At 43.1% G+C, this 144179-nt stretch overlaps 1 protein-coding gene across 1 annotated transcript; it reads left to right on the forward strand.

Moving 5' to 3' along the window:
* Positions 1-11928: 11928 nt before the first annotated feature.
* On the forward strand, positions 11929-115067 carry CYRIA (CYFIP related Rac1 interactor A). The gene is made up of 12 exons (XM_080917297.1): positions 11929-11983; positions 52029-52169; positions 84369-84448; positions 101510-101631; positions 102724-102829; positions 104865-105001; positions 105450-105527; positions 105695-105811; positions 105904-105983; positions 107951-108077; positions 112452-112522; positions 114733-115067. Exons 3-12 carry the CDS (start codon positions 84379-84381, stop codon positions 114794-114796), a joined length of 972 nt encoding a protein of 323 aa, XP_080773423.1. The 5' UTR covers positions 11929-11983; positions 52029-52169; positions 84369-84378; the 3' UTR covers positions 114797-115067.
* The last annotated feature ends 29112 nt before the right edge of the window (positions 115068-144179 follow it).

Here is a 144179-nt window from a genome sequence, read left to right on the forward strand (position 1 = left end):
ACTACTATGAACTCAGGAAAAGGAATTCTAGAAATGCTAGAAGAAAAAACCCATACCTCTTCAAATATGGAGAGTGTCCAGTACTTTCTTTATCTTACATAAGAGCAATTTATTTTTACAAAGCACTAGTATTAGACTATTAGTTAGAATTTTCTCTTTAACTAATAAAATCAATTTTTAACATTATAAATAGTATGCTATTTCAGTTTCTAATGTAAAGTCTGGTAATTCTTCAGTAGCACCTATCCTGTCGACAACAACAACACAGAAATGCTGAACAAATTGGAAAGCAACAACACTCCATGGATTGACCAGAGAACAGGACTCATATTTCATCAATCCTGGAGATTCAGGTGGCTTTACAGAAAGCAGAAATAATGGACTATAGTAATATAAAGTTAGTCCCTTTATGGGCAAAACCAATGAATGGCATTGTGACAAAGAGCTTTTCCTGTAGAAATATAATTAGGATCCTCTTTCAGATTTTCATTTGAAATTTCACTCATATGCATCAAAATGGAGCATAAACTATAACAGTAATAAATGAAATGACTAGAAAATATTTTTGTTAAAATAATACTAGGAAATACTTTCCTAATGGTGACATTTAGAGAGAAAAAGATATGTAGAAGAAAATAGCTTGACATCAATAAAAGGGAAGAGGCTTACCCTCTTGCTCTTACCCTCTCTCCATTCCCTTTCCCCCTTTTTCTCTGAATACTTATTTCTTCTACTCCCCTTCTCTCTGTCTCTCTCTCTCCCCTCTTCTGTCTCTACTCCCTCAACTTGACACCCACTGCCCTGAATAAACTCTATTCTATACAAAAAAGAAAGGAAGAAGGAAAGAAAGAAAGAATGAATGAATGAATGAATGAATAAAAGATTATATAAGATAACAGTTGCCACAAACAAGTTAAAAGGCAAATTGCTAGGTGCATAGAGCAATGTGTGTTATTATTCTGAATTTAACTTCCTACATCTTACAAATAATGGACGAACTCTTTAATTTTAAATTATAGATTACAAGAACCATAATGAATATAATTGTAAAGGATAGGTGATTTCATGAAAAGGAAACCCCATTGGAAAGGGGCAGAATGGGAGGATGGATGAGAGGTGAAAGAGGGAGGAGAAGAGAGAGGAGGGCTGTGGTTGGGATGTAAAGTGAATGAATGAATGAAGAAAAAGAAAGAAAGCCTGAAAGATCAATACAGCTACAAAAAAGATAGTCAATAATCGCTAAGCCTTAAATAAGCCTACTCCTATAGCTCATTTGTTGAGAACCCAACCCACAGGCACCAGTGGTAAGAGGGGTACTCATAAAAGGCCAGCAGGTAATGCGGGTTTTCATTTGTGCATGAATTGATGTGGGGTGCCCCTGTAAGAGAAGTATCTAAGTATCGGCCTTCCTTCTCTTGACCTTTGGCTTTCCACCATAAGGAGCTGCAGCAGGAATGCCTATGCTGGGTACCAAATTCATCATACCCTTGGACCTTCCAGGCTCCAGAATTATGAGCCACACACAGTTCTCTTCTTTATAAGTTGCTCAGTCTTCAATATTTTGCTGAAAGCAGACCAAGATGGTATCACTCAAGTTCAGGGAAATGCCCGTGAGGACACATTCATACAAGTACATCAATATACTTGACAGTAAAAATTTAGAAAATATGTGGATGTTTTAACTTAGTGGCATGTTAAGAGTGTATAGGACCATTTGGAGGATAAAAATGTGTGAATATGTGATGGAATATAGCATGTATACACCCATACACCCAGAAAAATACATAGCAAAATGGATAGCTCTAAAAGTGTGTGCTGTTATATGGGGCTGTTAAGAGCATTGGCTGCTCTTCTAGATGATCTTAGTTCAATTTCTAGCATCCACATGGTAAGTCAAAATGATCTGTAACTCTTGTCCCAAGGAATCTGATCCCCCTTCTGAACTCCTTGGGCACTGTCCATTTGTGGTGCACAAGCACATATTCAGACAAAACATTCATAGATAAATAGATAGGTAGATAGATAGATAGATAGATAGATAGATAGATAGATAGATAGATAGACAGATAATGATATACATATATATTATTATCAAAATTTTACAGAACTGTTGGTATATACAGAGGAACGGAGGAGAGGAATCTGTTAAGGAATACCAACAGCATTCAGATTCTATTTTAATGAAAGCATGATAATTTTTAAAAAATTAAAATAAATAAAATGAAAATCCCTGCTAGTAAGCAAAGAAACATTAAGAATAAGAATATAACACATTTTTGTAAACTTTTCATCTGTGCACTCGGATACTATATAGTATGCATCCATGTTTATTTGGAAATATTTAGAAGATGCAAATGGAAAGACTGCCAGCAGCTTCCTGATACCAACTATCTCTTTGTGGTGAGAAATAGGAAAACGCTGGGGTGGGGAAGGGGGGCTCAATTGCTTAGTGAGGTTGGATGTGATGACACCTCTAAAGAGCAACAGGGGTGGGGGATACACTGTTAGAAATTAAGTGTTCTAACCTAGAGGTGAGTTACTACTGCCCACAGATGCTGGATCAGAACTTGTCACGTGATCCCACAAAAGAGGCAGAGAAATAAAGTCCTCCATGGTCACATGTAAAGAACTGAAGATTAAGCATCAGACATTTGGGAACATCATGGTTGCCAGCTGATCATTAATATTCCTTCCTTTAATGAGAAACTGAAGCACAGGCTACACAATGCTAATATTCGGGGTGACAGGAGCAGGGGTGTCTTCGATTCATCTTTGTCTAAACGTGCTTCAGAAAGTGTAAAGCACCTCTCATATATTACTCTTTGGCATGAGTTAGACGATCAGTCTATCAGACTAGGCCACAGAGAGAAAATGGGATGTATGCTAAAACCAAATCAGGGTAACTCAAAAACGTCCTATGTTTTTCAAAAGATATTAAGATCAGCTTATTAAATATGCCACAAGAACATGTATTCTCTGTGGTGGCCACTATCTAAATCCACTATCCTCATTTACATCACTTTAGATTAAAAAAAAATTCCTAAAATCCTTTGTAAACCCACATCCTGACGTACTTGATGCCTTTCTTAACTTCTCTGCTCTTGTTCATTCTATCAGTCTTGCTTAACTTACTCATCTTAAAAACAAAACAAACAAAAAAACATAATGCTGGCTCCAAACAGTGGTGGTTTTTCGTCTGTTTGTTTTGCTTTGTTGACAAGATATAAGGGTCAAAGAAAAGTCTAACCACCTGTGGGAAATTAACACCAAATGATTATGCGTATTACTCTAACAGTAAACAAAGAAAATCTTCTGTGTTTCTGAAGCCACCAGAAATGATTTTTGATGTAGCCTTTCACAGTTTTATTTTCTGTCACTTTGTTTGATTCTCTGAGTGCTCCTGTAAGAAAAGCAGGGCAGTGTCTATCACCCATGGTGAATGAGTGAGAATTTTCAAATGGGGGAGGGTCCCTGACATACCCCAAATCATACGCCGTCAAAGCTGGGCTGTTCCAGGTCTAAAGTTTAAGACCTGGCCTCGTCCTGCTATTGCACCCTGCCTGTTTGGAACTGGCGGAGATTCATCTTGCATATTTATCCCATTCTGGAGACATGACTTCATTCAGGCCCATGTCACAGTTTGGGAGTTGTTAGGGAATTATGGAGAAAATTTGATAGTTCGCCAGTAGACTACTGGCATGCTAGATAAGCTGTAAAGCCCCACACCAGAAGGAGAGAAGATATTTCTTCAGCATTGAGACAGTATGAACAGCATGGTTTCTGTTCTGGTTCCATAGTTCCCTTGTCCTGAGGCCTTGAAACTACTTTCTTTCTCCAGGCCTCGGAATCACCAGTGCCAAGTGAAGATTTTAAGTGGAGCCGCCTCGAATTCTGTGTCTACTCTCAAAGACAGCGAAATATCTAAGTACATATGATAAAAGCCAATGTCCCCCCTCCATCTAGGACCTCCCTTCCCTCCCCCTACACACGAATTAAATAAATGCACTGGAACCTGGGTATGAAAGAAATGCAAATGAGAAATCTGCATTGATGGATAAAAATATGAAAATGACCAGATTTTCGAAAACCTTCCCATCTCTTCTCGTATTAACAGATGGGACACAGTTTGATGGAGCCGATCAGAGGAAGCAGCTGCCATCTTCGCAGCCACACCACATGAGTGACACTAATGAGACAGGTGAAACTTGCAAGAGCCCAAGACGTGCCTCAAGAAACGGCTGCTGCTCTGCCAGGGTCATAGTGGGCCTGTTTGTGGGTTTGTCATCAGCTCCAAAAATAGACCATGTGGGTAATATTTTCTCTAATGATGATGATTATTATTTATAGTCTACCCCAGCCTAGCAGGCAAATGTCCCAGAAGAACAAAAGGATGTATATATAATTAAAACAAAGAAAATGTAGAGGTGTTGGCATATGAGAAAAGGGAGCCACTCAATATCAATAGAGTAGTCCTTGTTAGATTTGATGAATTATCACTAATGGGGAATTTATTTTAGGACCACACAGCATTTGTGGGTGTATTGTTTGATGCATACACAAAAATGCATTCTAACATTTCTCTTCTGGTAAAAACGATAATGTTCTGCATTGCTCTTCATATGTTCACATTGTTCTGCATATGTTTCATATCCACATAAATAATTTGAAAGGGAAACCCTCCTAATCTATGGGTCTTGAGCACAGAGGAATGCAGATCAATTGTATGGATGCTTATTAAGTCTACATTATCTTTCTAACTTGGGAATTCGGATGTTGGGTGTGTGAGTGTATGTGTGTGTGTGTGTGTGTGTGTGTGTGTGTGTGTGTTTGTGTGTGTATAGTTTCTAAATTAAAACTCTGTGGTGTGTGTTCTGAATTGGAATTCAGGAAAGACTTACATTTCATATGAAAGGGAGATGTTATACCATTTACAAAGGCAGATAGGTGTGGTGTAATATTTTGCTTTTAAGATTATGAAGACACTGGAGGGAAGAACAGTCCCATAATGAGTTTCCAGACAGTAAATGAGTTCTGTCCTAATGTGGTGGAAAGGTTTTAGTGAGAGAGCTTCCACAACCATGCTTCCTTAACAGGATCGCTGGAGCTGCAGGTGGACAGTGAATTGAATGAAGAGAGAATATCGAGAGACCATTCAGAATCCACTAAAAGTTTGAGAAATGGTTTGTTATACGTAATGGGAAGATAAAAGAGAAGATAGCAACCATGGAGATGGCTCATTTGCATAAACCTTACAGCACAATAGTGAGGACTGGGAGTTGGAATCCACAGAATAAGGTGACTAGCCCAATTTTTGAGGTCTGGTTTCATGTGAGAGACCCTGCCTCAAAATTAGGTAGAGATTGACAGAGAAAGACAACACATATTGACCTTTGGCCTACACACACACACACACACACACACACACACCACCACCACCACCACCACCACCACCACAACCACCACCACAAAAGACAAATGTAAATTGTAACTATATTGAGTTCCCTGCAAAATTCAGTAATCTAAGGCATTCCTCACATGTTTATAGAGTTAAGAGAGACAAACACAAGAAGTTGAAAAATGTTCAAACAACTACTTACATAGTGATTGTCACATATAGTCATGTATATGTACATATACATGTAGCATGACACTTTGCATATTAGCTATATGGCCTGCCGTTAAGCCCAATGGACTCAGCTTTATTGATTTTGTTAAAAAACCTGATGTTATTTTTGAATACAGATTATGTTTTCCAGATGCCTAAATTTTACACGATCTCTAGTAGGAAGAAAAAACATCTTGATCTATGTCTGAACCAAAGTTTATCCACTTGTTCATTAATATGTTTCTTGGGAAATAAAATAACTCTTTGCAAGAAGGAGGAGGAGAAGAAGAAATACAAGAAAAGGAAGAAGAAAGAGGAAGAAAAGGAAGAGGAGGAAAAAGACAAGGAGGAGAAGGAAGAGGATGATGAGGAGGAAGATGAGGAGGAAGAGTTGGATGTCCAATAGATTCAAGGCTTAGTCCACAAACATGAGTCATGAAACTTTTGTTGGGCCTTCATGTCTATGATTCAGTTTGATGAGTTGAATAAGTTATACCAAGCCTTAATTTTCTGAACTATAAAATGGGTACAGTCATAAGTGACCCCTACTTATCTGTTTGTGATGCCACACAGATGACAGGGGTATGCCTTTAAAATGATCTAACCCTTTGCTCAAGGTTTGCTTAATGTGTCATTACTTTGTTGGTAGTGATTTTGGAGATTTTGTAAGCATCAAGGGTGGTAAGGTTGGTTCTCCTTAAAAGGCTGATTCATTTGTCAAAGGCACCAAAATTGATACAATCAGCAATTTTGGATCCACTTAGCCAGCCAAGTATTGAGGTCAACTAACCTATTGAAAGTACTAGAGAATTTGTACTGAGAGGAAAGAAGCCATATACTTAATGGTAGATTTAAAAAAAAAATAGAAAAGGATGTAGAATCAAAAATACAATAACCTTTCAAATTGGTAGCTTGAGTGGCATCAGGCACTGTGCTGGTATTCATTTGTTTCATGTATTTCTTCTTTTGCTCCAATTCTGTCCATCACAAAACAGGCACTCATTAAAGTTCAGTTGCATACACAACTCTTTCTGGCCAGTGATATGATTAACACTCTTAGGTTTGGTGCAAGGCTATGAAAAGAGAGAAGTATGCTCATGCCTCATTGCTGTAGGAGAAGAAAGACTGCCTAGATCTGCCCATGAACTGACTCTGTCAAGCTGCTACAATTTTCCTGACTTCATGATTTGTAAGTGTTCACTTTTCTTTTCTATTAATACTCGCTCATCTTTGTTCCTTTCAATTTTGGGCTATATAATTTTCTCTGCTCCTGACCATCCTTTTACTCTGTTTATACAAAATGTATTTATTGACCCCACTTTTCTTTTATAGGTGGAAGGGTGGATGGATGAATGGATTGATGGATGGATGGATGGATGGATGGATGGATGGATGGATTAATGGATAGTGTCTATATCTATATGCCTGGGGACTGTGTGCCAGATGAGGGGTTTACTCCAGCCTGCTCCTTGTACTTAGAGTTCAGAGATCTAGTAAGAACCAAATTAAGTCTTTGACAGCCCTCTGAAGCAATCAGACATATTTTTACAGCTTTATTAATAAATGTGTAGATTTTTGGCAAATAAAAAAAGTGAGACTGCAACGAATTGTCCACTTATTTAACAGTTATTCAATGAATGTTAATTTTTTATGTATTGGATATTTTTGGGGTGCTTGGGAGTTATAAATAATGATAAAGCATAAACGTTGGCCTCTCAAAAGTCATGGTCTAGTTGAGATGCATGTGTAGGTCGCTCACTATTTAAGAACACCATAATTTTGAATAAGTTTCTTTGTCGAAACTTGTTTTTACATATGTAGAGGGCGCCTCAGATGGCCCATGTATGCTCTTTGGTTAGTGGCTTAGTCTCTGGGAGCTCCTAAGGGTCTACGTTAGTTGATGCAGTTGGTCTGCTTTGTCTGGCCTCAGTAGGAAAGGATGCACCTAATCCTGTAGAGACTTGATGCCCCAGAGAGGAGAGATGCCTAGGAGTAAGGCACCCTCTCAGAGGCAGACATGAATGGGAGGGGGATGAAGAAACTCTGGGAGAGGGTCCAATATTTGGCATGCAAATAAACAAAATAATTAATTTTAAAAAACAACTTATTTTTAAAGCCAGCAGCGGTGAAGCACTTGGAAGGCAAGTGGATCTCTGAGTTCGAGGCCAGACGGGTCTACAGAGTAAGCTCTGGGACAGACAGGGCTACACAGAGAAACTCTGACTTAAAAAACAAAAACAAACAAAACAAGCAAACAGACTTATTCTTAGTGGCTGGAGAAATATCTCAGCAATTATGAGCACTTCAGACTCTACCAGAGGACCTGGGTTTGATTCCAGCACCCATATCAGGCAGCTTACAATGGGCTATAACACCATGTGATATTCATTGCCCTCTTCTGGATCCTGTGGGTATTGTACACATATAATATACTCTCTGTCTCTCTCTGTCTCTCTCTGTCTCTCTGTCTCTCTCTCTCTCTGTCTGTCTCTCTCTCTGTCTCTCTGTCTCTCTCTCTGTCTCTCTCTCTCTCACACACACACAGAATGAATAAATATATATTAAAATCTGATAAATATTCCCCAAACTAATACTTACAATGTTTTTGAGGTTTTGATCTTCGTTTGTTTGTACAACCGAATACTTAAGTCACCATAACGCACATGTTCCCAGTGAGGCTGACTGAGATGATGACCATTGTCTTCTCAGCTCTTGTGGACCACCCTGTACTGTGTTGTTCTCATTTCTCTGCTTGTTGACAATTTCACTCTCTAAAGTGGCCATGAAGCACAGATACAAACGTTCTCCAATAGAAGAGGGCTATGATGCTTGATAAGGAGAAAATATGCATGAGATCTGACCGGGAACAGTGATGTTGGCCATGCATTCACTGCCACTGAACCAACAATATATATTAAGCGCAATGTCCTTAAGTAGAAAACATGCCGATGTGTTAATAAAACTGCACCTAGAGGCTTATGGCCACCGAATTTTGTGTCTCCCCTAGAAGCTGAGGTCCCATGTTTATGTGCAACAGCCTCAAGTGTGCTAACTTGATAGAGCACAGCTACTGTGAATAAGGAAAATTTACCATTTAATCGACTGATTCCCCAAGCACAGTTACGTGGGGTTGGGGGGGGGGACTGTGAGGGTATGCATAGGATGCTTTGGAAAAAGTCATTACAAGTGGGTTGCTTCTGAGTCCAGTCTTTAAAAATATAAACTGATGTCCGATGGATGATCTGGATGGTCTCAGGTCACTCAAGTATTGGGAAACTGTGTGTGAAGAAATTTGACTATGAAGACCTGACAAAGGAGCATCTAGAAAAGCAATGCAGTCAGAGAGCTTTAGTCATAAACTGAGCCACAGGCAGGAGCTTTCAATCACTACAAAGTTTCTCTGCATAGTTTAAGCTATAGTTTTGATCAAGGAAATATGCAGTATGTCAGCTGTGAAAATTGGCTCAATATTCATAATCAAATCTATTATGCTCCTGCTGAAGCCTGATCTATGTTTCCGTAGAAACCCCTAGTTCCACAAAGGGACCCCGGGCTGGCCTTTGGCAAGAAAACTCAGCACCCCTGGAGGCCGCTCTAGTAATACTGGTGGGGAGTTGGCTGCAAAGTACAACAGAGCTCCTGGTGAGACTAGTGAGCTGAGACAGCAAAGTATTGTTGGCTTGTAGCACGTAGGACAGAGAGTCCTACATTGGATCAAGATACAGAATCACTCATTCTCCCCACCACGCCCATATCTATGAAAGATACTGCCTGCAAGTACATCTGAATCTCGAACTCTCTTGACATACAACACAGTTCAGGGCACACAACAGGGTGACATTCTAAACCAGCCCTTCTTTCACAGTTCCAAAGCAACTGACACGTGTATTCACATCTACCTCCTAATGCAGGCTTCCTAAGTCCCATTTTGTAGACAACAGCCCCAAATGACAGAGTAATCTTTCCCAAGCTCACACAGCTTGTCCCAGGGATCCCTAAGGAATCATCGGTTTCTCTACTTGAGGCTTAGAGGGGTGACTGTGCACAGCTCTCCCCACCATGAGTCTCCACTCCCTGCTTCAATGTACACAGTCTGTGGAACTGTAGCTTCTCCTTCATCCCTATGTGAACTGTCTTTGTCCTGTTTGCTGCCTGTTGAAGGCTGGGTCATCTCTCAGCGTTTAACAAGACCCCCTGAAACTTCTGCCCCAGTGGAAATTTTATTCCAGGTCTATAGGGACAACATCTCCATCTGAGGACCCTCTTTCCTGTTCATATCAAAGGCCTGGGCCAAGTTCTCATTCACCATTTAGTAAAGTTCCTGGTATTCCATTGATGTGGTCCATCAGAACAACAACACAAACACCTGCCACCCAAAAAAGGATATTCTTGAATTGAACTGAATTTAGATAGTTCCCTTAGCTCATGTGAACCAGCATATGTACCATCCAAAACAAAGTCTGAACTCACCTGCCCCTAATTGACAGTTTAATTCCACTGTAATCTTTACTAAGACAGTTTCTGAACTTGTCATTAGCATTACTGATAAAGTTGAAAGACCATTTCATCTGATTTTTGTGTCTTAAACACTTAATTATTAAATTCCACACTGATAATTAGAAAACCCTATTATTTCGTAATGGGCTCAGCAATACTACCCAGGGATCCCTCAATTACTGAAACAGAAGCCGCCTCCGAGTGTGCTGAAGTGAAATCTCACACACCGAGGAGTCTCTGCTCACCAACATGAGCTGTGTTACTAGAGCTGGAGAGTATAAAATAAAAGGTCTGCTCAGCTCCCAAAATGATAGTGCTCCAAGTATTCATTAGGTATCTAGGGCTGATTCATTCATGACCTTCCCAATACCTGGCCAAAGTTGAAGGTACACAGGATAATTAAAGAAAAAAGGTGGGACAGAGGTGTGTGTGTGTGTGTGTGTGTGTGTGTGTCTGTGTGTCTGTGTATGTGTATGTGTCTACATGTATATATCTGTGTTTATGCCTGTGTATGTTTCAGACAAACAAATCTAAGTTAAGTCCATGGCAAGAAAATTTCTAATAGAACCATAACATAAACTGTCTTCAGAGGGACCAAAACTATAGGCTGGTGCACGTCACTGTGGGGAGGGGCTTGAGAAACTTTTGCAGCCCAAGGACTATTTCCATGTGGGAGATTTTATTATTCTAACTAGACTGTGCCTGTCTAGACCCTGTCTGAATTCTTGCCAAAACTGAACCAAACACTTCACCACTAAGCAATTCCCAGGAGTCTGTCAGAAACACAGACTGTCAGAGCCCCAGGAGACTTAGAGCAAATTCCTCATGAGGACTCATACTGGCCTCAAGCAAGGGGACAGTGCAATGCTCTCCCTGAAGCCACTTCCATTGTGGGAGCCAGTGTGGGAGCCCCAGGCTTTTCCTCCTGTTCCCAACCCTTAAAATCACTATCTGAAGAAGACGTAGCTGTTAGCACACAGCCTGACACACGTGAAGATTTAGTATTGTATACACTTCACAGTGTTCTTCTTTGGTTGGCTGACTGGGGAAAAGAGCAGCCAAACTAGGTGCCTGCAAGGCAGACACACATACAGGGGCTCTGACTCACAACCTGTTTGGCACAGCTCCGTCCTCTGGGCTTCCGGAATCTCCCTCTCTTTAATGTACAAAACCTCCTCTGCAGATGTTTTAAAACAATGATCCGTGACAATGAGAGTTTAAGATACTTTCTCCTTTCATCGCAGAATTTTAGACTCAGTGTTTAGAAGACCGTTGCATTTCTTAGGCTAGGCATTTGGGAAGACTTTTGGGGAATTCCATCCAATAACTATAGCCTTTAAGGGTGGGTGTGTGTTACTAGGCTAGGCAAGGAATGTGTTAAGAACGGTCAGGGTTCACCATCTAAAGTAACATTGGGGCCAGGGAGGGGGAGCTAAGTGTTTTGGAGTGATCTGGCGTGAGCACTAGTGTCCCTGTGAGTATATATGCCAACAGCCTATGGGGACTGTGTCTTTTGAGGGGTTTTGTTTCTATTTTGTTTGTTTCAAGGGGAAAGATACATATGGAGGAATTTAGGCCTCCTAGTGAATAGCAAGGCAAGTGGCCCAGGCAGAGAGTTTACCATTAACCGGGAGGTACAGTGCTAACTTCTGGGTGCAGCTCCTAGTGCCTAGCCTGGCTAGAAGGGAACCGGGCCCTCTGTGACAGCCGGGTGGGATTCCCGGACCAGGGCGGGGCGGGCGGGCCGTGGGGCGGGGCGGGGGCGGGGCGGGGCGGGGCTGGAAACCGACTGTCGGTCTGCGGCTGCCTCCGGAGAGGCATCCACAGCGGCGGAGCGGGCGGCGGAGCAAGAGCGAGGCGGCGACAGCGGCTGCGACTTCGGTGAGCTTGGTGCGGACGCGGCTGGGGCGCGGCAGGGATCGCGGGCTGGGACTCGCAGGGAGAGGCGCTGCGGAGGCGCGGGGGACCTCCTGGGCGCCGGACTTGGTGGAACGGAGCGACTGTGGCTCTCTTCGCCCGGCTCGCGACGCCCTGCAGCCCCGGGCGAGGGAGGGAAGCAGCGAGCTCACGACTCGGTCTTGAACAGTTCTTCTTCGTTCCCGAGCCAGAGGTCTGTGCGTCCATTGCTCCCTCTCTCCGGGTCTCTCTCCCGATCTTATTTCTTTTCCAGAAGAGTCCCTTCACCCTTCAACCACTCCCACCCCTATCCCTCCCCCGCCCTTCCCCCGAACCTTAATCTCCAAAGCTATTCTTCAGGAGACCCGCGATCTTCCTCCTCCGGGTTCCCAGGCGAGGGCTATGCCTCTGCTCCCCATATTTCTGTCGCCCCAAGTCGTGGATGAAGCCCGTCCAGGCTCCTGCACACCTGGACCCTTCGGTTGCCACCTGCCACAGAGGTGCTTAGCCAGCAGGCAAACCGCTGTGCCTAGGACCTCCTCGCCTCTGCGGTATTCACTCCCCCTCATGCCAGAACTAACCAGAGTCCAGCAGGAGGAGACTTTTCCAAGCTGGAGCTTCGGGAACAATTTGACCCACTTCCCGAGGCATTGGTCTCAGGCCAGCCATGCTTTTTGGTAGACACACCTGTCTCCTTTGCCAGCTGAGAGACTGACAAGAACGCCTCTTGAAAAAATGTGCCAGCCTGTCCCCTATTCCTTTTCCAAGCTGTTAAACTTCTTGGCCTATGTCCCCAGAGAGGAGGTCTAGGGCCTTTGCCATTTAAATCTGTTAAAGCTCTCACCCTACTCCCAACCCCCATCTCTGTGAAGATCCCCAAAATTCTGTCAGCCATCATAGGAAGAGGAAGGGTCAAGTACTGATAGGGTTCTGAGTTCTGGAGATTTCTTCTCCTATGTGGGTGATCCCCTGCCTGCTTCAGAGAACCCCAGGCTCATAGAGCTCCCCTGGAGCTTTGCGATTCCCTTATTAGAAACTTTCACTACTCTGGCCAATCACCACCTCTTCTAGATTGGCCCAGGCTATCTGCACAGTGCTGAGTCTCCAGGGCTGGGGGAAAGCTGGGTTAGGACCATGCAGAGCTAGCACCTGTGCAGGGCAGAAAGAGGAGAATGGTTCCTGGCCAGGCCTCAGCCTTGGTAATACCAGCGTGTTAGAGTTGTTCCCAGTCGGACTAAAGAAAAAAAATTCCACACACTGGTTCTGAAGGCTTCATGTGAAGAGAGGAGGCAGACAAGGGGCTGTTTTCCCTGCCTGTTTCTGATGGTCTTGTGTTGCTATGGTGACAGTTTTGCCTCTTCCTCCCCCTGACTCTTCTGGGAGCTGGTTTTTATTGGTCTGTTGTCCTGTCTTTTATGGCTCTAATTTCTTCTCTTTACTTGCTCTGAAATAAACAGTCATAAACATGGGCACTGGGCCCAGGCTGGGGGCTGGCAGAACTCACCTCCCGTGGGCCCCTCGCTCCTGTGAAGGGAGAATACTGGATAGGATGGGGTGGGATAAACCTACCATGCTCCTTCTTGCTCTCAGCTTTGAGGAGGGGACAGGAACATCCCAAGTGGAGTGCATAGTTGGTAGGATACTTCTGGGTGTGTCAAATACTTGTGACAGCTCACTGGGGTGCTAGTGTTCTAGGGGAAGGGCAACCCCATCTCTCACTTATCATCTGAGACAACTAAGCTCAGAGCAAGTGAGTCGTTCCCGTGGGCTCCTGTTGATGGGCACACAGTCAGCTCTCAAGTTTGATCAATGAAGGGAAGTCAGAGAGATGATGACACAAATCTCCCTGCCTCCCATCCTGCTGTTCTTCCAGATCTGTCTCCTAAAGGACGTCCCTGCACCCGAAAGTTAACTAGAAAGGGTTGCAGCCTAACCCTGTGGCACATGTTACCTTCCATGCCCTTTGGACATCCTAAACCCCAAGTGCTGGGGACCCAAGCTGAGAACAGAGTGAAGCCACTTGTGACTTCCTGTTTTTACTCAGCACTGAGAGGAATTCGGTTTGCTTTTGCTTATGCTCCCAGGGCTTAGATAGGACCGGATGACTCAAGGACACAGAGCCAGCCCTGAGTAAGGAGTTCCCAGAGAGCTAACCCAGTCCGTAGTATTTGTCACCCACTGTCCCCTGTCTGTGACACTCTGCAGTGAAGCTGCTCCCCTCCCCCTCCCTGGTTATTTTTCTCTTCCTTGCTTCTCCCTCTCTACCCTTTGTATGGCAGTGGTGTTCCGGCTCGTTGAGTTAGAGCGACCCGTGCACACAGCATGTGCGGGCATCATCAGCCTCTCTGGCGGTCAGCAGTTGACCCAGAGGAAGTCAGCTCGCTCCCATGGACCTTACTCTATCTTTCACATCGACTCGGAGCATCTTCATCTTTCCTGTTGGGTGTTGCTTTTTCTTTTAGGATAGAATGGATTAGCCTACCGGTTATGTTTTGAATGGTTGGGAGACTGAAAGACTGTTAGTGTCCTAGGTTTTGTTGGAAGAGCTTCAGTTAAAGAGACGCCCGAGCCACTCTTGGCAGGTGGAAAATTTTAGTATTTGAAGTCAAAGTCCTTCAAGGCCTAGTTGGCGTTTTCCTGAAGTGATTTCTGTGGAGTGTTCGTGGGATGCCCTCCTTCATTTCTACACTTCATATTTATGTATCAAATGCAGGGCAGTGACGACAGAGGCATGACTCCCCCTTCTAAAAACTAGTCTGGTGGAAAAGGAAGATGTGGAAATCGATTTAAGTCATGCAGTCGGAGCAGTGTTTTGACAAAGGGCAAGGTGGCGTCCAGTCCAAAGATGGCTCTTCCAGTTGATCAGGTAGCCTGATCGTTGTGGCTGGAATACAGTTAACCAACTATTGCCATCCTAGAAGGCCATTATTTAGCCTTCACAGAACCAAGTGGTTATCAAAGAGAGCCCCTCCTGCAGTTCTGGTGAGCGAGGATGTCCTGCCTGCCTCTGGGAGTTTTGACTCATCAATAGTAGTCTCTGTTTCCTACTTCACCTTGCTTAAAAGTCCTCTCTGTGGTGCAGCAAGAATTCCAAGACCAGGTCTTATGGGAAGGAAGGAGAGAGGATGATGGAATCAGACATGGATTTAGGCTCCATTGCGGTGTGTTCTGCCTGTGCAGTCCTGAAAGTTTACCTGACCTAGCTGAGTCTCCATCTGTGTGGCAGTAAAACTCCTACACTTAAACTTGCCTTCTTCTAGATTGAATGGTCTTAATGTATTTATAGGACCTGGCAGGGTGCCAAGTCTCTCTCAATAGACTTGCTCTTATTTACTTGTATAGATTAGAGAAGAGTTTTCCTGTTAAGGGGCTTCTGGGCCTTCTCAGAATCCCCAGGGAGGATTCTCTGGATAAATTCTGTCCCTTGGAGATCCATTAATTATCTAGGAAGGTTAAAACTGCCCACAGTCAGACTCCTAGGTTTGCTAGTTAATCTTCTAGTTATCTCTCACCAGATAAGCCATGTTCTCCACCACCAGAACAAGTGCCAGTCTCGAGCACTATTTGAAATGGAAACTCACTTCCAGAGTTGCAGGAATGCATTATTATTTTCTATGAGACTCTTTTAAAATAAATGTTTTATTAAAAAAAAAGTTTTGGACCTTTTTAGTTGTCCCCCCCCCCCATTTGGTTTTAAATATATGCTTATACATTTGCATTTGCTTGTCTCTATTCTGGATTTAAAGAAATGGGGACAGGGAGATAAAATTTCATCAGCTAGTAAGTGGCAGGGCCAGAATTTTAAATGAGGTCTTGCTTACTCTTTGTGCCATGGCATACAATCTTGTCATTTTCTTGGCTGGTATGTCAGAGAACCAAAATAAGTGTGTTTGGAGAACACAAGTGGATTTTAGTAAGGATGGAACTGGTCAGTGCTGTAGTAACTCAGACTCATAGTAAATATTTAGAGAGCTTATTAGGGTTTTGCTCTGAGTGCAGCATTAACAAGGCTTTCTGCAGCTGGCTGCGCAATTTCTTTTTACAAGTGAAGAATAGAATTGGACTCTGACATGTCTCAGTCAAGACAGATCAGTTGATGAAATCCTAAGTGGTTTTGTTAGCACAAAGAATGAATGGATTGTTGGTTTGTCATTAATATAACCCAAATCACTGGGCTTATCATTGAACACGTGACTGGAAAATATCACAAGTGTTTCCCTGGGACGTAGACATCATGACAAGAGATACCACAGAGTTCAAATGGTGACAGGCAACGGTGGTGTGGATTAGTCTGCTGGTATGGCTCATGTCTAGAAACGTGAGGGTGTGAAGTGATTTGAGCGTTATTCCCTAGCCCTTCCTAGGTAAGGTAGAAGCCAGCATTTCCTTAAAACCCTGCTGCTCCAAGTGCTGAGGACAGGGACCACACTTCCCAGCAGTGTGCTTATCAGGTCCAGCTGAGCACTGTGGACAGATGTGGTGCTATTTGCAATTATCTCAGGGCCTGAGTCTGGTGTCTGCTTATTTAATGACTTCACTTTCTAATAAGAATTCTGGATGGCATAGATAATTAGATTTTTAAAATGAAACTGGGAAAGAGAGTGCCCCAAAGAGTTTAATTGCAGTTTTATGATGGATCAAGCATTAAAATGGGATCATTCATTTATAGAACCAAATGCTTACCACGTGGGCTCCTGTCCTTGGCCTATGCTGGGTTGAAAACCTACAGATCAGTGTGGTATCACCTCTGCCCTCAGGTAGCCCCCCCCCCCACTCCAAATGCAAAGCGAAGGAGGAAGCACGCACCCAGGTATGGCCAGTCATAGAACAGCAAGCTAAGGAGGAGGTGACACAGCAGAGTTCGTTCTCCGCTGCCACCAAGGTGTCATCACAAGGCATCCCAGTTCCCTCGTGAATGCTAAACAAAAAAGTGCAAGCCCAGGAACAACAGCTGAGTTCAACTCTCGACGCCCAGCCAAATGTCCAGGCTAAGAGAGGAGATCGTGCTTCCCTGTCTATAAGACAAGAAGGCTTTGATGGCTTAAAAGGACCATTCCATATGTAGGCTGGTAGTCTTCCAAAGCCTTTGGTTTGTTTTACCCAGTGATCACTGAAGAAGGGTGTTCTGGAAGCTTTGGTGAGCCTGCTTTTTGAGAGATCTGAGCAGAGTTAAGTACTTCCAAGGAAGCACTTCCTCTTAGAGCCCTGCTCCCTCCCAGGAAGGGAGCCATTTTCTGATTGAACAACCCCCCACTACCCACAAATGGTTGAATGCCAAAGGTGATGAGAGCAGAGGCTCAAGGAAGGTCACAGGAGTGGGACGGAGCTGATGCCATATTCATAAGTGTCATTAAGGTGAATGGAGAAGGGGCTGGTCTCACATGCTTACTACCTACCATTGTCTTCTGCTTAGAGCGGAGGTCCTTTTGGGAGGAATGCGGGGAGAGCTTGTGCTACTTTTTAAAACTAGATTAAAATGCACATGAGGAGCAATGAACAATGTACTTATTCCAAGGCCTTCAGGTTCTTTCAAGGCCATCGGCAATGAGCTCTTGGTCCATGCAGGAGCAGTGTTGCAGCTAAATCCAAGGCAGCCCAAGTGCAGAGGCAGACTCCTGTGGGCGGGGCATGGATACAGAGTCAGAAAACACCGTGGGTCTTATGTCCACACTGGCTACACACTCACGAGCAGCCTGGGCTTTGGCGGGTTGTCTCCTTTTTGATTTAATGTAATTTTTTATTCTTCTGCCACTTTTGGTGCTATGTGGACAGCAGCATTTACGGAACAATCTTGTCAGCAAGATAATGCCAAGCATTTGATAACCATCTGGGGCAAAGTTCTGAAGGACACGTGCAGCAGATATTAACTTTGCCTCGGGTCTGGGGAAGCTGACATCCAGAGGTATTTTTAGGAGCGTCCATAATACTGCCTCACTAGGAAGATGGCCAAGATGGTGTTTGCTCCTATGTAGAATGCCTTTGGAAGCCATGCTCTCTCCATCACCCACACTGTAAATAAGAGTCCACACGTATGGGAGGAATGTGGTACTCGTCAGCAAGTTTCTTCATAAATACTCGTCTCCAAAAGGTAGCAATTTTGTGCGAGTCAGAGGCACCTCCTCTCTTTAAGACTGAGACAAACCAAGTCAAATCAAGCGTGTGCTTTAAGTTCCTCCCCACAACTGGCTGGTGTCTTTCAGGGTGCCCTTTGCTCAGCCTGATCTGTCAAAGGATGTTATCCGATAGTCATGAGCTGAGCCTGAACTCAGTCTTGCTGAGTGGTGAGTCCCTCACAATTGAGGCAGGTGCTGTGCAATGTATTTTTCATACTCTTCCTGGGACAGCTGGAAACCCAGGAAATACAATAGAACTACGTTCTCAGCTTACAGAATGACAGAGGCAGTTGGACATGAATAATACCTTTTGTGTCTTTATCCTAGTTTGAGGGGAGTATGGATGGATGGGTGGGTGGGTGGGTGGATGGATGGACAGATGGATGGATGGATGGATGGATGGATGGATGGATGAAAGATATTAGAATAGGAAAGATGCAAAAGAGAAATAAGGAGTGAAAGTGAAAGGGGAAGAGATGGATGAGTGTGGGAAGAAGGGGGAGAGGGGAGGAAAGCGGAAGGGAGAGTGTGATGTATGTATGTATATGTAACTATATACATGTGTATGTAAATAGACAGACATACAGACAGTCTTATTCTACAATTCTGAAATCCAGAGTACCTGGAAGTCTGAGCTTCTTTGTGGCAAACAGCTGAATTGGAAACTTGGCATTTCCCTTGGTCAAATTCATTATGTTTGTGAAGTTTTCCAGTTTGTTTATGGTAGGTGATGATGTTTGTGATGGACAGTATGAGGGAGATGTGGATTAAATATTTATCAGGTATTCTTTTCGCTTGAGCTTTGAATAGACTCTGTTTGAAAGGTTTGGGCCACTCCTGTAGGTTCCTCTTTGGTGTTCTGATGTGAGCTGCCACAGAAGTTTCCCTCTTTCCGTTGACAACCCATCTCTGAATCTCCCCTGAAAAGTCCCATTCTATAGGTTCCCATCTCTAGCCTGTGAGCTATGGCCCTATAGCACACACAAAATAACATTTGTGTAGTATTGCTAGATCCTAACAAGGAAAGCCAAGCATCAGTCTGTGCATGTTTGTTATCAATCTCCTTGCTCATTTCCTTCTTTTTCAAACATTTTTTCCCTGGTGTGTTGAGATTTCAAGGCTGGGCCCTTAAATGCCTTCTCAAGAAATAAATACAGTCAAAAGCAATCTTCTGACATATCTACACCTTCTTATTGTTGAGTCTGAAAATCAGAAAAGCTCTGAAGGTAGAATTATGTTCCTATCACTGCTTTGGAAGTCAAAGCTAGCCCAATTTTATGCGAGACTATTTATAACTCTTACTGGTCTCATTTGAGATAAATGAGTTTTTCAGCAGAAAGATAAGTACTTTAGACCCTCCTGGGGGAGCACATAAGAGGTAGGTATGTCTGTACTTTGTTTCTTTCTGAAGTATAGAGAACACTGGATTTAGAGGCCCATCTGGTCTGAGAAAACTGTTCCAGTGAGAACTGATGGGCTTTTGTTGCAAATGTCTACAGGATCTCACAGGATCTCTGGGGTTAGAAGAAAAACAGCAACATGTTTCACCTCTGGAGACAGGGTCGTACGCTGGCTAGGCCATTGATATCAGACAGAAGCTAGTGTCATATGGGAAGAGGATCCTCTAGGAATAGGAAACCTCAATTGACAAAGTGCCTCATTTAGATTTGCAGCTAGGCAAATCTGTAGGACATTTTCCTGGTTAATGACTGGTATGGAAAGGCCTACTCCCTGTGGGCAGTGACACCCCAAAGCAGGTGATCCTGATTGGTGTAAGAGAGCAGGCTGAATAACCAAGTATGTAGTGTTCCTCTATAGCTTCTGCTTCAGTTCCTGACTCCATTGTCTTGCCTTGAGTCCCTGCCCCTGACTTCCCTAAATGATTGGTTATGATTGGAATATGTGATCTGAGTAAACCCTTTCCTCCGAATAGCAGGGAGTGCCCATAGTTGCTTTAGGTCATGGTGTTTCTCGAAGCAGTAGAAAGCAAACTAGAACAGATAAAACGGTCCATTCTAATCATAACTGTCAGTGGCCACCTTCTTACTTTTTCACTTTAGAATGCATTATGTGAAGGTGTTGTTAAGAGTAAAGCAATACCAGCAATTTGTTCAAACATGGCTTCCAAAAGTTTCAATACGACAAGGCAATTTTCCGAGCAGAACTTTCTTAGAAGTAGAAAGGAGTGGGAATTTTGTTGTTGTTTTTTAAACCACGTGTGGCATTAGGGGAAGACAGAAGGGACTTTTTCTGTCTGAGTCATCATCATTTTAGCCTTGCGAGGAGGAACCAAGCTTGAAGGGAGCATGGGGAAGTGAGAAGCCCCAAGCAGAGCGTGAGAAGGTCTTGGATCTCAGTTTGCGCTTGCTCTTGGCTTACTGAGTGACCTTGGACTTGCTACTTCCTTTCCCCCTTCCTAGGAACCAAGTTTAAGTAAATGTCCTTTATCTTTCTTTGAGCTTGGGTCTGGATGCCAAGGCCCCAAGGGACAGGAGTGCGAAGAGAGACACACTAACTGCCTCCTAGTGGCCTCTTCCTATGGCTTCTGTTTAGCCCATGCCAACTCTGGGGACACAAGGTTTCTCTGAACTTTCCTTTGCCTCTCTCTTAGTAAGGATCTTTCCTCTAGTTGCTGTGTTCTGATTCAGTTTGTCCCCAGAACCTTCACTGTCATTCCTAGGGACAGTACTTGCTGGCTGATGGACCAGTCAAGAGGACAGTGACCACAGCCCCAATATCAGTGGTTACATAGCTCTCTATAAGACGAGTTGAGAACATACTGGGCATTGTAGTGACAAAGGGAACTGGAACAATTCCCTCTTAAGGAGTAGAGGACCAGGGTTCAGTCTGCTTAGGAAAATGAATGGATGCAGAGTCCAATGTTAAAGTTCGAATCTGTGTGGATCAGTTACTGAAATAGGGACATTTAGCCAAAGGCGTTATATAACCAATGCCCAAGTAACCAACCTCCTTTCCTTGTCTTTTGAGTCTATGCTTAGTGTGAGTCATCGTTCTGACTTTACCCTGCTGGAAGTTGAGTCTTATTCCAGGATTCATTAGGTATGACGAGTTGTAGTTCTACATTCTTTTGGGATCATCTGGAGGGAATTCTCCGTCAGCAGGAACTGTGACAGGATCAGTGCCTTCAGCATAACAAGTAGTTATGAAGGAATGACAGTGCAGTCTGGGACCTTCAAGGCCTTTGACTGGTGCAGACTATTCAAGTTCATGGAACTATAAATATAAATAAGGTCCACCCCAGCGCATTCCTCTAAAGTATTGGACATTTTTTGTCCCGGAAGCCTTTCTGTGTATGTGTGTGTTCTCATATACAAGTTTATTTATTGTCTGCTTATTTAGTGTGTGTTTCTCATAGACAAGTTTATTATTTAGTTATCTAGTATATAAGTGAAAGTGTGTTACTCATGTGCAATTCTATTTACTTATTTAGTTTGTGTGTGTGTGTGCGCGAGTGCGTGCACATGCGTATTTGCATATACATGCAGGCTCACCTGCCGTGATACTTGGGTGTTGGAGTTTAGGGGAACCCTGTGGGACTTCATTCTTTCCCTTAACTACATAGGTTCCCAGGATCAACCTTAGGCCATTGGGCTGAGCAGTGAGCCTTAACCCACTGAGCACCCTCAGGTGCCCGTTGTGTTCATTTAGTGAAGCATATGTGGGAGGTGTGTAAGTGTGTAGCAAGTGTGAGCTTGAGACTAGGCCTAATGTTTAAGAGGAGTGTGTACTGTACTGTAGTGTGCGTGTATATAGTCTGTGAGTGTTTGTATGAAATCTGTATGGTTTGTGTGAGACAGTATGTTGGTTTGCTGCATGCTTTGAGTATGTGTAAACTATGAGTGTGCATTCCATGTTATAGGCGTGTGGATGTAAGAGAGGGGAGAGATGGCTCTACTGCGCGCATGTGCTTTGTGTGTGCTGGGTGTGAACAGGAGTGCATATTGGGTTGTGTGTGGAGTACACACATCGGGAGCATTTGTATGTTCTTTCAGATCTAGGGCAATGTTTCATGCAGAGCTCTCTCAGGTTTTATAGACATGGCTTTGGCTTAAGCCAACATTTTCCTTTGCGTGGCTCATGAAAGGAACTGGCTTCTCAAGAGCCCCTTTAGCTGAAGCTGAGGGACCTTCTGGGACATTTTAGGCACCAGTGACCACAGGAAAATGCAAAGCTGAAACTATGTGGTAGAATGCAACTGAATCATGCCTCCTGGGGACAGTGTCTAATCCTCCTGCTTCAGGGACAGAGCCTGGTAAAAATTCATTGTAAACATATATTTAATTCTAAGTATTTGAGTATGGCTTTTTAAAAAAAGAAAGAAAGACATTTGAATACGGGTTTTAGAAGAATAGAGGGCTAAACATATGTTCCAGTTTGCTTAACATGGTCCGTTGCTAGAAGTGGGAAAGATGGGGAAAGAGGGGAAGCTGTTGGGTTGCTTCTGCTCTCTGGAGCTATGACTTGCTTTGTCTCTGCCTCCTGCATCTTTCTCACAGGTCAACTCAACTGGGGAGGGAGGAGGTGGCAGAGCCTGGCAGTTGCTGTGAAAGAGAGGGACAGAAGCAAGGATAAGCCACAGCTACATGGTTCTGCTTACTATAATGGTGGCGTTTAGGGAGAAGCTGTGGGCACAGGAAGTCTTGTGTGGACCTTGACCCTGGATACTGGGTCTGTTTCTGCAGCTGATCTGGCCCAGCCTGTGAGGTCTACTTTCCTTTCCAAGCCTCAGCTCTTCCACCTCTAATGAGAAAGCTTAATAAGGTGTCCCTTGAAGCTGGACTGGGAGACACACCTGGCCCTGTGCACTAGTCCCAGTGACTGTTTGAGATGGGTGGGGGGCAGACCGGTCTTTAGCCTGAGGTTATTCTTGTGGAGAGCCTCATTGGGCAAGATGGAAATTGGGGTTCCTTCGAAATATGAATGTGGGGGTGAATATGAATAGACCAGTAAGGGCACTACATTTATACACAGCTCTTGCTTGCTCCCCACTTTAACCCTCTGTGTGCTGGAGCCCTTTCTTTAATTTCCCTTACCTTCTCTCTCCTCCTCTCCCCTACACTCCCCTCTTCTTTCTTCGCCTTCTCTTTATTTTCTACCTTGTTCTTACTGGAACTTACTAATAAAGCAGAGAGTCTTGAAATTCTACCTGTTAAGCCTCAAATTCAGCAACTAGTTTGAATAGCTCGTATAAACTATGATACATACAGTATTATGTAATACGTTGTAAATGCATGTGAGGGTCTTCATTTTTCTAACCAATAATGTTTAGATTACCTAGACACAAGTTGACCCCTAAGTTTTCAAAGAATTCTTAAATCCTCTATTGTATTAATTAAGATTAGTTGTGTTCTTCAGCAATTGTTAAGCCATTAATGAGTATGAATTATCTTGCTGGCAGTCTTTTCTATATACCTTTCAGGCAACAGACACTGGAAAGGCACATCTTTACTCCTCCTTTAAGAATAAGAATGCATTTTCCCCTGAAGTTGAATGAAGATATAAGACTCAAAGTGGGCAGCATAAATGGGGTACAGTCTGTCTGTTCCTGATCAAAGTGGGCAGCATAAATGGGGTACAGTTTGTGAACATTGGCCTCTGCATTCCCACACCACACAACTCATGATGGTTCTAAGTCACAGGGTTCTGTTTGTTTTTGTTTTTGTTTTTTCAGAAGAAGACAGCCCCATGTTCGGTCCATAGCTAACCTCTTAAGCATCAGAAAAATGCTACCCCAGATTGATTTCTTTGCCTTTTTCCAAAAAGGAGTTTCACGGTTACCCCCCACACACACTACCTTAATATATGTAAATGTCATGCAAACAGAATCTTCTGTTTGCCATGCACTTCCAAAGTGCCAGACGCTGCTCTGAAACTTTCACATGTGTCAAGTAATGGGAGAGGATGCTGGGAGCTCGTTATATAGAGTGCAAAGCTTGATGCAGTCTTGCCCTCATCTACCCGAAGGCAGATTGCACAGGAAATGCTTGGCCTGCTCTCTGCAGGTGCCATTCACAGAGCGCAGTCTGGAGAATATTTGGTAATTTGCCCTGGCCTGGAGTTCGGACCTACTTCCTGCAGACTGGAATCAGGTCCTGATGGTTCTTTAGCTCCCACTGGACTGCGTATCCCCCATGTCTTTCTATGGTTAAGACTCAGGCCCCTGGCTGTGGAGAAAGACATGCTTCCTTTTGGCCTCGCTCATGTTACATCAGCCCTCACTGTGGTTGGCATGATTTTTACTGTTGGAAAAAAAAATTTTTTTAGTTTTATGGCTCATCATAGATTTGTATATATTTTATATAGCTTCATATTACAGGAGAAAAAGATGGAATATGATTTGCCCCAAATCACACACGAATTGCATCCTCTTTCCAAGATGCTGTCTGTACTTCAACAGATCCTTGGGGACTCACTTTTAACACACCCTTTCTCCGGTGCCCACCAAATTCATCCGTAGATTCATCCATCCAGTTGATTAATGGATAGTCATTGAGTATCCATAATCAGGTACTTTTCTGTGCATGAGGGGGGAGGGGTGAGTTCAGCAGTGACCCAGACAGATAAAACTCCCTGGCTTCACAGAGTTGATTATATTCTGATGGGCCATGACACATGAGCAAATAAAATCAGGGTAGAAAATTACATGTAGCAAAACGAATCTGAGATGATTAGAGAACAGTGGCTCCCGTTCTTTCTGATTCTTCGACCCTTTAATACAGCACCTTATGCTGTGGTGACATTAAAGTGACTTTTGTTGCTCACATCATAGTCACAGTTTTGCTATGGTTGTGAATCATAATGTAAATATCTAATATGCAACCCCTGTGCAAAAGGGTCCTCTGTTCCTGGAGGGGTCATGACACACAGGTTGAGAACCAGTGGTGTAGAGAGTAAGGCTTGTCTGAGAGGAAGTATAGTCACTATTTTGAGCAAGATGGTCAGGGAAGGCCCCACCAGAAGGTGGAGAATGTGTGAAAACCTGGAGGAAGTGAGAAAGTGAGCGTCATTGGATAGTCATGGGAAACCATTGTCCATGTTGAGCCTCAGCAAATACCAAGCAGGGATGAAGTGTTCCTGGCCGGAAGGCAGGCATAGCTGAGGGAACATGGTGGGCTTCTAGCCAGCCTGGGATTTCAGAACCTCCTGCCTCCCTCTGATTGAGACATAGACTTCATATTTACTGTTAACTGGTTTGTCTGACTCTAAACTGTGCACCCAGAGAGCAAGCCTGGGCTGGTTTGTAATCACATCTTTAGCTCACCCCTGGAGGCCTGGGGTAGGAGGAGAGTTTTGTGATCTTTTCTTTCCCCCAAACCAAAAAGTCCTAGTCGAAGATGATTGGAAACATGGGAGTTTTTGTGCATTGCTGACTCCACACCCACTTGTCTAGATTATTGCTAAAAGCCATGAGGCAAGATGGCTGTAAAATGAATGAAGTGCCAGGAAACTCTGGAAGTAAAAGTCAGGGAGGGAAGAGTCCTACCTGGAGTCCGAGCTTGAAGAGCCCCAGGGATTAACAGCACAGGAGGCCCCTGCTTGGGACTGCAGTTCATAAAGTGTGGCTACAGGGCTGGATCTACAAAGCTCCACAGAAACTTTTAAGTGTATTATGATTTCACCCAGGATTCCCATTCACCAGTGGGTTGACTCAGAGGTAACAGGGAAGACCTTTCAAGAAAGAAAGGTGGAGGGGACCCTTCTTCTCTCAGACCAGAACCAGAGTGCCTGAGAGGCTTGAGTTCTTTCTCAGTGGGAAGCAACACTGAGGAATGCAGGTGAGCTGAAGAGGAGAGAAGAGCTCCCTGAAGAGCACCCTCAGGGTAGGGGACCTCTGTGCGGCCTGTTTCAGCTTCCTGTCCCTCCCAATCTGACTCTTACATCCTTAGTATGGAAAGATGCCCCTAGCAGTTTTTACTCAACCAAACTCTGTGAGTGTGAACACATGTGTATGAGCATATATATAGACAATTTCTGTGTTTCTTTCGGCTCATGTTTAAGATGGTTTCAGTATGTCATAGGGAAAGGTATGGTGCAGCAGCTCGGTTCATGCCTATGACAGTATGTGGATGAGCCTCTTCACACAACCGAGGACTCATCCCCAGTGACCGATCTTCTCCAAATAGTCCTTAACATCCATAGTTCCCCTGACTCCCACAAGAGGTACAATCTGCCAGAGACCAAGCTTTAAAACCTGAGCACATGTGGGGTACACTTCAGTTTAAATTACAGATATGCATGCCGTGAATGTAAACTAGCGGAGTATTCACACACGTGTGTACGAAGAAGGAATTTCTTTAACTGGTAGGTTACAGGTGGAAGGTTTGCTTAGTTACAATACAGGGAAAACAGCATTTGGTCTTTATTTTATTTATTTTTAGTTAAATAGCTGTTTTGATGAATAAACTGAGTGCACGTGAACCTTCAGGAGCTGGGGTGGGAGGCTGGATAGGCTGCTCAGTGGTTAAAAGCCTGCACTGTTCTTGTTTGACCCAGAGTTTGGTTCCCAGCAAACACGTTGGGTACCTCTCTGCCTGTTGCTCCAGATCCTCAGGGAGACTGAAATCTGTGCCCTAACAGTTGTGATAAGTTGTTTGATTTCCTGATTCACACACTGTACGTTTTCAAAGTGAAGATGTTAGGAAGACAAAACAAAGCAAAGCAGAAACCGACACCACCACCAAGAAAACCTTTTGGTTACTTGATACTCAAGGATGCAAACTTCATTCCGCGTCTGCCGATGGTATCTCGTGGGCTTTCCTCTCGTGCTCCAATGGGGTTGATCTCTGTCCTGCTTTCTTCCCTCTGGAGTGTTTTTACAGTAACAAACACGCTTTGACACAGATTAAAGTTCTGCTCAAATCACATGCCTATCAGGGGCCTCTGTTCGCCATGTGATGCCTGAGTTGAGAAGAAGTCTTAACATTTGTTCAGAACTCAATTTGTGTCAACTTTGCCCCTCTTGGTATGCCTCCAGCTGACTGTTTGGGCTTTCTTCCAGCCTTCAGAACTACTTTTTCCTGATTTATATTAGTATTTGGCCTCTGTAGTTGAATGTAATGCTTTAATAACATACACATGGGCACACTTAGCTGACTACCAGGAGGTGATTATTATTATTATTTTTAGTTGCTATTGTGGTAACAAGGTGACTGGGGTGGGACGGAGGGGGTAGGGGATGGTGATGCTCATAGGAGAAAGGCCTGGTACTACATGGAAACATCTTCTGTGTGCAAAAGGGGAAGGTGGGGTCAACAGTCAGCCTAGCCTGGGTTAACACTGGAAACCAGTGATACAAAGTGTGGTGGGAAACCACATGCATGGTGCCAATGCCCCCAGAAACAGCTCTTAAGAACTTAAGCTTGCTAGCAGAGGGCTAAGCATTACAGAATGTCTTCCCTGTCTGCCTACAGCATTGGGAAGCACGGGGCCAGGGTGAAGTGTGTCTAAATTGATGATCAAGCTGACTCATCCACTCCTGTTGAATAGACTTTTTTTTTTTTAATCGAAAGTAAAAGGGAGAGGAGAGTGAAACGGGGGGGGGGGGGGGATACAGCAGTAAGTTTTGAAGCAACAGTAGGAATAAGAACATTGCATTAGTCACTGGAGTCAGAACTGAGCCTGTGAACTTCTGTCCTGAGTCAGTACCTCCCTGAGGAGCTATGGAGGTCAGTGTTTCTGTCCCGGTGAAATCACACACCCTCTGTTAACATTTGCCATTCAGATTCCAGGCATGTGGCGAGCATTCTGAGAATTCCTGTCAAGGAGTCTTAAGACCACTCCCCATCCTGAGCTCAAGGGAGGTTTCCCAGGCCTCAGAGGAACAATACCCCTCCCTGACATACTTCCCTCTTCTCAGTGTGACCGCGTGGCACACTGGGAGGGAGAGAGCTGAGGAGTCCGCCCATAATGTTTGGTGGGATTGGGAACACTGCACTTCGATTCCGGTGTCGTTAGTTACACGCTTCTAGTTCACTTGCAGATCATCTCTGATACTGGGAAATGGCCCAAAGGCAACTGAAACCTTTATGGTTTGCTAGAGTTTTAATTATCTGCAGTTTGTATGGGCTTTACTCTCATGCAGGTAGGAAAGCCTTTAATTGCACTTGGTAATTAAAATGTGCACAGGTTTATTTATCCTGCTTTTAGTTCCTTCCTGTTTGATTTACCTTCTTATTGACTCAGTTTGTAGGGATTTTCCTCATAGAGTGCACTTAGTTCTCTTATCTGGTCCATTATAATGCTTAGAAGCACAAAATTAGTTGAAAAAATTTTTGTGTATCAATCAGTTTTGTGGAGGTAAGAAATAAGATCCTCATCCTAGTAGTTGAAAGCAATAAGTATTTTTAATAATTAATTAGTAATAATTATTAATAAAAAGAATCCCCCTTTATACCACATTTCAGAGGCTGCAATCGGGTTTCTGTGGTTCTTCCCATATTTCTTATTATATCTGGGACCACATTTTTTTGCAATGTATCAGGCTAATGTTAGGAAGACAAGGGTGAGGAAGGCAGTATAACCTGAGAAGCCTGTGAGGCTTCTGTTGGGATGCAATGTTCTCGTGCCATTCACATCCCCCTTGTTAAGAGAGACAAGTGACCAAGTGTTCTATAAGCTGACACCCTCCCATGGAAGAGGAGGTGGCCCATGTAAGGTACATGGCAGCCAAGAAGGCCGTGTGATCTTTTCGAATTAGGAAAATAGTATAAACTAGCTTCCACATGGTAAGCTTATCACATAAGATATGAATAGTATCTTCTTAGTAAGACAGTATTTGGTGGCATCCAAACCATGCAATGTATATTTGATGTCAGTATTTTTGAGGGAAATATCTAGACTAGAAAAACTCTGTGACACAGGAAACTGTGCTGTGTACTATTAAGTCTTAGGAGCCAGCCTTGTATTCTGCCTGGTAAATAGAAGGTGGTCAATACATACATGTTGTTCTGAATAAATCTATGAACTCACAGCTGCTCCAATATTCTTGAAACCCAAGAAAATCAAACACAGTTGTCCCTCTATATCTGATGCTTCACAGTCTGTAGATGCCACTTGCCATAAGTGGAAAGCATTTGAAAATAGCTTGCATTCCAGCTGATGTACCCCACATCAGGGAGACCGTTAGTCCTAGAGAGTTACAGTGCTGAATGCATACTTGTGCTTGTCTCTCAATATTTCCTAAGCAATGCGTATCACAGTGATTTATATAGCATTTAGATTCTGTTATGTATCATAAGAGGTGATTTCAAGTAAGTCAGCTGTGTGATAGAAATGTACACGTTTATCAACTTATTCCTTAAATCCAATTCTTTATGTATTTAGCCCTGTGCTAGAATTCATCACCATATCAAAGAATGTCAATGCTATAAACTTAACTGAGGGTTGAGCATCTTGATGATCAATATATTTGACAGGGAAAGCAATCACATAGTACTTTTGGCCATGGTGACATCTTTCTTTGGGACTGTCCTAAATGCTTATGATTCTTGCTGCCTCTTTACTTTAGTAGTTTGGGGAAAGCATTGCCTATTGCTACCTTGTATTATAGAAGGACTCTCGCTATAATGGATTAGTTTGGAGTCCTCACATTTGGGGTGGAGACATGTATTTTGTGGGTATCCCAGTTGGATAGGATTTCTACTTAATTCCAGCTTGGGGTCTTGGATTCTTAGAATGGTTGTTGGAATTTCCTATAGTGATGCTTATTTGAGGCACAAAAGACGGTCACAGATACCCTATCTCCCTTTTTCACAGACCTCTGGATTGTGTCTTTGACTGATCTGGTTCAGGCAATGCTAATCTACAGGGATTGTAACACCAAGTGTAATTCGAGAACCATGGTATGCTAAGAGCCATCCCAGGAGATGAAACATGCTTACAGAGAGAGTTAACCTGGGTAGACAAATACTCAGCCTTCTAAGGCTATCCACACACTGGAAGAGTCTCACATATCCTCTGAGGTGGTACCACTCTGATAATCTATTTCTCTCTAAGATCTTGACCAACTACTGCTGGAGAGGCCACTGTGACATATGACATGACCTTGAGGACAATGAAATGTCATTCTTCTGCCTATACTGACATGGACATTCTAGCACCTTTACTTGAGATGATTTTATCCCGAGCATCTAGAGATTTCCCGATCTACCACATCGTCTCATCCTTTGCTTCCCAGGGTTATTAGATGTCAGCAAGACAAAGAAATAAACAAAACCCAAACATACAAAATGTTGGGCTCCCCTCCAGAGGGAGAAAAAAAATTGGTGTGAGTATGTTTTAGCATTAAGAAAGAAACTGAAAAGCCTTGTTGGCACATCATCTGCTGACTTTAGTGAGGAAACATTCAATACCCAGCTCTGAAGTTACATGAGGAACTGAGACATTGTCACCCCTGGTCTTCATAATAATCTTGGGAATTGGATCTCATTACCACTTGCCCCAGTTTATGGAGGACAGATAAGGAACTCATGTATATACATGTCAGCATATGTGGCAGGCCAGATAGCTGATAGTTGGAGGGGAAAGGATTGAAACCCTTGGTGCTGAGTGTGTCCAGTCCATAGTACATGTTCTTGCTTTGTAGAACAATGGTCAGTGGCCTGATGCCCTCTACTTGGTACTGAGAAAATTCATCTCCCCACATACTGGGGCCAATGTGGCAAAGAAATTATGTTGACAAAACCCTCAGTTAGATAGCTTGAGGAAATTGTTAGGAAGTTCTTGGTGACCAGGAGAGGCCCAGGAGAGAGTCCCCTCCCCTTTGCCAGCTTGTGTTTGTGTACGGAAAAAGTGCTGCTTAAGCCTAGTTTCCCAGTGAGGGGCTTCTACCTATGGAAACCTTGCTAGCATCTCCCCACAACCGAAAATCTATCTGCTGTGCTTTGAGCATGTGCCGTTGTATCAGGACTGTGAAACTGGGCCTAGTTCAATCGTTCATTTATTTTCTTATTCAACAAACAAATATTTATTAAATGCATTCAATGTTACTAGAATCTCAGGTAAAGTAAAACCCTTATCTGTCATCTATTTGTCTGTCTGCCTGTCTCCCTATCTGTGTGTCTGTCTTTCTGTGCCAATATCTACATTGTGTTAAGCAATGATAGATATCCTTGGAAGATAAGAACAAAGGATATAGGGGTGAAAAGCATTTCCAAGTAATCCAGGGAAGACAATTTTATGACTGGATAGATAAAAGAAGCTGGTCAGGTTGAACCATGTGAATATCTCAAGGGAAAATATAGAATATAGAAAATAGAAGGAAAAGGAAATTAGAGAGACCCTCCTCCACCAAGAAGAACAGAATTTGTGAATTCAAAATCTGCAGAAGAAGGCAGAGTGTCAGGGATAGAATAAAGACAACCATCAGAGGTCATGGGTGAGGTATAAGCTGGACCCCATTTGAAGGACATCTAGGATGTATGTTAAACAAGAAGGAAGAAAACCAACACAGAGAATACTATGTATGTTCAGCTCTGTCCTGGATCAAATCCCTTTTAATAATTTTGCAAGAGATTCTGCTGTAGGCAGTATATCTGAGAAAGCATGATAAATGCTTGTCTACCATTAGATAATTCACCAATGACAAAGACATGGTGTAGACAGTCTCAGGCATCAGAGCTAAACCTACACCAAATTTACAAAACATATTTTTGGAAGGAAGATGATAGGCAATGACGTTTCATTACTTAAGATATAGATAGTTGGGAGGGAGGGGACAGGTAGGGACAAACTCATGCATCTGTAGAAGCTCAGAATTCACAAGATCTCCAGTTAGTATACTGGGGGTCCAGAGAAGCTGATGGTCTAGATCCAGCCTGTATCTGTAAGACTGAGCACCAGGAGAGCTCACGGTGTGATTTCCAGTTCTAGTCCGAGTCTATGCATTAGCCCCATGTGCTAGTTTAAAGGCAAAGGGAGAATATTCTCTACTTTCACTGAGGTCTTCAATAGATTAGAGGAGGCCCACCCACTTGTGGGAGGCCATACTGATTTACTTCATCTGTGGATTCAAAGCGCTCTCTCTCTCTCTCTCTCTCTCTCTCTTTCTCTCTCTCTCTCTCTCTCTCTCCCTCCCTCCCTCCCTCCCTCCCTCCCTCCCTCTCTCTCTCTCTCTCTCTCTCTCTCTCTCTCACACACACACACACACACACACCTCCTTATCAATGTATAATATATATGCATCCCTGGGGCCCAGCTAAGTTGATATGTACAGTTAGCCATAACGGAAAGCATTTTCTAAATTATAACAGGACTAAAGAAAGCAGGAATTTATCACGAGAAAGTTTCATTTTTCTGGGGCTGCCATGGCCATATGGGGAGGCTTGAGCTTGCTTGCCACACAGCCCCATGAGCTCCTAATCCTGGACTGGCTTCTCTAGATTCTTAGGGTTCTTCATTTGGCCTATGGTATGAGCATGCACCGTCTTCTGGGCCAATCTCAAGTTAGAACATAGACTTGTACTTCCAAGTACTGCATCTCTGCATTCCATTCATACATTTATTTGCTTACCTTAATGAGGGTTTGTGGGATGTATATTCAAACGAAGAAGGGGTGAGTTTGTCCACTGAGAGGCACCCAAATGCCAATCCTAAGTCATTTGTAATTTTTGTCCGTGATTATGAAATTGCTGGCAACAGAAAGTGAAAGAATTCTGGTTCTCGTGGATCAGTTCTGCTCTCCTGCCAGCTCCCCTGGAACGTCTACAAGTTTGATTGAAATACAACTTTCAGATGAAAAAAAAAAAAAGTGACCACACGCCAAGTATTCTTTTCCCCTTGACTTCTACTACAGTGAAAAGTAAGAACGTATGCTTTCTCATTTTAATGTTAATTGTGTTGCTGGATAAATCTGTATGAGCTATTTCTAATCATAGGAATATTAATGTGTGAGAGGCACATTCTGCTTTGTTTTTCTGCTCTACTTTCTTCTTATTTCCCATAGCAACACTTGACCCCCTTCCATATTAAAGGCCCCCCCAAAGGTAGAAGAAGGCACACACAGTGATGCCAGAATCATCTTCCATGTGATTATCTATGTGTGGCCTCCAAGGAAGTTCCTTCTGGAGCTCAGTTAATTCCTGACTTTAATCAGAGCCCGAAAGCCCCTAATCATGCTTCTGAACTTGTAATGGCAAGCCTTTTTACAAACATCTGGGAAGAAAGCTTTGTCAGGGAAGCTCTTGATGGACAGCAGTAGTTAAGCGCAGCAGCTCTTGGACAGCTGCCTCTGGAACATGGTGTGCTTCAGCTCTCGAGAAGACATAACGGGGACATTTCACAGGAGAAATGGTCATCTGAGGCCAGGACATGGGCTCGGTTTCAGAAGGTCTTAAAATCCTCTGTCAGTGGAGACAGATTCTTACATGACCCAGCTCATCCACTGCAGGGACAGACCTTAGATTAGGGACATTATGACTTGCTTTTACTTGAGCGCTGAGGGTGTGACGGTGAGCAAGACCAACTTAGCTGAGCCCAGAAAGCATGCTTGCTGGGGCTCCATTTGTGGGAGAATGAGAGGGGAGTGAAGAAAGTGGGAGTGGTAATAATGCTAGCATAAAGGTAAGAAAGTAATATTTGAGAAAGGAGGGGTGTAAGCATATTCTTCGGTGCAGAAAATATTCTGGAAGGGAAGAAGGTTAGTGTAACTGATATACTTGAGGAATAATAAAGAAAGGATAATAGAGCCCCCAAAACAAAGGCAAAGCAGGGTATAATGTCAGAGGGATTGGGAGGAGGGTATGGCCCTTTTAGTATGAACAAAGCGGGACCTACTAGAAAGCCTGGACCATAGGAGAGTCATGAGGGCATCTTGGCATTAATGCGGCTCTGGATGCTGTATGAAAAGCACAACATTGGGGAATAAAAGTAGAATTGCAGAGGTCTGCTGAGTAGATATTCTAGCTAGACTGAGAGCCAGGGTATGGAATTTCCACAGTGGTTGGATGTGGATTATGAAGTAAGCAGGCTAGATGATTCTGTGTTTGCCCTGGGATCCAGAATGCCTGGAATCGCTATTAGCTGAGATGAGCACATCCCTGGATGAAGAACCAGGAGGAAGGATGAGGAGTTCCAGCCATTAAAGCTAGAGTTACACATCTGAGTGTAGATCCCACATAGACTGTTGGTTATAACAAACAAAGAGCAGATCAAAGCTGGGAGTATACATTTGGAATTAATCACAATTAGGGATGGTATTTAAAGCCCTAAGACTAAAGGAAGACCACCAAAAGAGTGCAACCTGGTGGAGCACATAAAGGCTGAAGGTTTTAGGGAATGCTAGCATTCAGAATTTGTAAAAAGAGAAGTCAGCTGACCCCAGTAGACTGAAGAGGAGCAGCCATTAGGTACAGGACAACAAGAGATTTGGTTCTGTAGAGACCAAGGGGATGTAAACCTTGTAGAAAGCATGGTGACTTACATGTGTCTCATCTTGCTGGTACAGTGGGCTCAGTAAAGATGAAGAGCAAGAGCAGATTAGTATGTGCTGGAGCTCACCACCTTCTCCACTGTAACTCCACCTTGTCTCCTCTGCCTGTTCATGTGACTGCAGTTCATGTAGCTAGCTGTACCATCCCCAGGCTCTCAATCCCTCACTAACTCAATCACATACCCACAGCTAATGTGCAGGCTAAGTACCTCCTGGGTATCAGGAAGCCCACTTGCTACAGTGAGCACACAAAGATAAAGGAGTCATCCCTCTACCCTTGTGTATCTTACAGTTTAGCACAATGGTTCTCAGCCTTCCTAATGCTGCAACCCTTTGTACAGTACCTCATGTTGTGGTGACCCCCCCCACAAACTATAAAATTATTACTTAATAACTGTAATCTTGCTGCTGTTATTAATCATATTGTAAGTATCAGATATGCAGACTATATGATGTGCAGGGTATCTGATATGCAACCCCATAGGGCTCAACACCCACAGGCTGAGGACCACTGGCCCTGAGAGAACAGTCAGGTGGATAGAAATCTATCCACATCTGGATGAAAGGGATTGAGACACAGTAAAATTATGAGAGTTCAAAGGGAAAGTGCTTTTCTCTAGAGGCCAAGGTCCAGCCCATGGCTAGTGTGATCTGAATTTGTTCTTGAAGAATGAGTAGCACCCAGGACTACAGAGGTAGAGTGGAACCACAAATATTTGGCACAGAGAGAAGATGTGACCAAAGGTGTGCAGATAAGAGTTGCCAGAGGGTTCGTTTGCTCTGAGATCAGATTCTGAGCAGAAGAACCAAGAGGAGGATGAGGCTAGAGTTTTAACCGGAGACTTGGTGAGGAGATCCTTGGAAATGGGAGGCTGTGCTCCATTTGCGATCAGCCAGGCTTTGATCATGGACAGTTGCACAGAAGATAAAAGAATAGTATTTGTTCTTTCTTAAGCCATCAGAAGAACAATGGGAAACTTTTAATTTCTCATCCAACAGATGATACTTTAGACGGTGGTGTTGGAATTTCTTATCTGGGGGAAATACTATGCTCCAGGAAGAGAGAGGGGGTCCAAGTGACTGGTTGATTTGAGGAATCCAGAGAACAAAAGGGGAGCAGTAGTGACATCCGAGAGCTATTGGGGGAGAAGACTATCACTGCTGAGTTTGGACCAGAGGAGGGTCACAGTGGCATCTAAATATTAGTATTGTTTCTTTAGCTGCCTTAGGAGAAGTAAATCACTAGGCAGCCAGGATGGAATGATGTCCTGAATCAGGGCTGGAAACAGATGGGGACATACTGTAGAAGGAGGTGGAGCCAGGGCTCTGAGATCCCCACGCCCTGCAAGAAAGCACACAAACCTTATGAATGCAATATCCAGGACTCGGCCACCACATGCACTTGCCTCCTTAGTGTTCCCCCATCCTCCACCCACCCTACGCCTCAAGCTCAGTCTCATTAATGACATAGAAGCTTATTTATTTGGAGGAACTCTGTGATTAACACCATTTCACTATTAAAGAAACAAAAGAACCCTGCACCTCTCAGACTCCCCACCTGAACCCCGCCCACTTTAACAAGGCGATCCTGGAGCCTGAGAGACTGACCAGTATATCTAAACTCTCTTGGCTTCTCTCACGTCTGCCCCGATCAAGTACAGGAATGGTTGAGCAGTGCACCCCTGGAAACCCAGGGAGGGCAACACACAACACCACCCGACCATCGAACAGTACCGTCACAACAGCCAACCAAGCAGATGGGGCTCTGTACTCTGCCTCTGTAAAACTCAGCCCAGGCGGACTGTCTGTTCATTCTTCCTAGAAGACCAGGCCCAGGAGAAAGGCCATTGTGCCAGATAATGGAAAATGACTCCATTCCGTGCCATGCATTCTCTCTGCGGCTCACCAGCAGGAAACAGTGAGACATGGTGGGCAGGTGCCCGTAGAGCCATTCACAAGGATTTCTAGAGGTTAGAACCCAATCACCGGGGGACAGGGGCAGGTGGGGTCTGGCCTGCAGCCAACCCCAGCATCCCCATTCCAGTGGCAGCTCAGGGAAAAGAGCCTTTCTGGCAGGCAGGCAGGCAGACAGGCAGGCAGGCTGGCTTCCTCCTGAATGTGCCCATAAAAGGATAAAAGTGCTGTTATCTGGTCGGCATTGGGTACGATGGCTGATAATACATTTTCTAAAAGTGTGGATCTTTCCCCCTTTTTGCAAAGATGTGTGCTCATGTGTGTGCGGGTGTGCCTGCTCCTGCACAGTTTGCTTTCTGTATGTGCTAACAGATGGGTCCAGCCTCGTCTTTCATCCGGTGTTACAGAAGATAAAACTGAAACCGAGTGTCTGGCTGCCTCTCCAATTCAAAGGAGGAGGGGAAAAAAATAAAATAAAATAAAAATGCTCTTCAAGGGAAGCCCTTATGCTACAAAAGAGGGATCCAAAATCTCATCTGGCGTTGCCTGAACAGTAGAAACGCAGCAGAGCCATTTCAAAGTGCCTTTTTCCCTCCCCCCGTCTCGACTTCTCCAAAATATATGATCTCTTGTCAGAAGTAGGCCAAGCTTGAAGGGGATCATGAATTATATATCAAGGGACATCATTACCCAGGAGCCTTAAACAAATGCCCCATAGTTTAAATTTTACAGATCTCTTTCCCTACCTAGTAGCAGCAATTTTTGCCTGAGATGGACTCAGAGTGTTTTTTACAAAATGCACAATGAGACATTATGCTAATGAAGGAGATCGAGAAATGGCTGGGAACTAGTTCATTCTGGAAGGGGGCTTTGATCCCCAACAGGCCAGGTACTCGGACCAGTGATCTCCACGTGCCCTGCCTTTATCTCTTCAGGAGTTAAATACGTCTAGAATGTGTGCTGATTGAGAGAGAGGCTGGAGTCAGCTAGGTATTCGCCCCCCCCCCTTGGTGGCAGAGAGTCTGCCATTTCATTTGAATACCAAATATGTTTCAGCTACCTATTTATTCACTAAGATTCAAAAAGGCTTTGTGAGAATCCTCTTTACACCCCAAACTAGAAACACTCATTTGGGTAAATAAGAAAGGAGGATTTGGGGATGTTGGCATTTTGCTTCTTTATTGCTATGTATTCACTGGAGAATTAGCCCCAAGGCAGGTGCAAGCAGCAGAGGCAGGGCGCAGTACTTCTGGACCAAAGCTTCTTAAACTGCAGGTCACCTATGGGATTGCATAATTAAGGGTCCTGAACAATTTAGAGACAGGAAAGAATGTATAAATATGCAACAACCGAAAGTTAAATCATAATCACATGTACCATGAGTATAAGGTGTTCCCATTGGCACTGGCCCATGTCAGATATATATATATCTCCTCCTTACTAGTGTATGTACATTTGCTTTTGTCTTTAATGATAAGATTATTTTATGTGACTTGTTTTAACATTATTTTTATGATTTATTATTGGTAAATGAGATTTGATTTGTTCAATTATTGGATATACCTCTATACCTGGGGTCACATGGTGAAAGGTGCTGTAAGAGGAGAAAAGTTAAGAGGCCCTGATCTAGGCAGAGAGTGCCATAGCTATGTAAGTTGCCTTCTGTACTCTAAAAACAAGAGTCACTTTCTAGCACATTCTCTTAGGTAGAAAATGGAAGTTTGGGAGTTGGCTCCTCTAACAGCCTAGATAAGATTTAAGAATTCCTCTTTCCTTCCGAGTATGTGTGGATGTAAGCATGTGTGTGTGTATTCATGTGTCCTGTACATAGGGATATGTGCAGTTGTTCGTATATGAATACATATATGCATGCCAAAGAACACCACCAGGAGTCTCTCACTCTCTATATTTATTTATTTGAGCCAGAGTCTCCACTGATCCTAAAACTCACTACTATTCGGCTAGACCGTCTGACTAACAAGTTCCCAGGATCCATCTGTCTCATCCTTCCCTAACGCTGGGCTTACAGAGACAAAAAGCCATGCCTGGCTTTAAAAAAATAAAGCAGGCTGCTGGGAGGCTTCCTTTTGCTTTCTTTCTTACCCACTCTCCATCCCTCAAGCTCTTGACTTCTCACTTTGTGTACTCTTCTGACACTGGGGATGGAGAGGGCGCGTGATGTTTTCCCACTTTAGAGATGCGGCTATTGCTGGAGCAGGGATATAGATGTTGACTATATAAATACGTATATGAAGCAAACTACAAGCCAGGAAGCTTTGTCTCATCTAGTCTGAAGGAAGGTAAAACCCTATCTCAGAGTGTGAATGACTTAGGATTTTCTGGGCGCCTGTGGTCTCAATGCCTGTGCCATGTTGCAGCCAAGACTCTTCTCAGATATACCCCCACCATTTTCTCTTACTCCTGTGAGTTCTGTCACTTGTATTTGTTTCTCAAATTTTTAATTATGTGTAGTAGGAAGAATGGGCATATGAGTGTAGCTGCCCTTGCAGGAACCTGCTTGATATAGAATTACCATGGCATGGCTCCTAACCACGGAGCCACCTCTGTTCATTTCTATTGTTGCCTTTTTACCTGGACATGATCCTTACATTCCTCATTAGCTTGGCTAAAGGCTATGTGGCTCAGCTTAGGCCCTGGTCCCTCCAAGAATCCCTTTTCAGCCAGAGACTCACTCACCACTGTGCAGGTAGCACCATATGCATACCACTGTGCCCACTTACTCTGCTTCCCACCATGACATCTGCCACTTTGGATTTAGCTGTCATATCAAGCCACGTGTTCTTTTCTGATAGCCTATTAGCTATTAGCAAAAGAAGATGAGGTTACCAGACCTTGTTCTCAGAGCCTTCTACCAGGAGTGGAAGAAGCATAAAAAGTTAGTAAGAAGGTGAATGTGGGTATCAGTGAGATTCATCCTCCTAAGCCCTGTTCTTCTCTCTAGACATGTCAGGACTTCATACACTATTGGTACTCTATGATGCTCATATGTGGCTGGACCTGGAACCTAAGATCAGCCCATAGTCAGCACCTTGTTCATCCTCCAGGACCCTGTTTCTCACTACCATCCTGAAGGAGGTGACTCCCAGCCTACCTACAATCCCTGGTGAGGAACGAGGTCCCATTATGGGAATGAACACCCTCTGTCTGATTCATACACCCTCTCACTGACTGGCTACTTGCCTATTGGCTCTTGGTTTTTGCATCAGTGAAGTAAACCAAAACACACTATGAAGAGCTACTCTGATAAGGAGACATTATCTTGTAAAGTGATCAGTTCAGAAAAGATATGCATAGATGCTGGCCAACATTAGAAGGAAGAAATCCCAGGTTGCAATTGAGAAAATCAGGAGATTATTAATGATGCAGTAAAGTGATTCTCACTGGGACCCTTTGTCATATGCTGAAACAGAAGACATAGAACCATGGCTTCAACAATAGAAATGTATTCTTCATGGTTCCAGGAGCCAAAGAGTCCAAGATCAAGGTGTTGCAATGTCTGGTGTCTAGTGACTGTTGGCTTCCTAATGTTCAGATGTCCACTTTCTAATTGTGCACTCAGATGAGAAGCTGGGAGCTCAACCCGTCAGGGTCTTTCTTTATAAGGACTGTGAATTCCACTCACCTAGTCACAGAGCTCCAGCCTTGCTGCCTGGTTACCCCTCACCCTTCATCCCTCACCTCCACACTCCTTGGCATGGGAAATGTAGTGTCCAACACATGGATTTGAGGAGATAGCAATCCTTTAGTTCCTAGTACTTGTTCTTTTGTTGGTTTAATTATGACAACTCTAATTTGTTTGTTTTTTTTTTTATCTAGGCCTGAGTAGTCAAATCAAAGACATCCATTTGCTTGTTTGGCCAACAGAGGAATGTATGTCTCTTTGCCTGACTATAAGACCCACTGCACTGGAATGTGGACTTGAAGGAGAAATGAGGGAGCAAAGAATGGGAGGGGTCGCATTCAGCCTTCTAGACACAATGGTTGGAAACTACTTTCTCTAAGGCTATCCCACTTCCCCTGGCCCCAAGTCCTACCTGGATTAGAGATGGCTTGTTCTGAGTCCTAGGAAAACCTTCAGGAGGGAGTGTAGAGAACTTAAAACCCTCTGTCTCTGACAAGATGTGGCATTCGTGACTGAATGCACTAAAGCCTGTATTTGTCTAAGAGTCTATGAGGAGGGCAGCCAAGGCAGCTAGGCCTGGGGAATCTGCTGCCTTCTTAACCCCTGTCTTGACCAAGCCACAGGGCTCATCCCCAAGGGAAAGGGAGGGGAAGGAACTTGCTCAGGTGCCTTCCAGCTCCGGCATTCGGGAAGTGTAATTTATGACTGAGCCGGCTGTCATTCATAGATCAGGAAGGGCAAAATTATCTTCATTACGCTGCTTACAGTTCTGGTGCCTGTGAAACTACTTGGTCCTGCCACATCTAGAATTAGCTCTGAGCCCTTGGGCTTTTAATTAAAGGGCTGAGTGAGTCAGACGGTTCATGGCCAGCCTCACATCTTCAGGGAGATGCAGAGGGAGATCGCTGTTCTGTCGTTTTCCCTTTGAGAAATCGACTTCCTCTCAGCTGTGAGGCTATGGATCTGGAAATTTACAGAGACTTCCAGGAAGGTCCTGAGACAAAGCCTCTTCCCCCAGCTCTGTAGGCACCAGGCCCTGGAGGCTCTGAGGCAGTAGCACATAGCCTGCTATTGGTCTTTTCCTTGTGAGGGCCAGAGTTGAGCCAGCCCCGGGGGATTCTCTTGAGGTTCCCTGGGCTTGCCACAGTTTGTTAGTGTTTCTTAACCCAACACTGTGTTCCACTTTGGGTGGTTTGTGCTAAATGCATTTTCAATCCTCGGTGGTACAAAAATAAAGGGGCTGTCTTTTTAAAAGCGGGGTTTGGATGTTTTGAAGCCAGGCTGCCTGCTGCGTGTCTCAGACAATTGCCTCCCTAAAGGAGTGCTGGGGAAACCTTATCCTTTCAGATCTTTCTACTCCTGTTTGAAAAGGACTTAAATAAAATCACCTTTCTGACCAAGGCTGACAGGATCAGTGGGGGTAGTGATTATTTATCTAAGCTGAGTCTCTTAGGTTGTAACTTTGTATTATCCTTCCCAACACCTTCCAGGGGAAGAGAAGTTTCATCCTCCACGGGGTTATCTGCACAATGGAGGGCTGTTCAGTATGAGGGTCCAGAGTGTGACTTGATCAGACTCTTTCGCCTTTCCAATAGGCATTCCATAACTGTGGTGTGCCTAGCACGGTGTCAGGGTGAGAGCTCTGTTTCTCACCAGCACCCTCCACCAGGGTATATATACATCAATGATTTAACCCTTTGGCTAAACCTTCCAGGGCGCCTGCCAAGAACCCTAGACCCTTTGTTTGCCTTGTAGAGGCTAAAGCTTGCAGAGACTTGCTTTCTCTCCTGACCTTGAACATCTTCTCACCAAGATCTCTCAGTGTAGTCACTTGAATGAGAAAGAGTATCTCCCACAGGCTTGCATCTTTGTATACCCGGTCCTTGCTGGATATTTGGAAAGCTCACAGCTTACTGCCTTGTTGGAGGAAGCCCAGTCACTGGCTCTGAGAGTTTCTAGCTTCACTCACTTACAGGTGGTTCTCTCTGCTTTCCGAGTGTGGCTGGAGATGTGATCTCTCTGTTTCCTGTTCTGGCTACGCGCCTGTGGCTGTGCTTTTCCCACCTTTATATAGTCTACATCCCTCTGGAAATATAAGGCAAACTAAATTCTTCTCTAAGTCACTTTTGGTCATGGCGAGGAGAAGGGTAGCATCTCAAACAGTTAACTGGGGACAGAGGTGTATCTACAGTTGAAATAGCTTATGTTGGGGAAGGAGAGATGGCTCAGTGGTTAAGTGAACTTTTCCAGAAGATGCGGGTTTCATTCCCAGCACCCATATTGGTGGCTAACAACTATTTGTAACTCTGGGCCTAGCAGATTCACATCTATTTTCTTGCATCCATATGCAGGATATACATGCCTATGTATGTGGCACAGATATATATATATATATATATACAGATAAAACAGTCATACATACAAAATAAATAAAATTAAAAGCGAAAATGGGGGAGATCATAGCCTATCTTCTTACAATCTCATTCCACACTGTGGTAGTCCATGTGTAATTAATTAATACTGTGGAATAACGAAAATAAAATTGATTAGGGCATATGTCCGTTTCTACAGTGTGAACACTCCTATCATGGCTGCCCTCAAGTGTTTGCATAACTTCACTGAACATGAAGTTGGGAAGAGATGCAGTTGACTTTGAGCTGGTATTAGAACTTCAGTGTGCCATGGAATCGCATTGCTTTTCATAGAGTGACCAGCACTGTTCTCTTTTGTTCTCTTCTATTCCTTACTCTTCTATCTCCCTGCCATGATGCTTTGCAGGAAGAAGCTTTAGCCTATTATGGATTATGGTCATTTCTTCTCATAAGTTTGGAAGAGATAGGCTGGGGCTGTTCTCCCTCGTCTGTAAAGTGACTGTTCTTTCCAGCTGCCTCACAAGAGCAGTATGATAGCTCCAGTCTTAGAAAGGAATTCTCAGGATGTTCCCCACAGGGTAGGATCTCCTAGACAGAATCACTTCTGGGCAGGGACTTGAGTGCTGTGTTGACTGTAAGGTTCTTGGGAGGGATCATGTGGGATCTGGAACAAGAGGGATAGTAATCCTTTCTGCTGTGGTTATAAAGTGAACTCTTATGCCTTAACCTCAGGTGCCTTTTGTCCCTTAGTTCCTTGGTGGAGTGTCTGGTTGTCATAGAAATGCAACCCAAGTGACCCCAGGAGCATAGCTGGTTTTAGATCTTTCATTTGGGCCCGTGACTCAATGCCTAGTGCTCCTTGGCACCTCTGGGCATTGTTATTAGAAGAATGAGAAGCATAGTTGGCCATCCAGAAGTGGACGTTCTCCTCCTCTTTGGTGTCACATCATTGTGCAACTTTGGGCGGAGTTTGTGACTGGAAAGTGGATAGCTTCGGGGAGAAGATAGGTAGGTGCCTAAGAGTTGGGATTTTACCCTGAAGGTGATAGGAGCTCCTTGAAAAACATCTAAGTGAGAAAGACATATGATCAACTGTGTGCTGGACAGATTCCACTTCTCTAGGCAGTAAACATGGTCAACAGAATGAGAGGGATAAATCTGGTCATGAGCTTGGGGACATCATCCAGTTGAAAACTGGGTGACGCCATCACAAGCACTCAGTGCCAAGGGGTCAAAAGGGTGGAGATAAGTGTGAGCTGCAACGCAGTGGGAACCTGAGAAGACTTCCTGGAGGAAGTGTCTGCTGCTGGCTTCCAAGGATGACACCAAAGGCAGAGGGAATGTCTCAGCTGGGAAAACACAAAGACTTGATGATCATCTTTGGGTTAGGCTGCTTCGTATGAGTCTCAGTGAGTACAGGCTTGTTTATGGGGACATGTGAACAGTTCGTTTAGGAAAATGGACTGAGCTAGAAGAGGATGAATCTTGAAAAATGCTATCAATGGAAGGTTGTCACTTGCTCTGAAGACATAACTTATCTCTTATCTCTTGCTTCCTCTTTCTCTCTTTAACAAGGTGCAAGGTGCCAAGGGTCTTGATATGAAAGGATCTTGTTCCCTGTTCTTTGGGGACATGATTATCCTTTGGTTTCTGAGGGTGAGTCAAGTGCTAAATGAAGATCACATGACTCCTTCTGGATTCCCCTCACAGCAGAAATCCCAGATCCCAGAGTTTTTGTCTAGAACAAGTGCCAGCGTTTGTCTGAGACAGGGGTGAGGGCTGGGGGAGCAGGGGAGTAGCCTTGCCAACCTCACAGATAAGCTGGCTTCCAGCTGTCATTGGTAGGTGAATTCTCTCTCTGTCCCTTACCAGGAAAAATGCAAGGGTTCTATTTCCCTAGTGCCTCCTTTGGGCACTAGGAGGTGCTATACTGTCTCACCTGCTTAGACTCTAACCTAGACTTGTGATATAAGAGAGATCTGCACAAAGCTCCTGACACAGCTCCCAAGAGTGGTGACTGAGATAAGGGCCTTAGGAGTTCCACATAGCTTATAGGATTCAGTTGCTATTTGCTACCTGAGACCCCTGTGGCTTTGGATTCCCGAATACTGGAAGACTACAAGAGATGCTGGAGTTTGCAATCCACTGGTGTAGCTTGAACATTAATAGCAAGTGTCTATTACCACAAAGCTTTCAGTTTGTGCTCACACAGCCAACTGACCTTTCTGACGTCTGTACTTTCCAGTGACTCTGCCTTCAAACCCCTAAAACCTTTATTTACACCACATGGTAGCTTGGCCTCAAGAAATTAGGCTAATCCTGTTTGCTAATTTTTCCAATGGTCACTTAAAATGCCAGATAGCTCTACTAACTCTTTAATGGGGCTCTGCTACCCTTAAGCCCTCCTTCTCTGGAGTCACTGAATGCTCCCTGCCCTCAGTGAAGTGGGATTGGATGAACTGGGACACCCACCCTCCTCTTGTACATACTTCTTGAGTAGTCACAGTAAAGGAGGATAAAATGCTGACTCTCTGATTAAGGGTTGTTCATCCCATGGTGCACACAGAGAATGAACACAGATGGCTGTGACTTTTGGAAAAGAAAACTCATTTGATTGTCAGCGTTGCACAAAGAGGCTTGCTGCTGTGTGAACTGGATTCAGGCAGAGTTTCATTTTCATACTTGGCTGATTAGGGACTGCCCAGCCAAGGCCAAGTTCAGGGATAAACCCAAGTTTCCAGTGTTCAAATTAAATCATCACCCTGGCTTGTAGGTGCTGGTGGGAGATGATCAGGCACAGATTTTATACTGAGTTGTTTCTTTCTGTCTTACTGTGTACCTTCCCTATGGAGACATGGTAGGATGTCAGCTGTTGACATCTTTGACTTCCTTAAGTTGTACTCCTTACTGCTCCCCAAAGGTTAGGTACCTGGAGTTGCTTCCCTAGGGAGAGCAGAGGGAGGAAAAGATGTCTGACACCTGGCATTTAATTGTCTTTCTACTCAGAGCTGTCAGGAGGAAGCCAAATGCATGTCATATGCCTTCATTCCCCTGGAATACCTCTAGTAAAGAACATTCTAGAAGCTGTTTCCAGGTTTCACCTTGGCCTTTTGTTCAGCGAATGAGTTGTGGCCTCACTGAAAGGATCAGTGGAGTTTTCTGCAGTCTCCAGCCTCTTTGATAGGGACATTCACTATAATGACATTATGCAGGTGACAGAGACCACAGGTCGCTATGGACCTGAAAGCAGATATCCTAGTTCTAATTCTTGTTCTGCTGCCTTAGGCCACTAATATTTCCTTCACTACCCTGAGACTAGGACCCCTAAGGATTCCTGGAACTCTTCACAGAGCCCAGGGACAGGGGGATCAAGTTGCACACTTACCTATCCCAAGAGTAACAGAACAGCAGTCTCAGCTTCTCTTAGTTGTTTCCATCTGTGTGGTGGATACACTGCTTTTATCAGAAAGTCTGATCTGAGTCTCAGGGAGAGACCCCGAAAAATAGTCATGAGGTTTCTGCCACAGAGCGGTATGGACAGTTACAAATTTTAGCAAATGAAACAGAGATCTCTGAATTAGAGAAGATGCACATAGTATGTCCCTCTGAAAATAGCGAAGAGCTCACTGTGTGCTCTCTCAGGTGAGACTGGTAGCCCTGTATGGAGACTGGAATTGCCTAGAGCGGCCAGGCTTTCCTTGGGTCTCAGCCAATCCTCAGTTTATAATATCCTCTGGGGACATACTAGAAACTCAGCCCCTTCAAAGTATGGTCGAATAGTAGTTGCTGTCTTATTAACATTTCATTTTACATGAAATTGACATCATATTGATATATGAACTGAATTCATGGATGACTTTCTGGCTTCAAAGGAAAGGCAGATAATTTTTCCTCCTGGCCTAAGATTCTTAAGAAGTGGGGTTCTTGGGAGAGCTGAGAAAACAAAACTTCTCCTTAAGTGATGACTTCTTCCTCCTCTGGCCCAGGGCAGACAGAGAAACTACCACTGCTCGCCCTCCAGACTGGAGTGGGTGCTGCTTGTACAAGACTATGACTTGTAGAGTTATATACTGACCTCAAAGGAGCCTGGACTCATCCATACAGCAGGCTCCGCTCTATCTAGCAGATGTAGGCAGCATAGTCATGTCTAATTTATATACCAGCTGCCCATCTAGCAGCCTGTGTCTGTCTAAGGCTGTAGATCTACCACTGAACTCTGACTTCTGGAAAATCATCAAAACAACTAGTGGTTCAATTTGGAGATGGCACAGGGAGCCAACCAGCCCCCTCAGGCAGCTTGCCTTTTAAACCATTACGTCTCCAGTCGCACAACTGTCTTGAACTAGTGATATGAGGTCTTATAAACGTATAGAACATAAAGAGTCTGGGGAGCAAAGGGAGGAGTAAGTATTACAGAGGGGGGTTTGGCAAATTGGGAAGTGGGAGAACTGTTCAGAAGAGTTCTTGTGTGGCTTGGCATGAGAAGGACCAGTCCCATGGGACTGTGAGTTGTGTTTGGGGGACCGTGTGCCTTGGTATGTCTGGGTCAGTCCTGGGCTCTCTCATTTATCTCAACCATATTACCAGCAAGGCTGCTTTGTGTTCCCAGAAGCATCAAAGTTTCACTGATAGAGCATAAGGACACTATACTTCCATGTGACCTATATATGCAGATGTGGTTAATAGCACTGAGCCTAGTTGTGCAGGGTGGGCCACACATTTCAGTGAGGTCCTTTGCAGGGTGCTCTTACAGCTCAGGAGTTGGTTATGGGTTGTCACTCGGGCAAGTCCCTTGACCATTTGCTAGTAATGTGGCTTTATAGTGAGATGTTGTGCTGAAATGTCACATGAGCAGTGGCTCAGAGCCCTCTCTGCCTACTACTTTGACCTTTATAAAAAAAAATGTAGTTATCTCAAATATGAATTGGGAGTATGCATATGGACCTCCAGGAGTTTGAATAGTGGTCTGGGCACAGCATCTAGTGTACTTCCTGATGTAGGACAACAAATGGCTGGTGCCATTATTGTCATTATTACTATTATTTGTGCTTTGCTTGGTGGTGTTTGGGCTTTATTCTCGGCACCTGTGGAATGCTGAGAGATGACTCCTGTCCTACCTCGTTCCTTCGTTGTGAGGTTGAAACCAAGCATCCATTCCATTAGCCTGGGGACTGTGAGAAGAGTTGTACCACGCTGCCAGCCCCAGCTGCTCCATCCATCCTCTGGGACTTCAGAACTGTCTTCCTAAGGCAGCATCATTCCATCCACCCACCCTGATGATCCATATATCTCAAGCCTCCAGGGTCCAACTACTTCCTTCTCCCATGAGTGGGCCTATGTAAACACCAAGACCAGGATGTCATTTACTGGTGCTGGCTGACCCCAGTGGGCTTCCAGCCAAGGAGGACCAGGGACTACATTCTCCAGCTGGCTCTGAGTACTTCGTGGTATCCCCTGCCTGGAGAGCTTTCCCCTTCTGAATGAAGTGTCCTCTGTTCCTAAGGGATCTGCTTTTATTTAGTTCTTTCCAGTGTTTTGCCCTTTAATATAGCTGCTTTGGGAAGGCATTGTAGGAAGTGATTAGAAGCAAGAATTCCAGCCAGCTTGCCCAAGTTCATAAATTGACCCTATGTCTTAAACACTGAATCTTTTAAACAAGAGGCCAAGCCATGATGTATCTTGGTTCCCTTCCTTATAAAAGGGACAAAAGCAATGCTGGCATGACAGGATTTCTGTGGGATTTTAGGGGTGACAAGATGTATAATCAAAGCTTGAGGCACAGCAAGTCTGTGAAATAACACTGTCTAACTCTGTCCTTTCCTTCTTCACACTGTTATGTCCCTAGTTCTGCTGTGGTGGGTAAGATGTCAAGTGTAGCACGTTGGACTGGAGTGTTTTTTCTGCCTCAGAGAATGAGGCATTTTGAAAGAGCCCACTCCCAAAATAGGCTGTAAAATCCCTATCTGTATTTTCTCAGGCATTTGGACTCATCATCTTTCTCCTCTTCCCTCACTTTGCCCCTTCCCTGTCTTGCCACCACAAACTCTCAGGATTAGAAGACACACAGCTGACAGCAGCTGTCCCCCAGCTCCTTCTCTGGATAGGAAAGAAAGGATGATATGAAAGGGTCACACATTGGATGTCAACAGTAGATACCTGTCAAGCCTTGGTTCTGTTCTGGGGCTCTTCACATTTCTGGGTTAAATGATCTTTGTCACTCTTTCAAGCTGAGCAAAAGCTATGGTACTGGAAAACACATTTCTGGTCACCGTGTGCTATGGTCAGACATCCTGCTCTCCAATGATGCCATAGCTGCCATGGTGTCCACAATCCCAGGTGCAGAAGCAAATGAGCACGGTAGGATGCTAGGTCAGGTTGCTTTGGAAACAATGAGCCTGATGTTGCTTTCCTCACTCCATTGCTGTTCTCCCTGAGGATGTTTGGTTGTTATGGTCCACCAATAGCTACCACTTTAAAGCACTTGGATTCCTTACACAGATATGCTTACTCTGTGTTATTCCATGATTGCTTGAATATTTAAAAAGTGATTTACAGAATCCAGTTCAGATCCCCAGAAGGCCATTTGATGTTAGACCTTGAGACAATTTTCACTAGATCTTTGTGACCATATCTGGGAATAAAAGAGATGGGGCCATAATGAGAGCAATCAATCGCACTTGTTACCCAACTGCTAGCCAATGGATCCAAGCCAGGTTGATGGCAACAAAACCCACATAGATGCAAGCTTCCCAGTACCTTCTTGAGGTCTGGATTGTACTTTTTATTAGCTTTGCTAATGCACATCCACTTAGGAGAAAGCAATGGAGTGGTGGTTCATGTCACCTTGTTTGTTAAGGGTTCTACATTCTCCTCTCTCTCTCTCTCTCTCTCTCTCTCTCTCTCTCTCTCTCTCTCTCTCTCTCTCTCTCTCTCTCTGTGTGTGTGTGTGTGTGTGTGTGTGTGTGTGTGTGTGTGTGTGTGTGTATGAAAGACAAAGAGAGAGAGATAGACATAGAAACAGATAGTCAGAGGCAGACAGATTCAGAGACAGACCTGCTGATTTGAATTAGGGTTGCTTATAAAGAGCATTCGTTGTGTGTGTTGGGGGGTGTCATTTACTGAATCATAAACAACTTCACCAGTGACTGGACTACAGAAGAAAGTGACACTTGCTCAACAGTAACCACTAGCTACCAATAGTCCCTCAGGGAGCAGTGGAGCCTCTTGAATCTCTTCTATATAGTAGAGCAATTTTTGTGAGGTTGTTGAGCCATCACCAGGTGATGTCATGTTTAATGATGTGTGTTTGGAGATGGGGAACTCTGGAGGCATCTCTGAGTATCAGAGTCAACAAAATGGGTAGGAGACATCCTGGCAGGATCTTAGCCAAGCCATGGAGACTCAGTGTTCTGACCTGGGTTATCAGGATGTAACCATTCCCTTTGGGTGAATGAGACTCACTCATGCCTCCTGAACCACTAATAACTGGAAAGTGGTTGAGAAAGAAAGCAGATGGTATAGGGGTGACATGGGAAAGCTCTCCTAAGGTCTGGTCACAGCTCCTCTTTTGTTTCTAGAACCTTCATGGCTCACCTGGTCTCTCAGGCTTTGTCCTCCAACCCTTTGGAAACTATTTTCTTTAGCATTTACACCGAACTGTGTGTTGGAAAGACCAGGCTATGGTGCTGGAAATAAAATTTATGGGCACCCACCCACAGGACCCTCTTCCTCTTTTACACCACACCCTATTTTCCAAAAAACACAGGTTCCAGCTCCACAAGTCTGCTCAGAAAACACTCTCTCACAGAGGGCGTTTCAAAGTGGCTGTTTTCTCTATCACTTCCTCCCCCCACTTCACTTCCTGTTTTTTTTTCTTCCTCTTTCTCCACCCCCACCCCATCTCTCCTGGCATGTCCCCCGCTCTCTGAGAACAGGAACAGAGCCCAGAGCGTTGATAATCATAATTTCCTGTGGTGCCCTCTGGCTGCAGCTGTTCAGAGTTGGGGCTAGGAGTCCAGCCTCCCAGGGTAGGCAGGGAGCTGGGCAGTAATCCTTGGCTTTCAAAAACCCCTCCACCCTGCCCAAAACAGAACCTAGAAAGAATAATCCTTCCTGTCTTTAGAACACAGGCAGCATGCAAAGCATTTTGTCCTACATTTGAGGAAGACAATGAACACATAGACAGCTTTTTTTTTTCTTCAATAACTGTAATCCAGTTGATATGAACGGGAAGATCTAAGAGTTAGATACGGCCCTGTTTCTCTTTCATATTTCAACTTTTCACCATACTCTTTCACCTTGCTACCCCCTCTTAGCCTCTCCCTCTACTGGTTACACAAATGGAATTGATGTATTTAGTAAGGACAGTTTTAAGCCAAATTGGAAATACATCTGTATAGAAGTCATATGGTATGCCTGACGGATAGGATTTGGTTAGTAAATGTTAGATACTAAATACTTTCATCTTTCTTTTGGTTTATTTTCTGTGTAGAAGAATAGCTAATCAAATAAATACACAGGTGGGTGAGAAAATCATTTTAATAATTGGTACTCAAGGAAAAATGTCCTTATTTTTTCCTACTTTTGTGCAAGATAGGGAGAGAGGAAGGGAGGGAGGGAAGAAAAGAGAGACAGAGGGAGAGAGAATTGTTCCCACTAAAAAAGCAGAGGCCACCTACTGCTGTGTCCCTGTTTCAGTCTTTCGTAACAATATTTTTATAATGAGAAACATGGACACCATCCCAGACACATACCCATGATGGCCTGTTTTACCAATTTAGTTTCTTCATGGTAAAACCATAAAAGCTACATAAACAGCAGTCTGTGGAAAGTCTCACCTCCCTTTATGAAATCTGTCTTCAAAGGGGAGCTGAGACATATCTCTCTGTGTAAATGCTTGCTGTGCATGTGTGTGGGCCTATGTTCACATCTTCAGTATCCATATTCTACTGTACACAAATAGTGATCTCCTTCACCCCAGGTCTCAGGAGGCAGACGTGGGACTCCCCCCAGGGCAAGCTGACTAGATAGACTAGCCAATAAGGTGAACTGTAGCGTCAGAGACAACTCCTGCCTCAGTATCCAAGGGCAGACTGACCAAAGAAGGCACCTAGTGTCAACCTCTGGCCTCCCCACACATGTATACACAACACATGTACACACAGGTGTTCCCATATGTTTGTGAACATGCATGCACAGAGTCAGTCAAAGCCTTCCCACTCACAACCAGCAGTCACTCTTCAGCCAGCCTGACCATGAGGCTACAGTTTAAAGTTCCAGTTGCCAGAGAGTCAGAATCTCCAACCCTCAAAATCTGGATCTGACTCCCCAAGTTGATGATTTTGAAAGATGCCGTTTTTTCATCTTTGAGCCTTAGTTTCCCCAACTACAGAATGAATGAGTCTGGCAAGTTTATCTCGTGGGTGTCTTTGAATATCGTCCACTCCTGATCTTCTGTGCTTGGCTTAAGAACTGTATTGTCATGGGAGAATGCCTGGAAATTGCCTGTCATAGTAACACAACTTTGATTCCCTTTCTACAGAGTACCACACCCGTAAGGACTGAGACCCTCAGGGAGCACAGACTTGATTTGAAGAGCTCCTTCCTGTGGCCTCATAGCTGCTCTGCTGGCTTGTCCCTTCAGTCTGGATTGGTGACACACAACCACTGGAGATATTTCCAGGTAATGAACTGCTGTGTTTGAGGATAGCTGGGAGAGGAAACTAGCATTTCAGTGGGAAGCGTGTAATGTGCAGGTTTGTGCGACACTCGGAAGTACAAAGTTCGCTTTGCCATCTTTGATTAGAAGCTGTGGCTCCTAACACTGTGTCTCAAGAAAAACCAAATGAAAAGGGACATAAGTAAGAATTGACATGTATTCCGAGGAAGCTGTGATTAGGAAGTGGTCTGAGGTCTCTGGGCTTTGTGAGCTGTATCCTCAATGGTGTCTGTGCCTCTCTGGGTGTCTGGAATATTTAGGCATGAAGCAGGAGATTAGCAGGATGCACAGGGAAGGCGCATATGAGAGTTGGGGTTTTAGTTACTTCCCCTTGTATCACCCATTTAAGATGAAGCACAGCTGAAGCCCGGTCTACATTTAGTGGCTAAGCAGATTTAGACCAGCAGAAGTTCATTGGTAGGCAGCCTCCCGAGGTAGGATTTAATGTCCTGTGAGAGGCCTGGTTTGCATCCTATTTACAATACTTTTTGGGAGAGGTGCAGTTCATGAAGGTGTCATCCAAGAGTACTTGTAAAACACAGGCTATAGTGTGTGTGCCTTTCTCATTGCCCCTTTCCTGATTACATGTGTGTTTCTCTTACACCCCTGTCCCTTACCTAGCCCCACCAATATTGGACAGATTTGTCTTCCTATGAGTTCCTATAGTCTATTTGAATTTCTTCATCAAATTTACATATATTGTGGGCTGACAAGCTCCACCATTTGACTAAAGATCTATGGGTTTAAGCTTTCTGGACTTGACTTATTAGCACATCTTTCTTAGGTGGACCTAGGTCACAGCATGGCAAGATTAGGGAGGCTGAGGTCAACATTATTACAGGGAAAGGCATTACCTGTCTGTACCCTTTGTGCTGAAGCTCTTTTTTACAGAAACAGTCCTCAGATTCCTTAAAAGCTAAATTAGAAGAAGGTTATGAGCATAAAACAGGACAGAGCTGAGTCAGGTGACCACTAAGGTGACCCATGGTCAGGTCCCAGAATCTTCAGCTCCATACTTGTTTCTTGTTGGTTCTTCAATGAATAGCCTAGCCTTGGGCTCCCTGCCTCCCTTTCCTCCTCCTGTCCTTTCTCTCTATAGTACTCCCTGAGCTGTGGTACCATCCCAAAGTGCGAGAACAGTGCTGTAAGCTGTGAATTAGAGCGAGCCTAGTGGGTACTCAGCTCTGTGTATTGACTATGTGGCTCTTCTTACACTGTTGCTAAGTTACTGAGCCTGTGTCTCTCAAGGGGACAGTGTGTCTGAAGCTGCTGGTGAGGACTGAAGGACACACTTCATTGGCATAGTTTTTTTCCTTCCAGTCAACCACAGCAAAGGTCCTTTCTCCACCCAACTTTTGCACAGGTACTTAACCACAGCTCTAGCCCCATAATGGGTTCTGTGAACTGTGTGCCTATAATCTGTGGGCAGACGCTGTCCCCAACATCAGTCAGTCCCCAGCAGTTAAAGAAGAGGCTGTCATCCCATTTTGGGTTTCAAGGCTTCTCTTTGGCTTGGGCCATGGCATCCTCACCAGCCTAGCCATTTGGAAAGCTTACTGTCTGCTATATGCAACTTCAAGACCCACCCCTCTCCCAACCCTTGAACATATCCTTAGTTCCCTGACCTTTCAATTATAAACTCTCTCCCTTCCGGAAATCTCTTCCCTTCCAATCAGCACGTGCCTATGATCCAGAGGTAGGACCATGAGGTGTGGGGCAGGTGTTCTGATTTGGGACTCTGCCAGAAAGTTCAGTTCCAACTACAGTCTCCTCCAGAAGATTGTCCTTGTCTGTTAGCTGCTAGGGGCATTTGCCACCCCCCCCCCCCAGCCATCCATTCCTTCAGCAAATATTTGTAGAGCATGTGTTATGTGGCATGCAGCAGGCAGGTGTCTCCTAGCGCTGAGGATAAAAGTGCAGATGAAACAAAGTTCCTATTTGCAGGGAACTGGCATCTGAGGAAGGCCAGGGATCAGGAATGATTAGCATGTGGATAAGCATTACAGAGGCCCATTCAGCCCAATGGGAAACACAGAGCAAACAAAAATAGCTAAATAAAGCTGAGCCAGAGGGGTCAGGCTGTCCTTGAACAGGTATTGCTACATGGGTTGTGCAGGAGAGGATGGGTACAAGGGTTGATCCCGGCAGGCAGGATCCGGAGATGAGGGATAATGAGTTGAGAAGGAACTGCTGAGACAGAGGCTCCAGGGGACTGTGCTTGACCTTTCTGCAGCTAGAAGTAGGGAGAGGGGGTTGGAGCGGAGGGGTGCAGGCAGAGTGGAAGGAGGTGAAGGCAGGAACGGAACGTGTGGGCAGGTAATGAGGATCCTTGAAGGCCACTGTCAGGACTGCAGTGTTTATGTCCTGGCTGACATCGCCTTCCCCATTCCTCTCTCTCCCCCAGTTCCGTGTCAAAGCCTCATCCATAAATAGACACAAGATAAGTGCTCTCACCTAATGGAGTATTTATTAGTCATTCATTCAACGAGCCTTTTTCTGGGCTCTGCCTGGAGATGAATGAGTCTTGTCCCTGGCCCTAGGCGTCTTCTTAAGGGTGTTCCTTCATAGCTCTGTGAAGAACTTCTTCAAGAAAATAGTCACACTAATCTGATCAGAGTAGAACCAATTTGCCAAAACTGCTTTTTATCCCCTCCCAGAACCACCCAAAGATCATGTCTACCAGTACTTCTAGAGCTTGTTTACCCACTAGGCTTTTGCCAGGACTTGCCTTCAGGCCAAGCAAGGGGAGATCAGCTCATTCCATAAATGTTTGGATGTTCTTCTCAGTCAGCACCTACGTCCAGTCCTCAGCAGAACTGCTGATTAGAGTCTGCGCCCACGCCGTGCTTGTTTGTGGGCTCACCAGGCCCAAGAGTGTGCAACACCAAGTTACTAGCAGTATGGCCAAAAAGGTGTTGGGGAAGCCACGAAAAGGCTATTCTGAGTCAGACCCGGTGCAACCAAAGGCCAGAGTGGAGAAGCTCCCTGGGGGTCCTTTTCCTCTCAGACCAGGTCCGGAAATCAACACGTAAAAAGTAGGGAAGCCACATTTTCATGGTAAGACATGATGGATCTCTAGGGCCTGGAGCAAGAGGAGCAATAGCTTTGGCTCTCGTGTGGACCCTGCTTTCCTACTGGCTGCAGCTGGAATTTGAGAACCCTCTACAGAGGAAGAGCTGTCAGAATAGGACCTCGTAGGCCAGCCCAGGTAGTTTGAACTTATCTGTGGACTGTGTAGTGCACTTGACAGACATTAAACAAAAATGGATTGCTGGGGCTGGGGAGGTATAACCCGATCACCAAGGTGCTGGTCATGCAAATACAAGGACCTGAGTTTGATATCCAGAACCCATGTGAAACAGATTCAGATGTAGTGACCTACTCTTAAAATCTCAACGGTGCCGGATTACAGACAGATGGTCCATGGGACTTGCCTGCCAGGAAGCCTAGCCTACACAGTGTGTTCCAAGACAGGGGTAAATCCTGTCTCTGAACAGTAAAAACAGAAAATTAAGTGGTCAGTTTTTGACTAGTAGAACCTTGTATCCTACACATACACTCACACAAAACAGCCCACTATACACAAATATGTGCATACAAGTACACATGAACATGCACACGCTACACACGCATGCTCATGTATCTGCACACACACACACACACAAATATTTGTGTACATAAATACATGAACCTACACACACATACACACAGTGTACCCACAGGAATATTTATGTGTAACCAAATAAACATAAACACACACAGTCACATAGATTACATGGCCTCATAGGACTGGGGTACTGTCTTGGTGCAACAGTTGCTATAAGAGATGGATGGAGCCGAAGCCTTCTTTCTAATAGGCAGGCTGTCTGGCTAACATTTATACTATTCTTATAGCGCCAGAGATGATAGAATTCAGGTCCTTTACGTTTTTCTTCAGTTGGAAAAAAAAATGCATGATTTCCAACTCTTAACCCTCTATCCACTGACACCAAGATAGAAGTTTCTCTTTATAAGCTATGCATTTGTAAATATATATATACATATATATACATATATATATATACATATATGATGTGTCTTCTTCTTCAGACATGCACCGATCTTGACCCGTGAATACCACCAACAACTGGACATATTCAAGGAGTTTGCAATTATTTGACAGAGACAAGGGAGCCAGTAGTCAGAGGAGCAGATCCTAGATAGGAACCCGGACATGGCCAGAGTGGAGTGCACAGGCTGAGAAGAGATCCGACAAGGTCTCTGTTGGGTCCACAGGAGCTGGGCATTGAAGAATGCGTAGGAGTTGGGAGTTGGGAGAGAAGTACGCCTGGTACAGACACACTGTCTATAAATAGGGACCAGCGTTCAAGTCTCCGTGATGGGAGTGGAGAGAACTTGTCATGAGAAGATCATGCCTCAACTAGCTTTTTAAAAATCCATTAGGAGCTGCCTCCTCATCCTCCCACCTGTTCCCAACAGTGACTAACAAGCGGCAAATTGACTAATTTGCCTTGATCTCCTCTCTGACCCCATGGAGGAATCTGTGAGCATAATGAGATAAGAGGCACCAAGAAAAGAAGTAGAAAGTGGATTAGGAGGGGCAGGAGGAGGAGGAGGAGGAAAAAGAGGGGGGGAGGGGATGAGCAGAGGGGGGTGAGGGGAGGAAGGGGGGAGGGGAGGAAGAGGGGGAGGGGAGGAAGTATCAGAGGTAGCAGCAGCAGCAATAGTGGCCATCTCTGTTTCCCAGGTTGCACTATAGTTCCCTAGCGGTAAAATGCAGAAAGAGACCTGCTGCTGCTTTGTGAGTGTGCAAACCAACCCTTCTCTCTTTCTCTAGGAGAGACAGAGATAGAGAGACAGAGACAGAAGAGACAGACAAAGAGACATATACATCTCTATACGTTATGTATATAAGAGATAGGTTTGTGCATGCACATTCTATATATACATGTTGTACATGAGTGTATATGTGTGTTTACATACATTGTATTAAATTTATTCCAGAACCTAGCACAGAGCCTAGTTAAATCAACTTTCCATTGCTTTTGTTGGCAGGAGATGAATAGCTGGGCAGGAATTAACCTTGACACCTACATGCTTCTTTAGATGCACCAGGGTCAGTCCCCTGCATTCAGTTTTTATATTAAGAGAGAGCAGCAGGAAGGGTCCCAAAGAAACTGAATATCACCCTGGTGACATAGCTTACCCAAGGTCTACATCTTTTAGGAAGCCAACATCAAAACCCTGGAGTCATGCCCCCTTCCAGTGAATGTCATCCTTTCTATAAACAGTTTCTGGTAAGATGAGGTCTTTGTGTGTCCCTGGGTATGGCTTACCTAATGCTCTCAGATGGAGGACGGCAGAGAGTGACAGTAGAGACTCAGATCTGGAAACGCTCTGGATACGTCATCTTGCTGTGCAGGTGTCTGCCAGTAGCTTCCAGGGACAGGAAACTCACTACTGTACACAGAGGCTGGATCTAGCCCCAGATGTCACGCAGCCTGCTGTTCTTATGGGGTCATGCTGAACCCAGCCAGGCTTCCGTTCTCATGGCCATGAACAACTCAACAGTGAGACTCTGAAGGCTGCCTGTGTCGCTGCTCTGATGGACTTTCTTTTAAGACTTGTTTCCCTCCCTGCAACAAGGGCATGCCTGGCTCTTGCTTCTTGGCATCCAAGTTGTCCTGATGGGCTGAGGTTGCAGATGGATGCGTGGCTTTGTGAATTCTCGAGAGCATTCAGGCCAACCTCTTTAATCGCCTACTTCTTCACAGGGAGTGAGGTCTTCCTTTGACAAGAGGATTTGAGAGGATGCTCAGAAAAAAGACTGATAGGGAGAAAGGAGGGGCCAGCACTCTCCTCAGGTGTTTCTATGAAGACCTAGGGAGACCGCACACTCACCATGATGCCCCTCGTTACTTAAGCAAGTTCTCTCAGAGCTTTCTCCTGATCAGCCCTGCTATATGCTCCTTTAGTTCCCCAAATCTACCGCGTATCGCACACCCTAAGTAACTCTATCTGAATGTCTCAGCTGCAAAGTTTTCTGTTTTGTTTTGTTTTTCCCCCCAGCCGTTCTGCCTCCTTGTCGCATTTCTCTGTATTACAGGACACAGAAAGGAGACACTAAAGGGGGTGGGGGGATACTGCCATATGGGGAACCTACAGTTCAGTTGCAGTCCCCACTCAGGCCCTGTCTTTTGGGCCCCTGGACACACTGAGGCTCTCTGTTTGTTTCTCCTCCTTGAGTTGGGAGCTGGTAGAAGCATATTAGGGATGTTTGGTAAGCCCTGAGGCTGAATCATCCTGTCTTTTGAGCCAACCCTCTGGCCCTGGGATGGAGATATTAGCTAACTTGTAATGTGGGAAAACATCCTGGGGTTGAGAGTGGGGGCAAGCTGGTAATTTCCACATAGAATAGCTCCATCTGTGTTACAACTAAGGACTCTGGCTTGACCATCGTTGCCTCTCGCCGGAACCCCTTGTGAGCATTCCAGCTCAAAGAAGCAAAGGCGTGGCAGCCCACCATCTGCCTGTATTTGCAGACACATGGAATACAGACAGCCTGGAAACTCAATGACGTTACCAGAGTCATTTACACCTACTTCCCAGGATTCCCATACTACAAACAGTGTACCTCTTAGGGGATGGATGGGATCGGTTCAAATAACAGCCATTACATAATTCATATAAAATGTGGCATTTCTAGGGGGCACTTATAGATCTGTTTTCCAAGCTCTTGAATCCTGAGCATCTACAGAAATAAAATTAGAAATCAGCCACACACGCATATACATGAAGGCTCCGGTTCCTGAATGGGTTAATGCATGCAAATGCTCAGAGCAGTGTCTGGATTACAGTCCGTACTCAGCTAGTGCTTGTTCTTTGGGTTTTGACCTAAAGCCTCTGGGATTTCCTTCTAGAAGTAGGCTTCTGGGCTGCAGAGCCATTCGGCTTTTGAATGACTGCCCATTCACCAGCTCCTGTGTGTAGAAGATTAAAGTCCTAGGGGAATGAACACACAGAAATGAACAGCAAGAGCAACGGTGAGCAAGCCCTGTCAGGTATCAGTAGTCAAGGGATGGTGTTAGGCCCCCCCAGAGGCAGGAGCATTCTTGAACAAGGAAGTTCTCAGAGGAGGGGTGGAGCTTGAGTGAGGGTCAGGACAAAATCAGTAGGCTAAGGGAGTGGTGGATGAAGGGGGTGGGCTGAGGGTGATGCAGGCCTAGGGTGCCATTGTGCTTGGGAAAGACCAGTCAGGAGGGGAAACTATTCTGTCGAGATTTTTTTGCAGTCAGTGGGACAGTTATTTCTATTTGAAGGACTGGCTGTGATCTCTCTTTGCTGGAGAAGGAGGAGGAAGAGGATGAGGTAGAAGAAGAGGAGGAAGAAGAGGAGGAAGACATAGGGGAGGAGGAGGACATAGCATGTAAAAGTGAGAGGGTTCCAGCAGGAGGCATTTATTTACAGCACTAGGCTCCTGAACTGCTCCAGCAGATTCCCTGTCCCTATGCAGCCTGAGCCCTGCTGGCCCGGACCCTTGAAGGGCTCAACAAAGACTTGTCTGTTCCCTTCATGACATCAGATCTTACCCTCAGGATTTCTCTGTCCTACTGGGGCAAGATCTCACACAGTGATAATAGAAGGAAGGGGAAGAGATGAATCAAGCGAAAACTGTCGCAGACATCACCATGCCAACGTGCTGGGCCTGGAGGGGGAGGAAGATGGTGCCTACTGGGGGTAATTCACCAACTCATACCCGGGCCAGGTTCCAGGGGCTGGGCCACTGGTCTCTGTTCAGATTGTCCCCAGCTGCCTAGTCAGTGAGTATAAAATGCTAGGACTGGAAGAAATAATTGCTTCATACAATGGACTAGTTCTTTTCTGCTTCCTTAACTTTTTTAAAGTATTGCATTGAACAAATTGACCTTTTCCTTTTGCTTTTTTTCCCCCTGAAGCCACAGGGTCAAACTTGGTAGTCCTGGCTAACCTCAAACTTAATCATCTTTCTGGGGATCTGCCTCCTAAGTGCTGAGATGACAGGCACATGTCACCAAGCCAGCCTGGATTTCCTTCTATAGCAAAGATTTATGTAGAGAGTTTTGCCTTAGAATCTCACAGAAGTATATACTGTGTCGAGGGTATGGGAGATCTCCAGGTACCACTTCTGTCTCGTGTGTGTGTGTGTGTGTGTGTGTGTGTGTGTGTGTGTGTGTACGTGCGTGCATATGTGCATCTGTATGTGTGTGTGTTTGTTCATGTGTGCATGTGTGCATGCCTGTGTGTGTGCCTGTGTGTGTGTAGACAGGAGAGTCTGCTGCGTTAATAATGGAAAGGGTTCTGACTATAGTCATGCATTCTCAGGCTCAAGGCATGAGCTGCTGTGTGGAAAGACAGCTCAAGACACAGCCTGGAGACCCACTCACAGATCCTATCATGTCTCCGTGTGCATTTTTACTGGTGCAAAGCAAGACCAATCAATAAGCCTGCTTATAAGACTAAATGCAAATTCAGGCAGCATGAGGGCAGTCCGGGGAGACAAGGATGAAAAGGGAGTTTGATGGTGGAATTTGCAAGTTTTTGGTGGGGTGCAGTGGTCCCCATCCTTGAAGAACCTGGTGGATATTAATACAGAAGCAGGGCTTGCAGTTCTTCAGATGTGATGAATCTGGGAGTTGATGTCAAGGTTGCTACACTAGGCTAAGAGCAGCAAGGATCCAGAAAACTGAGGGGGAAAAAGTGTTTTGTATTTCATGACTAGAAATAAAGTACTGTGAAGTCATTTGCTATAATTCTTTATGGGAAAAAAAGAGAGAAAGAAAGAAAGAAAGAAAGAAAGAAAGAAAGAAAGAAAGAAAGAGAGAGAGAAAGGAAGAAAGGAAGGAAGGAAGGAATAAAGAAAGAAAGGAAGGAAGGAAGGAAGGAAGGAATAAAGAAAGAAAGGAAGGAAGGAAGGAAGGAAGGAAGGAAGGAATAAAGAAAGGAAGGAAGGAAGGAAGGAAGGAAGGAAGGAAGAAAGAAACTGGTTGTGAGCTTAATAAGGACCTGAGCTTGAAACCCAGAACCAACCCACATAGAAATTCTGGGTAGGTAGTATAAGCTTGTGATCCAAGGGAGACAGATTTAAAAAGGTCCTGGGGCTCATCAACCAACATCTAGCCTATTGGTTAACTAGAAAAGCACTTCTGAAGATGACTCTTAATGTTGTCCTCTACCATTCCCCCCCCCCACAATAATTTTTAAAATCTACTTTTCAGAGGAATTAGAAAGAGCCAGAAAAGAGACCTGAATCTCACCAGCTTTCAGGTAAAGGTGGCTAGGAAGAGATTTGGCTGTATGGTGGTAAGGGGCAGATATTGCGTTGAAGAATTGACTTTTTTTCCCTTGCTTTTTTTCTTCTGAAGGCACAGGGTCAAACATGGTAGCTCTGGCTGGTCTCCTAAATCATGGGATGACAGGCATGTGTTCTCCATTGTCCCTTCAGTTGGTTCCCACATTCCACTGAGAACCAAGTAGCCTGAGGTTGAAATAGGCTGTGGTAGATTGGATGAGGGGAATCCCCATGGGCTCATATAGCTGACTGCTTGGTCCCAGTTGGTGGAACTGTTTGAGAAGCATTAGGAAGTGTGGCCTTGTTACAGGAGGTGTGTCCCTGGAGTAAGCTTGATCTTACAAATGTCCAAAGCAGTCAGAATGGCTGAAATAAAAAATTCAGATGACAGCAGATGCTGGCGAGAATACAGAGAAAGAGGAACACTTCTCCACTGTTGGTGGGGTTGTAAACTGGTACAACCACTCTGGAAATCAGTCTGGCAATTCCTCAGAAAATTGAGCATAGTCCTACCTGAAGACCCAGTTATTCCACTTCTGGGCATATACCCCAGAGATGCTCCAACATACAACAAAGACACATGCACCACAATGTTCATAGCAGTCCTATTTATAATAGCCAGAAACGGGAAAGAACCCAGATGTCCTTCAATAGATGAATGGATACAAAAATTGTGGTATATTTACACAATGGAGTACTACTCAGCTATCAGAAACAATGACTTTATGAAATTCTTAAGAAAATGGATGCATCTAGAGAATATCATCCTGAGCGAGGTAACCCAGTCACAAAAGAACAGACATAATATGCAGTCACTGATAATTGGATACTAACCCCAGAAAGCTCTGAACACCCCAGAAACAACTCACAGATTATATGAAGTTCAAGAAAAACAAAGGCCAAAAAAAAAAGATGAAAAATCATTATGCTTAATCTTTACACACCAAGAAAACTTTGACTATTTCCAGGTTACATCTTGTTTTACATGTACTTTATGCTCATTGTAATTAGTAAGATTTTAATGCATACTATGAAACCTTTAAAAAAAATCAAGTACTGACAAAAATATATTCATATACTTTTATGCAAAAATGCTTTTAAAATCTGTACATTTATCCTTGTTTTTTAAAATAAAGTTGTTCAATTAAAAAAAATAATAAATTGCCTTAGTCATGGTGTTTTGGCACAGCAATAGCAAAGTTACTAAGACACAAACCTCTGAAAACCACATTGTCTGTCAGGTAAAGTGGCTCACCCCTACAGTCAGTCAGATTGGGCTGTAACTGAGACCCTATCTAAAAATGACAAATAGTGAAAAACTGCCCACAGGAAACAGCAAGGCACCCCACGCGTGACAGACCCATATCCCCAGAGATGGAGGGGCTACACTGGAGAGAAGACCCACTTAGGAGAACCGGATTGTCCCTGTTGTATGATGACAGTGATTATAGGATTCCCCACCTGACGGGACAGAAGCTGAAGTAGCCGTGGTTGTGATGACACCTCCTTCAGCACAGCTAGCCTGTTTATTTCTTACCACTATCCAAGTTCTTCCTCTAGTTAGACCCGAAGCTCTGATCCATCTTCTGTAGAGGAATCAGAGTCACTGGCTGAGTGCAGCTTGGGGTCTGCTGAAGCCAGAGCTTTTGCCCCAGAACTCTGGTTCCACAGATGCTCCACTGAGCCAGACTCCCAGGAAGAATGTGCCCAGGGCCAGCACCATACCAGGAGCTTGAATTGCTGTCTTCCAGCAGAATTAAAGAATAGCCCGACAGCATTCCAGTTGATTGAGCAGTCTGCAGGCCCTGCAGAAAGTGGAAGGCAAAACACTCAGACCGCTTGAGTGCTCAGTGTGGCTTGCAGACACCACCCTGGGAAGCCTGGCAGCTGGGGAAAAGATGGAGTGTGGCCAGCAAGTCCTCAATAGCTTCTGGGCTGGGCCTGAAAAGAAATCCGGAGATAAACTTCAAGGGTTTGTTTGTTGTGTTCTGTCATGGTCTTGGTTCATTCATCTAAACAGGGGAGTTCCTTGGGGACTGTGTTGCTTCTCTTGTGTATCCCAAAGCTTCCTGCAGAGGCATCTTTTGTGGAAGCTACTGGGCTTTTGTCCACTCATAAGTACAGGTCTGGGACAGACTCTAAATGGAAAAGTCTCTTCTTCTGCAAGAAGATTTTTCCAGTATCAATACTGTGTGTATGTGTTGCATGCATGTGTTACATACATGTGCTCAGGCGCCCATGCTGAGGTCAGAGGAGCCCATGTACCCCATTACTCTCTTCCTTACTCTCAAGACAGGGTCTCTCCCTGACCCTGCAGCCATTTTACAGGTAGGCCGCGCAGCTCGCATGCCTGTGGTCTGCTCCACTCAGCCAATACAGGCTTTTATGACCACACTGGCTTTTCTGGGCTGCCAGGGACTCAAACTTGGGTCCTTATGCTTGCATAGCGAAAGCGCTTACCCACTAAGCCATCTCTCCAGTGCTAGATCCCAATATTCCTGAGCTGGAGACACAGGCTGTGCTGGCCCTGCGATAGAATTGCAATGCCTTCTCCAACTCATACCCTTCCTTCCCAACTGAAGTCAGGTCAGCCATGAGACAGATGTTTTCCTCACTGGAAATATGATTTTAAAAGTTAACCAAGGAGGCAGGGTAGCGTAATTTCTGGGCCAAACAGCTAAATCTATTCATTTTTTCCTGCTCTCCAAAATCGTGACTTTATTTCTGGCAAAGTAGTCTTTTAAGACTCATGATTCTGAAATTACTTCTGAGCAGGATTGAGTGTTCACACTAAGTATTGGGTGTTATAGCTTTGAGTTCAGAAACTTTACTCTGGAACTATATATTATTTAGAATGATATTGCAGGTGTTGGAGTGGATCCTGCTTTGTTCTCTTTGCAAACTGATTTTGTATACAAAAAAAAAAAAAAAAAAAAAAAAAAAAAAAAAAAAAACTGTTCTTTTTTTACGTGAGACAATAATGCCCTCTACTGGCTCAAGTGCTTAATTGCAAGGTCATCTACTCAAGGTCCCTATTTAACAGAAATATCTAGTATAAAACTAGTATAAGAATTTAAGATTATACTTGATTTGGGGCCCACCATCCTTCCTCCTATTCTTCCATAAGAGTCCCCAAGCTCCACCCACTGTTTGGCTGTGGGTGTCTGCATTTGTCTGAGTCAGCTGCTGGGTGGAGCTTCTTGAAGTTGCTAGACCCCTGTCTGCAAACATAACAGATAATCATGAATATTGTTGGGTATTTGTGCTTGCCCATGGAATGTCTCACAAGTTAGGCTGGTTATTGGGTGGCCATTCCCTTGGTCTCTGCTTCATCCCATGTGCCTGTATTTCTTGTAGACAGGATAAAATTGGAGTCAAAAGTTTTGTGGGTGGGTTGGTGTCACTTTCACTCCTGTGGTTCCCGTGTGGCTACAGGAGGTAGCTTCTTCGAGTTCTGTATCTCAAATGTTGTGACTTACAGCTAGGGTCACCCCCATTGATATTTGGGTCCCTTCCTTATCCCAGGTCTCTGCCTCATTCCAGAAATGACTCCCATCTCCTCACTCCTTTCAGTTTCTGATTTGCATTCATTTTCATGGCCATTTGGGCATCTCTCCTGTCCCTCCACACACTTGATCCCAAACCCCCCACTATTCCCATCTTCATCCTTTCTCCCACCCAGTTCCTTCCCTCTATCTGCCTCTTAGGATTATTCTCCCTTCTAAGTGAGATTCAAGCATGCTCTCTTGGGTCTGTGGAATACGGCATGGGTTTCCTGTATGTTATGGTTAATAACCACTTATCAGTGAGTACATATCATACATGTCCTTTGGGGACTGGGTGATCTCATTCAGGATGATGTTCTCAAGTTCTGTCCATGTGCCGGCAAAGTTTATGATGTCTTTGTTTTTAGAGGTTGAATAATAATATCTCTTTGTGTAGATGAACCACGTTTTCTTTATCCATTCTTCAGTTGAGGGACATCTGGGTTGTCTCCAGTTTATGGCTATTATAAATAACACTGATATGAATATAGCTTAGCAAATATCTTTGTGAGATGTTGGAGCATCTTTGGGGTAGATGCCCAGGAGTAGTATAGCTGGGTCCGCAAAACACAGTCAACTAACCTGGACCTTTGGGGCTCTCAAAAAGCATACTTAGGCTGGACCTAGGCCTCCCCACATGTATGTAGCAGATTTGCAGGTCTTCATGTGGGTCCAGAACAACAGGAGTGGGGGTTATCCCAAAAGCGTTGCCTGTATATGGGATATGTTCTTCTAGGTGGGCTGTCTTGTCTGGCTTCAGTGGGAGAGGAAGCGTCCAGCTTCACAGGGAATTGTGATGCCAGGGTAAGGGTATACGCAGTGGGAGACTTTATGTGCTCAGAAGCAGAGATGGAGAGGAACTATTGTGGGAGGGGTAACTAGGAGGGAGCAATGAGCAGGATATAAAGTGAATAAGTTTATAAAAATAAGAACTCAAGTTCAAATACACCCACTTGAATTTAGGGCTATGAGAAGAATTAGGTTAGATGCTTTGTGTGATGAACTTCACCTTGGGCACAGTGCTGACATCCACTGGCTGGTCATCTAATCGGGCACACTTGACATTGGTGGAGGCCTGGGTGAAAGTAGCAAGGAATGAGGGCCTGTGGGTCTCTAAAATTCCAGTAGCAGGACACTCACTGTCATCTCTGAAAAGTCTGTGTCCTTACCTGGGAGAGAACTGTGAGCAATGCCCACTTACCTGAAGATGGAGGCGGTAAGAACCATTTTGCATGACAGCCTGGTACCTTCTCACTGCACAGAGAAGGGTGCCACCTGCTGACCCCATGGGACAGTGTTGTCCTCCACAAAACATTCATTTATTCTACTCTGTGTGTAGGGACAATGTGCATGGACTTAGACTTATGACTTTCCACCCACTCTTTGGGAATAGATGCCAGAGCTTCTAAGCCCCACCTCAAACAGCTCACCAGACACATGCAGATGTGTGTGTGTGTGTGTGTGTGTGTGTGTGTGTGTGTGTGTGTGTGTGTGTATCTATACCCACACTCACGTAGAAGGAGGCTAGTCCTGTCATGAGGACAAAAGGCTTTGTGTATGAGTGGAAATGAGAGGTGGGAGGACTTAAATATGAGTTAAAACATGAGCAGATCAAAATTTCATTTACACATATAATTCATACACATTTTGTCAAAGATTATAACTTCTTCCAAATAGATGCTGCCATTCCCTCGACAATGAAAGTAGTTCCAAAGGCCTCCAGGTCACTGTTAAGAGTGCTGTGGATACTTATAAAACACCCTTGACTTGGTACCTTTCTGTTACAATTTACTATTATTATAAAACAGAGAGATACCATTTAAGTTCCTGGGTCTGGAAACATGGCATGTCCTCAGTTAACTTCGAAGACCTCAGAGGGAAAGTGTTTGAGTTGGAGAAGCATTGTCTTATCCCTTAGATTAAGCTGGGCAGATCCGGTAGTGGAAATACATAAAGATGATTGGCAGTTAGCCTATTGGTATCCTTCATGTTGTCTGGTGATTTGGATGCACAGCAGGGATGGTGAGGGACTTCTCTGTGTGTCTTTCTCCCTGCTAGAGATGAGCTCTTTGCACCCTGCACATCCTTTGTACCGTGTCTAAGTACATCATGGTACATGAAGTGCGTGACTCTATCACCACTGTTCTTTTTGGAGGAGTTTAAAACACTCCAGGCATAGGAAATAGACCAGCTGATTCTCTGCATGGCTGCCGTTGCTCCTCAGCTCACCTCTGATACCTGGGTAGTGAGCCCTCTCCGATTAGCATAGCTGGTGGTTGGGCATTAGGCTGCTTCAGTTCTGTTGGGAGTCTGGGCATGCTCATTGTGTAAAATCTACACCATTGTCACAGGAAAGTTTTTCTGTGCCCATCCAGCTGAAAGGATAAACACTGAGACTCAGTGCAAGAAAATGAACTTCTTAAACATCAACTTGGCCAGCACATAACTGAAATGACATTTTGACAGTTTAACTCTCTGACTTAACATCAGTGTAGCACCAAAGGCCTGTGACACATTTCCACCCTGCTTGTTGGGATGCAGGTTTGCTATGCAACCAATTCCTGGCTAGCTCTCTTGATGTCTCTCCTTTGATACACAAGAACAGAGCTTACAGTAATATACTGCCCTCATGAACACAACGTGCCATTTCTTTTCTCCCCCTGGGATGACTTCTCTCTCCAAATGAGCCTCCTGTTACTTTTCTGAAGCCTGCATCCTAGTCTGACATTCAGGAAGTTTGGTCAGCACCACTTACATAATTTTAAAAAAGGAATCATACTCAGTCATACAGTTGAATGCACAAGCGGTTTTATGGCTTCTTGGGTGTGGTTTTTGCAATGCCAGTCTCCTCCCCTTGCCAGAAGCCACAAGCCATGTGTTAAACGATTTTCTGTTCCTGTGAACATTGAGTAATAGTTCTGGAGTATCATCAGACAAGTTGGTTAACACAGTGGCTTAAAGTGTGAGTTACCCTGTACTCAAATCCTGGTTTTGTCAGTTGTTGGCTATACCTATACAAGCTACTCAACTTACATCTGCCTCCTTACTTGTAAGACTCGGGTAGCCCTGTGGGTGCAGTTTGACAATATCCATGAATTATTCAGCACGGTGTCGATCAGAAAATGCATACAGTGTATGGGACTGGGGTTGTTAACCAGATCCCTCTGTTAGAAGACGTATTTAGTTTCATGTTTCCTTGGCTATAACTCAATACACATGAGCCATGTGTTCTGACTGCCAAAACTTCCCAGTACCATCCCGGTCTTGTCAGTGGAAATGTAGGGCACAGATGGAGTAAAGATAGAGACCTGATGCTTGGACCACACTTGAGGGCCTACAGGCATAGTACCAGAACCTTGCTTTGATATGACAGAGAGAGAGCAAGAGAGAGAGAGAGAGAGAGAGAGAGAGAGAGAGAGAGAGACAGAGAGAGAGAGACAGAGAGAGACAAAGAGAGAAAGACAGGGAGACAGAGAGAGAGACAGACACAGAGACAGACAAGAGAGAGAGACAGACAGAGAGAGACAGACAGAGAAAGAAACAGACAGAGAAAAATGTGTGTGTGTATAAATACATACAGAGAGACAGATATATGCATAAAACGACAGATATGTATGTACATATATATATATAAATAAATAAATAAATATATATATATATATATATATATATATATATATTTCCCAACTGCATCATGGGCTCTATTTGAGATATTTAAAGGCATATAAATTAGGAGAGATAGATATAAAAAGAAAGAGTCCTGAAGGATGCATGTGGCAAAATACTGTTGTTGACGTGATAAGTTTGGTGCCACAGGAAAGCAAACTGAGAAGAGACCTAGAGAAAAGCATTTCAAACATAAGGACTAACAAGGATGAGAAAGAGGTGGGGGATAACCCTGAAGGAACACAGTGACAAGGCCAAAGTGACCAAGCCTTGGCTGGTGAGCAAACAACATTGGACCTTGCTGACTGTCGTGGTCACGATACTTTTAGAGAAGTGGAGGTCACAGAAGAGAGTTTAGCTGAGAGGTAATTTTTAACACAGGGCTAGAGTAGCTAGGTGGACAGATAGCTGAGTGGTTGGGAGTGGGTTGGAGGAGGACCTGTGTAGGAAGACACTCAGGATGCTCTGGCAAGGGATGATGGATTCCAGCTAGATCTATGAGGTGGCTGATTTTGTTTCAACCTGTCACAAGCTAGAGTCATCAGAGAGGAAGAAGCCTCCATTGAGGAAATGCCTCCATAAGGTCCAGATGTAGGGCATTTTCTCAGCTAGTGATCCACGGAAGATGGTCGAGTTCATGGGGGGCAGTGGTGGTTTTGGGTTTTATAAGAAAGCAGGCTAAGAAAGTCATGTGGAGCAAGCCAATAAGCAGCATCCCTCCATGGCCCCTCCGTCCAGCTGGAATTCCTGTCCTGATTTCCTTCTATTTATGATGAGCTGTGAGTCAGAAATGCAAGCTGAATAAACCCTTTCCTCCCCAGCTTGCTCTTTGGTCATAGTGTTTTGTCACAGCGATAGAATCCCTGATCAGGACATCATGAGACACCGCCAACGGGGAGAAAGGACTGAACTCAAGACCTGTCTCAGAAGTAGAGCTATGGGATCTGTTGGCTTGGGGGAGCTATGAGACCCATCAAAGTCAAGTCCGCATCAGCACCTTGTACAGAGCATCTGGAAACTCACCCAGTTTCTATCTACTGAGCTGGGGAAGGGTGCAAGGGCTGGTTCCGAGGTGAGAAATAAAGCCCTTGCTTATGGGCGTGTTAAGTTTAGGTTCCCTGTGAGAATCTAAGTGTCCCCTCATGGTGTGGACTTTAGGGCATGAGGACACAGTGAGTTACAAACTGCGATGTCATCAGCACACACTGAAGTCTCATTTAGAGTCCTCCTAGATACCTAAACTGTGAAGAGAAACCACCCCCGTTGGTCAGGACAGAACTCAGACTAGCCAGTGCTATGGGAGATGTCACTTGTGGCAATAGCCACTCATGGGCTTGGCAGCAGTTGAAGTCTCCAGTCACACAGTGAAATGCCAGCCGGGACACGTTAAGTGAGTGTTAATGAAATGTATGGGTAAAGACTCCCGAACTAGTAAAAGGCTGCCCTGCTATTTCACGCAGGGCTTTCCTGAATCTGAATACTATTCCAAGATGGGGCATCACCAAGCCCTGGTGAAGCACTGTGTCCAGTGTGTCCAGAGGTGTCCACACCAACACATGACACTCAGTGATGCCATGCCTAAGCTAGGGAATCCAGACTCCAGGAGTTAAGGTCCCTGTCCTGATCAAAAGACATTATCAAGGGGCATTGTGTTTTCCTCTTCTGATGCCATATGAATGATGTGAGCATCCTCGTCCTTTTGAAAGCAAACAGAGAAGACCCCTCGCATCTCCCTGACTAGTCAGGCAGGCACACTCGCTCTACTACTTAAGCGAACTTCCTCCAGGTACAAACAGTCTCAGCATCCCTGACCTGCACTTCCAGGTATTGCCAGCAGAGGGAACCGTGCACCGAGTTTCTGGGACTCGTTGCCCGAAGCCATATTGAATGAGCCAATGTCTGCTGTGCGGACTCTGTGAGATCTAAATGTCTCCTTGGCAGGAAATCCGCGAGGAGCAGGACGGGGTTGTGCAAACAGCCTTACAATGTCCGTTTGTGTGTGAGCACATGGCTTCTCCCACTTCGCCCACAATGCTCTGTTTTGGGGGAGGATAATGGGCCTCTGTGGACCCCTCCGCCTTGTCATGCAAAGGGAGTGACCTGTGTTTGTCATAAATGGGCTCTTGTATGATTAATAGCCCTGTGAATGAGCCCAGTGCAGCCGTTCAGCGCCCGCCTTCCCCTGGCGGTGGTCTGCATCAGCTTTCTTCCCTCCGCTAAAGCAGCTGCGGCAGCTGTGGCTGGAAGGAAAAAGGACTTGCTCTCACTGTGGCTGCAGTTCTACAGATGCACAGCAGGGGGCACACATAACTGGAGTTTACTTTGGGGATGAGCAGGGGACCAAAGGCAACCTTAGATCCTTTACAAACATTGTCTTATGAGTGTCAAAACTGAAAGGGAAGAATTTGATTTTTATGGACAAGGAAAACCCAAGAATCTAGAGTAGAATGGCGCCCCCACGGTCTCCGAAGCTCATACTACTTCCAGGAAGTGATTACCCTTTGTTTTGGGGTGCTTGTGTGCTTGTTCTGACCTCCTCTTACCTCCCCCACACACAGGGTTTGGGTTTGTTGGGAGTGGTGGTAGTGGTGGTGGTGTGCATGCGTGTGTGGGTGCATGCATCATGTGTGCGTGTGCGTGTGCGTGAGCCTGGCTGTCCTGGAACACACTGTAAACCAAACTAACCTTCAACTCAGAGGTCCTCTGGCCCCTGTCTCCCCAGTGCTGGTATGAAAAGGCTGTATTTTCCCCACCCATTCTTAACAATGACTGTTGGGTCTTTTTGTAAGGAACACATTGCCTTTATTTTCAGTGGCTACTTGGCCAGTCCGTCTGATCCATTTCAGAGCACACCAGTAAAACACGCTCATCTGTCGGGACCTATGCATGGCGCACGAGTGCAGACAGAGTGTTGCTGGAATGAAGAAAGCACTGCAGTCAAATAGGAAACAGCCTCCTTACAATGCATAGCAAGAAAGATCGCTAATTCTGCCTGGGGAGGGGGATGGGGGAGGGGCCTTTGAGGGTGCTTTGGATGCCAATTTAGACCTCCACCGGGAGAGGGGATAGGGTGCTGTTGGCAATGAAAGCACAGAGGAAAAGAAGCAAGAAGAAAGTAAAATTCTGTGCTAGGTCCACATTCCCATGAGCTTCTTCAGGGCTGAAATTTGGAAGGAAGCTTTGGGCCAAGCTTATGGGCTTTAGGACACCAGAATATCTTGGGGGCATTTGTGCTTAAATAGTCATTGTTGGGCTCCCGATGATTCCTGACCCTGCTCGCCTGGAGGGTCTCACACGGAAAGTAGCCCCAGGTGCCAGACTCCCAGCAGCCAGCTCAGCTCCCCCTTTCCTCTCCCAGGTTTGGGTTGCTGGTCTGTACAGCTAGCTTGGGGCTCAAGCCTGGGGGTTTTACCTTAAAACACTAGTTTTGTTTGTGGCAAATCAATATAATTATTCCTCTCAGGGACAAAGACACGACCCTTTTTGATTCTAAATTCTCAAGATCCCAGTACTTTGGGCATTCTACATTCCTCAGACTCAGTGGAGCGCTCATGTTTCTGGGTCTGAAGCATATGAAATGACCTTTGATATTATTTGGATGCTTATGTAATGTTCGGGATCTCAGAGACTCTTTCCTATGACCCTGCCTTTCCCTGAATCTTTACCATTTAGCTCAAGTTTCACCTCCTGATAGAAAGCTAGAAACTTCAAGAAAAGATAGGGGGATGAGGGAGTGAAAAGTCCTCAGAAAAGCGTAAAGGTCTTGCCCTCACATTCCAGTTGGGGTAGTACATGCTTGTGACCCCAGCGTGAGGCAGAGACAGGTGGATTCTGGGGCAGGCTTGCCGGCCTACTTGTCAAGCTCCAGGTCAGAGACTTTGTCTCATATAACAAGGTGGATAGAGCCTGAGGAATGTCATACTGAGCTCCACATTGACACACACACACACAAACACACACACACACACACACACACACACACACACACATGCACACTCGAGAGTAATGCATCTGCCCTTGGATTGAAACTAGAAATGTAGGGTTTTAATGCACTAGGCTTCATTTTGCACATAACCTGTCTCCCATGATGTGCTGAGAACCTGGTGACCTGAGAAACCTGCAGTAGCTCGTGGGAGAGGCTAGGGAAACAGCGCTGTCACTGTGGCTGAGAAGAAAACACTGAACAGAGGGAGAAGAGGATCCAGAGCAGACACTCAGAGATGGGACAGATTCTAGATAATAGATATAGATAATTTCTGCCTAGTGTCATGAGGTGGAGGCGGGTGCCTTAAATACACTAAGCATGAGAATGTAGGGAACATAGATTGTGAATGTATCATTGCTAAGCCAATTTACTGCGCCTGTGAAAGTTCACCCAGATGTTTGGGCCTGTGGTTGAAGGCCATGTGACAGTGTCGTATGGAGGGAAACGGAAGTCAGGGAGATCTCAGCATGGACAGTGAGAAGGTGAGAAAACAAGATCATGTGAATATGTGTGTCCGGACCCTTCCTAGGGATAAATGGGGATAGAAGAGTAGGGTGTTGCAGTATCTTTTGAAGAGGAGGGTGTGGTCAGAGGTACGCAAGGCACACCGCCTCCATTCCTCCCCTCTCTTTCAGGAGGAGCGTCTGATCTGTGCTTTGGAAAACAGTGTATTGCCCTAGAGGGCTGGTGGTCTGTGTCATTTCATTAGCTGACTGTAGGAGCAGCCAGGATTGCAGGTAACTTCTAGGTGGTCCTTTCACTTTCTAGACTGAAGTTGAAGCCATCTGCAGACAGTGGGAACCACCTACCCAACTCAGCAGAGTATTCAAGGCTTTTCCAAGCCCAGCGCTCCAGCCTCTGGGGCTCCTTACCCCATACATGGTGTCTCTGTCCACATGAGATTTAGTGCATCTGGCCTGGGTGGGCTGACACTCATCTTTCTTAGGTAAGGGGAAACACTTCAGAACCTTCTTTTGGATTCCATGGGGAGACAGAACAAATTCACCAATACTTTCTCAACAGCAGGTTGGTCCAGAGCAGGGTCCCAGATTGGTTGTTTCCATACTTGTTAGAATTTGAAATGCAGGGAGGGGCACACTGACTGAAATGGGTCTAATTGTGCCCTCGTTTCTTGGACATTTTTTGCTGCTGTAATATTGGTGTTTATGGGAGAATTAGACGTGATGAGGTAAAAGTCTATTTCAAAAGGCTGAACTCAGATATTGAAAAGGCTATTTTAGTTTACACTTAATTACTCAGTTCCATTATGGTCTCTTTGTAAGTGAGTGATTTTGTGTGTGTGTGTGTGTGTGTGTGTGTGTGTGTAGTGTGTGTGTGTGCTTCGAATTCCTGTGGGTTGGCTTACAACTGGACCTCAGCAGCCTGGATTCCTCTGAGGATACCAAACCCTTCTGAGGAACACCTCGGTTTTAATGATTGTGAGAATATTCAAGACATTTTCCCATTTGAGCAACATTACTCGTAGTGTTAAAACATTTTGAAAACACATTTAAGCCATTAACTCATTTTTATGGTCAAATGAAAGTGCCTAATAGACACAGTTGTGCGCTGTTTCTCCTTCGTTCTGGAATAAAATTGTCTGTTGGATTCTTGGCAACTCATTCTGCAACGGAACTGAAAGCCTTATGACTTCATCCCCAAGGTGGCAGATTGGTGAAGACTCACCACCCAGCCTGGCTAGTTTACACTAGCTAATTTGCCTGGCAAACTCAGTTTCATAGAGTTGACAAGCTAAAATTCTTTCCTTGCATTGATGTAATCCTTTACATGTAACACATACACACACATACCAGAATTGCATGTAGTTATAGCATTTAAGGAATATAACTTTCCTTTCATTGAGAAGTGATTTGCAAGGTGTGTGTGTGTGTGTATGTGTGTGTGTGTGTGTGTGTGTGTGTGTTACATGTAAAGACCAGAGGACAATGGCAGGTGCTGATTTTAGGAGACAGTCTCTCATTGGCCTGAATACAGCTCATCAGTAGGCTAGGCTGGTTTACCAGCACTGGCATTTCAAATGCATGCCACCATGCCCAGATTTTTCTGCCTAGTTCTGGGTGATCATTCTTAGGTCTTCATGCTTGCTAGGTTCTTAGTCATTCTATTCTCTGAAGAGACACCACAACCACAGCATTTAATTGGGGCTGGCTTAAAGTTTCAGAGTCCTATCATCAAGGCAGGGAGCATGGTGGCACACGGGCAGACATAGGGTGGAGAAGTAGCTGTGAGTTCTGTCTTGGATCCACAGGCAGCAGAAAGAGAAAAACCCTGGGCCTGACTTAGGCTTTTGAAACCTCAAAGCCCACCCTTAGTGACACACTTCCTTCAACAAAGCCACGCCCACTCCAACAAGGCCACACCTCTCAATCCTTCTCTGCCTCACACTGAGGTCACAAGCCTGCACCACCTCATCTGTCTTCTTCACCTAAGATTGAGGATCAGACCTAGGGCTTCATGCTTTACTAATTGGGAGCTATCCACACACCCCCACCCCATCTTTTCTTGAAGTTTCTAGCTTTTTATCAGGAGGTGAAACGTGAGCTAAGCAGTAAAGGTGCAGGGAAAGGTAGTGTCATAGGAAGGAGTCTCTGAGATCCCGAACATTTCATAAACATCAAAACATTACCAAAAGCCACTGCATGTACTACAGTCTCAGAAACTTTTGAGCACCAAAGTACCAAAATCTCACTTGAGACTTCAGAATGGAAAAATGTTGTGAGGCAGAGACAGGTGGGTTCTGGGGCAGGCTGGCCAGCCCACCGAACCAACTTGGCAAGCTCCAGGTCAAAGACTGTCTCATATAACAAGGTGGATAGAACTGAGGAATGTCATACTGAACTCCACATTTACACACACACACACACATACACACACACACACACACATACACTGGTGACTAAGCATTCAAACATAGGAGCCTGGGGGTATCATTTTTTATTCAAACCATCACACAAGGCAATGACAAACCTAAAGAAGCATGTTTTGTTTGTTGTTGTTGTTGTTGTTGTTTTTTACAACCAGCCCATTATTTTGTACTCGATATGGTTTGGGTTAAAGCAAATGGAAACGGGGAGTTTGATTCCCTTGTGATTGCAAACAGCAAGGTGCTGTAAATGAAATGTACTGAATGAGGAAGACTCTACCATCACCATAAAATAAAAAGGCATCTCTACTGAGTATCATCCGGGACAGTCCCTGGGATGCTGGCAGAGGAGCTGAGATGTCCTGGCCTTATGGGGCACTGTAGGGAATCATTAAACCTCCATAACAATGACAGCTTCTGCCTCCCCAGTTCAGCGCTCGGAATCTTGTTGATCACCATGGCAAAGTGCACGATCCTTCCTGCTTTCCTAAAACTGCATCTTGTCCTCGGTGTAACCCTCCAGTCAAAACTTGTCCACATTTCTCCAGTTTCCTGAGGATGTTCGGGCACTGAAGGGAATTTCCTTTTCTTTAACTGCTAAAGGTCCCAGAGCGGCATGGACTGTAAAACAGGTTGACGGTGGGCACAGTCTCAGGAGATGAGACACACACATTTCATCAATGGGAAAGTGTAGCAGTCTGGCCAAGTATGGCACCCCGTGGAGGGTCAAATGCTTGGAGCTTAATTACATTTTTTATAGGGGAGAGGAAAGTGGGAGCTGCCATAGATTCTGATGGAAAACATAGTGATTTTCAGGGAAGGCAAATGGTCTAAAACATGGACAATAGTTTGGACAACACCCGGGCTATGGAGGGTGATGTCAATCCTGTTGTTTTTCCTTCCTGCCTGTTAATTTCATGGAGAACATGTGGATAAAAAGAAGGGAACCTCAGAAAAGTCCTGCTCTGTGCTACAGGAGGTAGGGGGCAAGAGGAGCTGCTGGGAAGAAGGTCAGAGAGACCTTGATCCTCCTCCAGTTCAGAGCACACAGCAGGCAGAGCATCTGCATTCGCCTGATTACTTGTAGACCACAGCAAAATCAGACACCGGTCTTAACACCAGTGTTACCAGACTTAAGGCAAAGCAACGTACTAACCAGGCAAAGCATGATAATGAGGTAGCAATGCTCACAGAGTTGGGAGATCAGATCCCACATGTAGCTTGGCCTCAGTCCTGGGCAAGTCATTGTGTGTGTGAGCAGTTCCCAGATGTCCACCTTTTATAAGCCAGTAAGACTTCAAGGTAAACTCTGGGGAGGTAAAATATGACAGTCACCTTCAGTCTGTAAAATAAATCAAAGCAGAAATAGAGATGTGTGTGGCTTGCATTGGATCTCTAAAGGCCTCCTGTTGTAGCCTTTGCTTTTCTCATTTACTTTGGGGAAACCAATGTTTGGGAACCCTCTAGACAAAGTACTGACTGTCTGCCAGGCCCCTGCTCTAGGTGCTAGGAATGCAATGAGGTGTTACAACAGCACTTCTGCCCCCCAGAACACCTCACATTGAGAAAGGGCGATGAGAAAGCATGCAGTTTTAGTCCTGACCTGTCTCACAGGCTGTGTGTAGCTTGGTAAGAGAGCGAAGAGAAGCAACTTGCTCCAAGGCATAGGGTTTGTTTGGGTTGCAATGAGGCGAGAAATCCGGATGATTTGGGGTTTCTTTCCAAGAAGGCAGAGCGTCCCCTCACAGCTGTTCTCCTTTCTTTCATAACCCACTGAGTGCAATTAGTGCTGCTCATATACACATGAGTATAGGACCATCCCCAGGAACATGGTCAACCTTCCAAGAGCCACACCCCTAGGGAAGCTGCCTCCGCCTCTCCTGGAAGCTGGAAGCTATCAATAGCTCCTAAGCTGGGGAAGTGGGTAATGTGAATTGAGATTGTTATGGTTTCTACTTTGTGGATTAGTTGTGAAAGTTAAACATGATGAGTCGTGAAAATGTTGTCACCACCTGCAGGTGAGTGTGTGACGCAGGAAGAGACACCCATGCAGGAAAAAAAAAAAAAAAAAAAAAAAAAAAAAAAAAAAAAAAAAAAGGTCTAGGGGCAATGAAGAAGCAAAGTACTGCTGGTGGCTAGAGTGGAGGGAGCGGGTAGAAGAAAAAAGGAACAGAGGAATCCAGCAAAGGTCAGGAGTTTTGTACCCAGGGCATGGATTTGGGGGCCTGTTGCCCTGCAGACAAGGGGTATCCACGGGAACTTATGAAGGCTTACATTTAGAGAGGCTGTGCAGTCAGCAGTGTGAAAATGGATGGGGGGGGGGGAGTAAAGACAGACTTAACTTGGGATGGTTGCTTTGCAGGACAGAGGTAAGTCTGAATTCCCACTCAGCATGTTCTTCTTGTCAGGAGAGAACTGGGCCTGCTCAGTCAACAGGCATGGGAGAGACACTTCTAACCAGGAGCACAAGCCCTTGAGAGACAGAAGCATGTCATATGTTACAATGTTACATGTTTAAAAGGGGGCACCCTGTTACTTTTGTGGCTGGGAATAGAGTATGAGATACATCTGGTCTCCTGGCTTTAATCCATAGACAGCCTATTTCTTTTGTCCCCTAAATTATGATATTGAAAAAGAGCCTCGAGTAGTCATACCCACTGCTTTCTGGAAGAACTGGAGATACACTGATACTACAGGAAGTCCAGGCTCCATATGCAGTGCCTGAGAATGGAACACTGTCTCCCGAGTCATGGTGTTCTACCATGTAAAATGAACCTCATAATGTAGGTATCCAAAGCCTTGCAAGCTCATGCTGAGGACAAATGTGACCGGATACATTATTAACCAAGATGTGATGTCATGTGCATATGTTCCATTCATATGAATATATATATATATATATATATATATATATATATATATATATATTCATGGTTTATTTATGGATTATGAACTAGGTCACAGAAAAAAAAACTAAAGTTATATCACTCATAACTTTTAATTCCCACGAATGGAGCTACAGATGATATGAGTCTTTGATCCTTGAAGTCTTTGCACCAAGAGACTAAATAAATACCCTAGGTTCAGGAAGGTAGTGGTTCCTTCAAAGTGCTATCAAATACCACCCTTCCAAAGAAGGTACTGACTAGTTCCTGCCTTAGATGTTCCAAAACAAGAAAAAACAAACAGACAACTGTTACAAAACACCTTTCAGACCGCCATTTTGTTTTCGCCCTCTGCCCTTGGTTACGCTGAGTCCTTGCAAATTGCTAGAAAGTGGTTTGGTATAGAAATTCATTTTCCACATTGTCATAACTTTAAGGGAAGTCATCTAGATGATTTTATAAAATATTCATCTCTTGAAAATTGAACACGCAGATGTTGGTATACGTGGTTCACAGGTCACATTTTTCCGCAGCCCATATTGTGCTGTTTGTGGAAAACAGAATTTCCTGTATTCGCTACATTTCTATTGTTGTGACAAAAAACCACTACGACCAAAAAACAAGTTACAAATTTATGGTTCCAGAGGAATAAAAGTCAGTTCTGACAGGGGTCTTGGCAGAGAGGCAGGAAGCTGGGGATGTTGCCTTAGGCTGCAAACACGAAGGCAGGGAGAGCCAGCCGGAACTAGGGTGAGGCTATGAACTCTCAGAGCCCACCCTCATTGATGTAGTTCCTCCAGCAAGCCTTTGCTGCCTCCCTAAACAGTGCCACCAACAGGGGACCGAGCATACAAATACATGAGCCTATGGGTGACAGTTCACATTCTAACCACTAACTACATCCCTTGAACTATGGACACAGCTTTTTAAAAACAAGCCATGATTGCTTGCATTTGGCTTTATATTCTGGGAAGACAGCTAATGCTGACAATTAAACTTTTTCTTCCAAACCAAAGTAGAATTGCAATGTGAGTGTGTGTTTGTGTGTGTGTGTGTGTGTGTGTGTGTGTGTGTGTGTTTGTGTGTGTTTGTGCATGCACGCGCATGCTTGCGCATGTAGCATGTATTAATTTTCTCCTGTTTTGAAACTGAAAATGTTAGCAGTGAATAATTTCTCTTGGAAAGTTGTAGATTTTCCACCGGGTGATAATAGAGCCAGTTCTGTAAATGTCAGTTGAACTGAGAGCCAAGAAAGTGATAATATTAAAAAAAAAAAAGTATATCCAAAATTTCCAGCCCTGAAAGAGGATGCTTCCCACGTCAAGAACATGCAAATTATCTTTACAGATACCAGCATGACCAGAGAAATCCCATGTGATTTGATTCTTTGGAGGGATGTAGGTCAGTCACTCACTTTGTATACCTTTTACTTCCTAACACCTAATATCCCCTAGATGGAAGAACTCTCAACCTATGTTCCCCAGATCCCTCTGTGGGGAGACAGCTTCCTTCTTGAATAAAAAACTTGTCTAGGATATGTTGCCCCATTTGGTTCATGTCTTTGAATTTCTGAAGAATACAGTTTTCTACATGCCACTGAGCAGAGGTGATATAGAACAAACATATTTGGTATTCAATAGAAGCTAGGGAGTCTCTCCTCAGAGAAGTAAATTATGTGTAATAACATCATACCCTTCAATATACATATGACTATAGATTTTCTCATGTCCCCAGATAGGGACCCCTGGAGAGTCTAGTGCGCTAGAGAAAAGAGCTTGAGCTTTGCATCCAAAGATTTGCAAAGTCAAGCTGAGACTTTCAAAGTCATTTGCCAGTTATTCAGTTTTAAAAGCTTCTGCTGTCAACCAGTGTGAACATAAACATTGGTTCTTGCAAGTTGTTGTAAGATTTGAACAAATAAAGTATGGGAAAGCTTGTAAACAAATAGTTGGTACTCCATAAAATGCTGAGGTTCGTCATAAGTACCAGGTGCATACTATTACTCATAAATACCAGGTAGATATTAATCTCTTCATAAGAACCTGGTACATAATATTATTTCCACATACTTATGGATAGTCAATGGACACCTTTGAGCATTTTCTATGTTTCAGGATGTGTTTACAGACTTTCCACTAGATTAACTCCCAGGTGAATGCTAGGCTATAAGTTTTCTGGGTACCACCTGCCTTTTGAGATCACAGCTTCCCTTGCTGCATGTCTTGTGCCTGAAGATGCCCAGCCTAGTCTTGATCAGCTCTTGAAGTGTAGTTATGAATCGTGGCATATTTCCTGTAAAACCAAAGATGAAGAACAAATGTGATCACCATTTTAGGAAGAGGGTTCCTCAGGGGCACTGCGGACCTTCTGCATTGCTGGGTTTGCTGTGACGTAAGCTCCTGCCACTGGAGAGCAATGACAAGCAGATGACAACAAACCTTGAAACAGGAGCAGCGAATCATAGAAAGAGGGCGGCCATGAAGTTACTGAATAGAATGTGCAAGCCAGATTTCTCAGCTCTGCAGAGTATAGTCATATACTTCCAGAGCAGGCAGCTCTGCCACCCATATGTCCCCTCTGCCACGGGAACTGTGACTCAGTGTATCCTCAGATATCCTCTTTGAAGCAGCTACTCTGAGCCAGAGGGGAATTTTTCTTCTCTTCACTTGCTCTTAGCCACAATGTCTATATTTGTCCACTGTGATCTTCATCGTTTTATTTTTTTGAATCCTGAATCCTGAAGGGAACTATTTTTACTTCCTGCTCTTTGATTCTGTAAAAAATCAGATGCAAAATGCCTTCTCTAGAGACTCAAATTCATGTCCTGCTTGCTTCTCTACCCTCATGCTCCTAATGAACCCTTCATGTTCTCTTTGCTCACGCTTTAATATGTCAGTATTTGAATCCTCCGGTAGGGGATGAAATGTTATTCTTTTATTGAATGGCATAAGGTATGTCTAATCTCGAGTATTAGTCTATATTAGATAAACTCTCTCTGTAGTATCGTGGTATATAGCAGTGTGATCATGAAGGAGATGTTTGAACAGATTGGAGTGTTTCTGTTATGAAGTATTTAGGTGAGAGAACTTTCTAAGTGGAGTTCAGGGTTCAGTTTAAAATGTAGTGTGGTGGGCTGGGGATGTATCTCAAAGGCTGATCATATTGTATTCAAGGCCCTGGCTTTGATTCTGGATGTGTAACTAATAAATAAATAATAAGCAAACAAATAAATAGATGTCTCACTTGGCAACCATCTCTCTGATGTACCAGTTCACTTGGTAGACTTGCATGAATGAGAGTAAGATCTCAGGTATTACTGACCAAGAAAATCATAGCAGGGTCACATCGTTTCCCCATGAAGAAGACAAGATGAAACTTGGGAATCTTGCATTAGGTTTGAAAGGCATGCTTTCAAGGTTCCATAGGAAAAGAGTTAATTCCAATAGTGCATCATGCCTCTCAGCCATTGTTTCTGAATTGAGATCCTACACATCTAGAATCCCATGGCTGATGTTAAAATTGTGTCACAAAATATTTACCGTAATTAACCAACCACCTCAAATATCCTTATGAAGAGTTAAACTTCTACAGTTAACATTTGGAGACATCTCCATATTTTGGGCTTTTATAAATTTTAAAGGTTTGGCATATTTCCCATGTTAGGATTATGGCAGGGTAGTCATGTACAAAGCAGGAATTCAAGAGGAAGGTGAATCTGAGATATATTCATCACTGCAAAGTAGGAAAGTTAATAACATTTAACTTCCATTGTTATTCGGTATGAGAATCAGCCTACTATTAAGTGAATCATCTTGGAACTGCTCATTAAAAGAGGTCTAAGAGGCTTGAGATACCACCTCATGCAGGATGAACTATACCAATTTTGAGCTTTACATCTGTCAGAGTTTGTGGTTCACGGGGCTTGCTCAGATATGTTTTCATAGGAAATGTGTATAGAGGCAGGGGATGAAAATCAGAGTGGCAGAAAGGATAAGAAAGATGTTTGTTCAGTAGAGAGAATTATAGTCCATTTTTCCATTGGTCTTCTCTGGAGAACTGCATGCACCCAACCAAATCTATCTTACAGAAGGAAACCCTGAGTGTGTCTGAAGGCTGTTAGGATAATCATGATGGTGGAGGTGATGGCACTAAGTACCATCATCATCTATAAAGCAGAAGTAGATGAAACCTTAAAAAGATCTCAGGCCCAACCCTGCTTTCAGCCCCATAAATACGCTGAATGAATGGGATGTGTGGGTAAGTGGCCTCCCTGGAGAACAGTTAATGTGTAGGACTGAGAGCTGTAGAAAGTTTGCTATTTACTTCAATAACTCATACCCACCCTCTCCATTTTAGGTTGAGGAGTGTAGATAAGCCACAGAGTTGTGGTTCTCTGGTGGTTTTACCTGCACACGTCTCTGGCTACTATTCCTTTCTTTTAAAAAACTTTTTTACAGATTTATTTATACTATTATTATATGTAGATGAGTGTTTTGCCTCTGTATGTATGTATATATGTATGTACATATGTATGGCATGTATCTATATATATAATATACATGCCTGGTAGCCATGGAAGTTCAAAGGGAGCCTCAGATTCCCTGGAACTAGACTTACAGCCAGCTGGGAGTCACCATGTGATGCTGGAGCTCAAACCATGTCCTCTTCAAAAGCAATGAGGACTCTTAATCTCGGTGCCAGTTCCCCCATGCCTTGGGCTACTATCTCATTGAAAATGTCTTTCTTGATAATATGACATTGATTTTTTTTGAACAACTTTATTTTAAAAAACAAAGATAAATGTAAAAATTTTAAGTATTTTTGCGTAAAAGTATACAAATACATTTTTGTCAGTGCTTGGCTTTTTTTTTCAAAGGTTTGATAGTGTGCATTAAGGTCTTACTAGTTTATTTAAAATTGTATTTACCTTTACTTTTGTGTCTGTGAGTGTATATACACGCTCTCATATTTAGAAGTCAGGTCACACCTTAGCAAGAGCCATTGGTCCTTCTACTGTGTAGGAACCAAGAATTGAGCTCGAGTTATAAGGCATAATAGCAAGTGCCTTTACACTCCTGGGACATCTCACCAACCCAAAGCTTTACACTTTTGAATTTTATGTAGTAGTGTTTTATCGTTGAAGCACCAAATAATGAAAACCTATAACTGATCTAGGAGTTACAATTTGAAAAATCTTGCTTTTAATATACATCGAGAGAGTCCCTGGGACCCTAAATCTGTCTCCTGAACTCTTGAGAACTTCAGGAAATGTATGCTGGGCACAGCGACTTAGACCTGAAGCCTCAGCATTTGGGAGACTAAGGTGGGAAATCTGTGATTTCCAGGACATTGTAGACTAGATAGCAAGACCCTGGGAATCTGTGCTAGCTAGCAGGTCTGAGAAAGGTGGTTAGAGGAGGAAAGAGGAAGGAAGGAAGGCAGGGAAGAAAAACAAGAACACCAGAAAGAAGAGAAAAGAGAAACCCTGGCCGTTGCTGACAGATACTTTAATGACACTGTCACACTTGTCCGGTGATGTCTTCCATGCCAGCAGGAAACAAATGAGGCAGAGGTGTCTGGTATATAGTTACACAGCTTGTAAAGGGAAAGGGGAACGCTTTATAGAAATATCCAAATTCTGTTTAACAGAAGCTTAATTTCTAAGAGGATACCCACTTCATATTTTTTAGTGAATGTGATGCAGTTTGTGAGTATGATCTCTAGGGGGCCATGACACACGCTTCCATCACTGACATGCTTTGGAGACAGCCACCTCAGAGACAGCAGCTCAGGGATGAGCAGCGAGGTGACAGTTCTGAGTCAGCATTTCATATCCCTGATGGTGTTTGCCTTTTTGTTGTCTTTCCTAGGTTTGCTGGCATGGGAAACTTGCTCAAAGTCCTGACCCGAGAAATTGAGAATTATCCACACTTCTTCCTGGATTTTGAAAGTAAGTTCCAAGCCCGATAGCACAATAATAGAAACTTTGCATTTGCTTTGTAGCTTTTTCATGGAGAAATTATAGAGATTTTTGTGTCACACTCAGACCAAATCCAACCGCTGACATGCATTTCTTCCTGACATTGTTTCTAAGCCATTTTCCTCCACCCTTTCTTTATGATTTTTAGAAACTTAAAGAAGGTTTATTTTAATTGATCCATGATTTTCTTTGACTTCAAAAAGATTGGCTTTGGTAGGATATACATATATCTTATAGTGGATCTTCCCTAAGATTTGGCATGTAGTCCTATTCCACATTCCAACGGAAAATGGCAGGCACATTAACAGACATGGCTTAGCATTAAATATCACTATATATGTAAGGAAAAACGTGACCACCACTGGAAACCAGACTTATTGCTTCTCATCATCACCATCTATTTTATATATGATTTGATTGTATGAAATTATTTAAAGATTTTTTTAAATATGTACATACACATTTTGTCCAAAAGATCGTTGCCTGGGTTTTTATTGTCAACTTGACACAACCTAGAATTCCCCTCTCCGTTTTTTTAATGCAGATTCCAGGTTGTGGGATTAGTCTTTTTGTTTTAAACTGCAACCCATAGTATCCAGGACAACTGGATATCTATGCTGTTTTCCCATCTACTGTCAGCTTTAACTTGTTGGAAACTTTAATTTGTCAAGTATTTAACTGTATTAAAGAAAATGGTCAGAACATCTTCACACATAGATTGACGTTTCTAGCAGTTTTGTTTATTAAATCCTAGAAGACCTTTCCAACTTGCACAGTGAAAACTCTCTACCTGTGTTGTGTGCTGTCCTTGAGAATGTCCCAAGAACTCATGAACTCTGAAAACTAAACTAAGTCATGATTACTGAAATGCAGTTTGCTTCTGATCTAATTCAGTTTCTCCATATTGTTATCTTTTGACTTGGTTAGGTTTAACATGTTTTCATTTCCACTTGGTCTGATAAGGATTTCAGCCCAAGAGGTGAACTTACCTGTGATTCTTCTGTAATATTTGGCTATCTGTATATAGGTGTGCACGCATGTGTGCATATATGATTGTTAAAGTGTGCTTCATCAGTAATAGCCTTTAGTTGATTGTCTATAATCTTAACCACCTTACTTTGTTACATTCACCATTATTTTCCACTTTTATGACATGCATTTTGCATTATTGAATTCAATATATACAGTAGTTAAAGATAATTCCATTCATTCACAGTTTTAGAATATATAAAACCCACAATAATTCCATGCCCTTTCTTGCTGGGAAGCCCTACATGCCACACACATCTGGTCTGAGTCCTACCTACCTGCCAGAATTCGGTGACCACCACTGCTTGTCTAATTGTCCTGAATTTTTGGCTTTTCTCACTGCCACAAATGCAAGAATTTAAAACAGTGTTTCCAACTGCTCTTCCCTCGGTCCCCCAGCCTAGCAAGAAGAGTGTAGTGACCTGAGAGGGCTCAGTTCCTTTTCCCTATGGTCACTACACTCTGATCTGCTCAGACATGTGCTTTGGACACTGTTGTGCTATTTAAGAAAATGTCCTGGGAGCTAAATCATGTATTTGGGGAAATTGAAAATGTTATGTCCATGATACAAACACTTTCTTTCTTTAAAAAAATTATTTATTTATGTTATGTATGTGAATACACTGTCACTGTCTTCAAACACGCCAGAAGAATACATTGGATCCCGTTACAGACAGTTGTGAGTCACAATGTGGTGCTGGAAATTGAACTCAGGACCTCTGGGAGAGCAGTCAGTGCTCTTAACTGCTGAGCCATCTCTCCAGCCCACAAACACTTTCTTTACAGATAATATAATATTTTTCAAGACAAAGAAAGACAGACACTGGACCTTTGTGCCTGGTGACTTTCTTTTAGGATTATAAATGTATTCTAGAAATAACAATTTTTTAATGTACAAATTTCTGCTGCATTTTTCATGGAGAAAATAAAGCAAGACCCCTTTTGTATTCTCTGGAAGGTTAGGTTTATTTCCTGAAACTCTAGGGCGGTACTAAACTGAGTTGTGATCACATAGGGGATGATTAGGAAGGTGATATGGGAACATGGGTCCCTCTAGCTTCCCTCTCTGCTTTGTTGTTTCCAAATGCTCATTACAGCAGCTTCTTTGAAGTACCTACCATCATTCTGTTCCTCACTAAGGAAAACATGTCTTATTCGTCTCCAAACTAAACACATCTCATGAAAATGCAAGACATAGAAACAAGCAAACACATTCTCTTTATCCTAAATATCCCACCCTCTGATCCCCTACCTGAGTCAGGGTTTCTCCGTGTAACCTTGGCTGTCCTGGAATTGGCTGTGTAGACCAGGTTGTCCTGTAACTCGGAGATCAACCTGCCTCTGCCACCATCACCCTTGGCTTAAATACACTATTTCTTCAGGAGGTTTCCAAGAAAGAACCATGATTCATTAGAGAGGTAGAAAATGACTTGAGGAAAAATTTTCCCTTGAGTCTGTGGGTTGCAACCCAATCAAGAAAGGGTCTGTTGAGTATAATATGACATCCATGTCAGCCATACACCAGCAGAATGTGCAGCCATGTGAGAACTGACGTGGGAAACTATATCGACATTGAGTTGAAGACAAACTAGGAGACTTCAGAAAGGCATAGCGCGCCACCAGAGGGCAGAAGGGAATGGAACGTGCATCTTGTTCTAGAAATGGAGGAATAGAATGCATATGGCAACAGGAAGCATCTTAATGGACTTTAAAGGACGACGGGTTTTTCTGCAGGCACAGATGGGGTGAGTTTTCCAACAGGTGGAAACAGTATGATGAAAGGCACAGAGATTAGAATAGAAAGGATGTGTTTGAAGAACAGCAGAAAGCTCAGTTTAGAGCTTAGACAGAGTACCAAAAGCCTGTTGGGGGAAAGGGGAAGAGAGGGAGGCTTGAATGGGAAGCTGGTTGGGTTAAATGTTGATAAGTACAGTTGGTAAGCCAAGGCAGGAGACCCTTAATTAGAGCTCACATCCAGACAGAGGAGCTAAAATCCCTTTTGGAAATGGGATAAGAGATGAGAGCTGCATAGATGAGAACTTCAGGCCCTACACTGAAAGGAGTTTGAGTAGGGACAGAGATCTGGAGAGATGCCGCAGGGGAAAGATAAAAGGATATTCTACCATGTTCAGATTCCTGGGGTCAGAGCCTGAGCCCTGCTGTTTCATGACCCAGCAGCTAGCCTTATGTTGAGCACAGGGGTTGACTACCACATGAGCATCAGGAGGACATGATAGCCTTGTAAAAGGAGAACACAAGGGGCCAAATCTAGGCACTCGGGAGAGCATAGGGAGTGCAAATGGGTCCAAATACAAACACACAGAGGTCGAGGAAGAGAATAATTTAAATGGGAGGTGATAGTTGAGTAGTCAGATGTCACTCATCACCTTGGGAAATGACACAAGACTTGTTGCTTTCTATCTAGAGGCTGGGTGTTAAAGAGTTAAGAAGTGAGGGGTGGAGAGGGGGAGGCAGGCAGGAACAGCATGTAGTAACAGCTTAAATGAATTTAGCACATCTACTTTCAGTGTTTAATATTATTTTAAAGTCAGTGATGGGACATAATTGAACTGGGTCAAAGAGACATAATTAAGCTGGGTCAAAACATAATACAAAATTAGATACATCTGTCCTTGGGCTCCTCGGTAACAAAGATCTGACTTAAATTCCTGTTGACCTTTGCAGTGAGTTCTACACTTTGTGCTTATGTTTTTCCACAGACCTCCGTATCTCTTTTCATTGTTTCTTTCATCCTCCCCACTCCCTCTCTTCTTCTTTCCCTCTCTCTGCCTCCTCAATATGCCACCATGTCCTCTTTGAAAGCCAGGAGGCAGGGAGTGTGGTGAGGAAGATGAATGAATGTTGTTTCAGTGAGTGATGGTTCGAAGACCATTGCACAAGAAGTATATGCGAAGCCCCATGGCAGATTGCTCAGTCGGAGTCTCTACAATGGCCCCCAAGGTTGACAACAGGCGTCAGCCTTCCACATAAGTGGTTGCAATAACTTCCAGACTGCAGTGATTAGAAATATCTGATGTGATCTCTTTTATATAAGCTTCACCCCCAAAAATCTGACTCAGTGGCGAGTCTTTAAGGATATGTTCTGGATGCTTCTGATACTCAGCCAGTTTGGTAACTTTCTGTAACTAATTCACCCAGTAGCCACCATTGTGTTTGATACGAGAGGAGCTACAGCAAGTAAGCTTTTAATTTGGAGTGATATTCTCCAAGACAGTAGTAGTTTAAGTAGCTTGGCAAGGCATAATGGCTGTGTAACTATGACCTTGGACCTCAGGAATTAGAAGGAGTATTGTGAGTTTGAGACAAATTGAGACTTTATATAATATGTTTAGGGACAGCCTAAGTTACAAAGTAACACTCTGTCTCAAATACAGAAATACACACACATATATACACAAACACCCCCAAAACAACTACAACCACCAACAATAACAGCCACAACACATTACAGCAACAACAATTATCTTAAGCTATTCAAAAGCAATTCACTTGGAAGTTTTTGTCTACCAATAAACAATTTGGTCTATCAAAGATTGTTCTGAGATCTGAGAAGACACCTCTTTAATGAAGATTAAGTATCCATGGGCAAAGAATACTCAGTATCATTAACTAGAAAGAAATCCAAGGTAGAACTACCATAAGAGAAGTCCCACTAGGGTGGGTGTCTTCAAAATGGAGATGATAAAAGTCCTGATGAGATTATGAAGAAATCGGAATCCTCAGGCAAGTAGGGAAGTAAAATGGTAGTTCTGCTTTGAAAAAGGTTTTGAAGTGACTCAAGGTTATGGTTTAAGTCACTGTAGGATCAGACTGTATATGCCCAATAAAATGAAAACATATACATAAACTTGTATTTGAGTACTACATGTGACATTGTTCATAATAGCTCAAAAATAAAACCCAAATAAAAACCAATGAGTAGGCAAATAAAATATGGTATCCTTTCAATGAAATATTAGTAATCAATAGGAGATGTCAATTACTGAAATATGCTATGACATAGACAGACGACCTGTTCTGATGGTGTCTTGTAGCTGGTTGGTCCCTGCCTTGCTGAGTCAGCTCCATTTCTCCTATGTTGGATTCTATAGACACTGTGCCTTGACCGAGTTTCAGTCAATGCCTTGGCTACCGTGATTCCACAGACTGCTCCCATGGATGCTCACTGCTTCGGACTCTCATAAGATACGGAGCATAGGAGTATTTAAAACTGAGCATTCTGCTGTACCTTCAGGTAGACCCCAGAGCTCCACAGTCAGGGTCTATTCTTTGGTTTTCTATCCCTCTCATTCTTTGTTGTCAGCACTGGGTTCATGGCACCATGTTGACAAGATGACACCAATTTCCACTCTGCCATGAACTCCTAAGATTTCTTGACTTCCAGACCAGTATCTGTACATGGTTTAAACATGTGAACATTTGCATTATGCCTGCTACCTGCATTTGTGGAACCTTCCTTTTCTTGTCTACCCTCTGCTAAACCTGAAAGCACGTGTTCCTCCCCAAGTTGTCTTACCTTTAAAAGTATATTTCAGTCGACACACAACCTCAGGTTTTAGAATAAGAATCACAAAGGCTTTGCTGTATACTGTGTGCCTTGTTCTCTTCATGAGAAAGAAAGCAATGTTCTTTGTGACTTTTATTTGTTTCCATTGAAGTATGAAAACTTGTTATAGCACTGTGAATTTCTACACAACAAAATTACTATTAACTTTTTTGTGTTCTTGAATATATCATTAGCAACAGTGAGGTTTCCTTGATTTCCTCAAATGGAAAATTTAGCAGATTTTTGACTAATCAAGACTGAAACCGATTCACACATAGATTTAATTACTTTTAATTTTTTGATATTTTCCATTCTACCATGGGTTCTATCATCTTACCAGATTTTTAATTGTACAATACACTGGCTGTTTATAACTAGCCCAATCCTTGCAGCCTATATCTAGAACAAACTCCTTCTATATAAGAGAAGCTGCATCTCTGCTAATTAGCAGCTATGTTGCTCACACCCCCAGTGCCCCTGATGCTTCTCTATACTCTGCATCTATCCGCTGACAGTGTTATGTGCTCCTCTGAAGGAAGATCACATGGCATGCCTCTTTCTGTAACTGGCTTACTTTGACGAATATAACACCTTCAAGGTCCATCCGTATTTTTTGTGTATTGCAGGATATCTTTATTAAAGCTGAACACCACTGCACTCACACTTATGTAGCCTTTTCATTCTCTGTTCATTATAAATGGAAGCAGAATGACTGTCTTATAGTTATTACGATCCATTATTTCAAGCGATTATGAAAGGTTCCCTGGGTACCAGCTGCTCTTAGCTGTGGTGTGACTGACTGAAGATCTTCCATTGTAGTCTGCTTGGGGAAGCAGATACAATCTGTGATGTAATGTCGGTTCAGGCATTGTATGGTACACTGTCAACAACTGCACAGTGTAGGTTTTTGCCGATGCTGTATATTAGCCTCATCACTTGTGTTCACTTTCTTGAGACGAAGATTTACAGAGACTCAAGTCTTAGACTGTTGCCTCATCCTGTGTCTTGTTGAGCATGAAGTATAATTTCAGTAGTATTGGTGGACACTAATTGAGTGGCCATGTGCAAAGAATCCTCCCATATTTAAGGAGGCTGCAGCTATAATGGTGAGTTCTTGATGGAGGCAAAGAAACTTGGAAAGATAAGGTGTGCCATATTATTATGAGAGTATTAGAAGAACTTGATCCCTTCTTGATGGCATTTTTTATTTCATTGGAAAATAAGATATGAGCAGGACAGAGACAGTAGTACAGGAACTAGGTACATTTCAGCAGGGATCAAATTCTGTACTATTCAGAAGAACATATCCTAAATTAGGCTAAAGAAATACTCTTTAGTAAAAAGTAGCTAAACACAATAGATGAACTGGAGAAGAGGTTCTTCTGTAAAGAGCATACATTGTTCTCAAGAAGACCCATATCCAGTTGCCTGTACCAACACTGGGGTAGTTGTGGGTTACAGAACCACATGTAATTCATCTCTAGAGGGAACAAGCACCTCTGGCCTCCAAGAGCATCCGCACACAAGTGCACATATGTTCCTCCCCCCATACATACCTACATAATTAAATATTAAAGATAAACCTCTATAAATGAAGTTCTTATATTCATGTCTCATAAGTTAATCCAGGGATAACAGTGGTGTGTAGGGACTGATCGCTAAGGAAATTATAAAAACCACTCATCACTGTCCTTACAAAAGGCTTCAGGCTCCTCTTCGTGGCAACAGTGGTTGGTATTGGCTTAGTCTGTCATCTGGGATCCCTTTGAGGACTTGGTTCCCTTCCTGCCACAACTGATCTCGTCTTTCCCCTGTCATCTGACAATTTTGCATCTGCTAAAGTGGCTCAGAGAAGACTAGAGAGTCTGGAAGAGGATTTTATTATTATTATTATGATTTATTCGAGGACCAAATGTCTTTTTCTAGTGTCTTCTACTTGACAAAAGAGAAAAAATTAAAACAGAATAAACCTGCAAAGCAGATTATGGATCCAACACAAGTCCTCAAGGACAAAGATGCACTAATGGGGCCTGGGGAAGTGGATTGATGGGTAAAAGTGTTTGTGATGCAAATGTGAGTACCTGAATCTGGATCCTCCAAACTCATGTAAAACTGGGTGTGATAATGCCTGTCTGTAACTCCAGTGTTCCTCTCCTGGACATGGGAAGTAAAGACACAGGAATCCTTGGAAGCTAACAGGCCGGCCAGCCTGTGTCCACAACGGAAACAAGAGACCCTCTCTCAAAAAGAATGCAAATAAGGGTTGTCACTGATGTTTTCCTCTGGCCTTTGTGCATATGTGCTTATACTTACAAACACACACAGACACACAGTGACATACACACACACACACAGTGACATACACACACTCACACACGTACACACACCTGCACAAACAGACATTCCTATGAATACACCAACACAGAGTGATTTTTTTTAATTCCATGGCATTTTCATACTCCAACTTTCTAAGACCTTTAACCTTGTCTAAATTTCTCATACAACCCTTCAGGTAGGAAACAGACAGGGCTATTATTAACTTCCCTTTCTAGGCCCAAGATCTCTAATCTGGAGCTTAGAGAGGTTAGCTGGCTTGCCCTGAGGGCGGTATTCAATAAGTGTTAAATCTGATCTCAAAACAGCCTTAGAGAACATCTCCACCTAGGGATGCTAGTGTGGTAAAATAGATAACTATGCACTATCCTTCACCCACCCTGGCCTGTTCAGTCCCTGGGGTGATTGTTCCATGGAAAGATCTTTGTACTATGGTGTGTAATAACTAATGTGCTGTCCAAACAAATGTGTCAGCCTGGCCCCACTTAGATTTTCCAATGGACTTTTGCAATTTCATGCAGCTTCCGTAAACAGTATCTTGCTATAGGCTATTACCATTAGACATCCCCAAAGTTAGCACCAGGTAATTCTTTATGTCTCTTAGTTTATTCAGAAGGCAGGAGGGGTTATGAGAATAAGGAAGTGGATGGGAAGAGGGGCTGCAGATTTAATTTATGGCTTGGTCAAATCCTTTCTGCTGTTCCTCGCTCCGGTGTTTACCCAGCAGTCATTGGGGCACAGAGATAGTCATACATCCTCATGATGAAATGCCAGGTCTGCCTTCAAGACCAAAGACATCTCGTAAATTGTGTCTTCTCCTCAGATTATTTTAGGTTAATTTGCTTCTCTGTCAGATTGTCCTTACAGGCCTAAGAAGGCTGTTGGGGGAAAGGGTGCTTGTCCCTGCTGCCTTTGAAGACAGGATAAGTCCCTGGCTGATTTACAGAGATAACTCTTTTGCTTTGACAGCCTCTCTCTAGTTTGTGGCAACTGCTGTTCCCTGTGGTAGCTTTACTAAAAATCTCTCTGGCAAACAAAGGCAACTACTTCCTTCCCCATTAGCACAGAGGAATGCCAAGCATTCTGCTTTGAACAAAGTGTCACAGGGATACCTCCCACCTATCCTCTAGTGACACGCAAAACATTGGCAGTTAACATGCATTGGCCCTAGCAATTACAGCCAAAGGAAGAGAGGTCAGTATATTCCCTTTACATGTACAAAAGTAATATCCTTTGTCTTAACTGATAAAAGGGTGGTTTATCTATTAAAATTGTAGACAGGTGGAATTCAGTAAGTTCTTGACAACAAACGTGGGTGGGTTAGGTCGAGATGCTTATGAACTGTTTCCACACATGCAGCAGCGAGTCCAAAATGAACCTTAAATCATCCCCTCCATAATGGCTAGGATACAGGTGTTCCGGGGCTCCTAGGGGTATTGGTTTCTGAAATTGCCTGTGTAAATCACAAGGACTTTTACAGCTCCATTGTCGGACAGGATGAGCACTCACTTCACATGGCCGTTCTTCTCAGTTCACTAAAATAATTGAAGATGATTAGGTGTTTAGAATGTGAGTCTTAGAAGAAACATCACCAAAAGAAAAAAAATAAAAATTAATTGGCTACAATTGGAAAGAGGGCCCAACGCCACAGTGAGTAGAGGTGTGAATGTGTATGTGTGTTTGTGCATATGTGAATACATATATATATATATATATATATATATATATATATATGTATGTATGCATGTATATGTGAATGTGTGTGTATCTGCTGTGTATGTGTATACATGAGTGTGATGTGATATGTGTGTGTGTGTGTGTGTGTGTGTGTGTACCTTTTCATACAAAGTCAAGCTTCATGTTAAAAATAGAAAAGCAAAGAGCATAGTTCAGAGTTGCTATTCTCTTAATGAATGCTCTCCAGCTTGCTGGAGGATTAAACACACTGACCTTTTCCACCACTAATTCTTCAGGGTCCTTTTCAAGGTGTCATTTGTCGACATCTAGTTGTTCAGTAAACTGAAAATCTGGTCAGCTGAGTGTGAGTATGGGGAGTGCTGGAAGGGTATTCAAAGCCTCCCACATAGTTGTCCCAGAAAGCAAGGTGAGGCAGTTACAGGACTGCAAGAGTGGACCTTTAGCAGCTTTTCATTCTCCCAGACAGAACTGATGCCCCAGTAGCATGCCAGCCACACTGAGGCCCTAAGCAATGGGAGATTTAAGCACTAGTGTTGAAGGGGAGAGTCAGTTTGGGCCCAGGTGGATGTGGGTGTCCTAATGGCAGGCATGGAACAGTGTGCAAGCTATTGGGCAGAACCCGGCATAGGGATGACACATTTGTTCCTTTGCTTCCTAGCACCCACATTTCACCTTCTGTCACATTTTCCCACCGGGTCACTGTTTTCTCACACGTTTATTGAGTATCTCCATGAGATATGATATCAGAGAATAAGTGTGTAGACCCTGTATCCAGAGCTCAAAACTCAAAAGCAAGCAGCCAACCATCCTCAAACTGGTCTGGGGGTGTAGCTTAGTTGGTAGAGTGCTTGCCTACTATTCCTGAAGCCCTGGGTTCCATCCCCCGAATTACCAGGTATGTGGCACAGAAGCATAATTTTAGCATTTTGGGAGGCAGAAGTAGGATGATCAGAAATTCAAGACAGTCATTAGAAAGATGATAGATGGATAGATAGATGGATGGATGGATGGATGGATAGATAGATAGATAGATAGATAGATGGATGGATGGATGGATGGATGGATGGATGGATGGATGGATGGATAGATAGATAGATGATAGATAGATAGATGGATGGATGGATGGATGGATGGATGGATGAATAGATAGATAGATAGATAGATAGATAGATAGATAGATAGATAGACAGACAGATGGCAATGTATACATAAACATACATATGCATGGATAGTAAGTTCAAAACTAGCCTGAAACATGTGAGCTGACTCAACAAAGGCATCTGAAAACACGTGAAAAGTACACACAGGTCATTCTTTCAGCTGCCGATCAGCACTTGTTCATAAGCATACATGACACAAAGGCAGGGACATATGCAAGCAAGTGAAAGAAATACGGTCAGAGTTCTCTTTATGGTGAACGAAGTTCTCATTAATTCTGTTTTGTTTGTTTACTGTGAGTTAAAAGCAGGATGAAGCATGGGTTTCCATGGAGACTTGGGACAATGCTAAATGTCACTTGGCCTCGTACAGCCCCTTTCCCACTTACATAATGAGACAGACATTAAGAAAGACACGTGCAGCACACAGCCATAGTCCGTACACCTTTTTAGGTGACAACATTGTCATGGTGTCAGATGTTTGGACACTGAGGTTAGAGTTCTCTCAGCTCTCATTCTGCACCAGAGAAGCTGACCCCACTGGTGATTTGAAACCCTTGAAAATAGTCCTCATTCCAGCCCAGAAGGCAAGGTGGCCTGAGGGGCCTGACTGTTGGCTGGCAGAGGACATGACTTCAACTCACTAACAGGGAAGGCGGAGGAAATTGGCTATCCTGTGAGACTAACAAATTATGGCAGAGAATGGGCCAACACACCTCTAAGCCTTGGTGAAAGAAGGAGTGAGGGACTGAGTTTCTGTACCCCACCCCCTAATCAGGAAAAGGCAAACATTCCTAATGGGACTCCAGGAAAACTGCCAAAGGGAACAGTTACCCAGAGAAGGAGGTTGGGGACTGAAGGTCTGTGTTTACACATCCTGGAGCTGCCAGGAGAGCCCTTCTGTCAGGTAGAAAGGCCTTACCCAACACCCCAAGCCCACCTCCTGTGGCATAGAAAGGATGCCACCCCACCCCTCCCCTAAGCCACTCATGCAAACACTTTGTGGTCACAAGAATGTTCATGTCAGTTTATATAAGAAAGTGTCACTTCACCTGCCAGGGAGACAGGAGCTGGCTGTCTCCAGCCGCAGTACCACTTGGAGGCTACTCTCTAGGATGTTTATTTTGAAAGCACTTAAGAAATTCCTCTATTTTCTACAAAGTGGTGTGAAAGCTTTCTCCTTTTGTGTCCAGTGAGTAACAACAGGATGCTTTTTGGATTTTATCTGTTCTCTGATAGTCCATTTAGTTTTAATTCTATTTCACGTAAGACCCTTCCTTCAGGACTTGTTATGATGTGTCCCTGTGATTGGTGATTCGGTGCATCTTCTCTCGCCTTTTAAGGCACCTCCTTCCACAAACACTTGTGTAATTTTGTTGAATTATTTAAACCTTCAGAATCTTGGACACAGACTCTATTTTGCTTGTCCCTTACCTAAATATGTCATCTGGAGGGTTTTGTTTAACCTTAAACACAGTGTGTTCCTGAATTTGAGAAAGTGAATGTTTCTTGGTTTGTTTCTTTGTTTTGTTTGATTTTTCTATTGTTCATTGTTTGAACATTATAGGTATGGGTATTTTGACTGCATGTGTTTTTCTGTACCAAGTATGTGCCTGGTACCCAAGGAATCTAAAGAAGGCATCAGCTCCATTATCTGGAGTTACAGATGTTAGTGAGCCACTGTTTGGGTGCTGGGAATCAAATCCGGGTCCTCTGGAGGGACAGCCGGTGCTCTTAACCATTGAGTGATCTCTCTACTCTGGAGTGGTTCATATTTATTTGCTTTGTAGGGGTTGTGTGTGTGTGTGTGTGTGTGTGTGTGTGAGAGAGAGAGAGAGAGAGAGAGAGAGAGAGTTTTATTGTTGTGGTGGTTGTAACTTTGTAGAGTTGTTTGGTTTTGTTTGTTTGTTTGTTTTTTTCTTGTGTTTTCCCCCTGCCACTAGTGCAAGAAGGGAAAACATATGAAGTGATTCAAATTATGGAAAACATCAGACTTGATGATATTTACCCATTGTCTGTGGGAAACAAAGGACTCAGAGAGACAGGAGAAATCATGTCTTCTCCCTGTGGTGTCCTGGGTCAGCCTCTGACCTCTTCTCACACCTCTTCCCCTCCTGGCCCAGCTGTGTTTCTTCCAACCACCTTTGGCTGCACTGTTCCCTCCCTGTTGATGGACCTCCTTCCCACCTCCGCCACCATTCTGACACCTGCCTTCTCCAATTTCTGCCCAGCCACATTCATCATTGGTTAACCTGTGTGAACCTAGTACCTCTTCATTCCCTAAGTGATGTTGTTTTGTTTCTAGAAAAAAAAATTTCCCCGGTGTCCAGAAATCCCATGAGGGTTTATAATTTTCTGTCTTATTTTCAGGTGTTACTACTCTGTTTAATATGTCAGCTTCACACATGCACACACAATACACACAGTCTCTTTTGATCATAGCACCCCCATTTTCCTTTCTTACTCCCCTCTCACTGCCATTAACTCCCTCTGTTCTTCCCAACTAGCTCCCTCCTAGTCTATCAATTTTCTTTTCCTTTTGTTGATTTCCATGGAAACCAGCAATTTCTCTGTCTTTGGCATGACCTGTTGACTAGATTAGACTGAAACTCAAGTCGCTGTGGGTATTGTTCCTCAGGAGCTTGACTGAAGCTTTTCTGGGCTTATCTGGTATCACCTCTCCCCTGCTCACACACTCAGCCAGGGCTCACTTTACCATCCCCTGCCTGGTGAATGTATTCCTGACACCCCAGAGTCCTGCTAGTGACTAGTACACCTCACACAATTGGAGTATCTGCCCTTTGTATTGTAGAAAGATTAAATAAAATTGAGGTTCGGTCAGAGGAGCGTCAGGTTTCATACAACTCTGTCCTTTTCACTCGGCAATGAAATCTGCTGACAGCATCCTGTCAGGATTTAAATACCTGGAAACAGTTCCATGACCTGATGTCTGTACCTCTTTCCCTGAGCAGTGGCATCATTTTCCAGAAACTGGCCGGATTCATAGCAGTTCTGGGGGCAGTGAAAGCCAAGTTCTTTCCTTGCTGCCTCTTTCTGCCACCTCCTTGAAATGCTTCTGGGGAGTAAGAATTTGTGTGAGCTCCAGAGATGCCACAGAGTGTGAACTGGCTGCAGAGCTTAGACAGCACGTTGGTTGTCAGAGTGCTGCCTTTGTTTATCAGAACCTGAACACATCACACACTTTCTGGGCAACACAGTCAAAACCAAAGATTAGCAGAACAAGCCTTTTGACAGTGAACTCCCTAGGTGTCTTTTCTGAGAAACATTCTATCTACTCCTGAGCACACGTCCTATCTACTCCTGAGCACACGTCCTATCTACTCCTGAGCACACGTCCTATCTACTCCTGAGCACACGTCCTATCTACTCCTGTGCACACATCCTATCTACTCCTGTGCACACATCCTATCTACTCCTGTGCACACGTCCTATCTACTTCTGTGCACACATCCTATCTACTATTGTGCACACGTCCTATCTACTCCTGTGCACACGTCCTATCTACTCCTGTGCACACATCCTATCTACTCCTGTGCACACGTCCTATCTACTCCTGTGCACACATCCTATCTACTCCTGTGCAAACGTCCTATCTACTTCTGTGGACCTTTTTCTTATTTCAGACTAGCCTCTCCTACTTTCATGGATTTTCTTTACTAAGAGCATTTCCTTACACTGATGAATACTCAAGAGACTCTACAAATTTCTTAGTCTTATATGGGATGTATAAATATATTGGGATGTCTTGGCACTTTCTGTATGTCAGCATTCTGAAATGATATGCTGCTGCCATGCACCCACGATGATGATGATGATGATGATGATGATGATGAAGAAGAAGAAGAAGAAGAAGAAGAAGAAGAAGAAGAAGAAGAAGAAGAAGAAGAAGAAGAAGAAGAAGAAGAAGAAGAAGAAGAAACTCATTTATTTGAAAGAGGGTGTGCCAGAACATACATGTGGAGATCAGAGGTCAACTTTCAGGAGTTGGTTCTCCTACTCTGCAGTTCCTTGGGAATTAAACTCAGGCTTGGCTGCAGGTGCGTTTACCTGCTGAGTCATTATATCAGATCCAAATGATGTGAGCTTTAAGGTTGACTTGTATATAAAAATATGTATATAACTATATAAAAATAATATATAGTATAAATAAATGAACATAAATACAGAGTATAAATATGAAAATAGATAAATATACAAGATAAAAGAAATTTATATAAAGGAGGCTCTTTTTTAAAATCTATACTCAAGTCTGTAGGTTTTCTTTTTTTTTAATTGGATATTCTTTGTATTTACATTTCATCTGTTATCCCCTTTCCCCCAATCCCATCCACCTCCACCTCCAATTGTCTCCATGAAGGCACTCCCTCTCCAAACCACCCTCTCCCATCTCAGCACCTTGGCATTCCCCTACACTGAGAAAATGAGCCTTCGCTGGACCAAAGGCCTCTCCTCCCATTGATGCCAGAAAATGCCATCCTCTGTTGCATATGTACCTTGGGCCATAAGTCTCTCCATGTGAACTCATTGGTTGGTTGTTTAGTACCTGGGAGCTGTGGTGGGTTTGGTTAGTTGATCTTTTGTTCTTTCCTTGAGATTGCAGACCCTTTCAGCTCCTACAACCCTTTCTTTAGCTCCTTCATTGGGGACCTCATGTTCAGTCTGATGGTTAGCTATGAGTATCTGGCAGAGCCTCTGAGGAGGCATCCATATCAGGTTCTTGTCAGCAAGTACTACTTGGCATCAGCAATAGTGCTTGGGTTTAGTGGCTGCATATGGGGTGGGTCCCCAGGTGAGGCAGTCTCTGGATGATCTTGTCTCCAATCCCTGCTCCTCTATTTGTACCTTTACTTCTTCGCATGAGTGTTTTGTTCTCCCTTATAAGAAGGAGGGAGGCATCCATATTCTGGCCTTCCTTTTCTTTGAGCTTCATAAGGTCTGTGAATTGTTTCTTGGGTATTCCAAACTTTTGGGGCTAGTATCTGTTTATCAGTGAATACATACCATGAGTGTTCTTTTGTGACTGGGTTACCTTACTCAGGATGATAGCTTCAAGTTTCATCCATTTGCCTAAGAAATTCATGAAGTCATTGTTTTTAAAAGCTGAATAGTACTCCATTGTGTATATGTACTACAATTTCTGTATTCATTCCTCTGTTGAAGGGAATCTGGGTTCTTTCCAGCTTCTGGCTATTATAAATAAGGCTGCTATGAACATGGTGGAGCATGTGTCCTTGTTAGATGTTGGACCTTCTTTTGGCTATATGCCTAGGAGTGGTATGGCTGGGTCCTCAGGTAGTATTATGTCCAATTTTCTGAGGAACCTTCAGACTGATTTCCAGAGTGGTTGTACCAGTTTACAACCCCACCAACAGTGGAGGAGTGTTCCTCTTTCTCCATATCCTCACCAGCATTTGCTCTCACATGAGTTTTTGATCTTAGCCATTCTGGCTTGTGTGAGGTGGAATCTTAGGGTTGTTTTGATTTGCATTTTACTGATCAGTAGGGATTTTGAGCATTTCTTTAGGTGCTTCTCAGCCATTCAACATTCCTCAGTTGAGAAGTCTTTGTTTAGCTCTGTACCCCATTTTTACTAGGATTATTTGATTCTCTAGAGTCTAACTTCTTGAAATCTTTGTATATATTGGATACTAGCTTTCAGATGTAGGATTGGTAAAGATCTTTTCCCAATCTTTTGGCAAGTCTGCAGGTTTTTCAATCATGGAAATATACCATACTTTTTCTGGTTAAAAAGCATACACTACACAGGAAAACAATGGAGCTGCATGGTGGGGAGGATTCACAACTTTATTGGTGCAACTGCTTTCTACAGTTAAAAGCGGCTAAGGTGGAACATTTTGTCCCATGTATTTATACTATAGTGAGAGTGTTAGTTTCAAGGAAGAATAAACCCAATGAAAAGGTCCTTAAATAGAAGCTGGCTCCCCAAACAACATTTACTCCACCGGTTACCCAATATACATGCAATGTGTACAAAATTGCATTTTGTAAAAGTCAATTAATAAATGAATACTTAGGATGATCTGATCATACTAGATTTAATGTATATGAAAGGATTGTTGTATACTCTGAACTAAGTCTTTTTCCATTCCTAACAGCTTGTAGTATTACACTTCCAAAGCTGGAGAAAGAACTGATAGCAATGATTGTTTGTGGCCTTTGAGAGCTCTTCATAAACAGCAGCCTCTTGGTTTCTCTGTCACTTAGATGCCCAGCCTACAGAAGGAGAGCGAGAGATATGGAACCAGATCAGTGCTGTCCTCCAAGATTCTGAGAGCATCCTCACAGACCTCCAGGCTTACAAAGGTGCAGGACCAGAGATTCGAGATGTAAGTCAGTGATATTATTGAATTGACTAAACCCTTTGAGGAGAAAGGAAAACATTACACACACACACACACACACACACACAGAGAGAGAGAGAGAGAGAGAGAGAGAGAGAGAGAGAGAGAGAGAGACAGACAGACAGACAGACAGACAGACAGACAGAGTAATGCACATGTATGATGATTAAATAATAACCTTAGTACCTCCTGAAGTACAAAGTAGAATTATATGGGACTCATGTTTAACCAATAATGCCAGTCAGTAGATTACTTCCTGTAAGGGCAATATTGACACAAAGCCCATAAATCTCTGAGTCATGAGATCTAGGGAAACGTGCAAACAAAACTTTGTGATTCCAATAGCATCACACATGACAACCAGAAACCACCTGCTCTAAAGAGAGTATCTTGTTCATGTCTTCTGAGGTTAAAAAAAAGTAAGATAAGACAATAGCCAAGTCCAAAAGAATGCTGAGCATAATTAAAAAGTGGTCTTCTTCAAGGATGAGCACACCAATTGGTCAGGGGTGACAGTGTTTGTACTGAGCAAGTTGTGCTTATGCATTTAGGAACACATGCACCTACGTGTGCCTCTGCCACCATTCTCATGAGAATATACCGGTGTCAGGATGCTACTGAGAAAAGGTCTACTGAGATGTGGCTTGTCTACTTCAGGGTTACCTTAAGTCTAGACATTACTGCAGACTGGCAAGAACAGAATGTATATCATAGAAAATGCACAATAGCTTCAGCCTCTACTCCTTATAATGAGCAGTCTTTAGATAAATCAAGTGCTAATGGAGAGAGATTTGTCTCTTCCTCTTCCAGTATATTTTTACTCAAGAACACAGCAAAGTAAGATGAGACAAGATCTACAGGGAAAGCATTAGCTTTACACTCAAGTGTTGAAACTGCTTTCAGAAATGGGCTCTTTGGGAAAATTTCCAGATAATCACTGTCAACTGAGGTGGTCCTAATTCTCAAAGCACACCAGGGATTGAATCTTTTAAACTAAAATTGTTCAAGGTACTTTGACGTAGGCTTATTGCTTTTCTTAAAGAGAAAAGTCACCACCACCACCCTTTTCTCCTGTAGGCAATTCAAAATCCCAATGACATTCAACTTCAGGAGAAGGCTTGGAACGCAGTCTGTCCTCTGGTGGTGAGGCTGAAGAGGTTTTACGAATTTTCCATTCGCCTTGGTGAGTGTATACTTAGAGTTTATGGTCCACATGGGACTTCTTTCTTTGCCCAATTTCTGTTATTCCTGTTCCTGTTAATCTACCACATGCTTTCTCTGGAAGTGACTGATTGGCACATTGAGGACCTGTTCTGGCTCGTGGTCTCTTGACATTTTGTCACTGTGTTCATCTGCTCCTCAAAGCTTACTGATCTCATTTCCTAAACAGTTATTTCTGTTATTCATGTGCATGTATGGGTGTGGGCATTTAGGGGCACCATTTTGACAAACTTTCAGAGGCCAGAAGAGGGTTTCAGAGCCCTTGAAACTGTAGTTACAGATAGTTGCCAGCTGCTGTGAGAGTTCTGGGAACCAAACCCTGGTCCTCTGTAAGAGTATTAAGTGTTCTTAACTGTTGAGGCATCCATCACTTTAGCCCAGGTCTCAGTTCTTAGTAAAAACCAAATTGGAGGATAGAATTTATCTGAGGCCACAATTTCCTTACTCCCTACAAATAACTAAATAACAAACAAATAAATAAATAAATAAATAAACAAATAAATTCATTACCTGAGTATAAAATGTAATAAAATAAACTGAACATTTTTACTTTAGCTTTAAAAACAAGTAAAGCTGCAAATGGGATGACTCTACAGAAGCTGGGGTAGAGGCAAAGGAGGTTAGCAAACCGGCTCTCTGCCAACAGCGGTGTGATGTAATCACTGCCAGTACTTGGAGGTGTATTTGTTAATATAGACTATCTAGAATGGAAAGAGTAGTCATCAATTTCTGCTATAATTTACCACTAGAACAAGTGCCACATTGTAAGAGGAAAACCATGGCCATGTTATTGAGAACACTCAATGTTAAGGCCAGCTAAGGAGGTGATTCAAACAGATTTCACAAGCAAAGAATATTGCCTCAGACTCTCGGGTGGACGAGAAATCAAATTCTCCGTTTCCTTGGTATGCATCTGGAGGTGGTAAGCTGAAATTCCAAGGAGCTGGGTTCTACCTCAACAGACAGAGAAAGGTGCATCCATCAAAGCAGGCTATGATAAACCTTGTTGCCTCTGAAGATGGTGTGTGCCCATTGGAGGGATGCCTAACAAAGTCTTGAGATAGTCCCTGTAAGGATGCTAAAGACATATGAGGACAACATAAAAGCAGTGGTGTCAGATTTTCCTGTAACATGTGAGACAGTAGATATTTTTATCTTCTGAACTGTCTTATCTTTACTAGATTTTATATCATAGTAGCAATACCAGTGTAGCCCTATCCCGTATAGGAAGGGATGAGAATATCTACCTTTTAAATAAAACTATGTTTATTTAAAAAAAGGAAAAAAAAAGGCAGTGGACCAGATTGGTCCTATGGCTCATAGCTTATCAACCCCTGCCATAAAGGATTCGTTAAATGACTCCACTGTTAAAAAATAATATGAAAGCAAAGGGAGTGAGAATGATCAGAAATGAGCAAATGGGAGGGATGAGATTATTGTGAGAAAAATATCTAAAGTAAACATGGTGGTGGATTTGTAGAGAAATATCCTGGGAGCGTCGAAACAGAGACACGCACAACAAGAAGATCAGAAAGTCCATGTGTTGGGGACTCTTGGGGACAGAGTCAAGAAGGACACTGGTATCTGCCTCCATTGCTCACTGACTGGCTAAACTGCCTGGTCCCAGAGAGCTCCGACTCTTCTGCCAACACCAAAGCTAGAGTTACATGCCTGCACCCTGATACCAGGGGAACTTTTTTGGGTGCTATAGGTATAAATAGGTCTGCATGTTTGCACAGCAGACCTTTTACTGATGGCACCTTCGCACCCACTCATCTGGCTTTCGAATCATATGAGTGACATACCTTTCTTCCTGGTTCTCTAAAAGGCTCAGGAGTTGAAACCACTAAGTGAACTGAGCTTTGGAAACACAGGAAAGGGAATAGCCACACAGGTCGTGTCTGCGAATGTTGACTTGAACTTGGCACCAAGCTTTCAAAGGATGTCTCTGGCCCCTCTAAAATATGTCTCTCTCTTTCTCTCCTTTTTTTTTTCAGAAAAAGCACTTCAGAGTTTATTGGAATCGCTGACATGTCCGCCCTATACACCAACCCAGCACCTGGAACGGGAGCAAGCCCTGGCAAAGGAGTTTGCAGAAATTTTACATTTTACTCTTCGATTCGATGAGCTGAAGGTCAGGCCTCACACTTGCTGAGAGAGATCAATTGGGTACCATTGTTTGATGGCTATGCTGCCCAGCCTGTGAAGTGGGGTTGGTCGAGTAAGATGTAGCAGCTTCCCCAAGGAGGCTTATAATGTGGTGAATACTTGCATTTGCTTTGCTCAGAGTAACCTAAGAGGATGCCTTACATGTAGAAATGTGGAATTTGTCAAGTGAGTGGAGAGAAAACCCTTAAGTGTTTTTCCTCACTAGACAAATATGTTTTCTCTGAAATGCAGCCGATTGTAAGAACAGGAGATATTTCAGAACACTGGAGCTCTTATTCTTTTAACTGTTGCTCTGGCTTTTGGATGACAAAGAAATTTCCTGCCACGTTTACAGACTCTTATATCTGAGCTCCCGATGTTACTCCCTTCCTGTTTCTAGAAGCTAACCTTCTTTTTTCGCCCCTGAATTTCAGATGAGGAACCCAGCTATTCAGAATGACTTCAGTTACTACCGAAGAACAATAAGTCGTAACCGCATTAACAACATGCATGTGAGTGCCCCTGACTCCATGGCTGGGACCATGGCCACTCTGTGACTGCTTTGGCTTCTGAATATGCCAGGGCACAGAGAGAAGGCAGAGTCCTTGTCTGTAACTGGTTTGCAGGGATAGTGACTTTTATTGTTTTTAGCAACTGTATCTTGTCTTGTTTTCATCAGCTAGACATTGAGAATGAAGTTAACAATGAGATGGCCAATCGAATGTCCCTCTTCTATGCAGAAGCCACGCCCATGCTGAAGACTCTTAGCAATGCCACAATGCACTTTGTCTCCGAAGTAAGTGAGGTTGAACAGCACAGAGGGTCCTCTCTTTCCCCCACATGCATGCTGCTAGTAGGAATAATGTGTGTTCGTGTCTCTCCATTTAGAATAAAACCCTGCCAATAGAGAATACCACGGACTGCCTCAGTACGATGACAAGTGTCTGTAAAGTCATGCTGGAGACTCCGTAAGTGAAACCAGACCTGTGAGCGTGGCTACGTGTTCACCAAGCTAAGACCTGCTTGGATGAGATGTGGTGGCATGCCCTTTTTCAGATGTCATATTGATGTTTCCATGCACAGCATTTACTTCAGTTTCATAAGGAACAGAGGGTAGTCATTGTCAATGTTATACCCATTTTACAGCTGAAATAGCTGAGGCCCTGATGACTCATTGGCCTCACAAAGTTTTTACAGCTTGTCTGATGCTACAGGACTTGCAAAGGAATGGAGAGATGGGCTAGATATGATATAACATTGCAAAAGTAATTTTCCCCAATTTCTCTTCACAGTCTGTTTTTTTTTCTTCTAAAATTGTTACCAGATACTCAATGTAATACCCATTATGCCATCTGCTCTCTAGAGTGTTTAGGACCCCAAAAGTGTTACAAGCACCTTATAAATACTGTCTCCAAACATAAAAGGATTTCTATCCTCTTATATATTTGTATGTATGTACTTGTATGATGTTCATGCTTGTGTTCATATTCATATGTATATGTGTATGCATGTGTGTTTGTAGATGCATATGCACTCAAGTGTTCAGGTGCATATATATGTGGTGTGAGTGTGAGTGTGTGTGTGTGTGTGTGTGTGTGTGTGTGTGTGTGTAAGCCAGGCCTGACTGTGGATCTCTTCCTTGATTGCTTTCTAACAGCACATTGAGGCAATGTCTTTTATTTGAACCCAGATTTGGCTGGTGGGACTAGGCTGGCTAGTCATCTTGCTACAGAAATGCCCTATCTCTGCCTCCCAAAAGCTGGGATTGTAGGCGAGCTACTGTCTTAGCCAGGGTTACTATTGCTATGATAAAACTCCCTGACCAAAAGGAACTCAAGACAGAAAAGGGTTATTTTGCTTACAGTTTACACTATAGTTCATAGTGAAAGGAAGTTAAGACCGGAAGTTTGTTGGAACATGGAGGTAGGAGGATGTGGAGGGATGCTGCTTACTGGCTTGGTCCTCATGGCTTGTTCAGCCAGCTTCCTAATAGAACCCAGGACCACCTGCCCAGGAATGGCCCCACCCACTAATCAAGAAAATGCCCTACAGGTTTACCTAAGGCCCAAGTTCATGAAAGCATTTTCTCAATTGAGGCTTTCTTTTCTCCAGTGATTCTAGCTTCTGTCAAGTCGACATAAAACTAGCCAGCACAACCATCATGCCTCGTACATACATAGACACTAGGGAGCCGAACTCATTTCCTCTCCCTTGTGCAGCAAGTGCTTTACCCGGTGAACCATCTCTCCTGCCCCATAAAGGGGTATTAATTTTAAATATCTCCTTTATACCAAAGTAAAGATTTACTTCAAGACAGAAATAGTAATTGTCTGTATTGTGGTGCTAATTCATAATGAAATTGATGCTAAAAATGTCTCTAGCATTGGCCTAAATTATTACAATCATCTGGGCCCCTATCAAGGTAAGTGAGCAAAATTTAAAGTCCACAAATAACTCCCAGGCACATAATTTCTTTGAGATATCTGCCAATCCAAGCTCACCTGCAGCCTGTTTCCTAACAAAGGAAGAGACTTCAGCTGGAGCCGAGAGAGCTGCTGTAGAAATGAGCCTGTTTCTTTTTCTCTGTAATGAAGCCATTATTCTCTATAATCTTGGACAGCCAGAGGGGCTGGCTATAAAATATTCAGGATTGATGGGCAGGGGTTGATGTACTTGGTGAGCTAGCTGCTGAGGGGAAGCAGAGAAGGGAATTTACTGCCCTCTAATTTACCGTATTTTTGCACTAAATTGCTGGTTGGATAGATTCAAGAGAAATTATCATCTTGGGTCTTTTCAAGAGCATATTAACCTGGTTGTTGCAGGTCCTGGATGAGTTCTCCGGGGTTGGGGGTGGGGTGGAGGGGTAGAGTAGTATCTGGTTGTAGATCTCAGAATGTATGAGTGGTGCCTTGACTATGTGTTTTTATTCTTTTAGGGAGTACAGGAGCAGATTTACAAGTGAGGAGACACTGATGTTCTGCATGAGGGTGATGGTGGGGGTCATCATCCTCTATGACCATGTGCACCCCGTGGGAGCTTTCTGCAAGACATCCAAGATTGATGTAAGAATACTCATGCAATGCCCTCTCCACACAAAAGCCCTGAATGCCAGCGGGTAGACCTTCCTTCCCTTCCTCTGACTTCCAGCTCTCACTGGAAAGCCCTCTCCAAGATTCATACTTTGGAAATAATGCTTGGCAAATATTTTCGTAATAGCGCACTTTTTCTCACGTGGCTAGGAGGAGACATCTGGCCTCCCACGGGCAGAGGTGGTCCCCCTGTATCTTCACAATGCCCTTCGTCCATCCCATATTCCCTGTCAGTGCACCTTCTGTACCTTATACAGTTCATACCATCTCTGTGTTGTAGAGTTTGTACCTTCTGTGTGTTCTAGAGTTGAGAGCTTTGAGGTTACAAGACATAGTTCTCAAAGACCAAATGACCTACCAACCTCCTTTCTTATGGTACCTCACTTGCTTTCCCCTGAATCATCCTATCTGTTCTTCTTGCATTAAGTGCCCTGAAGCACATCTCCTGTGCCCCACATAAGTGCCTTCCTTTTCCTCTGGTCCTCAGCTCATTTACTGATTTGGTGTTTTTTGTTTGTTTGTTTGTTTGTTTGTAACATTACCATAGACTTCAGCCTTTTTGAAAGAATAGGGAAAATGAATGGTCAGGGTATCTAATGTTCTGAGGAATTGTGCCTGATGCCAATAGATGCCCCCACAGAGCTGCTAGTCAATGAATACGTGTGAGTGAAGGACAGAGAGAAAGCTTGAATGCGTATGCAGAGACCTTTGGAAACTCGTGATTCTACAGTTGATTTCCTGTTGATTGTAGAATGAAACATTACTGCCTTAAGCCAACATTTAGAATAAAATACTACTGCCTTAAGCCAGCATTTGCCTATAACACTGTATTAATTACTTTTTCTATTGCTGTGATTAATTACCCTGACAAAAGCAACTTCCGGAAGAGTTGATTTTGGCTCACAGTTCAGGGTACAGTCTATCACTGGGGGATGGCAGCTGGACCCAGAGGCAACCTGGTACAATGCATTCATATTTAGGAAGCAGAAAGAAATGAATACAGCTCCTTGTATTTTGAGGAGTAGGTATGCCTAGCAAATTAGAATCTTCCATATGCGCTATTTCAAAATATATTTCATTTACAAAGGAGTATATTATGACCACCTTGCAGTAAAAAAGGTTGATTGTATTCATTGTGGGGGCTTAAGGGTTTTACACTACAGATTGAGTAGCTACAGAAAAACTCTAAATATCACGTGACTATGAGTTGAGTTTAGTGCCTGAGGTATTCGGGTTTGACCATTTGTTAACTTGCCACAGAGTTAACAACTAAAAGTATTCTGGTCAAAATGAGGCTTTTATCCCCCTAACCTTTTCTTTGTGATTTTGTGGATGTGTGTGTTAACATAGCTCTGTGGATTGCATGCCCACACACACTCCTGCAGAGACCAGAGGAAGATGTAAGGATTCCCTGGGCTAGTCTTCTCATTCTTCTCTGGAGGCAGGCTCTTTCACACAACCTGAAGCTTACAGATTTGACTAGGCTGGCTGGCCTGTCTGTTCCTGGTACCTCCCTATCTCAAAACCAGAAGTTCTGGGGTCATGGGCACATACAACCAGAAATGACATTTGTATGTGGTTGTTGGCGGATTTCAATTAAAGTCTCCATATTTGCATAGCAAGTTTCCTTATCCACTGAGCCATCTACCCAGCCTTGTCACCGCGATTTCTACGCAGTGTGGCTTTTTATACTACTTACTGAATCTGTTTTATCCTCACCAAAGAATATATTGGTTTTCAAGTCTGTTGATTAATGCAGATTAAGAAAGGCTTGGACATGTTGACCTCTGAAGCATGTGCCTCTAAGAAGGTTTAGGCTTATTGGGAATCAGACGCATGCAAGGTGGGTCTGTCCTTCTAGGTCTCTCTTTCTAAACCACCAGTTATAGGCCCTGGGTTGATAAGACCTCAAGACATTTCACAAGGGCCTTGAAGTGGTACTATGTGCACAGAGTGAGGTCTGGTTTGCAGAAGAGATGGGCGGAGAGCTCTAAAATCCAGTTGAGGGAGAGAATAGTCTGCAAGGACATGGCATTTGAGGTAGGCCACCAAGGACTTCTTTTCAGGAGGATAGAGCGAAAGAAGAGTCAGAGCAAAATCACCAAGACACAGAGGCGATGAGCTGTTTAGAGACCAGGTGATAGTCATGGTGGCAGAAAAGGTGGGGATGAAGTAGTGTTCTCACGTGATACCCAGAAAATCATACCTTAACCTCTATGCCCAGCCAAAACATTGCCCATAACTCCAGGCCACACTTGCTATGACACATGAAGCATGGTAGTTCTCAACCACAGGTTATCTTTCCCTCACTAAACCTTTTTCAGATGTTGTCTTATTTACTCACTGAGTATCTAAGCTAGAAGAAACACAGAGCTGTCACCCTCAGATCCTAGAAATTGCCTGTGTCCCCTTTCTTATCACCATAAGTTACTAGGACTGACCCCCCCATCCTCACCAGCTGTGTTTCATCTCACTGTTAGCCCACCTCTTATATGCTGAGAATTTTCCACTGTCTTCCTCTTTCTGTCTTTGCTTCTTCTTGTCATTTTCTATACTCACTGTATTTATGCAATGCTTAACACCTGCCAAGGGTATTTTCTACAAGGAAAAGCCTCCAAGTTCCCACTGTGTTGCTAAACCCACACTGGCTCTAGCCCTGAATGCATTTCTGACAGTTTCTTGTTATTCACACCCACGGCTTTTATCATCTTGAAATAGAATTAGAAACTCCTCCAGAGTACCCACTGCACTTCTGCCTCCTTCTCCATCTCTGCTCTCACTGCCCCTTTGGGATGTCATCACAAGAATACCTATCACACAGTGATAATGAGCTACCTGTCTCTCTCCTCCCACTAGACTCCCAGCTCTAAAAAGGACAAAGTTCTCTGCATCTCTGGGCTTGATGCCATCACAGACCCAAGGTGGCAAACAACTGGCATACTTGTAGCCTCTCTCCAAATTTGGCCACGACCTTCCGTGACCTCCACATGCTTCTCAGTCCAGGCAACCTTCAGCAATTGGCTGGGTCTATCAAGCTGTTACCATAAAATGTTTGCATATTATAAGCATAACCATGGGAGATGTTGAGAAGTTACCATTCTGCAAGGAGCTGTTGGTATAACCAAACTCATCAGATGCCCACACACTGCGTGAATGTCCAAGATTAAAATCAGTGACTACTTTTTATAGAAAGATCTCTGCTTTTTCTGAAGGAGAAGAAAGACACTCTAGGATATGCATAAAATAACAAGATCTATATAAATTTTACTTTTCATGGCACAATTAGATAATTTTCATTCCAAGGCCTCAACTTAGAAACTTAAGAAACTTCATGCAAATTCAAATCAGCATGGGTAAAAAATAGGCATTCAATCTCTATAAGGTTCACATTCTTTACAATTGTCCTCTGTCAGGTCTTCTCAAGGACAGTGTAGACATCAACTTCTAGGAGTGTCTGGTCTAGTGCAAGAGGCAAATTGTTCACTTGGGGACTATGCTATTGAGAGTTACCTAACAAGAACAAAGCCATATTGGGATCACAAATAAGTAGCCATGACTTTCTTTGGTATGGACAGTGTGGTGAAAAGAGACTTCCTGGGAGCCACAGGGATAGCTCAGTCTGGACTGTATTTACCTTGCAAGCACTAGGGATAAATTTGTCTCCGGAAGCCTTTTTTTTTTTTTTTTTTTTTTTTTGTAAGAAAACCATTTGTTTTGGACATGATTGCTTTCCCAGCCCTGGGAGAACAGAGATGGCCAAGATCTCTCAGACTTGCTTGTCAGCTAGCCTAGCCTACTCTGCAAATCAAGTAAGCAAAGAGCTCCTGGCTCAAAAATTGGGTTGACAATCCCTCAGAAATGACAACTGAGCTTGCCTTCTGATCTGTACATGCATGCAACACACACACACACATACACAAACACACACATACATACACATATTCTAAGGCTAGTGAACTTGAGACTTTACAATATACTGAGGGTGTGACAGTTGACAGCTTAAAGAGGAATAAAACATCCTTAGCAGACAAAGTATTCAATTACTGAGGGTGTAGAACGCTTAGTGGTGAATCTCAATTGAGGTCTGAGCTCCAGAATACAAGGCAAGATGTTTCTCCCCAAAGTGCGTGAGACGTCCAGTTGTGGCACAGGATGGAAATCAATAGAGATTGCAGTCTAACAGAACTCCTGAAGAGCCCAGAGGAATGGTTCACCATCCTGAGAAAATAGAGAAGTTTCTTCATGATTTGCATGTGCCGCTGCTTCTGGGAGCTGTTTGTATGGACAGATACCACTGTGGATAAGACTTCCAGGGTAGTAACAAAATGCTGTACATTCTTCTTCCAGATGAAAGGCTGCATAAAGGTGTTGAAGGAACAGGCCCCAGACAGTGTGGAAGGGCTGCTGAATGCTCTCAGGTGAGCTCATCTCTTGGGTAGACTGACAGAGCAGGTGTCCTTGCAGACCATTGCAGATTCGGGTATTCGTGCCTGAGCACCGGCCCATCAGTCCTAGCCCTTCACTTGTTTTGACATCATTCCTCTTCCTAGCAAGGCGTGGAGGTCAGCATCATTTTCATTTTTCATTTTTTACAGATGGGAGAATTTTAGGCAACTTTCTTTTAAGGTGTTGGGTTTTAGAGACAGGGTTTCTCTGCTTAGCCCTAGTGGTGCTGGAAAAATCTCTGTAGTCATGGCTGACCTTGAATTTATGGATCTGCCTTTCTCTGCCTCCTGAGTGTTGGGATGAAAGGTGTGAACCACGATACGAAGCTATATGAGCTCAAATAACTTTTCAATGTCATAATAGTAACAGGCCAAGTTCGGATCTATATCTGGATTTGAGTATCCCCACGGGTCTCAGACATGACACTTGGCCATGAGAAGTGGAGTTTCCTGAGAAGGAAAGCATCCAGTCTTCTCCCAACCCTGGTTTTGTGGTGGAGGTCAAGTAAATTAAATCACTGGCCTGGAAGCTCAAGCATCTCGTGTGTGTGTGTGTGTGTGTGTGTGTGTGTGTGTGTGTGCATTCCTGACTCCCCAAGGAGCTCCCACATACAGCTCTCAGAGATGAGAACCTGAGATCCTGTTATTCACCACTGGATGTCTGAACATTTCTCCAGCTGTCGCTTATTTCTACTCCTTAGGCACTGTTCACTTTTCCCAAGGATACATTTGCTTAATCCACTTCAAGGAAGAGATTGTTATTTTTAGCTATGCTGCATCCGAAGGAATTTGCTGAACTGCACAAATCATCCTTATGCAGGATTTCAATCAGGAAGTCTTATGGACCCTGATGTCTTAGCCTTTTGTTCCCTTCGGTCCCATGCAATGTTATAAATACATGCAGTAAACATGGGTAAGTCTAAGAGAAGGGAGGCTGAACTCATTTCTTCATACAATGTTCCACCTCCAGTCACATCAGATGCAAGCACTGCAACCCTTAGACCCATGGCTCACCTATTATCCTCCCTCAATAGACAAGGCATCATCAGTCTCAAGACACTGAAGTTGCTATTTTTCTGAATTGCCATTCGTCATCTTTGAGAGTATGTGTGTCTTATGAGCCTCCTGAATCCTAGGTTTCCTCCAGCGGAGGTTGGAAGCAAGCCAGGCTGGCTTTTTATATTCATTAAGAAGACTTTAACTTATGAATTTCTGAAACTTTCCAGTTTTTTTTCTAGCTGCCAAAATATCCTAGAGATTGAAGCATTGTGTCTCTGAGTCATGAGCCCCAGCCCAGTACAGGAATGTGTATTTCTTGGAGATCTGTGGTCAACTGGAAAGAGTGTAGGCTTTTGAGGCAGCAGACATAGACTCAAGTCAAAAGTCACACACTGTTCATGAACCAAAACCATCTGCTGTGAGATTCAGAGTGAGTTGCTGAATTTCTGTGACCCTTAGCCTTCTCACTTATGAAATCAAGTCACTTACCTCATGTAAAGAGATATGTCTGACTGGAATGGAATCTTACACAGAGTGCCTGACATATGGTCAAAGCTTTGTTACAGATCTTTTTTTTTCTTTCTTTCTTTCTTTTAACATTTCTTTGCACACAAGATTGAGCAATGAATGAGATGTTCTAGATTGCACTTTTGTTTGTATACCTACACATGTGCCCCCTGGTGGCATCTGAGGTAAGCACAGCCCCCACAGTAGAATGGCATCAATGTTTAAATTTCTAGATGCTGTAATTTGAATTATGTGATTCCACTTGGTCAGCCTCAAAGGACAAGCTTCTGAACTAAGTGCTGTGAATTTTATCTCCCAGAAACATGATCAGTTTTGTCTCCTTTGTGTAAACATTTCATGAGGGTATTTTTAGAATGACTTTAATGATCACCAGGGAAATCAAATCCCAAAGCTGATTAGAAGCTTGGCATTGTGGTGTGTACCCATAATCTCAGAAATAGGGAGGCTGAAACAAGAGGATTTCCATGAGTTTGAAGGCCATTGTGGGGGACAGAGCAAGGGCAATGTCAAAACCAAAGTCAAATCAAAAACCCACAGAGAATAAACAGACTGGACACCCAAATACAGATCTTTGTCTAAGGAAATGAGCCCTTGTTGTTCTATATACAAATTTCAGTTGGGCAAGCCCTGAGTTCAAGCTCTCTTTTCCCATTCAGGTTCACTACAAAGCACTTGAACGATGAATCAACTTCCAAACAGATTCGAGCGATGCTTCAGTAGAGCCCTGCTCTGAGAGGAGGATCTATGCTGACCTCAGAAGATGTATATGTTTACATAATTTAATACAGATTGATGTTAATAGTTGTGCATTTACATAACCATCTCCTCCTGTCACTGAGATCTGTGGACCTTGATTTGTATCCTGACTGATTCAACCCAGCAGAGCATACCTGGACTTGAGAGCCTTACCTTTGATGTCTGAAGCGAAACTCCTTTCTCTGGGGGCCAGTTGGAAACTGCGACCCTGGCGGCTGGAGTCTGGTAGCAGCGATACCTGTAACAGAAATTCTTAATCGCTTGTGATATTGTTTTAATTCTAGATGTTTTATCTCTCTGGAGTATAATTTATAGAAACACAAAGTACTTGATTTCCTGTGTCAGCTCAGATACAAGAAACACAAACAACTGTTACCCTGACAGAGAGCAGAGAAAGAATCCAAGTTTAAGAAAGCTGCATGTGGGGATCAGAGCACAAGAGTTCTGGGCTCAGCACGTCCCCCGCCCCCTTCCCACTGCCTGCAAACCTCACGTGCAGCTTTTCTATAGGCACGTGGTTTATTAATCTGAATATTCTCCTTCTGTCTTGGTTTGTGTCCCTTTCATTGCCTTTTAGTTTTTGCAAGAGGAAAATTGTCAGTGTTTTAATCAGCTAATGAGGCGATGGGATAGATAGATGGCTTCTTGCAGGAGGATTGAGAAAAGTGCATATCTTAAGAGTATGACAGAGAGAGAGAGAGAGAGAAAGAGAGAGAGAGAGAGAGAGAGAGAGAGAGAGCATAAGAACAGTCATATCTGTGTCACCTCCCTGATAAATGGAACTCTGGTTGTGAGACCATAGATAAGATCAGTCACCTTCCAGGAGTCTGCTGAGTTCTAGGCACACCTGTCTCTTTAAGGGAGTCCCCACTGTCTATCAGAATGGACTGTTTCTGTCAGAGCTGAGAACTAAAGCACTTTGTTAATTTTCAGAAAACTGAAGGGCTTTTAAGAGAAGAAATCTACTCTTTCTGATTACCTGGAGTCAGCCCCTACCAGTCTGAGTACTTTGGCAAATTCACTTTTAGACTCACTTGCCTCATATATAAAATAGACAGTCCTGTGGATAGAGAGGCAGCTTAGTAGTTGAAAGTACTTGCTGTTCCAGAGGACCTGGATTCAATTCCCAGCTCCCACATGGTGGCTCACAACTATACTCCAGTTCCAGGGGATCCAGTATCGTCTGCGGATCTCTATGGACACCAGATATGTACACTTATATACATGCAAGAAAAATACTTAGACACATAAAATAAGATAAAAAATATTAAATCTAAGATAGAAGGCTAGTAGGAGTCCCTACAGCAGCCTTGCTTTGTGCATAAGTTCCAGTGAGTATTGCCTAACCGAGGACTGTCATTCTTCCTGTAGGTCAGAACTGAGTTATGGTGAAATCTTGAAACATATTCTTACCTCCAATGAAAAGATATGGTCATACAAGTTGATTTGTACACAGAACTGGGATGCCTGAGTATTTCCCACCCAACTCTATACACTTTTCCTGTTCACCATGTGGCCTAAGAATCTATACTGTGGAGGGTATGGACCATTGTAGAGAATTTTCAGTCTAGCCTGTTTTATTATTTATATATCTCTGCTAGAAGAAGAAAAATTTTCAGTCAAATGATGAATGATAATCCTGGAAGTCAGGTCTAGGGTGATTAGGGTGTGGTATTATTTGGGTTGCAACACCCCAAGGCAATGCTTCCGGCCATCCAACATTCCTTTGAGTCCTCCAAGAAAGAGGACACATGGTTTATTTCAAAACACCAAATGCAGACAAATGGGAGAACTGGTTCCCCAGTTTATGTCACTGTAGTCAACAGAGACGAAAAAGGTCTCATCACTTGAAGATTTACCAGCAGAGCAAATGTGGCCATTGACTGACCTAAGCATTCTCACCCGGACAGAGTTATGCTAGATGGTTTCATGACCTCGTCAAACCTAAGAATTCCAAAATTCAAAGGAAGCCAGAAGACACAATCCTATGATGGTGAGACATTCTGCAATGTTCAGATTTTCTATTTGGCAGCCATAGGCAATGCTTAGTTGAGCAACTCTCAAGCCTACAAGAGCAGAGATGCACAATACGTATAAGCATTTGTCCATTTTCTCTTTCCTCAACAGAGGAGATTAAGATTTCAAAGAACAAAGAACTGCCCAGTTTCTATTGGGCTCTTAGACATAGACCTGAGCCATGAAGTCAAGCCACGTATCTACACCATAGCTGCCTCTCAGCTGGCTACATTAAAAATAAAATTAGGGATTATCTGTCAGAGTATACATAGATAAATAAATAAATAAATAATAAATAGTATAGGACATTTGTAACTTTTAGTTAGACTTTCTATTAAATGGGACCAAATGTGTATGGGTGCTGTCAGTCTGCTTCAGCCCAGCCAGTCCATTATCTCTGAGATGAGACTCAACAGGACTTGGATTTTGAGAAGCCCAGGGTCTAAATAATTGCCTCAGGTCATCAGGGGGACAGGCTGAGTGTCTGTGATCACTAACAGGAAGTGGGCCTTGAGTCCACTCCAGAACTGTTGTGGGAGACCAACTTTCTTTAACAGACTGTCCAGTAGGCATCAGGAATCCTTGAACAATTTGGTTTTTCTTCCTTATTTTTTTTTTTTTTTTTTTTTTTGTGCTGCATGCACATGTATCCAACACTCAAGGGTTGTTTGGGGAAGGTACTAGTGACAATGTCAACACTGATAATAATTCACAATTGATATAGCTTTCAAATAAAGCATTTTCTACGACTCAGATATTTAATTTGAAGCAAGAAAGAAGGTAAAAATGATGTTTCTTGGTCATGTTGCTACTTTTGGCATGGTATCTCCCCTCAAGTTCACCTAGACCTTCATAGCAAAAGTAGGGTGGAAAGAGATATTTTTATTCATGATGATACAATAGAGTCAGAATATTAGCTAACAACCATGAAGGAGGTGTTGGGTGTCTTTAAATATTTAGTTAATATATTTGTCATTGACATAAACATACATTCTTAGTTTTTATCACTATGCCAAGCAAGAATGGCAAGCCTAAGTTTGGGAGACATCATCACAGTTAATTCAAAATAATGTTAAGCTTTTGCAAGAGCAAGATAAAGCCTGTTCAATCTAGGGATCCAGTTGCACAGTAGAGTTCAGACTTCTCATCCAATCTTATGCCATAGGCATCTCTCAAGTGATCTAGATACTAATAATTAACACTGGGTTTTATCTTTGCCAGCCCCAGCCTTCAGAACTCCATTGTCATAGTATGCCTGTAAAAATGGTTGCACATCAGAAGGGGCTTTGAAGCGGTTGTATGTTGTTTGCCGAAGTCATTGTAATTTTTTTTGTTCTCTTGCCTGCATTGCCTCTTTTTGTACAGAACTTTTGAGTGTGAAATGAAAATTAAAGTTTGGTACATACACAATTTAAAATCATGTTTGCTTATGATGCATAGGGTAAAATGGGTGGCCCCACATGGAAGTCTGCTCAGCTTGCTGGGAGGAAATGATGTCATGTCAGCTGATCTATCATCATAGTTTCTTCCAACATGGCATGTCATTCCCCAAGACTTTTAGAATCATTGGTCTCATATTTATTTCAACGAGGACTTTTATTATATGAGAGAGAAAGGGGAAATAAGGAGATGGAGGGAGAGAAAAGGGAAGGGAGGGAGGGAGGGAGAGGGAGAGAGAGAGGGAGAGGGAGAGGGAGAGGGAGAAGGAGAGGGAGAGAGAAAAAGCATCATGGTACTTAGAATGTAGGAGAGCTGCTTCCCCTGGGATGCTAAGAAATAATTCAGTAAACCCTCTTTTACTCATTAGACTGCAGTAACATTTAATGAATTTGGCAAAATGGATGTGTTAGAAAAAAAAAAAGAAACCCTCCCCTGTGTAAATTCATTTCTTTCATACAACATAAGCAATAAAATGATTTCTTCAATTTGTCAGCACTGACCCTCTCCAGAGTGCCACTTTTAGTCTCTGGACTTCTGAAGCCAGAGAACTAACTGTATGTGTACTCAATGAATTCAAGTCTCCAACAGGGACCTTCCTTGACAGCCAGTGAAAAGGTTGTTTTGGGATATGAAAGGAATGGGGATGAGGTCTTTTCTGTAAATTGATAAATGGTTAAATTATAAGTGGGCCTAGGCTGGAAAAAGCTATACAGGAAAGAAGGTTTGGGAGTATATGAGTATGTAAATATGTATGTGTCTGTCTGTCTTTACTCAAACAAGATCTGAGAATCATGGGGCAGAAAATAAAGTATATGTGTGCCCATTAAGATCAATACAGCTAAATAATCCTGGTTAACTTATTTGAACAGTATTCTTTAGGTACGTTGATTTCCATCCCCCAAGTGGAAGTTGAAAGTAGTAAACAACCCACTCCTCTGGCCCACATGGCGACTCATACACAGGAAATAGAGGGTTTGAGTATCTCATCTGCCCCAAGCTGATCTTCAGAACAGAGAACTATTCTTTCTGGTCACATTCGGTCCATTGGGAGTGTTTGCCCTGCTGTGGCTCTTTTCTTCCCTCCATCTGGTTCCCAAAGATCTAGAAATGCAGCAGTTCCTGGAAATATGTTCCACAAAACGCCTCCAGAGACTGACCTTTGAAATTATGCTATGTAGGATTCTAGATGAATCTTGGAATTTAAAGGTGAGTTTAAGTAAATAGTTCTTAGAAAGCCTTAAAATATTTTCTCTACAAACTTCCAGTTTTCTCATTAAAACTCATGTTTCTGGAAGCCTCTCCTTCTTTATCTCCCTTTTCTGGTTTTAGGTCTTTCTTGCCTACCTCATAACTGGTTTTGTTTCAAGATAAGGGACACATTTCATTGACCACTCTGTCAGCCAATGGTGTCAGTAGTCTGATTTGAGAAATGGCTCAGTAACCCCCCTTCCACATTGATGATCATTCAAAAATAAACATGAAAATACTTTGGGGAAGCCATCAAAGTACTATTCTCCAAATAAGAGTATACTTGGAAAATGTCTCCCTTTTGTTTGAGAAAAGTCCTCCAGCAAGCATGGGGAAGGGAGCATTGGTGACGGTTTTATATGTAAACATACATGCAGACATAATGTTGATATCAAGCATAGCATCTTTCTTTGCACTTGTTTGAAATCTGCCCGATGAGTAAGGCCAGTTCTTTCTTTTATTTTCTCCATGGAGTTTTCCATAAATACCCTCCCTCCATTCCTACAGCATGTTAAAATTTCTCTTCTTGATTGTTACTGCATTTAACTTATTTTCTACTAGATGTATGTCACTGCACAGTATTTGGAAGTGTATATTTTCTTTATTCACTGAGTCTTAAATTTTCTGAGGAAAAATAATGAGCCTCTCAGTCAACTGAGTTTAATATAGTCCACTGGTCAATAGAAGCTTCCTGCTGATGTGAAACTTCAGGGCCTTGAAGCCCAGGTGTGTTGAAGTTAGTGTTTGAGAATTAGTTTACCCAACTTAGGATCCGTCCATAGACCCAAATTTTCTGCTCACTTGAGAAATCGATTTTATTTCTGAAAGAAATATTTACTTACTGTCAGGATATTTTAACCTCTCTGGAGACAGAGAGCTTGCACCTTATAGTTCATCTGCCAAGAACCCAAATAAGGAAACAGACTGGTTTTGATTAAAAGTTAGATCAGCTAGACTTGGCACTGAAGGTAGCCAGTACACTAAGCAGTTAGTGTCTTGCTTCATCTCAGACAAGGATATACTTTGGTGATAATGCTGACTTTGACCTAACTAGAAGACCAAAGGACAATAAATCAACTCAGTACAAAATAGATTTGTCAACTTGACACAATCTGGAATCCTATGGGAAGAGTCTCAATGTTGGAGTGTCTACATTGAGTTGGCTTGTGCGCGTATGCATGATGGATTATCTTGATTAAGTTAGTTTGCCTAGAAAGATGCAGCCCACTGTGAATGGCACCATTCCCTAGACAGGAGATTGTATAAAAATGAAAAAAAAAATGAAACTAAGCACTAGCAAATAAACATACACCTATCCATTTTTTCCTGTTCTTGACTATGAGTGTGATGAGATGATTTCATCCTCTAGCACTTTGATATACTCATAAAAAAGGACTACAACATGTAATTGTGAACTAAAATAAAACTATTTTGTCACAGCAACAAAAATGAAACCAGGATAACAGCTACAGAATTTGGTTCAGCACCTTGGATAGCAGACCAGGCAACCTCTAAGAATGTATGGACTCTGAAATCATCAAGTCTTGTTGGCTATTTCCAGGTTGTTTCTAGAAGTCAGATCATTAAAGATTTGTAACTTTCAAAGCTATAACCACTGGGTAACTGTCAAGGCATTTTTCTTCCTCTTGGGACTTCTGAGCAATACATAAATAGAATAGAAAGCAGTTGGGACATGCGAAGGAATCATGCTGGCTTTTCACGTTTATCGTATGTTGAACTAAGGCAAACTTATGAAAATGGCCTTTCTCCTTCCCTCTTTCCTCTTCCATTTTTCTTCCTTTCTTTATCTTTTAGGGCAAAGTCTTTCTGTGAGTCCAGTCTTGCTCACCCCAATTCTGTGCATTACAAATATTTATTCTTAAGCCCTATGCCTTTTATTAATTATGATCACAAATCATAACACAGATGATTTCTAAAGAGTCTCAAAACACATACTAACTTCTCTGAATTCTGTTTTATTTACTACAACCTTTCTTACCTCTTTCCAAGATCGCTCGGCTACAACAGCCCCTCCTTTAGTCTCTTCTGCACATAGGAGATAACTTACTTTATTTCGGTGTGTATTTGATAATATTTCTATCTTTAGCAAGTTTCCTGAAATATGTTGTTAGAGATATCCATTAACATTCTCCATGGAATGAATTATAATACTCAAATGCTTGTCATACAAAATTAAACACATTACTTTATTTACCTCTTCATTTCACCACCAGAATCCCCCCCCCCCCATGTATTATGAATTTCCACAAATGGGCTGACTAAATAATTGGTAGCAATTCTCAGAAGCCTTTGTCTATAAAATTCCTTTGTGTTTTTACAGAACATTACTAATTTCTCATGGTCATTATCATTCTGCAGAAACACTACAAAAGCAAAGCCAGGAGTGTGAGACACAAGGCCTTCCAATAGACAAATCATCTAAGCACCTTAGTTCTTTGATTCCTTCATCTAAGCTCCTAGGTCAATTTCATTCACCATATGTCAGAGATGAGATTTCACTCTCCTATGTACACACCCCTTCTCAGCTTTCTAGCATAACATTAATGTTTCCTATTTCATGTGTGGGCAATAATACTGTTTGGCGTTCCTTCTGGCTGGCGTTCTATTTCCCCTCATTATCTGCTATGTAGAGGCCTATCATCTTGAGGGTATTGTTCAAATGTCTTTTTTAAACCTTTGCATAAGCTGCCTAAGCAAAGTTAATTATATTTTCCTGTTTCCCCACTCCATCTCCCTCTTCCCCATCCTCTCCCTCTCTCTCTCTCTCTCCCTTCCTCCCTTTATTCCCCCCCCTCTCTCCCTCTTCTTCCCTTTCCTTCTCCCCCCTTCCTTCCTTTTTTCCATATATGAGGACTAAAAAGCTAACTGCACCTTCACTATGACATATATGGTCTTAGTTAGGGTTTCTAGAGCTGTGATTAAACACCACAAACAAATCAACCTGAGGAGGAAAGGATTTATTTGGATTACACTTCCAAATCAATGTCCATCACTGGAGGAAGTCAGGACAGGAACTCAAACAAGGCCGGAACTTGGAGGTAGGAGCTGATGCAGAGGCCATGGAGAGTTGCTGCTTACTGGTTTATTCCACATGGCTTACTCAGCCTGCTTTCTACAAAAACCCAGGATTGTCAGCCCAAGATGGTGCTGTCTACAATGAGCTGAGCCTCCCCCTATTCATCATTAATAAAGAAAATGCCTTACACCGGATCTTACAGAGACATTTTTTTCTATTGAGAACACACACACACACACACTCACACACACCTCAAATCATTTAAGTGTTCTTGGTCCTAACAAATGTGAAGCTTTATCTATCATCTATCCATGTGTACATAGCTTTATATGTGTGTGTGAGTATACATCAATATTTATCTTACATTTTCCATTTTTCCTCTTTACCAAATATTAGATTTCCCAAAAACAATACCTGCACATAATTTTATTTTGCTAATCTCTAGGTTTGCGTCATCCAATATGTTTCGAGTCATATTTGAATTTTCTCATCTCACCTCCTGCGGAAACACAGGCCATGTCACTAAAAGCAAACCAACTTCATGCACTTACACGCACTGCAGTCCTGCCAGCCTAGCTTTCCTGACTGTGGACTCACTGACACACTTTTCAGTCCCAGACCTTTGCATACAGTTTGAAATATTTGTCAAGACATTGAGGAGGGAACAAAAATAAAGTTTTAAAAAATGCCAAGATACTGAAAGTCAAAATTTTAAAGGTCTTTATTGTGGAAAACACTTATTTTTATTTTTGTATCTATTTTCCATACATAACTTCAATCAAATCTTTTTTTTTTTTAATTTTGCTCCCCAAGTCATGAACCTCATATGGTCTATGTCAACCAGACCTACATTGTGTTCTCAGAAGAGTGGGTGTGTTTCAAAACAGTCAAGTTCCAAGCTACTTAGAACACTGACCCATTCTAATTCCTACCACGGATTTGGATCTTCTTATCTCTAATTCCTTACATCAATTGCCCAGAACCCATAAGATGTCAACTGAGCACTCTGGAAGAGCTCATTTATTCAAAACATTCAAGCTAATGCCTCAAATATGGTTTATTATTCAATGACAAAAGAAGACTGAGAATTCCAGTCACAGATGTGTATAACTGAATGCTGTATGACCAAATTCTAAGTGTAGGAACAGAAAAGCAACCATTAAATGTTTATAGTTCTCTGAACCAGGCTGAGGTTCTCAGGATGCCAGAACTGATAACTTCCTACAACCCCAATATATCACAGCATTCTAGTCCAGTTAATCATGCTCGTATGACATGGAGACACATTTGGCAGATGGAATAGCATTTCAACCACCTAAGAAGGTAGTGGTTGTTCACAATAATGAACACAAATGTAGATGGCTCAGCAGTTAAGAGCATTAGCTGCTCTTCTAGAGGTCCTGAATTCAAATTCCAGCAATTATATGGTGGCTCACAACCATCTATAAAGGGATCTGATGTCCTCTTCTGGCCTGCGGATGTATATGCAGCAGAACGCTGATACATTTAAATAAATAAAATTTAAAATATATTTTGAAAAAAGAAGAGAAATGTAAACACACTGTTACAGAAGACTATTTGCTTTTACCGTGGAAAGTGGGCTTAGAGAAATGTTCTCATCAGTGGCTCACAAAACTTGGACATCTTCAAAATGTCTGGGCCAGTAAGGGCTGGGAATGTAGCTCAGAGGGCACAGTGCTGTGTATAAGCATGAGGATTTGAGTTTCATCACCAGCACCCACATCAAAAGCCAGATATAGTGGCACACATGTATTTGTTATCCCGACACCTAGCAGACAAAGACAGGTAGATTAGTTGGGAGCAGCCTAGTCTAGATAACACCCCGAGGTCCCAATAAGAAACTGTGTCTCAAAAAAAAACATAGTGATGGCTTCAGGGAGACAATACCCAATGTTGATCTCTGGCTTTGAAATGTGTGTGTATAAAGATGATACATATACATGTGAGCACACCCACACATATTCACACACAGATACACATGGACACGTACATAAAAGAATATCAAGAGCATCCTTAGCTACAAAATATTTCTGTTAATCTGAGCTATAAACCCTGCCTCCCCCAACCTCCCCCACTTCGTATAAACAGCAATGTTTTCTAAGTAACCATGAGTAGGTGTTACTTGACTGAATGAAGTAAATAGAGAGCTAGACACAGCACCAGGGGGAGCCATTATTAAAGACTCTATTTTTTCTTGTTTTCAGGTTTACTGAAAACATGGCAAAACAGATTAACCAGCTACTCGTGGTGTTTTGAAATTCATTTTAAAACACCCAGCCTAGAACGCATAGCTTCAGGTTTGGTTGAAGCAACATATAAAAAATAAGTTTAAAAAAGTAAAATTAGCTGTTTTCTATAATAGACACCTCTAAATTTTTTTACTTTTAATATTTTGTCATGGTTTTAGACATTATTTTGGTCTACTCCATAGAATAGGAATTTTTTATCTTGAGAAAATAAGGTCATGTTATAAATAATGTATATGTTGGTTTTTCTTGTAGAATACAGAATAAGTACTTTGCAAGTCGGTGTATATATACATACAGATATAGATGGATGAAGCTGAATGCACACATACACACATGTGCTATAAGATTTGGAGGAGGTTCATGTTATTAATTTAATCAATTAGTTCACATATCAAAAAGATTTTTCGAGGTTTAGTTGATGCACAACAGACTAAGCATATTTAAAATGTCTATGTTTCTATTGACACAAACGAATATGCAAATGCTTTGAAACCGTCAGCACACTGTATTATTAATAACTATATACATTAGCCTGATTCTATTTGCCTCCTTTGTAGCCCTTGTCCCTCTACATTCACCTAACCGTCTCCAGCAGCATGGGTGTGTGTTGTCACTGTGGGTTTCTTTGTAGTGCGTACAACTTTTACAAATGGAATTCTACACTGTGACTTCCTTTTTGTCTGACTGTGTCTGGTTCATACGCTCACTCAGGTATCAGAAAATTTCTGTATGACAATATTTCTCCTTTTCACTCTGAGAGGTGTGGCTGGATTGTGTGTTTAGATCTTCTTAGAAACTATCAGACAATTTTCCAAAGTGATCATCTCATTTTAAACTTGTACCACCAGTGTGCGCATACCTATAATTGATAATTTCACAAGTAGAAAAGAACCATGATTATTTGACTGATAATTTCTTTTTATCCCACTTACTGATTTACTGTGTGTCTGTGTGCGTTTTGGAGGTCAGAGAACAACTTATGGACGCCAATCCTCTCCTTCTATCTTCTCAGTGGCCCTTGACTGATAATGTCTTCATATTTGACTTGAACTTGAAGATTGAATGACTCTTTGATATTAAAGTTAGATATGTATAATTAACCAATTAAGACCAGGAAAGGCAGATTAAATTCTAAAATAAATGCTATTAATGACTTCCTGAAAATGTAGCATCTTCTTTGATATTATTACAAATTATAATAATCACCAACTACATCAGTTTCCGATCTTGGTAGAGATTGTGACCCCCCATGAGAATTATAACTGCAATCTATGATAAAAAAAATTCTTTATTTTCTTTAATTAAAAGGCTCATCTTTTTGTTTTGTTTTGTTTTGTTTCAGTATAAATTGCAATTACACCCTATTCTGGTTCTGAAAAAAAAATTTTCTAAAAGATTTCGGGTAGTCCCACAACATAATAATAAACAGCATAAAATTAATTGTTACAAGCAAAGAGCATATACTCAAAAAAATAGAAAGGGGAGCTGAGTCAAGTATATAAAGAACATCCAGAAATATCTAAGACAGATGATGGATTAACACTGCTACTGGTAATTGGGGATCTTGTGTAATTTAAGATGTTACAGATGGTAAGAATTACGAATATGAAAGGTCTCACTTTGACAGACTTTGCTGGTGTTTTTAATAAATATCTCATTCTACCCTCAGACAGAGTTAAGGGGCTTGAGAAGCAGCCATGTGTGGCATGTTGACTTAAACTACCTGCTATTAACTTTCCACCTACGCTCAAGGTAGCTTCTACCCCCAACCCCCATAGAAGTCTGTATGCTCCTTCTTGGAGGATGTCAAACTAGCATCTGAATTCCTGTGGTTGACCCAGGGCAAAGGAAGGAAGCACTCAGGAAAGCATCCTTTCTGGTTCCTCCAAAGCTCTGTCACCTGAGCATGCATAGTGAAGTAACTGGGTCCCTCACTAACTATAAACTAGCATCATGACTTAGAAAGTCAAAGACTTCCCATGTTCTAGGAACCTATAAAATATGATTCTATGTGCTGATTGCTCTGATGAGAAGTCATGTGGTGGGAAGGATGGAAAACCTGTCCTAGTTAATGTCAGGTTGGGGCAAAGTCAAGGGATTTTCTCTGCCATTGGTTGCTGAACTCAGCTGTGGAGACAAGAGTTAAGGATGGGTAGGGGGACTCTTAACTGATAGAAGTATCAGCATAAATAAAGGCAGTGAGGCAGGACTCCTGCAGGGAAGCTCTATGGCTGATACACTTAGTTCTATTTTGGGGGAGGAGAGAGGGAGAGAATAAACAATGGGAACTTGGTGAGAATTGAAGAATGTAGAAGGAACTGATGGAAAATGGAAAGATTTTTATTGATTACTATATTCCATGGCATTTTCTCACTTGTATATAATACATTTTGGTTACATTCATCCTGCCTCCCTCTCTTTATTCTTCTCCCTCATTATACCAACTTCCTGTCTAACTTGTGATCCTCTGGACTGACCCAGGGCCACTCTCATGGGCATGGGTGTGAAGCCACATTGGAGCATAGGCAACTCTCTAATGGCTACATCACTGAAGTAAATGACTTCCTCTTCTTCTGCATCCTCTGACTGCCAATAGTTTGCCTGGACAAGGTGGACCCCTATGAGTCCATCCCTACCCCCATTTGTGATTGACTGTTGAGCGCCTTGACTTCAGGTATTGTGAGTTCATGAGTGTCACAGCCGTGCTGGGCCCATAAAACAGCATTCCATGGTTTTCCTCCTGATTGCTTAGCTTTTTCCTTCATTTTTGGATGTAGCCCCTGATTCTTGGTGTTGGGGGGGTAATATATAATATGACCCATATTGGGTTATAGAGACACATGGTCAAATGTTGGCCTTCTCATAGTTTTTCTAGCTACTGGATTAGTGGATGGATTAGACCTGGAACTAAGGCCTATATTATGACAGCCAATGTGTATAAGGATACAGAACACATTTCGTGTGCAGCATGCCATTCTCTAGTGACAAGGACCATGGAGCTAGGGAGAAGTGATTAAGTTCAATTGTCCCTCAACTGTGGCTTCAGTCAATCACTAATGTAAGATAACTGGATGCAAAAGTGGTTCATCCAGATTGTGCAGACAACTCTCAGATTGGCTGAAACTTAGCCACGTTCGTTAAGGTCAGGGCTGCATTCGAGAGTGCATCCATCAGTAGGTGATTTGGGTGTAAGAACAACAGATACTGTGCTCAGACAACCTACATGCCACAGCATCCTACATACCTAGGCTCTATGTATCACTATCATCCAATTTATAGCTACTGAGAGAGCTCTAGGCAAAATATGACTGCAGACTTTCAAGATAATGGAAGAAAAAACAAGCTCCTGGTCATCTGGATACACTAATTACCATTACCATGGTCCACCACTGCTGCTTCTGTTTATTGTTCTCTCTCTCTCTCTCTCTCTCTCTCTCTCTCTCTCTCTGCTGGACTCATGATTCTATCCCCTTTTCCTACAAGAGCCAGTACTGTGCATTCACGTGCAGCAACAGCTAGGCTGGACCTTTCTCATTAATGAAGCAATAATATGTGTAAAGTCACCTTGAAATCTGTGAAATTTGATCACAATACAGTAATAGTGCAGAGGCAGGAATCAAGCCATCCTCATTCTCACATCCCAGACTCAGTTCAGCACAGAGTCATTGTTGGGCACACAGGACAATCCATTCAAACATGTCAGATTGTATCTATAACACCACCAAATCTGTAGGAAGATGTGACTTTCTTATTCTGGGTGTGCCGTGACTAAGCAGTGAAGTAGGTTATCGTTGTAGGCAATGGTGTTTATGGAGTTTCACTTGCTCTCTTGACTCTTTATAGCTTCAGTGATATGTGGCGTGTGTTATGTTAAACTGTGAGAGCATTGGACAGAAGGATAAATGAATGGATGAGTGAGTGAGCAAGTAAATGAACAAGAACACTATTCTATTACTCCTATATCTAGGTTTTCATTTGCAACCTGTAAGACATATGGTTACACATCATTAAACTAAGACATTTTAATTAAGTAATGAAGATGTCATGGGCCTTCTTAATCTTTTTATGTTCATACTATGATAGGTCATTTTGATGACAACTTTTATAGCTGTGATTAAATATTCTGATGGATTTAGAAAACTCACAAATAGTAAGGAATATTTCATCTTTATTTTATCATCAGTGACATATCCAATTTAGCCTTATGGCAGTCACCCAGGCTTTGTATGTCTTTTTTTCCCTATCTGTACCAAAAAAAAAGAAGAAGCTTAAAATACTGACAGATAAAGATGGCATCAAAACCAGAGGTAGGGCTGTGAAAGAAAGACTTAGATCTGTGGCATAATGCTACCCAAAGTGGCCACCACCACAACTTTCCCAGCATGAATTAAGATGGTGGCAGCTTAATATCCAATGGAAGAAGTGCTTTTATGGCATTTGTAGGGGAAGATCTCACCTTGTTCGTGTCTGTTCACTCTACTGGTGGGGGAGCGTATTTCTACAGAGACACTGGTTAATTAAGTGACTTTGTTTTTTAGCGAAACTATATTCAGATAAAGGGTGTTTTGTTTTTACCTTACATTTGTTTGATTCCAGATCTGACTTTCCAATCTGCCTTCTTACTCATCCATCTACTGAAGCACTAATTAACTCTAAACTCTCACTCCAGGAGAACAAAGTGGTCTGAATTCAGTGCTCTCACCCGGGGATGTTCCGCATAGCTTACGGTCTGAAGGATGTGGAAGATAAACTCCTGCATTCCTAGGACTAGATGGTCCTTCACACTACATGGTGCCAGTTCCTTCCTCCCCTTCTAGGAAGGAAGGCAAGCTCTCCAAAAGGAGGTGATAGTCCAAGGCTAAGCCAACTTTTTTGATTAAACCTATGTTCAAGAGGTGACTTTGTTTTATCAAAACACTGTCATGGTGAGTTTAAGTCATTGGCATGTGTCTGGCTGTGTCTTAAGGAGCTAAAGCTCTTAAAGGAGGTTGATGTTTCCATGTTAGCTGTGCTAATGGGCAACTGAGGTGATTCCATGTCCCTTGAGCCTTAATTTTGTTGACTCTAAATAATAATGTAAGAAAGTACATAGGTATGTGAATAGCTGGAAGCAGAATACAAGGAGCATGCTTACTGCATATCAAAAAACAGGGCAGTTCCCTCAGTCCTGAATTTATGAAGTTGTACTTAACACACCAGAAGCTGATGCCTCGTTGGGCACTAGCCTATATGGGGCATGTGTCAAGCTCTCCAGACTCATAACCTATACCCTTGCTTTATCCTGAATCTGGAACCTACTACTTCCTGTCATTGGACTATGCCCCCTCGCTATCCTTCCTAAAGCTAGACATCCGTCCAGCTCCAACCAAATCCTTTTTTTCCATCTAATGAGTGCCTTCTCATTACTCCTACTCCTAAGAACTCTTCTTTTAGCCCCGACTCTGGCTAGTTGTGCAGATAACTTTTCCTCAATCTCTAAGCCAGATGCTTTTCTGAACTGTTTCGGATCTAGTTTGCACAAATACCCATGTATTTTCTCCCACAAAAGAGTCATAAATATCTTAGGTAGAAAGAGAAGAAAGCCTTAGGATGTTCTTGCTGTGATAAACCAACCCTGCCTCCTAGCATACAGTTAATAAGATGAGACAGGGCAGGTACCTGATACCACAGATACAACACCTGGGATGGTAATGTCCAGGCTATTTAACTATAGTCATATAATTCCTGTCATTTCTATATCCCTCCTCTGGCTTCTCAAGGTCATCTTAATCCTCCTGGGTAGGCAGGGAGCTCTTTGAAACTAGAAACCAGGTTTCTTTTTCTATATTGGTCCCATCCGATTCTGTTATAAAAAAGCTCCCCACAGTAGATATTCTTTCCTTGGGAATCCATGTGAAAGACAGAACTCCCTGGTCTGTGCTGAGTAACAGGACCATACAAAAGACCTTGTCCCCTGGCTTTCCCATTACCAGGCTTTTAGTCCTGTCTCAGCCAAACCACTGACAGATGTCTATGGACCCATGTCATCCTCACTTCTGACATCGTGAACAGCCAAGGACACTGATCTCAGCAGGATCTCCCAGGAATACCTACCTTCCTCATCAGCACCCACCAGAGTCGCTTTTGGGGGAGTGCAGTAATGCCTCACCCTCTACTCAAGAGGGCTTTGAGTGTAATGTTCAGACAAACCTGTAGGAAGGACCTGAGTCCTCTCTTCCTTAGTCCATAAGAAATACTCTAGCAATCCGTGGCTGCAGGTAGAGGGACAGAAGAGAACAAAGCAGCAGAGTCTCTTTTAGAGTGTGAGACATCAAATCATTTGGTCCATTATGCTTTCTAGACCTGTGCAAGCCTGTTCAATTATACAATGGCCTTTTGTTGTTCCCTTTCTGCTGGGCACCACACTGAGGCAGTACTTAGCTGACAGTGACAAACTCAATCTCATGCTTGTCTAACATTCCACGGTTAAAGAAACCTGGTTTCCACCAGGATCTAGTAACCAGAAGCTAGTTTTCAAAAGGAAAATGGCACCCAACAGAGATCAAAGCCTTGCTTCCAAAGTCTGCAAGACCACTGTAATCTTGTTGTGGGTGGTCTTTAGATGCCCCATGGAGCTTCCTTCTCTTCCTTTGACACAGGTGTAGTGACTCATGTCTTTATTCCTAGAACTGAGGAGGCAGAGGCAGATGGATCTCAGTGAGTTCAAGGCCAGCCTAGTCTCCATAGAGTTTCAAAACAGCCAGGACTGTATGGAGAGGTTAATCAATTAAATACTGTTGGGTTTGTTGGATCATAAGAAAAAGGTGCTGATGAGTCTGCAGTTTCCTATCTTCAACCTTATGGTGACTCAACTTCTCTTTGCCTAAAATAGGAATTTTCACATAGCCCATAGTAGTTAAAAGGAAAACACTAGATAAAGTTCAAGGTAGTGGCCTGTAACTTTTTATAGGTTTTATTTCTTCCTACTAGTTTCCACAAGTCTTACTAAGTGTCCAAAAATTTTTACTACTTTCTTATCACAAGATCTAATCAATACAGATTCACAAATATAATGGGCTGGTATACTGTTTAGCTGAATGTCTAGTGACTTGGCAGACTGGAGACCAGATATACCCTTGTCAGAAAACTGTCACAACATATTTTGACCATGCTAAACAAAGGCCAGCTAGTGTAATAGCGCTTGCAAGTTGCTATGGAAATAAAAAAATTGTCTTTTTCAGTAGTTTTATATCATGTCCTAAGAGCTGTGTTGATTTATGCAATAACAATGCCACATGAGAGACAGTGACTGAAATTGCAATCATTACCTGCCTAAATTTACATCATGAAGCTGTTCTCCGTGACCCATCTGACTTCTGTAGAGGAAAAACCACAGAGTTAGATGGATGTGCAGTAGCTAAGAGTTTGGCTGAGTTGAATGAACATATGGTGGATAACACCTATTCTCCTTCTTCAGGTCTTTAGTGGTGACATCAATCTCTACAATGACGCAGCAGTATTTCTCCTCTACTATCTTGGCAGCTAGGGAAAACTGCAGAAAGGCTACTTGTCTGTCTCTACATCCCTTGTGTTAGAATGCCAGTGTCAAGATTTTGCCAGCTCTCATGCTGCTTTTCAGTATTAGATTTATTTGTTTGACATAAGTGTTTTGCCTTTAGGTATGTATGTGCTTGTATATATGTGTTCAGTGCCTATGTAGGTCAGAATACAGCATTAATTTCCTGGATCTGGAGCTGTGGTTGTTGTGGACCATAATGTGGTTACCAGGAAGTGCACCTGGTCCTCTACAAGAGCAACACATACTCTTAACAGCTGGGCCATATCTCTGGTCCTAGTTGCCAAATTTTAAATTCAAGAGAAGTTCAGTGGAGTTTGCCAGCTTCTAATGTCAACTGAGTATCCACTCTAGCTGACCAACCAAGCAAGCTAATAGAGCCATGCAGAAGTAGGTGGCTGACATACAACAGAGGCTATTTATCCAGCTATATCAAAGAGTTTAGCTCAGGATGTTTTTACATTCTATCTTTCTTGCTCAAATACCCATAAAACCATGGCCACTCATGGCTCACAGGTTTTCAAACAACTATTAGAATACTTTTGATTCTTTTTGGTGCAAACTCTTTCTTTCTGAGACTTCACATGTACCTGCATTTTGAGGGCATACAGAGACAATGACTGTGGCCCTGAAGCTAGTAGCAGCAGAGGGTGGTTGTGGTTTTGAAGAGATTAAGTATCTTTTTTTTAAATAAGGTATGTGCTTACAGCAAGGTTAGAATGAGAACTCCATGCAGAGCAATTCTAAGATTCTCCTTAGATAGCATTAGACTAGCTGATCTCAGTGGTAGAGGAACCTCTGGATTAAATGGAAATTCAAGCTTGCCCATCCATATCTTCAATCAGTTGTTCTCTTTTTACATTTAGCATACTAACATCTCCTGTGGGGGGGGGCTTAATTTCCATGTGAGAGATTGGAAAGTCTCTGGACACAGCTGTCACTGGAATTTAGCAATGCACCCAATAACTTTTTGCTGACCTTTTAGCCAAATTAGCAGCCTTGTAGGCACAGGAAATAAATGCATAATCTGGATCCATCTTAGAATCTCTTTGATCTACAACCTGTGGCATTAGCTCTTCGTGGACGGTCAGTAACTTGTCAGTTTCCTTTTGTAATTGCTGAAGTAAACTCAGAAGGACTCGTCCTGTACTGTAGCCTCTACTGTCATCAATGCTGACATAAGGGTCAAGTACACTGTCCATTTCCACTCCCAAGCCATCTTATGACATTCAACCACAGGCTCCTCTCATCCTGATGTCATTGTGATCCATGGGTTGCTGGCAACTCATTTCCTATTGCCAACAACCTAGCACTACCCGCAAGACAGAACCATTACCAGGCTAACATAGAAATCCCATCTTTATGTAACTGTCTTCAGAGACGTCATTCAATAACATTCTATACAAGCTATGGACCTATCAGAACACAAAGCCATACACGTATTTGAAAGGCGAAACTAAGCCTGAGCGACTATAAGCTATTCCTCCCTAAGGGAATAAAGAGCATTTAAAGGATGCCATAAACTCAGTGGTACATATCAGAGGAACAATCAAATTCAGAGGCAGAGGAATCTATCCAGAGATGAGCGATCTCATTAGAGAACTGTGTTCTGCATTCTGCCGCATGGCAAGCTTGTTCACTGGGCTCCCCAAGATAATTGCTGGTCCACAGTCACCACACTGAGCCTTGCAGACCTGAAATTATCGTTGAAAATGCCAAAAACGAAGTAGCCTTTACAGATAGAGATAGCCAGGCTAACAAGCAGCAGTTTTCCCTTGAGGTGTCACAAGCTGAGCTTGGTCCCAGGCTGTCAAGATAACTCATAATGACAAGCTGAGGACCTACTATGATTTAGACAAAGCCTGTAGACCTGGTACCCGAGACCTGGAAGTCTACCCAGGGTTACTGCTGCAGAGCAGTAGGAAATTGTCTACTTGGGGGCCACCAAAACTTAACTGTCATGAAAACCAGTGGGAGTCCTGTTAAATGCAGTGTTCCCTGCAAAATGGGAGCAAGAGGCAACACACTAGAACCCAGAAGAAAACCAAGCCATGTCTAGGTGTGTTCCATTAGCGCCCTCTACTGGGAAAGCTAAACATTGCAAAAGCTGGCAATGGGAACCCAGTTTCATCTGCTCCATTATCATGGAGTAAATAATAAAAGAAAGATTTGGAGTTAGGGAGCAGTACAGCGATACATGTCACAGTAATACCAAACATTTGTAACATTTTATACAATATTTATTTCTAATCCAGTTGTCTTATATATTCATCTAATCTTTAATGTCATTTAAAAGTTGAAAATACTGAGTTTCAAGTAAGTTTATGAATTCACACTACTGAACTTCCTGTGTTCATTTAAGAAACAGGGGTGCTAAAAGAAATGGAGAATTTGTTAATACTTTCAGATAATGTCATCTTTAGTCTCCTGATGGGGGATGGGAGAGTGACCTTGGAACTCTCTTTTTAAAGATTTGTTTGTTTGTTTATTGTATGAGTACACTGCAGCTGTCTTCAGGAACACCAGAAGAGGGCAACGTATCTCATCACCGATTGTTATGAGCCACCATGTGGTTTCTGAGAATGAAACTCATGACCTTTGAAAGAGAAGCCAGCACTCCTAAAGAAGGTTCCCCCTCTCCACAACCTCAAGACTCTTAAGAAACCAAAATCCCAGAGATGGCTGTGTCAGGTTCCATTTCCCCCCCACACCCTCATTGTTAGGGGTCTTAGCTAGGGTCAACCTCATAGATTCCTGGGGGTTTCCATCATCCTAGGTTTTCTAGCTTGTCTCAGAGTTGCCCCCACCACTGATTGCAGCTCTCTCTCCCTACACTCTCTCACTCCACCCCCCACTAGATCTCTCCCGCTCCCCTTCCCACTCCTCCCCTTTCTTTCCCTCCACTTACCTATTTATCTATTCTATTTTCTGTACTCAGTGAGATTTGAGTGTCGCCCCTTAAGGCTTCCTTCTTACTTAGCTTCTTGGATCAGTGGACTGTCACATTATTATCCTGTAGTTTATGGCTAATATTCACTTATAAGCGGGTACATATCATGTTTGTCTTTCTGGGTCTGGGTTACCTCACTCAGAATGATGTTTTCTAGTTCCATCTATCTGCCTGCAAATTTCATGAAATCATTATTTTTAATGATTAAGAAATATTCTATTGTGTAAGTGTACCACAAATTATTTATCCATTCTTCTGTTGAAGGCTCTAGGTTGTTTTTTTTTTTTCTGGTTTCTGGAAATTATGAATAAAGATGCTACAAGTATCCTTGTAGTGTGGTAGAGCATCTTGGTATATCTGGGTGTTGATGTAGAACTATTACAGTTTTCTGAGAAACCACCAAATTGACTTCTAAAGTAGTTCCTCAAGTTTTCACTCACCAGCATGGGAGGAGTGTTTGTCTTACTCCACATCCTCACTAGCATGGACTGCCCCTTATGTTTTTGATCTTAGCCATTCTCATGGATATAAGATGGAATCTCAGAGTAGTTTTGATTTGCATTTCTCTGATGTCTAAGGATGCTGAACATTTTCAAGTGCTTCTTAGTCATTAGAGATTCTTCCCTTGAGAATTCTTTATTATTGCTGTATCTAGTTCCTTAAGTTCCTTCTACAATTTGGTTCTCAGCCCTCTGTCGGATGTAGGGTTGGTAAAGATCTGCAAGCTGCAATTTTGTTCTTTTGACTTGTCTTTGTCTTACAGAAGTTTTTTATTATGTCCTGTTTATTAATTGTTGATCTTAGTGCCTGAGCTGTTGGTGGTCTGAAACGTCCAATAACCAGAAGTTAATTCTAAAGGTGGGATTAGGAAACCAACCCAGCCACAAAGCCTTCAACCCACAGTTTTTCCTGCCTACAAGGGGTGTAGAAGTAAAGATGGGGCAGAAGGGTTAACCAATGACTGGGCCCGTTTGAGAGCCATGCCATGAGAGCTCACCCCTGATACAATTAATGTTATTCTGCTATACATGCAGAGAGGTGCCTGGCAAACTGTCATCTGAGTGGCCTCACACAGAAACTGATAGCAACAGATGTAAAGACCTACAGCCAAACATCAAAAGAAGCTTGCAGAGTCATATGAAAGAGACAGGGGAAGGATTGAAGGAGTCAGAGGGGACAAGGACACCACAAGAAAACTCACAGAGTCAACTAACTTGGGCCCATAGGAACCCACAGAAGCTGACCTGCAGAGAGCAGGCATAGGACAGCCCTCTGACTCTTAACAGCAAGAACAGGGGCTTTCTCTGACTCTGTTTGCCTTCCTTTCCCCTAACTGGGCAGCCTTGTCTTGTCACAATAAGAGAAGATGCACCTAGTCCTATAGCATCTTGATATGCCAAGGCAGACTATCTATGGGAGGACCCCCCCAGGAGAAAGGAAGAACAGGAGAATGGGGGGAGAGGAAAGGGGAGAGTGGGGTACTTGGAGGGGAAACTCCAATCAGAATGTAAAGTAAATGAATATGTTTATTAATTAATCAAAATAAAATAAAAAGAAACACATGCCAAACTTGAAAAATAAAAAGAAACCAAAATCCTATAGGCACTTAATCTCATATAAAATCATCCAATATAGAATTTATGCACATCTACATAGGTATTTAAATAATTTCTGGATTACTTAAACTATCTAATAAATATAAATATCATGTACATACTCGGGAAGAGTAAGAAGAAAACTATCTGGACATGTTCAGTATGCACACATTCTTTTTAAATTTTTTTCTGTTACGTTGGTTCAACCTGAAGACATGAAAAAGTCTGAATAACAGACTTTTCCAGGTTTGCAGAACAAAGGCAATATTACTATGGAGCTCACACAGAGCCTGTAGACCAGAACAAGACTGATGAGCTACCCTGGAAGATAAGAATTATTATTAATGCAGAAGGTGGTGGCACAGGCCTTTAATCCTAACACTCAGGAGGCAAAGGCAGGTGGATCTTTGTGAGGTCAAGGCTCGACTGGTCTACAGAGTAAATTCCAGGAAAGCCAGGACTATGAAAAGAAACACTGTCTCAAAAAGAAAAAAAAATAGAAGAAGAGAAAGAAAGACAGAAAGAAAGAAAAAAAGAAAGGGAAAAGGAAAGAAATTGATATTAATACAATTAAAGATATTATAGGTGCTTATATAACCATCTGAAGTATAACTGCTCAACATGGACAAACAACTCGTGATTCTCAGCATGAACCACATGAAGTAATCTTACCTTAGTAGTAGTATGGCTGATAACCCCCCTTTCATATATACATGTTTATACTTAAAGCACAAAAAAAGCAAAAACCAAAAGTTGTGGGAGAGATTAACTTAGATAAGAATCTGGGAGGCTCTTAGAGGAAGGGCATTTTCCTCAAGCCCTGAAGGGTGAGGTTGGCATAGTCCTTGGGGGACATTGATACATTCTTGGAGAAGTCACTATGCATCAGCAACAACAGTGCATGCATGTGCACGTGTGCGTGCACACATACACACCACACTGCACCCTCACATGAGCATGAATACACATACCATAGAGGCTGGAACTTGGAGGGTCTCAGGGAGAACCGGAGTAAAGAGGAAGAGGGGGCAGGGTTCCTAGAGGTAGCAGTGGCTGGGAATAATCAGAAGTCAGAGGGGAAGCAGGAAAACGCAAGGGCTGAAGTCTGAGCAGTAGTGGGGGTCTCCCCACCTCCAGCTAAGCATGCGTGAAATGCTGTTGAGTGTGTCAGCCTTCAGGCAAGGCGCTGCCTCTTGTGCCCATGGTCCCTCGCCAACACATATTTCTTTCAGGTCTGCTCTTTGATGCATTCAACGAGAATTCAAACCATCTTGCCATTTTATAATGTAAGAGTTGCCCCAGGCCTGACAGAAAGACCAAGAAAGCAGCCTAAAAGTCCTCTACACCTCAGCTCAAACAGAAGTGAGGGCTGACTGGGCTGTAGAAAGAGACAGGGAGGGGATGGAGAGATGGCTCAGTGGTTAAGAGCACTGATTGCTCTTCCAGAGGTCCTGAGTTCAAATCCCAGCAACCACATGGTGGCTCACAATCATCTGTGATGAGATCCGATGCCCTATTCTGCCCTATACAGTGTATTTATATATAATAAATAAATGAATCAAGAAAGACAGGGAAGCAGCAATAGGAAGGAGGGTTTATACTCTAGACTGGTCTGGTCCTGGATCTCACCTTTCACTTGCACATCTGGGTGCTTTTTTAATTAGTGACAGAAAGTAAATAACACACAGGCACTGGAATGGAACACAGTCACCGGATTACTCTAAATGCCAGCTGCATAAGGGAGATGAAGCCTAATATAGTAGGAAATGTGGAGCAAGTGTTTGCCCTGCTGTCTGCTTCCCCACTGAATCCTGCTGAAACTGTGTGTCTTGGGCAGGGCAGGAAGTATAATCCCATTTGCAATCTCTATGTTCAAGGCATCATAAGATAAAAATCTCTTAGAATCAAGTGGCCAGGTTGTTCCTCACACAGGTATCTTCCAAGCTCCACTGTAAACCCTAGCTTACACTATGCTCTTATACATGTTACCTTGAAAGACAAGCCATTGGCCCTAAGTTTACCCAACAGTAAAATATAGGGAGTGAGATTAGTTGTAATTTCTACACTTTCTACCCAATCTTAGCCATCTGGTTTTTCTGGTGCAGTGTCTCTATTCCGCCATAGGGGGCACTCGAGGCCAAGACCCAGCCTCCTAGGCGGTAACACTTTCCCGGGACCACTCGGTTATCTGCCAGCCCTTGCACAAGTTCCCTTGTCACATAAAATTCTCCTTCTGACACTGTTTCCTTTTAGAAAGCAAGTAAATCATAACTTTTCACTTAAGCATTTCTGCTTCTAGTCAGACCTGCTTTAGCCCGAAGTTGAAAAAGAGTACATTTGCTTGGATCATATTTCAACTCAGTCTAATAGATATTTGCTTAGGGGGGAAAGGGGTTGAAGAAAAAAGGGAAATGTCAAAACGGAATAATAAAATGGTCTATAAACAGAAGCAGGTTTTCTGCGATACGTTACCCCGATAAACCCGATAATGGTTCCCAAATGCACTGGCCTGGGTTGATGCCAGGTTGGGCAGCAGGGTGGGGGTGGGGGGGGCGCTCTGGGTTATTTTTAATTTTACTGTAGCCAAACCATGACCTCACTCTGATGGAATTCTCTCCCACCAAAGAGCTGTATCGAGTATTTGTCGGCTGAAATTCATTTGAACATAGATTCATCGGAAACATGTGTGGCCACAAAAGCAGCCCAGAGGAATATAGGAATGGGGGAGGGGAAGAGTGGGGTTTTCAAGGAAGCCCTTCCTTTTGTTTTAACTGAACACGCTGGTCCTCTCAGAGGCTTCAGCCCTTTGATGAGAGCCTCTGTTCTCTGTGACCATTCCGTGCCTCTTTAGCTTCCCCAGAGCAGGGTCACTTTAAGTAAGCAGGACATTCAGTCTAACACATGACCCTCAAGAGCTCATGACCATGGACTATGACTCTTTGCCTCAGAAAACAGGAATATTGGCTAATACCCAACCAACTTGAAGATAGTCCCAATAAAAGGTATAGTTAATTACATCTATCCCTGTACTTTGTGACTGACCTACTGTGTGTATTGGGCTGTGTAGTAGCTTACTATCTCTGATCCTCACAGCAAATGTAGAATCATCCTTCTTTTCACATATGAAGACATTGGGGTTAGAGGTATGAACTCTGTAAGAACACATGGCCATTTTGTAGCTTAATCAAGTTTCAAACCTAAGCATGTCTTATTCATGACTTCTGTCTAGATTTCCACAAACAGAAGTCATACATAATATAGAGAAAAGGATCCAGACTACTGGATCAGGAAGGCTTCCTGAAAGAGGCTTCATTTGGGTGTATATAAAGGAAGATGTTATTTGGACAAAGGGAGATACATTACAGAGAGAGGTTGTCAGAAAAATTTGCATCTGGATGCTGCCAGGAGTTAAGAGCCAGGTTTGATTTCCAAGAGGGAGTGTGGGTGATCTCAGTGGGAGATCTCTCATGGGCTCATGCCATGGAACACACCTAACTGCCAAATGCCTTGAACAGGCTTGACATGAAGGGGCATGGAGTATGACTGACAGGCTTGGAAAAGGAAAGGCTCACATGATCCCATAAGGCAGCTGGAGTGGAGACAGGGAGGCTAAGAAGGCATGAGAAGACCGGGAAGAAGGTTAGGAGAGGAAGCTAGCTGCAGGGAGAGCTCACATGGAGGGCGACCTCAATGCAGAGTACCTGTTGACTGACTAGCTGGCAAGGGGCTGAGGAGTGGGAAAGAGAATCCAGTACGGATCCAGGTCTCTGGAAAGGAGGAACTGGATTGGCATGAGATAGCCTTCCAAAAGTGTGTTTGTGGGCAACGTGAGTAAGCCAACTGACTGAACATGTTCAGCTTGAGTTCTGTTGTTTCTGTCTCCCCAGATTCCCACAAGGCTGGCTGAAAATGTGTTCTTTCCCTCCCTGGGATGCAAGGGAAGGAGCAGATAGAGGGGCACAGCTTCTCACGTTCCATTGTCTAACCAAGTTGGCCACGGAGAGAACTGGGTTTGGCCAGGCTCTGTATTATGCTCGTGTGAGGAGCTGAAGCAAGTGGCATCACACACTAAATGCAGACCTAGCTGGGAGGCTCGCTTTCTGACAGTCACATAGCAGCATTCTTGGTGGGAGGAGACCTGACATCAGCACAGATCTCCTGTAACTTCTACTCTCTACCTCAATGAGGAGGAGCCCATGTTATCCACAAGCCACCAGAGCCAGGCAGAAACTCTGCTCACAGCTGATGGGAGATGCAATTGTTTATTTCCATTTTCAGCCAAGTTCTTTTCTGTGTGTATGTGAAACACCATTGTAAAGGATAGGTTATTCTATATTCTCAAAAATAGACACTTTGGGATTGCTGGGAATAGCAGGCTTATAACGCTGAAGGAAAGTGGATCATTGAGGGTGCCATAATTCTGTCAAGTATAGTCTAAAATAACCATCATGAATAGTGATAAATCATAGAGATTAGAAAAATAGAGGAGCAAGAACCTCATGATAATCAAGTTGAACAGATCTTTCACTTCTTGCTGCTTACTTGATGTCAAGTCATGATGGTCCAAACATAACATCCTCCTTTGTCCAAAGCTATGTTCACTCTAGTGACCTCTTTAGCCCAGGGCTCAGAGAGATATTCTTGGTTTGGATTTCTGTTACTTGACTTCCTGTTTTCTGGAAAGAGATGTTCCATTTCGAATTTGACACCCTATTTCTGTGGAGACACATTCATAAATTGTGAGGCATGGACATGTTCAAACAGTAAGTATTACATGAAAGAAAGAATTACATGAACATTCTAGAACTTATTACTTAAGTCCAGCACTCACCAGTGAGTTCTTGTGTTTGCTTCCTTTATAGCCACTTGGACAGGTTTTTACTGGTATCCCCAAGCTGTGATGTAGTTGTGACTGGGCTTAAGCCAATGCCAGGTGGGTCTCAGAGGCTCTGCTGCTGCTGGATTGGGAAGCTGATAAGAAATAGCAATGGGGTTGGAGAGATGGTTCACCAGTTAAGAACACTGACTGCTCTTCCAGAGGTCCTGAGTTCAAATCCCAGCAAACACATGGTGGCTCACAACCATCTGTAATGGAATTCGATGCCCTCTTCTGGTGTGTCTGAAGACAGATACAGTGTAATCATATATATATATATATATATGAATATATAAAGAAATGGCAATAGATGTCTTTTGTGGCCTTGGACTTGTGAGTGATCTTGTATGCAGTTGGCACTTGAGAACAGATCTGACTTTGAAAACAACCTTTGATCTCTTCAGCCTCCTCTACAAAGTAAAAACAAGGAACTATGCTAGGCAGTGTAGAGGTGGGCATACGTGGTACAGTATATAAAAACCCCTTAGCAAGATGGTTAGCTCCCCCATGAGTGCAAGGATGTTGCTCCCTTCCTCACCTCCTCTTATTCCATCGGTGGTCATAGGACAGCAATGTGTCATAAAGAAATAGAAATTAAAACTGATATGAAGAAAGGAAGAATATTTTAAAGCAAGGTAAAAAGAAAAGGATAAATAAAAACAGAAGAGGCAAGAGAAAAGAAAACCAGAAAGCAGTACAGGTGGTAGAAAGGTAGCAGCAAGAGAAAATCCTACTAAATTTACTGTAGGCCTGACAATATCATCAGCCATTGTGGAGCAGTGGTGATTTGGGCCCTGTAGTCATGGCAACAATATAGGTGGAACAATACAGAGGCAGCAAAGTCTGTGGTACAGCTAATGAGGCTAATACTCCTTAAAATAGGGAGTAAGGGAGAATCCTTATTAAGATTCCAGCAAAGGGTCCCTATTAGGATTTCAAAGGGGCTGAACTTTAGGTGTCTCAGGACAGAGAAGATCAAGGTGGTGGCTTAGGGAAGCCAAAGTGGTTTGTTTGCCTGTAATTGGAAAAGACCTATCTAGGAGAGCAGTTGACATCAAGCCATCCTGTCATTGGTGAGTAAATATTTACCCCACAGAGGGCAGGGTCTATTTTTCTGAAGAGGTACAATTTCTGTTTGACTAGTCCATGGTTAAACCATATTTTCACATAGAGAAGATGTTTCTAATAATGAGCACATAGTCTTAATAAGAATAATATTTTCCTACACACCAAGCCTCCAAGTCTTTCTTTCCCTGCTAGTCTTAACCTTGAACAAGCCAAAACAACAGTCCTTCCCATTCTAGAGATTCAGTAACTAAACCTCAGGCCGCCTCGTTGCCTTGTGTCTTGACAGACAGCTCTCCCAGCTCGTTCCAGTCCGCTGGTCGTCATGACTAGCTGTCAGGAGCCCCTCTGTGAACAACCACTGATTTGGGTTGGTCATTTGCCCAAAGCTCTTTTTGCCTTTTCTATCTTTGCCTGTGTCCTCATTGCCATTTCTCTGGCCTGAGGGTTGCTCCACTGTGGGACTTGTTAATCTATACCTTCCTGGCAACTCACATGAGGTCTAGGAAACTGTTGGCATAAACAAATGTTTGTGGACTTGAATGTCAGTGAACCTGAACTCCAGAACAGAAAGTGAGAGCTGCAACAATCACCAGATGGTCTGTGTTCTCTGGCAAACACCCCCCACCATGTGCAGAACACCCAGATACCCATGATCTGGTTTTTGCATATTCTATCCAGATGTTTGGCTTCAGGTAAAGCAGACTAGGGGATCCTGCAGGAACAGATGGGTGTTTCTTAACATGCCTGACCTCTTGATGATTCCACTACCTACAGCTAACTTCACTCAAATGCCTGTTAAATACAGTACTCTGGTTGGAATAGCAACATATAGGTGAGGCTGGAGGAGGATGGAGGTAACGCTAAGCCCCTGAGGTCAGAGCATAGCCTAGTGGACATGAGCATAAGACTGGGGGTCAGGGAGTATAAGGGGTTTAGGTGGGGCAGATCTGAGTTACTCTTCAGTTAGACTGGAACGTCTGCTCTGAGTTCAATGGTAAATGGCATCGTACAAATAGCCTATCAGATGAACTTTGACTTCTTTGAGACTAACCAGTAAGGTAGAGCAGTGAAAAGAGACTTATGAAGCTATCATTGTGTCTCTGAGCTTTTCTTTACCATAATGGAATATTTAGCTTGCACTTTTGGAGGCTAGAAACCCAAGCAGTATGATGCAGGCTCGGACCCAGGTCCTTCTTGGCTAACTTCCTACACTGGGTAATAAACCAGATCAAACATACTTACCTGGGAAAGGAATAGTGACAGCTTGGATCATATTATCTGTGAAATAAGCA

This window comes from Micromys minutus (assembly GCF_963924665.1).
Source record: "Micromys minutus genome assembly, chromosome: 1".
NCBI classification, from domain to species: Eukaryota; Metazoa; Chordata; class Mammalia; order Rodentia; family Muridae; genus Micromys; species Micromys minutus.

Coding starts and splice junctions, on each gene's coding strand:
- CYRIA (XM_080917297.1), top strand. CDS start 84,379: ATGGGAAACTTGCTCAAAGTCCTGACCCGAGAAATTGAGAATTATCCA. Junction 105,812..105,903: donor CAATGCACTTTGTCTCCGAA/GTAAGTGAGGTT, acceptor CTCTCCATTTAG/AATAAAACCCTGCCAATAGA. Junction 108,078..112,451: donor GCAAGACATCCAAGATTGAT/GTAAGAATACTC, acceptor TTCTTCTTCCAG/ATGAAAGGCTGCATAAAGGT.